The 105,467-nt window shown below is 40.3% G+C and overlaps 3 protein-coding genes across 3 annotated transcripts in view; 1 reads left to right on the top strand and 2 right to left on the bottom strand.

Annotated features, from left to right (window-relative positions):
- Window positions 1-17,859, bottom strand: part of plekhg7 (pleckstrin homology domain containing, family G (with RhoGef domain) member 7) — an 18,053-nt gene extending 194 nt beyond the window's left edge. The window contains exons 1-17 of the mRNA XM_088416712.1: window positions 17,648-17,859; window positions 16,401-17,167; window positions 12,824-12,846; window positions 10,245-10,357; window positions 9,412-9,452; window positions 9,001-9,105; window positions 7,461-7,610; window positions 7,139-7,234; window positions 6,708-6,806; window positions 5,207-5,320; window positions 4,836-5,010; window positions 3,362-3,477; window positions 1,056-1,143; window positions 907-986; window positions 462-615; window positions 273-370; window positions 1-64 (exon numbers count right to left, since the gene is read on the bottom strand). The exon at window positions 1-64 is cut by the window's left edge and continues 194 nt beyond it. Of these exons, the coding sequence (XP_088272838.1) occupies window positions 1-64; window positions 273-370; window positions 462-615; window positions 907-986; window positions 1,056-1,143; window positions 3,362-3,477; window positions 4,836-5,010; window positions 5,207-5,320; window positions 6,708-6,806; window positions 7,139-7,234; window positions 7,461-7,610; window positions 9,001-9,105; window positions 9,412-9,452; window positions 10,245-10,357; window positions 12,824-12,846; window positions 16,401-17,030 (2,146 nt within the window). The 5' untranslated portion in view covers window positions 17,031-17,167; window positions 17,648-17,859. The remainder of the gene's footprint in view (window positions 65-272; window positions 371-461; window positions 616-906; window positions 987-1,055; window positions 1,144-3,361; window positions 3,478-4,835; window positions 5,011-5,206; window positions 5,321-6,707; window positions 6,807-7,138; window positions 7,235-7,460; window positions 7,611-9,000; window positions 9,106-9,411; window positions 9,453-10,244; window positions 10,358-12,823; window positions 12,847-16,400; window positions 17,168-17,647) is intronic.
- Window positions 17,860-22,826: 4,967 nt separating this feature from the next.
- On the top strand, window positions 22,827-87,527 carry itpr2 (inositol 1,4,5-trisphosphate receptor, type 2). Its single transcript, XM_088416706.1, has 57 exons — window positions 22,827-23,152; window positions 27,853-27,923; window positions 28,163-28,281; window positions 28,368-28,454; window positions 28,691-28,849; window positions 31,845-31,943; window positions 32,014-32,097; window positions 32,196-32,342; window positions 33,103-33,198; window positions 33,557-33,601; window positions 35,489-35,640; window positions 36,253-36,352; window positions 36,439-36,599; window positions 36,674-36,815; window positions 36,915-37,073; window positions 37,610-37,782; window positions 38,297-38,416; window positions 39,003-39,185; window positions 39,363-39,614; window positions 39,716-39,863; window positions 40,886-41,033; window positions 41,616-41,803; window positions 41,888-42,014; window positions 42,103-42,160; window positions 42,334-42,499; window positions 42,641-42,808; window positions 44,161-44,247; window positions 44,326-44,451; window positions 44,535-44,657; window positions 45,198-45,398; window positions 47,322-47,573; window positions 48,228-48,353; window positions 48,435-48,563; window positions 48,766-48,880; window positions 48,964-49,145; window positions 49,250-49,392; window positions 51,115-51,223; window positions 64,341-64,461; window positions 64,577-64,764; window positions 64,836-65,016; window positions 65,364-65,617; window positions 65,705-65,905; window positions 68,027-68,137; window positions 68,226-68,321; window positions 68,418-68,537; window positions 68,991-69,125; window positions 69,207-69,399; window positions 69,883-70,008; window positions 70,206-70,381; window positions 70,450-70,614; window positions 70,698-70,881; window positions 73,084-73,167; window positions 75,217-75,338; window positions 75,436-75,601; window positions 75,694-75,854; window positions 82,900-83,061; window positions 84,628-87,527. The coding sequence occupies exons 1-57, from the start codon at window positions 23,061-23,063 to the stop codon at window positions 84,706-84,708; spliced, it is 8,064 nt and encodes a 2,687-aa protein (XP_088272832.1). The 5' UTR covers window positions 22,827-23,060; the 3' UTR covers window positions 84,709-87,527.
- A 3,264-nt stretch (window positions 87,528-90,791) lies between these two features.
- sspn (sarcospan (Kras oncogene-associated gene)) lies at window positions 90,792-101,092 on the bottom strand. Its single transcript, XM_088417215.1, has 3 exons — window positions 100,778-101,092; window positions 98,092-98,178; window positions 90,792-93,296 (listed from the first exon to the last, which is right to left on the bottom strand). The coding sequence occupies exons 1-3, from the start codon at window positions 101,000-101,002 to the stop codon at window positions 92,943-92,945; spliced, it is 666 nt and encodes a 221-aa protein (XP_088273341.1). The 5' UTR covers window positions 101,003-101,092; the 3' UTR covers window positions 90,792-92,942.
- Between the last annotated feature and the right edge of the window lie 4,375 nt (window positions 101,093-105,467).

A 105,467-nucleotide genomic window follows, 5' to 3' on the forward strand; every position in this document is an offset into this window, starting at 1 on the left:
CCTGCTGAGAGTCCAGCTTCAGCATTGTGGATACGGCTTCCTCAATCTTTGACAGCCACGCTCGCTGGAAAACAAATGGCCTCATGAATTCCTATCAGGTTCATATCCAAGCAGTGCTTATACATTTTTATATGATGATCCCCCAACTGAAGAAGCTTAATTGTTGGCACGGTTCACTTTTAAAGCAAATCGATCTCGATCCAGTGGAGCTTAGCCAGAAAAGCGTTTCGATAGCATGGAAGCAAATCTCCAAAGTTGAAGTGTGAATTTACCTTAGAAGCCTCGGACGCAGCCTGCAGGACGAACGCACCAATGCACTGCTGATAGCGGTTCTGGTGCGTAATTATGAAAGAATGAGGCAGCCCCGACGCTTTAGCAAAAAAAAAAAAAAAAGGCAAACATATCCATTAACGATAGAGACCTTATAACAAGCCCAGATGCATGGCGACACTTGTAATTACTTGAGGCATTGAGTTGATCAATGTTCCTGAGCTGGAGTCGGTCCAGAGAGATGGGCTGGTCGAGAACCGTGAAGGTGGATCCTTCCTTCAGCAGCTGGTCCAGCTCCAGGTTCTGCGCCAAGCGCAGGGAGTTGGTTTCTGGTCCGATGGACCTCTAAACACACCAGCAAGAGGGAATGTGTTTCATTATTGTTTACTTTTCATTGCAGTGGTTTTTTGTTTTGACTACGTAGTTTTTTTTTTTTTTTTTATTTAGCATCTTTTTTTTTTAATTGATGCAAAATATATAAAAAAGTCAATTGTACAATGAACTATAATTCTGATGAACTTTTTCCTTCTGTATAGAAGTACAGATGTTTAAGCTTATTTAAAAAGCATTTTCAATATATAGCTTTACTCTCGGTTGTTATAGCGAACATGACAACTACTGTATGTGCCTGCACACCTTCTTGTTCCGCTTGATCTTGGTGAGGAGCAGGAATTCATCAAAGAGGAACAGGTAGACATCTATGAGCTTGGCGTTTTCTGGAAGAGAGTCAAAAGAAAGCATTTCAAACGCTGGCCCAAATGCGTCTGAGAAACACACAAGCAGACCTGTGAGCACCAGTTTGCCGTCGTGGAGCAGACTTCTGTGAGAAATGAGGTTCTCCAGTGTCACCGCTTTCAGCAGATGTTTCACGGTCTGAAGAAGAAGCAATATACCGTGTAAGCTGGAAATCAACATTTAAAAACAATATTACCCCTGAACTCTGTAGGAAGGAAGTGCGAGCATGAGAAATAAACAGTGATATCTGATGTCAGTTTGATAAGATTTGTAGTTATTTACTGGAACTACAAGGCCAATACTGAATAGGGCTGAACAATTTGGAAGAGTTATTTAACCCATCCATCCATTCTTTAGCCGGTTTTATCCTCACCAGGGTAGCTGGCTTGCTGGTGCCTATCCCAGCCGTCTTCGGGCAGTTGGCGGTGGGACACCCTGGCCTGGTCGTCAACCCATCGTAGGGTACACAGAAACAAACAACCACTCACGCTCACAATTACATCTATAGAAAATTTGGAATGTCCAATACTTCTATCATACAAGTTTTTGGAATGTGGGAGGCGGCAGGAGTGCTCAGAGAAGACACATGTGGGCACAGGGAGAACATGCAAACTACACACAAAATGGCTGACGTACTAACCAGTCAGCCACCGTGATGGCTGTAATGTAACCCACTCCTATATATTACGATTTAATGCGTGATGAGTAAAATAGGCTAGTATTACCCAAAATATGGGCTCGTGAATCATGAATTAAGTCATGAGTCGTTTTAGCTTCTTGACTTTACAATAACTGACTTACAATCTTTTAAGCGTTCACTATGACAACTTCAGGAAATTCAATCATGCAAACAAAAGAGTGGCTTCATCGCTTCAGCTTTTAATGCACATCATCTTCAAAGTGCAGATGGCATTTTACTACGTTGCGATTTGAGTCAAGCATACTGTATGTGATCGGCTCTGGCAACAAGACTCCTTATGGGTATGGACATTCAAACAGAGTAATTCATATGGTCTAATTCTGATATAATAAATGGAGGTTTCGGGCTTACATTTCACCTCCTTGACGTATCGTCTGCCAAAAATCGCTTGTTTTTCTTATCGGTGTGTTTTCCAAATGAAATCTGCTTCAAGAATTTTGTGTCATAAGATGATTTGCCATCTGGTGGGTGGGCCCTATGGCATGAGACTTAAGTGGTATTTTACCATGGGCAATATGTAAATTGCATTTAACCACAAAAAGAAAATGAATGCCTTTGTTTGATTCAACATAATGCAAAAGAGGCGGCTCGGTGGTGCATTTTTCACGCCCGCCTCACAGTTCAGGGACCAGAGTTCAAATCCACCTGGCTCCGTCCTTCCTGTGTGGAGTTTGCCTCTTCTCCCCAAACCGCGCGGGTTCTCTCCGGTCACTCCGGCTTCCTCCCACACTCCAAAAACACGAATGGCAGGTGTACTGGACATACTAAACTGTCCCTAGGTGCGATTGGATGCGTGAATGGTTGTTCGTCTCTGTGTGCCCTGCGATTGGCCGGCAACCAGCTCAGGGTGTCTCCCGCCTGCTGCCCGAAGGCAGCTGGGATAGCCTGCGACCCTTTTCCGGATAAGAGGCTATCGAAATTGGATGGATAATGCAAAAGAAACACATTATCAATTCATTCGTATAATGTCCAGTTCAAATCTCATTGCGTGCATTATGGCCAATTGCAATGGTCTTTTCATCTTCAACATTGACAGTGTCCATATTGGATTTGAATTTTCATCCCATTTAAACAATAAGGCATAAAGGGGAACTGTCACTTTGCCACGGATGGTTCGTTTGTCCCTGATGTGCATGGCCGTGTCACGACTAGAAAATGTTACATGAAATGACTACATTGAGAAGTAAGCGAAACATTACATCATTTATATTGCGTGGCATTATTACATACTGTACAAGGCATTACAAATCATTTCCGCAAAATCCTGCTTCGTTATTCAATAAATCTCCTTGGATGGGAGGTGCTCACATATGAACAAAGGAGCACATGATATAATGATCATGTTTGTGACAACTGCCTTAGTGCATGCATGACTACCTTCAATTAAAAGTAGGACTAGAGTCATTATAGAAAGCGCAACGCCGATATTTATTCATTCCTGATTTTCGTGCATTCCAACTGCAAAATCACAACAGCCAACAATAACCTTGTGGTTGCCGGAAAACGAAAAAAGAGACCTTTAGGAGAATGCGTAGATAAAAATTCTCCATTTGCCACTTACACAAATGGTTATCGGTCAAGCTGCGGACCCTTATGCCAGAGCAGCTCACATACAGTATTTCCCAGCAGAGATGAACACCACTGAGCATCACCAACCTCAGGAATGAAGGCCCGCTTGTCCCGTTCCCACACAGGCAGCCACACCAGTGCGTCTCTCAGCTGTTTCACCTTCTGGTAGTTGTGCAGCCATTTCACCTTTCCCTCCAGGTCACCTTGGCGGTAAGACAATGTTACTATTCACAATAATTACTTTCTACTACTGGTGACGGGGTTCCAATTACACGGGAGACGACAAGTTCCCACGAAGGTTACTTGAGCTCGTGCAAAGACACTCGTCCATCTGAAGTGGCCTTTTTCATTTGTTACGCAATATTCGTTACTTTGCCATTCAAAAGCAGCTACACATTTGTGTCATTTCCCCCACTTATACTTCAATGTTAAATTTGAGGATTATTATTTATTTGGGGGGGCTTTTGCTACATTTTCTGCCCAAAACAAGGTATGAAAAAGGACATTATACACCAGAAGTGACGTGACGGAAGAATCTGGCATTATCTTGTGGCCACTCACTTGCTATCAAAGATTGTGTTTTTAATTGTTGTTTTAACAGTGGTTTATTTTGAATGTGATTCAAAACGAGTGCTACAAAAAAGTTTCAAGGAAGGCTCATTTCTACTCTATGTCAGCCATGCAAAAATTAACACTTGCATGACATGATAATTTAATGACAAATTGGGGGAAAAAAGCCCCCCCAAATTAAAAGCCAACAATGGAGTGCTTAAGCTCTTTCCAGTCGCACAGTTGGAGTCGAACGATCAGATAGGTGACTTCCGGGTTGTCTCGTCAATTATGATGAAGGAAAAACGTGGTGAAACTGAGTGTGTCTTGCAATGAGTGTGTGTGTAGTGAACAAAAAAAAACATGTACTGTAAAGGAAAAAAAAATCCCACTGACATTCAAATTGGGTCATTGGACAAGTGCATGTCACCCACAGCGCATTTCATATTTGCAAATAAATTATTGCCACAGTCTTATTTTGTCATCTTAAAAAGAATCTTGGTCAATATGTCGGTTCTCAAAATGACCCTTTAGGACAAATGCCTAACCACGCTTACTTTGGACGTTTGACTGCACTTTTTTTTTTTTTCCCGTAGCATTTCAAAACTTCAGCGTGTCCCAACTCGTCAACTGCCTATCAAATATGGGCGTGACAGCATGTTGATTAATTCGGGCCTACTGAAGAAATCCACCTCCGTCTATCTACGTGACACTCCTAATCACTGCACCCGAGCAACTCTGCCCTGCTTTCATGGTTACGGGAAGTATGCAATAAGTCAGCCACCCAGTGTGCAACTTTTTGACTCGACACATCAAGCGTCGCGCTCCAAGAGTTTGGAGCCCAAACCTGTTCTTATAGGCCTTCGGTCCTGATCAGTAATTCATATAGATGATAACATGACAGGTAGGGTGTGGCGCAAAGTTCACCTTGTCGGTGAGAATCGGGCGCACGCCGTACAAAAACATGCATTGGTCTTTTGTTTTGAGTGGACGACGATGAGGAGGCGCTCACATATAGCCACGTCCACTTGCTCCGCTACCGCCTGCACATCTCTGCTTTCCTCCTCCGCGTGGAACCTCCTCGCGATGTTCCGCAAAAGCAGTGGGTACCGGGTTAACCTGTGCAGCGGCGCCACCAGCAGATCGCGCAGTTGCAACCTGCGGCACTGCTTGTTGCTCTCACACCACTCCGGAACAAAACACACAGAGGGCGAGTAACAATTTGAGACCAAGAAGTGATGGGGGACAAGAATAGGGACAAATATTGAGGAATACAAATAAACAGCGCGGTCAAAGTGCAAGGTGCTCTGAAAACTTAAATATTTTATTGATCCCAGGGGGAATTTGTGAGCTCTGACGCACGGTGTAAGTGCCCTCGTGTACCTTGACGTAAGACCCAAAGTCCTCTCTGGGCTTGAGGCTGTCCAGATAAAGCAAAGCTGTGGAGTAGTTGAGGCAGTATTTCTGCAAGCAGTGGCATATGCTCTCCCGGAAAGCCTGCCAGCAGATCGCAATACCGCATCAGCCGGTACAAAGCAGATAAACGTGTCATAAAACCAGATGAGATTGTCTGGATACGTCTAAGGCCGTACATCCAAAAAAAAAAAGTTGGTACTTCCATTTAAGGAAGAAACTCACACCAAGGTCACTGACAAAGGATATTTACCAACATAATTTTTTAGACTTGATTAAAATGAGTTAGATTATGCTCGGTGCCACCGGGGTCCTTGAACACAGCGCAAGCGTTTAAGTGTCCTCAAAAACAAGCGTTTGAAACATTTGAACTCGACACAAAATCAAAAATATCATTCCTTCCTAAAGCTTATTTATTATGGCGCAATTTGTAAACAACCAAAAATGATTATAACACCGTTTCCCAAGAGCATGCACATTAATAAAATGGTTTTCTTTCTGCAATTTATCTGACAACATTGAGTCCAAACTTCAAACATGATTGCCAAGCAAAAGAGGTATGAATGAAACATTTTCAAGCCTTCAGTGTGATGGTCGTATAGCTCCCTGGTGTCAAATTTCCAATCCAATAAATCCTATTTGCAAGCATTTAGGAATGAATGCATGGTGCAATTTTGAACCTATGTCTTGTTTTGACAATCTACGGTCATTTTTAGCCCTCTAGTGATTTGAATGCTTTTTGTTAGATTTATCATGATCAATGGCCCAAATCGGGTTGAAATTGATACAGAGGGGTTGATAAACACATCATAGTGCAACTTGGAAGAGTCATTTGCCACTTGTGTGTCATTCCCCATCAAAATATGAACATGCAAAAATTAAAACCACACATTTGAATGATTTCAGAGCACTAACAATTTGGGAATTAATTTTGGGAGGTATGTTGGCATTTTACTAACATAATCTACAAATAAACCAATTATAATGAAACATTACTGTCCATCTATTGAAGCTTTCTCTTGATATGTCATCTAATGTTATTTTGCTCATAGCTGCGTGTTTGCACGCAAGGTTAGAAGCAGCTGGCACACAGGTTCCTGTCCTCCCTTGAACGTTGTGGCTGTCTGCATTGTTTGTCACATAATGTCAGCTCATTTAAAAGACACCAACGCATGAGCCTGATGTATTGAATAGTCTCAACGACATCAAATGTTTTAGGGAGAGGCTCGTGGGAAATCATGAGTCACCCGGCAAAGCCTTTCTTCGAAATGTGACTCAGTGGGGGCATTTTATTTGTCCACGTCTGACTTCATCTACTTGCCTAACGAAACCCAAATGATTTTGTCAAAGGGAAAAAAAATAATACTAATTAAATTCGCCATCTTAGAATCAAGCCAAGGTGGTGGTAAAAAATCTTTGGCTAATATGTAATAAATGTAGAAATGAACGAGTGACGTGGACCGAGTCTTACTTTGCTCAGCAGGTCCAGCAGAGCGGCTCGGTTACCATCGGTGACATCCAACGAGTCCTTGATGACGCGCAGCATATTGTTAAGGAAACCAAAGCTCACCTGCAATCAAAGACATTGCGTGTCCAGTGACTATGCAGTATTATTTGTATGGTACAAAGACATTCTTCCTGTGGCATCAAGGCATATAATAAAACCTTTATCACAATCCGCAAATGGGTGTAAATAAATGAGCAAGCCACAGTATTAAGTCGACATTCTATAATGTCATTTCTAAACTGGTGGAAGTGACTAATATGATTAATCTTGCTTTCTTGCAGGAGCAAAAGCCAAACGCCAGACGAGACCTCGATAATGTGACGTTTGCGCTGATTTATTGATGCGATAGGTGCAACGTTATCAGGCCCTCTTGCTATGTTTGCATTAAAGCTCACCAAGCAAAGCTCACTGAGGTTCGCAAACAGCCTCCAGCCGTCGATATCAGCCAGGCAGGTCCTCATCTGAAGGTTTGTGAGCGTAGCCAGAAACACCTGAATGCAACAACAGATTCATGCAATCGGCTTAGACTTGTTTATAATCTTCAGCTCAGAGGAAAGACAAGCGAAAGACTTTATCAGGAATTCAAAGGGAAAATCTGAAGAACAAAGTAGCAGGTGTTGGGTTTTTCTTTGGGTATGGTGTGTTTATTTGTGGTCCTGTGTGGGCATTTCCGTGTGTGTGTGTGTGCATTAAGAGGCATTGTGCGGAGGAAATCACCTCTTTGAGAACCATGAGCTGATCCAGGAAGTAAACACACTCGCTGGTGAAGAGCTCCCAGATGGCCTCTTGTCTCTTAAAGCCCACAGGGTCAGACGTAGCGCTCCACTGGGAAGACTGATCCTGCAGGAACTCTGCAACGGAATAGTCCTGTACAAAAATGACCAAAATTTTATCATCTCATGCCAAGCAATTTGCTTCAAGAGAGTGAGCCAATCGCATCGAAACTTCCCCATGGTATCGATTGTTTATGTAGAACGTTCTGTGACGTTCCTCCCACCACGCACGTGCAGTGTGTATTGATAATTACTGTATATGTTGGCCGCTGCTCTAAAACGGGTTTGCCGCATGCGGCTCTTTAGTGCTGTCTCGGTGGTTCCCTGGAGATTTTCAGAAATGTATGTAAAAGGAAAAGAAAATATATTTTTTAATATGGTTTACAAACATTTTTAATGGTTTCCAAAACCGAAAAAATGAGAAGAATAGCGAATTTCAACATTTCTGTCAATAAAGATTTGTGTAATAGTTGTGACGCACGTTTCAGCGGCTGTTGCAAAAAACAAAAAACAAAAAAACAGTGTTTGACCATGGATGCAAAAGGGAAAAAAAAAGACCTTCTAGTTTTTGGACTGAATCATTTACTTTCATTGCCATTATGGAAGGATTTCCTGTACGTTTGCTTTCTGATGAGTTGATAAATAACAAAAAACTCTCACATGCCCGATGTTAAGAAGCTGCCCAATGATGTCCGAAAACAGAAGTCTTTTTAACGGGTAAGAACAAAATCCTGTCGTAGACACATACTTAGTAATAATTGGCTGTTTTTATACAAGGATTTTCTGTTTTTTTCGTCAGTATGTATTTGGAATGGCAACTCCGGATATCACTGTGTTTTGTTGTTCAGGTCATAGGGTGGCGTTCTATTTTGTTTCGTTTTTTTTAATTCTCAAAATTAAAATGACAACATAAACATAAATTTGATTCCTTTATTGTATCTCTATGATCTCATCAATGCAATAACATATATAATATAAATATATGATTATATTATAATATAAAAAATTGTAATTGAAATTCAAATTAAAACACCATCGTACGGCAGAGTAGGCACATGATACGTCATTCTCTCCAGGATGCATGCGTTGTAGGAGAAAATAAACATTTAATCATTAAGGCTCATTATTGTAGCCTACTTAGTCATTTGATATAATATAATATAGACCTTCTTTACCTTGCCTTCATGATAAGGCTTACGAAATGAGGGGTTTCAAATTTTTCTGGCTCCAGAGAGATTTTGTTTTATTTTATTGGTTCAATGTGGCTCTTTCATCATATCGGGCTCGCGACACCTGGTCTAGAAAATCAGGTTCTTGCACAACTTGTTATTTCAGAGTAGCACGTTTCACGCCAAATATATTTGGATGTATCCGCATCTCGACTTGAATATTGCATCGACTGAAAACAGCTCGCAGCACAGAGGCATGTTTACACAACAAATAGTGTCGTGCATGAGGTGTTGCTGACGGAGGGCATTTTTCACCTTATACTTTTGAAGGTCACAGTTCCTCCAGTCCTGGATTTGTGCTGTGGAGAGATATCTTTCAATATCCGACACCGAAGTGCTTGTTTGGGACTTCCCTTTAGTCTGAAAGTTTGGGGAAAAAAAAGTGCGTGAATGAGTGCATGTTACTCAATGCGCTGGCGTGCAGTTGTGCCCATTTAAGTCCAGTCATGCATGATCAAAAATTCAACAAATCAAATTTGCCTCTACTTTGGGCATTTTCACCAAATGCAAACTCAAATAGGAAAAAACGATGAGGAAGCATATTCATTTGCTTGGTAAAATGGGTCAGAACACAATGTTGAAACCTCAACAAACACACGCTCGCCCACACACACGAAAATACATCAACAGAAACAATGAACACAAAAGCAGCTAAGTGAGACTTACTGTGCTACGCCTTGAAAAAGGCCACTTTGACTTCTTTGTATCTGTAAAAATAATACATAAAGTGGTGATGAGTACAAAGGGAACTCAAAAAATAGAAGAATATCTAAAACTAAATAATGTGCTAAGAGAGGAGTGTCAAACATACGGTCCGCGGGTCAGTTCTGGCCCGCAAATGGGTTTAATCCAGCCCGCAAGATGACTTTGCAAAGTATAAAAATGAGCTGAATATCGAAATGAAAAACTTGAAATACTTTACGATTAATAGTAATGTTAATATTTTATGATTATTAGTGATGTTGTAATTGTTTTATTTTGGGCAGTATTAAAAAACAAAAATACATTTGAAGTTGTTGTTTTAAAGTTACATAAATGAATACCATGATTGTATTGGTCCAGTCCACTTGGGTATAGCTTTTCCACCATATGGCCCGCTGCCTTAAATGAATTTGACACCCCTGTGCTAAGGGAAGTGTAGTTAGAAATCACTTGGCCTTTTAGAGAGCTTAGTTTGATGGGATTGATGACTGACAAGATTAAAATTGCTAACCGATCATCACAAAAATGCACCCACTGAAACTTTTAGAAGAATGCATCTCCGTTATAAAAATGCTAAAGCGAATTGCAACGTAAACCTCTGCAAGCACACCAAAAAGCAGGAAAGTGCGTGTGATTGTTGAGCATAACTGGCAGATAAAGGCAAGAGAAACTTGGCCTGATACAGTATGTTGTGAGGAAGCATTTAAGTGAAAGTTATCTTTGGTATTCTGCCGAGATGGTGTGACACATTACACGATCGCGGGAGGATTTTTGTTTTGTTTGTGTTTGCCTTTTACCGGAAAAGTCGTTAAGCATGTCAGCTGCTCCATTGGATACAAACAGATCTCCAGGTGAAACATCCAAGCCCGGTAAACTGACCACGACAGAGCTTCGTCTCCTTTCCTCCAGCCTGAAGTAGATGAAAAAATCTAAGTGAGGTCATCTTTTACCTAAATTAAATAAGGACACAAAAACGCTTCATGCTTTTAGATAGAGACAGCTTTGATAGAGGCAATACTTCCTGTGCGTCAGGAGGAAATAACTAAATTCCATTTATCATTCTTCTTGAAATGCCACTGAAATACCATCTTCACTGTGCAGCAAATTGGCTATTTACAACAGTACTAGTCTAGAAATAAACAGTGAGTGCTATGCTTCTGGTCTTTTGACCAGAGCCAGTTTCCAAGATTAAGAACAACACCATAATCTTGGTGTATATTCAGTTATCAAGTCATTTCTATGTTAATGAGTGGGGAGGAGAAGTGTACTATTTTGCCCAGGGCAGGGCTCATGCAGCTAGCGCTCAAGCATTTTCATGTACTTATCGTCTGCTGCGACCGGGAGCAAGAGAGAGACTAAGCATGAGCATATCATAACAAATGTCATTCAGTCAAGCTGTAAAGTAAATGTGTCATTTCACACATACAGTACGACCAGTTTGAGAGCTGAACAGGTTAGTTCAGTAGTTGCAGGGTTTTGGTTTTTTTTACATTCCCACAAATGCTCTCGTTGCAAAGCATATCCAAATGTGTCTAAAGTGTGATGATGGACTCTACACGAGCAATAATCACTCTATCCTTCAATCCCATTGGAACAACACGCAGACAGGCTGGTTGGGAAGGAGCAAAGGTTCACTTAAAGCAGCAGCCTGACATGTCGTGACGGTTGGCCAGTGACCCTTGAGAGCTCTCAGTGGTTTCACTTCCTAACACTGACAAAAGCTTCAGCGCAACAACACTGATGAAAGCCGATCACAGTTTCCAGCGCACCGTAAAAATCTTGGTTAAAACTATATGCGCTCTGGCTGAACGTCAAACTAATAGCAAAGCTCTACTGCATATACACAGTTAGCGATCATATTAATAAATGCGAGAGGAAGTATGAGCAAGAGGAGCATTAGTTTGCCTCAGCCTGTGATAGCATGCAAAACAGCAATGGTGTTTTTTTTTTCCCACCTTCCTCGTAGCGCACAATGAGTTCTGAGGTTACTTTTCTCTCAACTGTCAAACTGGTACAAATGCCCGCGGGCGGGAATCAGTGCATTCGGATCAGTTAGAGCCATTCACCCTTGTTGAACTTTGACAGTGGAAACCGATCCTTTCAGGTAAAGTAATACTGAGTGTCAAGGTTAAAAGAGATAATGGCGAGTGGGCCGCAGCACCTGAGGAGGATACGGGGCTAATGAGATTGGCAAGAAGGGCACGAACACTGCCTGCAAACCAGGTCAGAGCGTGAGCGTGCGCTTCATTCCGCAGCATCCTCACAATGACGCGCTGTTGCTTTGTGGCCACTCAGAAAGCTTCCTCTGTGTCCATTGAGGGCACATGTAAAAATGGCCGCTTTGTTCCCCCGCTCAACAAGAGAAATAATGATGCACGAAAACAAAGCTCGCGCCGCCAATGCCTTCGCGGGGCTCCGCCACTGTAAGTAGTGCCAGCGTGCAATTAAAGAGACAATAGCTGCCTAATTATCCAGCCGGGGAACAGCCTCGTCGCCCATTAGGAGGGGTGTGGGTGGCAATAAGAGAAAACAGCATTAATGAGGGTTTGTCTAGTCCACACATAACCATGGGACTCTCAAAACTTAACTGTGCTCCTCTAACAAAGACATGAATGACAAAGAACGCTCGCTGGGGCTCCTTAAAGCGGAGGTCCCATCATCAATGCTCGCGAGTGCCCAGTTGACATAAGGCAAGGCCCTGGAGTGTTGGAACAAGATGGGGCGGATTATGTTTTTGTGCCCATGCCCAGTCATAACAGAGCCAGCTCATTGTGACAATTACAGACTATTCAAAAGGAGGGAGGAAGGCTATGTTCATACACGCCAAACATTCAAAAAGGTTTCACTCAAAAGGCATTACAGTACAGGCCAAAATTTGGACACACCTTCTCATTCAAAGTACTTTCTTCGTATTCGTGACTACATCGGATATTCCTTGTCTTCTTGCAGGCGTCAAAACTATGAATTAACACACGTTGACTTATGGACTAAACAGAAAAGGGTCAAATAACTGAAAACGTGTTTTACACTCTAGTTCCTTCAAAATAGCCACTCTTCGCGCCGATTACTGCTCTGCGCAATTGGCATTGTCTCGATCAGCTTCGAGAGGTGGTCATCTGAAACGGTTTTCCCTTCACCTATGTGCCTTATGGGTTCATTAATGCTTTATCAATAGGGTTAGGACGTTCAGAAGTCGTTAATACACAGCCATCAGCCCTATTGTACAACTTAAAATTCAAATTGCAGACAACAGTTGAAATTTATATTATGGTAAGAACCAGTTAAATAAACACGTGTGCATAATCAATACTTTAAGAATCCGAATGAGAAGGTGCGTGTATGGGAATGATGCCCACTCAGCATGGCGCACACTCACCTATTGGGGTGCTGCTCCTTCTCCTGCAAAAAACAAACAAACAAACAAAAACATTTGAGTCAGTGGCAAATTTCAAGATCAAATTGGAAGGGGCATTACCTGTTAAGACTTTAATCATATATTCCTGAGCTTTGCCTTTGAATGAATACAGCATTTGCCAGACAATTAAAGGGGAAGTCAACCCCAGAATTTTCTTTACAATTATATGTTCTACGCGTCCCCACAACTAAAACAGTATTCAGATGAATATTATATACGTTACGTTACTGGGCAACGATTGACCTTCACCTGAGCGTCTGTGATGTCATTTGACCGCAAGTGGAAAAATATCCACCTCCTGGTGGATTTTGCTGCTTAATTCATATTGCACAAAAGCAACATGAATCAGAGTAGTGGGAGTTAAGATTTATCCGGACGTGCATTTATGTTCTTTCCCTTCGCCCCATGTGCCAGAACCCTAGGTTTTGTGGAATGAGTCAAGTAGTTTTTTAGCCTAATCCTGCTTACAAGCAGTGATGAAAACTTAACCTTGGCAGAGGTAACGACGCTATAGCTTTGTTTTTCCGTACGCTCGGCATTCCGCTGCTAATGCAGAGGGCTGTTCTCGCGAATGCCGCCATTATATCACTTTCAAAGACATTCAAATTTGAAACAGTGTTTTAAGTGGTCGCTCGGATTCCAAAGCCTCATGATATCTGAGGAGAATGCCCCTACCCTATTGAGAATGTGCCGTGGTGAATAGCGGGAGCCGATGAAAAGATCTCCTATTATCTTGTTCCATCGCTCACTGACCCCTCCATTATTAGGTGACTGCTGACGGCCGTGAATGGGGGCCCAGGGAGAGCACTTCCCAGGCCTCTCCGGGCAGCGGGCTCGGTCCAAGCTGTCAGTGCATGTAACTGCTGATTCATTGGCTGTCAAAAGCCTGCATTGTGGATGACCACCGCAGGGGGCAAGGAAGAATGAGCATGATAGGACTTCCACTGGGGAGGAATGTGTAACAATTTAATTTACAGGCTGTGGATTAAAATCCGCACCGGACTACAGCACACAGAGGCCTGGGTTCAATTCCCTCAAGTGGCATCGGGTTATGGGTGGGAGGAGTCCCCGCCTCCACCTGAAGCTTTTCAAGGAAACTTATTCCTCGTCGTCTAAAACAAAAATTCACAGTGTGTATCCTTGCCTGTGATATAATCAAATCAAAATACCCCTAGGATCAACAATTACAACACACTTCTCAGTCTCTTTAAGGGAAATAAAATCTACATGTTTGGAGGGTGCATTCCTGTCTAATGCAAATGAGCCATCACTCACCCAACGTAGGGCATGCTCATGTCAGGTACGGTATTTGTAAACATGATGACTTGGGTGTAAAAAGAAGAATTACAACGTCTGACGATTTACAATCAACAATCAAATGTCAAAAAATTGTTCCGTCCAAGCAAACGAAAGCTCTCCACACAACTTCTCTAAGGCTTTTGGAAAGTTGCCCATTCATCCATTGTATGTGCGAGTCATTACTGGTGTAGGCTTCAATCTGATGGGTTATAAGCAAGTTTCTGATGATGATAGAACAAAAATCAGCTTATATTTTTCCAATTTAAAATGTTTTAAATAGAACATTTCTCTGCTGCAGTGGCGCACACGGCAGTGGGAGCATCGCTCCACCAGAACCAGCAAAGTTTAGATTTAATAGAGAACAGCCACAAAAATCCATTCATTTTCCCGAGCAGCCTCTCCTTACCGGGCCGCAAGCTTGCTGGTGCCTGTCCCAGCTGTCAACGGGCAGTAGGCGGGGTATACCAAAAATTGTGCCCGCCAATTTCAGGGCACACAAAGACAAAAATATATATATATAATCCCACTCACAATCATGCCTATGGACAATTGTGTGTCCAATGCACCCGCCATGCATGTTTTGGATTTGTTGAAGGAAGCGCCGAAGTGCCTGGAGACAACCCATTGGAAGAACATGCAAATTCCACAAAGAGATTCCGGTGCGAGCTAAAACATCCATACACCCATCCATCCATTTTTTACAGCCACTTATCCTCACTAGGGTGGCAGGCTTGCTGGCGCCTATCCCAGCTAACTTCAGGCCGCAGGCGGGGGACACCCTGAACTGGTTGCCAGTCGATTAGAGGGCACATAGAGACCCAACAACCATTCAAGCACCTAATCACACCTAAGGACAACTTTTAGTACGTCCAATACACCTGCCATGCATGTTTTTGGAGTGTGGTAGGAATGCGGGCTTGGGGAGAACATGCAAACGCCACACAGGAAGGGCGGAGCAATGTGAATTTCAACTCAAGTCCCTGAACTGTGAGGCGGACGTGTGAACCAATGATCCACAGAGCCGCAGGAACAGAATAGTACCTCAATAATTAAATTAAATATATATATTTTTTGGGAGGAACAATGTCATTTTAATGTCCTCTTCAGGAGAACTATCTTCCCAGGGCTACAAATTGACATGACACATTGTGACAGGCTGAACAATTAAATACTTTACAAATAGGTGGGAGAAGGTACAGTCAACCTGTTTATCCACCTGTTGCCATTCTTAACAGAGTAATGGTTTATACTGAGAGTACATCAGCTTTGAATTCAATTAAACAGGCCAAGACTTCACTTGAAGTGCATTTGAGGGTAAATCGAATTAAGATTTTTATTTTTTCAGGGTATGTGTTGCTTTTTGGGAGATACTTCTGGCATTGTTTTTCCTCTTACTTCTTTGACTTTTTTCATATAAAATATGCACCTTGGCTCTGTAAAGGTGGGGAACGTCTGGTCTAGTGGCATGCCTGGAATATGCTAAATAGTTTGTCCAACCCAGAAGTTAAGATGGGGCATTATTTACTTTTGATGTTAGTCTAAATAATGTTACTGCTGTCGGAATCGACTGGAATGATAAAAAAGTGCATCTTATCCAGATGGCGTACAGTGATACAGTGTTAAAAACAAAACAACTTGGGTTAACGCAAGGCTCCTAACTTATTTTTTGCAATGCACTCCCAGGAAGGAGAAAGCAACCCCCCCCCCCCCCCCACACACACACACACACACACACACACAATATCATTATACGCCACTGAACACACACACACACACACACACACACACACACACACACACACACACACTTTCTGCAGTGACTGTAAATAAGGTCATTATATATAAGAATGTGCAAGTATACCTCTTTTTAGCATTAACAAAAGAAAAAAGTAACACACTTACGACAAATGTTAATATTTAAGCTTAAAAGTTAACTTTTAAGGATGTTCCTTGTGGGCATCGGCGCCTCCCCAGGGGGGCCCGCCCCATTATTTGAGAAGCACTGGGTTAACGCAAAATTTCAAGGCAACAGAGCTATCACATGGAAATTGTTTTGAAGCTTTTAAATTGCTTGCGTAGTTGTGCTAACTGTTGCCATGAATGACCATTTAAGTTGTTCCAACTTAAATTACAGTTCTAACCCCCCCCCCCACACACAAAAAAAACAACAAGTTGCGTTCTTTTTATAGGATAAATGTAGCCCACCATGTTTTCCACATACAAAAACACCACTGCTCACCTGTAATTCACTATCAGGAAATCCAAAATCTTTCATAATAGTGGGATGAGCGCTTCGACATTGTGGCTTCATGGAAGCGATACCATTGTCCATGGTCTTTGATCTATAGGATCTGGTTCTCTGTCGGCCACAGGATGAAATTGGCGGATGTTCATGACAGATCTCGCCTGCAGACAGGAGGGGGCTTGTGGCTAGGGGAGACTTTACTCTGTGTAAAGTCGATGACAGGCATACAGTGGAGGTCTCTTCCTGGGTGCTTTCCATCCTTGCGGGATCCTGGGAGTTTAAAACGGGGCGCCTGGTGCTCCTCATCCTCCTCAGGGTGGGAGAGGTAGAGATGCGTCCGGGAGCCTGCCGGTCGAACGGGAAGAAAGGCGCTACCACGCCATCGGGATCGAGCAAAGGTGAATGCCTCAGCTTGGAGTGTGTCCGTGTGAGATCGATGTGCATAATCACCGGATTGCTGGTTTGACTCTCCTTGTGCTCAAAAGGCCCCCGATCGGTTTGTGTCTCTGCATTTGCCACTCCTGGAGCGACAACTTCATTTTCCACCCATTCAATGTAACTCCAGTCCAACTTTTCAACATTCTCATCCTTGTCTTTCATGACAGCATGCTTCATTGTAGACATTTTCGCCTCACAGACATCGTAGTGCAGCAGGCTTTGCGAAAGTGCGGGGTTGAGGAGTCTGGGATGCTGAGCCTCCTCTGATTATAGGTCAGATCCTGCGCATTCCGACATAATTCACACCAAAACGCCTCAAAATCCTGGAGAGTGAAAATTGGGGGGACAAATGAGTCACTTGACTACTGGTGAAACAAATACAGTCTCCGGGCACAATATTCTTCTTAATATCCTAACAGCGCACAACACTGAGAATTCACGTGAGCCTCCTCTCCATGGCTACTCTAAAACAAAGGTCTTAAACGGTGGGACCTAGCCGAAGGCAACAAAGTGGATTACAAGGTTTTTTTTCCATGTGACAAAGGCGCGACACAAAAGCGTGGCAGACGGGGCTGCTCGCGGTTACTTCACGGATGTGAGAGATCCAACGGGATATACTTGCGAGATTAAGTCAACTTCCCCGCTACTGACGTGACAAAGTTTCATTGTTTCATTTAAAACCGAGACACCTGCTTCGGTCTAGTCCACGAGGTAACAAAGGAATTCGGCGACGTCTTTGCAAACACGAGTCGTGCTGCGTGCACACTAGCTCATTAAAGTGGAATGAAGTCAGGTGTACTTACATGCGTGGAACGTTAATGCCAAGACGACAAAACAAGTGGCGTCCGACTGGGAAGGAGGGTGGGGGGCGCGTGACCCTGGCAGGGGCGTCCTGGTCAGCTCGGACAGCGGCAAAAGCCAAAATGCCTCAATTTTATTTTATTGAGAGGGAGAAAATGTCTATGTGAGCCTGTTGTCCTCTGACAAAACGAAACGACTATATGCAAAATGAAGAAGCGGGTGCCGTTGACTACAAGTGGGCGTGGAGACTTTGGCAAGCCAAACTTGAATAAGTAAAGGTGAGACTTAGCACCGCCTGTATGGAAACCATTTGTGACCAGCAGGCGCATTCATATCCAGACCTCTTTGTTTGCTCCATCAATTATGTGCAAACCTTTCAATCGTTTTATGATTGTATACTTACTTGCACCGATTTATCTTTTAAATGGAAAGGCGTTTTTTTAAAGCGTTGGCACGGCAGTGAATATTTGAAGGACTACACAACTTGGAGTAGCATACAAAAAATGCTTTTGTTCACAACCACTTGTTTAACACAACGTACAATTATTTTCTTTTTCTTTTCATTTTTTCCACTTCAGCGGGCAACTCACCTGCGTGTGCACAATATGAACACTGGAGGGCAACATAGGTCAAATATTAAAACCTGTTGCACTGCTAGGCGTGAGAAGCTTGGTGTCCAGCGCCGCCTAAAGTATCAGTATGGATTAAAAATCAGTCTGCAATTTTTGCCTTTGGGCGTATCCCGGAGTCGTTCATCACACAAGACTGTACTCCGTAATCGCCTCTCTAACACCTAATGAGTTTCATGCCCTCGCTACTTTGAACAACCCTAGAGTAAAATATTATTCAAAAGACAAAACTTTGAAAATTAAATGAACAGACCTTTATTACCCAATACCCCCCTGTTCTCAATGTTGCTGTCGGTTTTGTATGTTTGGCATTTGCTAAGGATTGTTTTTGTTTTTTTTACTTTTTGAGGCACCAAGAGATTACACAGCATTTTAGCCAGTGCTATAAATAGAAGGGTCAGGATACACCTTCACATCTAATAAATAAATGAAAACCCTACTCAACCCACTTGGCAGGTTTACTTCAAGCATGACATCTACTTTTGCTCCTATTTATATATTTTCTTATTCATATTGTCTGCACAAAATTGAATTATGCTAAGACAGTGCCGATAGAAAACGGTTATGTGCTTTTGCATCTCCTCTGGTCACACTATGACCTTATTAACAGGAGACGTGCAAAAATTTTGAAGTAACAGAGAAAAGTGGCCATATTCATTTGTATTACTGGGGGCGGAGTCACCGGCCGCACAATGTACAAGAGTGCGTCACATCCACTTGGGCGGGAGGAAGTGGGCTTATATCATTAAAGTACAAAAACTAACAAGGTAGTTCTGTCAAATGATACGATACAGCAATAATATTAAAAGTAATTTCCATACATTGTTTCCAAAGAAGTCTACCTTCTCCCGCCCAAGTCCGTGTTGACGCACTCTCGTTTGCTCATTCCGGGTGAACACAACGGTCTCATTGGATACCAAGCTGTCATTTAATGTACTTTTACAAGCTCTGATTGGCTATTTTTGTGGCACAAACGTAACGTGTGAGCAGAACTGAGCGCATGCAGAGGACGACTCGAGTGAACGAGAGCTCGATGTTGAGCGAATGCGATGTTGAGCGAGGGAGGGAGGAGTATCGCGAGCGAGAGCGAGATGTTGAGCGAGAGAGGGCTATCGCGAGCGAGCAAAAAGAAGTTTTGAGCGAGGAACTTCTTTTCAATATTTTTTTTCTGCCCTCAAAATCTATTTTCGCTCGCTCAGTTTTATTTACTATGCTCAATTTTTTTGTTGCTCGCTCACAAGTGTGGCACAAATATAACGCCATAGATATCCTGTCAGGCTTACCTTAGCAATGATGATCATTGGCTGAGGGATGCTGGACATCTTTCATCTATCCACACACAAAATTGTTGTATGACTCAAGTGATTCGTAAGTTTTCATATCTTTTCATGAGTATGCACTTACAGTGTTCACTAAATAATTGACGATATCAGGATACGTGATATTCGGCAAGTTTTCAGTCAATTGAAAAGTTGTCCTTCGCTTCGTACGGATCGATTCCGTTCATCAAACAAAGTTTTGACTTGTATTGCTCCAGGGACTGTTGATCTAAACCTTCTGCATACATTCTCTTTACAGAAGTAACGTTAGAGGTAGATGAGTCTGACATTTTCAATAATTGACGATGTAAACAAGTATAAGCTTGACCTACAAGATGGAGCCTACTCGTGAGATTGTGACGTCAGTGAATACTGTCTATTGTGATCAAGGGCTTTTTAAGTGCGGTCGGTTCAGGAGGACGACGCCGGGTTATTCCTTCGCCACTCTCAGAAAAGCCCCATGAAGCACCCAGCATTCTGTTCCCAAATTATTCTCCCTAAGTGTATTTTTGGTTTGTACTTTGTCTTTTTGGCTTTTTCCCTACATTGACTATTTCAGTTTTTACTTTGTGTTCCACTTGTCCTCCTGCTGACTCCGCTCGTTACCTTGCATCCTCTTGGATTCTAGATACTTTTGTCTCTCTTTGATTTGCACTTTGTGATTGTGTTTCTACTTTGGCCTTTTTGGATTTTTTTTTTGTTTCCACGCTTGTCATGTTCTTATTGTTCATAAACCTTTTTTCATACTGGAACTCTAATAGTGTGTCTGGTTAGCGTCATTAACCCACTCGTGTCCCGTGGTTATTCCTGACAACAAATTGTTGCAATCAATGAAAACGTCTGAATTATAGTTACTGAAAAGTATCAACAAGTTACAAAAACTCAAATTAGGTTACTGTATTTTCCACACTATAATGCACACCGGATTATAAAGCAAACACCTTCAATGAATGGCCTATTTAAAAAAAAAAAAATCACATATAAAGTGCACCAGATCATAAGGCGCACATAGAGTTGAAGCTACAGTACTGCCTGGGGTTTCATTATGCATCTACTAGATAGAGTTGCGTTATGCATCCACTAGATGATGCTGCACTAAAGGGAATGTATTAAAAACAATCAGCTAAATCATCATACTTTATTCATAGAATATAAACTTTATTAATACAATATTATATGCATTCTCACAACTGCCAAAATGAATAAACAGCTGTTTCATTTAAATACTATCTGAAGAATGGAAAAAATACCTCTTGATTACATTAAAAGACCGTTTAGATAAATGCTAAAACTAATAAAACATTTAAAAATATGATTATTATTAAATATTAAACTTAAATATTTTAATAAAATTGCAACCGAAAACCTTAAAATATATTGTTTTGTTGATTTAAAAATTGCTATTTGCGATTAGTATGGCGTTGTTGCATTTACAAACACCCAGATTATTTTGGAGGTGCAGTCAGGAAATCGCTGTGTGTTGTGACTTTTGTGGGGTGTCCCAAAGTCTTCTGGGCCAACGGGTAGGAAAGGCAAAACCGGTATACAGTGATCCCTCGTTTTTCGCGATCAATGGGGACAGGAATCCCCCCCCCCCCCCTCCCCCCGCGATAAGTAAAACCAGCGAAGTAGCACTTTTTTTATGTGAAAAGTGTTCATGCTATATATATGATTTAAGATAAATATTACTGCAGTACACATATTTACTTAAATCTTAAATGATTAATCCTTATACACTGTGCAGTAAATGAACTGTTACCCCTTTCCTTTGAAGTCTCGCGCATATTAGGCCCGGACGTTGAATTAAAGTCAAATCTGTACATGATCAAACATGATAACAATGGAGAGTTTACACTTGAAAAACCATATTATTTTAAAAGAAATCTAGGTAAGAGATTTCCAACGGTCTGGTGAACGTCTGCTCCATTGTGTCTCTGCCTTGACAACGACTATCTTTGCTATGTGTGCGTGTCATGACTGACACAGCACGGGAGTTGGGACGGGAGTAGATTACAACTCCACAGGAACGTGCAGTGTCAGTCATGAAACGCACACACATTGTAAACCTGTGATTTAAAAAAAATCCATACTATTGGTCACATGACACGTTTGGGAATCATGTTTGCAAATTTTTGATTAAAGTGTTAAACGCTTGCAATTCTTCACTATGCAATCCTAAATGTTAAACAAACTTGCCATTTTTGGGGTCTCGAGAAATGTCATGACTTATTTGGTGGAACTTGTTCACAGATGGACTTTTTCCAGTGTTTTATAAAAAAATATTTCCAGTATTTTCATATATATATATATATAGAGTGAAGTGTCTGGAGGAAACCTATGCAGGTACAGGGAGAGCATGCAAACTCTACACAGGGTTGCTGGAGCGAGCTGAAATTGAACTCGGGACTCGTGTGGCAGATGTCATAACCTCCCTTCCTCCGTAAGAAAAAAAAATTGTATGTAACTAAGTAGTGTGGATCCATTCAGAAATAATTTCCAATGTATGGGGGAAAACAGTGAATGTGAAAGTGTTTCCAAACTTTTGACAAGTAGTAACATCTAAGACCGTTTTTATATTAATGTTACAAAGGAAGTACATGCTATTCTTTTTATAAGTCGCAGACAGCTTCATCAAGCATGATGAAAAAGCCACATGTCTCTCTCGAACCATGGCTTGAAGACCCTTGGCATAGTTGAACCAAGTGGTTGCCTCGGGCGCCATCTGCTGTAGAGGTTGCCAAGTGGGCCGAAGTAGAGGAGTGCGTTAATGAACATACAATAGTACATAGAATGCTTGTTGCTTTTCATTTGGACATGACATCTAGTCAGCTACTAGGCTACATGTAACTTCTTTAACAATTTAAATATCATGTTAAGTACCCATACCTGTATTTTATGCAAAATGCATACATGCCAGAAACTTAAGTTCGTGTAATGTTAAAGTTGAATAATTTACAAAGCTAAGGTTAGGCGCCCGCATCGGTCTATGGCCGGCCCCGCATGTACCTGCACTTCTACCTCGAGTGTGAGCAGTGAGCAGAGCACTTAACCCACTTTCGTTGTACCTTTGTGCAGTTCTGATATTCGAGTAATGAGGAGGCACGAAAGCGCGTTGTACGTAAGTAGTGGCCTGTTGTTGAGAAGGACTGAGCGGAATTTGCTCAGAGGCCTGACAGCAGCAGTCTCCGCCCACTTGAGGTGGATGTGAAAAGCAGATCTCTGCCACACTGACATACAGGAAGAAGTTCAAAAAGCCTGACAGAAGACGCCACTTCTTGAAGACGTTCGCGTGAAATAACTCGTACACATCCTTTGCTTTACTCGAATGGGCCCGCTGATTAAGTGGAACATGAAGAGGGAGGGTTGATGATCGGGGCGAGCGCTGTAACGCGTGGATTACTTCATCGAAGACGTGCGGGCAATGGGGGAAACTGGACAAGTTTGAAGCAGATCATCACGTCTCCAAAATGTCAGAGCACAGATCAAGTTTCCTTCACATTGGGGACATCGTGTCTCTCTACGCGGAAGGCTCGGTCAACGGCTTCATCAGCACTTTGGGGTACGTCGCTCCTCACCCTAGCCCACCTCCTTCTAACTCCGCAATCTTGGCCGCAATCTGAGAGGGGGGACGGGGGGGTCCTTCTTTGCTAAAATCACGCAGATATGTAAATATGACACCACCGCCGCTACTCGTCCGATGCTTGACGCAAATGTAACCGGTATGCAAAGCAGAAAGACAAGTGCAAACGATTGCGGCCAACTTTCTTTTCCTTTCCCACTGAGGAGGAAGTGGCGTTACCAATGCCATGTGCATGCATGCTTCAAAATTCTACACTCAAGCGACACGGTGAGCGTCGGCATTCAACAACAATGCAGGGTGGAGATTTACCACTCATGACGACGTGTTTGTGACGTTTAAATAACTACAACAGTTATTTTTTTGCTTGTTTAACTGTATATGCAATCACTTACATTGATAAAACGTGAAAATGTAAATAACTTAGTTAAAACTTAGTGCAAACATGATGACTTTGTATATAGAGCAGTATAACATTTTTGCTTATCAACGCAGCTGTGTTATCCGACACTTTTTGAGTCAAGGTAAATCCCCCCCCCCCCCCCCCCCCCCCCCACACACACACACACACACACACACACACAATATCATGATACGCCACTGGACAAAAATGTGCCCAAAGTACAGCACGGTACTATCCTAAACTAATTTCATCTGTAATCCCGATCTCTTATTTTGTTCAATGAATACAACTTGTACTTTCTACCATCTACTGAAACAACATTTGAGTTATGCAGCACAGGTGTCACAATGTGGTTGGTGCCTGTTGGGTTGGTGCCAGGTTACCCCCAAGGAAGACTTCATTTGTTCACAGGATTAACACAGACACAACAAATCAAAGTTGAAATTCAATATTGGACATTTGTCTTCAAAGTAACCATACTACAGGATGTAATAAGTCCAAAGACACCTTTACTCTGTTGGCCAATGTCAGTTGTTCTGTTCCACTTAACCTAAGTCTCTTCATGATCAAGCAATCGTATCTTCTATTTATTTGACCTTTGCTTTCAGTATATAAGTATAATTAACCAGCAGTATTTTATCATTTGTTACTTGGCTTAATCATGGGTTAGCATCATGGTACTCACCAGTGATTGGAAAATTGTGGTTTCCTTTGACAGTTGCAGAAGCGATGATTTGAAAATGTTTCTTTGATTAAAAGATATTCATTTAGCAAGTTGCATGGACGCACATGCAATTAAATTTTTTTTTGATGCAATAGTGTCTGTATGTGCGGTGTTAATAAACATGGAAAGAGTTTTTATTCCACCATCCCTGGTAGTACTCCTGAAAAGGCACAGACAAAAAGGCAAATGAACACCTCTCGGCAGATGTATTTTCCCAATGATTTATTTCTCCACTCCCAGGTAGACATTATTCACATTACATTCAATGTTTTCTGATGCAATAGTGTCTGCATGTGTGGTGTTAATAAACATACAGTGTGCCACCATCAATTTGTTTGGCTGTAATATAGTCAAGCCTGAATTAAACGCGCTCAAGCTGCTTTGTGGCATATGAATCCGGCATAACAAGCATGAAAACCGGGTGAGGACTAAACGCCCCACCCTCTGATTTTCAAGCTTGGGATTTTTTGGGACTCTTTTCTCCTTGACACAGTTTCTAAAACCACCATTGTTTTTCAATTATTGTCACGTTTGTTCTAGGTATGTGCTGTGTTTATTTCTGCAGTCAGTCCGGAGCAGGAACCATATTGCTAATTTAGCTCTTTAAATAATTGGGAAACTTTCCTCTAAACTATTTAAGATGAGAATACAGAGTTTCACGGAAAAGGCTTGTAAAATTGTGTAAACTGAGATGCAAATGCAAAGCGCAGTAAACGATGCCAGTCAATAGAAAAGTGTCCATGATGTGATTGTTTCACTAAGCAGTAAAACAACTCCTGTATTTGCTTCTTAATAAACGCTTTAAACCCTTTGAGAGAGCAGCTTGAGGCAAAGAGCCCAACCCCTGTGAGCACACTTTTAAGGTGATCTGGGCGTAGGGCCTTTGTTTGCACTGGTTAACATGAAATCTCTTCACCCTTTACGCCTTTATATTCCAAACAGCAAGAGGCCGGAAGACTTTAGGGGTCATTGCAAGTTTACTTGGGCCGTTCAGATTCATCCCAGCATTTATCATCCTTGATCTTGTTCTCTAATTTGCTGCTATGTGACAATGTGCTTGTGTGATAACTGGCTAAAAAAGTCTATAAGGTGAAACTTCTACGCTCAAGCAAAATCCAGGGGACGAGAGCAATGTTTGAAATGGTGTAATTAAAAATATACATGAATTAGCCGTTGTTAATAAACCACAAACATTACAATAGTCCTTCTGAAACTGACTTACGTATACTGAATGACAATTGTGACAGCGATTCATAGTAGTCCCTCACGTGTCTCCGTAATGTCACAGTTGTTGTGTTAAACAAGTCAACCCGAGTTAAAATATGGAAGCAAACCTCACAATAATTTGCTTAAATGTAAGTCCACTAACATAATTGTTGGCTGATGTTGTTTTGTTCCTTGTTTGTCTTTAAAGCAACTCAAGTTTTTTTTTTCTTTTTAGAATTTCATAGATGTACTGAGGTAATTTTTTGATGTTCCTGTATAAGGTGAACCATCGTGTGATGTCATGATTGGCTCTAATTCAAATTCTATCAATTTGTGCATGTTTTGGATGCAAACGTTTTCAAAATGTTATAGTCTAAAGTGAATGAAATCAAACGTTTTTTTTTTTTTTTTTTTTTTTATTGAGTGGTCCCAGTATTGGCCTTTTGGCTGCATAACCTATGTTCACGGTCTTCGAAGTGTGTATGTCATTACTGCTTGGCTCAACCCACAGGTTGAAGCATGCAGCAACAGGCAATCGTTGTATAAAAAGTCCTTCCCATGTAATGTGTTTCTTCTCCCACCTTCCTTTTCCTTGACACGCTCACTTTTCTATCTTGTTGTTTCAGCATGTTAAACACCATCACTGGGGCTATAATTAGCTCCCGTGTGTCCAGTGTGGTTGCTTTATCTGTGGTTCATGGTTAACTCAGTTACAGAACAAACCGGACGCACAGAGTGTGATCATCAAAACTCCTCCTCTGTATTACAGTTTTCCTCCCTGTGAATTTGAGTATCTTATTTTGTCATCTCTTTTTGTACTTCATTGATCTGTCTGCTGTTTTCTATTGTTGTTCCTCTCAATCGCATAATAATTGGGACATTTTAGAAAATATAACCCAGGCTTTGAATTAAAAGTGATGAAGTACAATGGGATGAATAAGAAAGGGCATGGGCTTATTTAAGGAAGTTACCAGCATTTCATGAATAGGGTGAATTGTGCATTGCATTACAGCAGAATGAATCGGTTGCTTGTTCGTGTCAGCCTTTGTATACTGGTATTGAATTACATGCATTTTGCCTAGAAATACAGCCACTAGCAGTGTAGCAGTGTAATGTGGCAATAAAACTGTCAACACCCCCTGACCACAACTTCATAACATAATGACCACTGACACAAGTAGCAAACGGCATAATAATCCACTGTTAGGAATTCAGTCAATTGTGCGGAATGAATTATTGATTAATCATGGGCTACATAGCTGCAACCAGCAGAGATGCTATTTCAGTATCAACTTGAATGCAGTGAAAAGAAGCGCATAAGATGAGATACTGTACATCTAAGCAGATCTCTGCCATTTCTCAACCTGTCCAGTTTGCATTATTTACATTTACACTGCATATTGTCCTTATTGATCAAGGAAATCTGGTCAAATGCCCCTCCCTAATTATGGTGCATGAGTTGCATCTTCTAGGGCTATTGTTCGGATGACCAGAGAGCAATGCTCATTTTAACTCTGAAAACTGATGGGTCCACAGGACTGGCAATACTAAAAAAAAAAAAAAAAAAAAAAAAAAAGCGTCCTGACAGAAATGTTTGGAGTCCCAAAAATTGCGCAGTAAAAAGGACAAAATAAGTCTAGGTTCAAACTGCATTTACAAGACGCGAGTACAGATGTTAACAAATGTCACAGAAAAATGTATTAAAATGGAACAAATATACATGGGGGATCCGTTATCATATATCGCAACCATTGATACAACACTCCATTTTGGTAGAAAAGTCATTTTTTTACTTTGAGTGTTTTACTTTGAGAGAGGTAATAAACATAAAGACCATACAATCTTGTTCTTTAGACTATTGTGGGTTTATATGTTCAATGCATCAAATTGTGTGGTGGTTTAAAAATCTATACTTTTTTAGTTGCCTGCATAAGAATGACCAAATACTAATATTATGTATTATGTACTAATATTATGTATTTTATTTATTTTAACATACTTTACAATTAATGCCCCTTTGACTATTGACTCAACTCTTCTGCTGGATTTCATTTGTGCAGTAGTAGCTACCGTTGTAGCCAAATAAGTGAAAGGCAACCATGGAAATGGTAACATTTGTAATCAACACTCGACAGTTTCCTTTTGTGGCAACATGCTATTGTCGCTCCTTTTAGTAGCCCTCAATGCCTTCATCTTGACTCAGAAGACCAAGAACTATGCACCCACAATGACAGAGAGCAGACAGAGAGCAAAACGACATCGCTATCGTAGCTTGTGTACAACATCAGCTACAAGGATGCCGGTAACATGTCGAGATGTTGATTGCTCCACTATTGCTCTTTTCTGCAGCCTTGTCGATGACAGGTGCGTAGTCCAGCCAGATGCGGGAGACTTGGCAAACCCTCCCAAAAAGTTCAGAGGTATGTGTCCCACACACGCACACAGAAACTAATCAAGGCCAAACAAGTGGCTCGTTGATTGCTTTTCATGTCACACGCGGCTGCAGTGATGTTTTGTTAATTGTGTTTAAGTGACTCTGCTGGCCTCTGCTTGGTAAATAAACATTGCCTCCAACTAAAGTGCGCTTTTTCCATAGTGAGAGTTTGACTCATGGAGGTAATGCCGGCATGCCTTTCTGCTTTGTTGGTCTTCTTTGCAGATTGCCTCTTCAAGGTGTGCCCCATGAACAGGTACTCCGCCCAGAAGCAATTCTGGAAGGCGAAACAAGGAAAACAAGGAAACAACAATACACAAGCGGACTTATTCAAGAAGTTGCAGGTTTACACAGCCCTCATCATCATGCATGCGGTAATATCTTATATGTATGCCCAATATCAAACTGTGTAACTGTTTTTGCTTCCCAGCATGCGGCAGAGCTTGAGCAGAAGCAGAATGAGTCAGAAAATAAGAAGCTCCTTGGAGAAGTTGTTAAATACAGTAATGTTGTTCAGGTACAGCAACTCTGTAAACACTTGTGGTGTCAGGTTGTCCTTCTTCCATAGCCTGCTTTTGTTTGTTCTGGTTACCAGGGCTTGTCAGCATTGTTGCAATAGCCTCCAGTAGTCATTCATCACATATGCAATTAAATTGCTTTGATTTAATCAGGCAGGTTGTGCCTTAACAGTTTTTCCAAGGAAGTAATGTCCACTCTTATAGCTTGTGAACATGCTCAATTCTTGGCTCTCAGCTCCTGCACATCAAGAGTAACAAGTTCTTGACAGTGAACAAGCGTCTTCCTGCTCTGCTGGAAAAAAACGCCATGCGAGTTTCCCTGGACCCAGCTGGGAACGAGGGTTCCTGGTTCTACATTCAGCCTTTCTGGAAGCTGCGCAGTGAAGGCGACAACGTAAGTACTCGTCTGCTTGCCCTCGGCCTTTCTTCGGAAACGCTTGCAGTACACCGAAATTGAAAATCCTCCTTCTGGATTGTTTGTCCAATTCCAGTAACTTTTCTGATTTTTGTCCCTCTTCTCTGGCTTTAGCATCCTATCGATTAAAGGTATTGCTCTTGATTATGCATGGCCATTGCTCATTAGTGGTTCAGATTGAGAAGCATGGTTAGACAGGCTTCCTTCTCATCTAGTGCGTATTATGTCACTAGTTATGCGTCGCTTTGTTGTGAATACTCCACTGGAGCACTGGAAATTGTGTATAAAATAACTGCACATAAAACATAGTATGCTTGAGAGTAGATAGCATGGCATTTCGATGGCCCGAATTAAAAAACAATGCCACACAGAATTAAATGATTTGCCAATCTTCCCGCTCTGCTTTATAAATGGTAGTTTTGACTGAAGTTTTTGCACATTGCAGCTGGGATAGGCTGCAGTTCCTTGCGACCCCAAATAGGATCACAGATGGGTGGACAAATGCAATGATGTGGCTACTGAAAAATTTCTACGTGACAAGATTTTTAAAATTGAAATTGTTTCAAAATGCAAAGTGTGATTGGCAAGGGTGCTTCAAACTTGGTACAACCTAGAATTTTCAAAATTGGAAGACACATTCTGGAGAAATTGAAAAACATGACTTAACTAGATGAGATACTGCTATTGGGAAAAGCAGTGTAGGCAACTGAATCAGTCGTGTACCAAATCAGACTAAAAAAAAAAAAAATTCTTATAGGGCAAGGGTGTGCAAATCCAGTCCTCGAGGGCCGGTATCCTTTATGTATTTCCAGGTTTCTTTCCTCGACACACCTGATTTAAAAAATCGGAATTGTAATTAGACTTCTGTTGAATTAGCTGATGAGCTGCTCATTTGAATCAGGCGCGTTGGGAAAGAAACTTGGAAAACATGCAGGATATCGGCCCTCAAGGACCAAGTTCAGACACCCCTCTTGTCAATCAATCAATCAAATTTTATTTATATAGCCCTAAATCACCGAAGTCTCAAAGGGCTTCACAGAATGAAAAGAGGTCGTACAGAGACATCTTTTCAGTATAGGGTACACAACAGCATCCCCTGTCAAAGCTCCCAGAAGGGGAAGGAAAAACTCAAAAACCCCAAATTAGGGGAAAATCAGAAACCTCCAGAAGGGACCACAGGTGGGAGGAGCCCCCTTCCAGGCCCACAGGTTGAAGTGGATGCTGCATGTACCAGACACAGAAACAACATAAATTACAGAAAACATAATGTGCTATATAGTGCAGTGATGTCTTGAGACATTCTTGTAGGGCATTTACCGGAATATGGTCAAAAATCCACGAAGATAGCAGCCACTCGTCACATTGCTACTAAATAAAAGTTAATACTTTGAACAAATTCTTATCGATTCAAACATAGGATACTGTCATAGAACTTGTGACAATAGAATGAAGCTTAAAATACTAGGCTTGTCAAAATAACAGGTTACTTAAATGGTTATTTATTCACGTCAATCTAATTTTTAATGTCTAATACAGTGGGCCCCCGGTTTAAGAGATTTATCCGTTCCGTGGTTGGGATTGTAACGCGAATTCACCGTATGGCGGGCAATCCAAACCTATGTTAATTACCTAATGCATGTAAAACCATCAAAATTGTATATACATATTAAAAATTGGTATCAAAATAGTATAGTAAGCGCTATTTATATGTAATATACTTGTATACAATCAGAAATAATACATCATAAATACATCAATCCTCATATATAAAAAATATATAAAGGGATTATTTACTTTTGAGCAATGAGCTTGTTATGGCCATATTCCCTCGTGAGGGTAGCCTAGACTAGGCTAGCTTAGCCTCCGTATTTCTTGATTATCTCCAGCATCGTTTTCATATAAATCATCTTACTTCTCTTGAACATCACTAGCAATCTTGGGACCCATGGTTAACCAAATTAAGTTTGAAATAAGCACTAAAATGCACAATAAATACAATATTGAAAGCACTATCACACGAGATAAAGGCAGAGAAACAGCTCAAGTTTAGCCTACCACATAAATGCAAAGCACCTTGCTGAGTCTGCAGTCACTGCTAACAATTGCAACAAAGACCCAAACACACACACGCCGCGTTTGAGCAAGTCTAACAACAGACAGGATGGTCGATGTATTATTTTAATGTTATATTGTACTGTAGTTATATGGTGACGGACAAAAAGGAATAGCATCGTTGGTTGGTTGGCTTGGTTTAAATGAAAGGTTGCAGCCAGCACTTGGGACTAGTCTCAAATCCAACAGGCGAGAATTGTTTACAACTGCTTCCGTTAAAGTCTGTTGAAGAAAAGAAATGACTTTTTGGTGACTTTTTTGACGTATATTAATCTTTTCATCTGCCACAATAATGCAAAAGATCGAGAATGAAAAAACATTACTTCGATCAATTACTACCATACCTCAATTAATCTCTTTTTTTAACATCTTGACAGCCCTATAAAACATTGTTGGTTACAGTATGGCCAATAACATTATAAATGTACAAAAATATTCAGGATTTTCTAATCCACAGACCCACAATCTTTAATATGGTTGATGTATTGTTCTGATTATGTTTATAGCTATCCTTTGTTATCCTAGATTGAATCCCAAACATATTGTATACTGTATGTAGTAAATGGAGGAGGAATTGCGGTTCATTTACTCTTTATTTTATTGTGTAGTGCTGGAGAGCATGGTGTGTGAGATTTTTGTATGCTGCACTCATGTCCAACTCACTGTTGCAGAGACTTCCGCTTACATACTGTACTGACATCCTATTTGCAGTGAGCATGTCTTCAGTTCACACAACCCCTCAAAAATGGGATGAAGGATGTTTGTCGCCCTTTGCATGGACAGACTTTGGCCTTCATTTACATTTGGATGTTGCGAACTCATTTTCTCTGGGAGAAAAAAATGTCTCAAACTTGATTTGAAGGTGGTGGTTGGAGATAAGGTGGTGCTGATGCCAGTGAATGCAGGGCAGCCTCTTCATGCCAGTAATATTGAGCTGCTAGACAACCCTAGCTGCAAAGAGGTGGGACCACTAACGCATGAAGTTTGTCTATTTCGCTGGTTTACATGCCCACCCTCACATCATGTTGCAGGTTAATGCCGTCAGCTGCAACACGAGCTGGAAGGTCACGCTGTTCATGAAGTTTAGTGACTACAAAGAAGATATCCTGAAAGGGGTTTGTTCCATTCCTGACATTTGTGTGTCGTTTTAATTAAACTGTTGGAAATTGTGGGGTAATAGTGTGCTCTGTCATGTTTGTGTACCTTCTCTAAGGGAGATGTGGTTAGGCTCTTCCACGCAGAGCAGGAGAAGTTTCTGACCTGTGACGACTACAAGAAACAGCAGCATGTCTTCCTCCGTACCACACTGCGACAGTCTGCCACCTCTGCCACCAGCTCCAAGGCTCTATGGGAGGTTGAGGTAAAACAAGGAAAGATTAACACCTTTTTTTTTGGTTTTTGCTAACATGTTGCAGTATTCCTCTGACTTGTGTGGCCAGCTTGTAATTTTAGTTGGAAGGGAAATGCTTTTGATGCCCTACTTAAAAAAAAAAAAAAAAAAAAAAAGCTTCAATTTGTTCTTTACCACACCTCATTTATTTATTTATTTTTTAAATTCTGTCTTTAGTTGTGACATTTTCTGTCTTGGTTCACTTCTTTACCCCTGATCCTTTTTAGGAACCACTGTATTGATCAGAGAGTGGCACAGTGGATGACTAGTTAGTGTGTCTGCCTCACAGTGGAGAGGCACTAGGTTTGATTCCAGCTTGCTCTGGCTTTCCTGTGTGGAGTTTGCATTTTCTACTTGTGCCCGCGTGGGTCTTCTCCTCCCGCATTCCCAAAACATGCTTAGTAGGAGTATTGGACACTCCAAATTGCCCTTAGGTGTAATTGTGAGTGTGAATGTTTGTTTGTCTCTGTGTGACCTGCGATTGACTGGCAACTAGTTCAGGGTGTACCCTTGCCTACTGCCCAGACGGCTGGGTTGGGCACCAGCAAGCCAGTGACACTAATGAGAATAAGCCGCTCTAGTAAATGGATGGATGAAATTCTTCGGGCTGACATCGCGCCCCAATTAACGTAATTCACTATGAGGAAAAATATGATTTGTCTGTGCATTTCAGCATGTTCATTTACAGTATTTCCTCCGTTTTGATTTTATACCTGTCTCCTCTTCCCAGGTTGTTCACTATGACCCCTGTAGAGGCGGGGCTGGTCAATGGAACAGTTTGTTTCGCTTCAAGCACCTTGCCACTGGCAATTACCTCGCAGCTGAGGTGAGGCGTTTTCAACATAGTTTTTTTTTTTTTTTTAGAATATACTAAAGGAATTACCCGAACTAATTACTACTACTTACATACTATTTATTTCTAATAATACAATCATATAAGATTAATCAGCTATCTTTTATCTATTTTTGAGTGTTTTATCTATTTTTGAACGTGCACTCACTTTTTTTAGACTGTACCTGTGAGGAAAAAGTACGATACTGTCCTGTAGGTGGCAGTGTTTCCTAAGATGCAGCCGGCATCAGGTCTTGACTGCAGTTTTGAATGGTTGATGAATTTACTGTCCAAGTTATGACGAAAAGAGTCTTTCCTTCAAGTCACTTTCGTTTTTTTTTTTCCCCTGCAGGAAAATCCTGAATTCAAAGTCAAAACATTGGAACCAATAGGAGAGGTGAGTTTGTTTCATGATGCCATTGAGGTCTATACCAGTACTCTACTTTGTACCAGCACGTATCATCAACTACTACTGTTGGTAAATTTATGGATAAGGTGGGCTGCTTGATAGATATGTTACACCATAAGATGAGTTGGCGCATAAACGGATGTGTCATGGGAAGGATTTGTTTTCCTTAACACCGGGTCCCCCTCTGTCTTGTTATGTAATTTTGCAAACGCTTTAGACTCACAACTTACTAAATGCACACACACACACACACACACACACACACACACGCACATGCAGGGAAGCATGCACACATGCCTACTCCTATTCTATATCTAGATTCTTAAGCTCCTAGTTACCTTGCACATTTGTATTCAGGCACTGAGCACACACACAAACTGTCTCACCCTCACACACTTTCTTATGCCCACGCTGAATTTCAGACACACAGGGGGCTCCTTACATAACGTCTGGATGTGTGTGAGGGGGTGTTGTGGGGGGGTCTGCGAAATGGGTGGGGAGGGCAGAAGACGTGCTGTCTGCTTCGCTCCGCTCGTCTGTGTTAAGCTGCCGGGGTGAGTCACCAGTGGACTGGGGGAAGCGGGGATGGGAGGGGGCTTGGTGTATCGAGGCTGAGGTGTGAAGACACCTCTCGGGAGCGTCCCATTGACATGCAAAGAGCAGCGTAGGTGGAATCAACTCATTAACTTCTCCATCTCTATCACACTAATTCTGCAGTATCAGCCACTTTCCATATCCTTTACCTTCCTATATTAATGGCCTGAAGACAGTTTTTCATTTTTTTTCTATGCATAGAAAAACTGCTCAGAGGTATTCTAGAATGTGCATCACACCAATAGGTTATTTGGCTACATAACGGACACCTATGGGACAGCTCGGTGAACAAATTATTCATGTTGACTCGATGGTGTTGACATAAGGCCGGTTGTTATCCTGCACCCACTGCATGGTACCCCACAGCAAGCATTCCAAATTTCCACTTAAGTCACATTTCCGAAATTAATTGAAATTGATGTCCATGTGAAGTTCCTAGAAAAGCAACCTTTCAAACCTTTCGCAACCATAGACACGATCGCTTTTTCAAGACTGAGAATGCAGCTTCTGTACCGAAAAACAGTTCAGCCAGGGTCAAACAGGTGTTTTATTTTTTTAAGAATATGCCAAAACAAAATTACTTTCATAAAAAATGTATGATGACACATCAGTAAATTATAAAATCATTCTGGTCAGTTATGATTTTATGTATAAATGTAAGTGTCCCCTTTTGACTTGAAAATCAATTCCGCACGTAATTTCTAGAATTGTACACTACTTAACGCTTGACAAAAATGTCCTTAGAATTTGCTTAAACGTATACTAAAGTTATTTATTTATTAGCAGTATTCAGTTAATAATTTATCTACAACTAATTAGATAACTACATTATTTTTCATATCCAAGACCTTTGAAAATACCTTTTTTTCACATGCTGTCAACAGAAAATGGCATCATATGCTCTCAGGGTCAAAGTTTAGGTAACAGCCCATCACTGCTCAGCTTGTGAACGTCTGTTTATTAGACCCAGCAAACAGATGAGCCATGATTGCTAGTTATCTCAGCTTTGAGCACATGGGATGTCATTTCCAGACAGCAGTAGGAGAATGTGTTTTTAACCACATTGACCGTACATGAAAAATATGGATGAAATAAACAAAGATATGTTGAAGTAACATATAACATACAGTATTTTATTTCTGTATTTGAATCATGTGCAATTAATCTACATCACATGAGTACTTTTCTCCGTTAGATAACAATACACAAAGAGCAAATATTGCCTGACAGTTATATAAACCAATATTTCTGCCCCCTGGGTGTTTGTGTTTATTGTGGCAGAATGAGACGGACTCCGTATATTGCAAGAGAAAGCAACAAGCAGCAGACAAGATTGCTTTTACACTGGTTTCTGTCAAACATGGCAATGACATTGCCTCCCTGTTTGAGTTGGATGCCACCACGCTGCAGCGGGCTGACTGTCTGGTGCCTAGGTCAGTATCTTACAAGCGATTTCCAATTAGATCATATTCAGGAAGGGAAATTGGCTCACTTTATAATACAGTAATCCCTCGTTTTTCGCCCCCCGCCCCTTGTGGGATTTGTGTAATGTCCAAATTAATTAATGGTGCTTGCTAGTTAAGTTTGTCCAAATAAGAATAATTAAGTGATAACGCAAAGGATAGACCCCATATGACAATAGATTTGATTTTTTTCAGTTACTGATCTCCGTTGGAGTTAGCACACCAAGTAGCAATTTTTCATCCAGCTGGTAATTTTACAACTTACTGGGTGGGCTTCTGTACATGCCTTTTAATTAAAAAACGGAATCAACAACGCTCAGTATTGTAGAAACGATCAACGTTTTTAAAGGAGGTGCACACAGCGCATGTATGCAGGATATAGCCTAAACTGCCTGATGTTTGTCCTAAATATGGTTTTGCTAAATCTGAATTATGAAGCAAGATGTTTTCCACTTCCATTTAAGGATCCATAAATATACAGTTAATCGTTTTCCTCATTTTTTCCATTGGAACTTTAAGAATTTCAGGATTTTTTTTTCCAAAGCCTAGATGTGAGACGTCCCCTTCTGAAATGTTTTGCAGAAACTCTTATGTGAGGTTGAGGCACCTGTGCACCAACACATGGGTGACCAGCACCAATGTACCCATTGATGCAGAAGAGGAGCGCCCAGTCATGCTCAAGGTTTCCCTACCTGTCCTCACACAGGCAATTTCTGTGAACTGACCCCAGACAAATTACTTTGGCATGCCCTGTGGTTGTTGCAATAGATTGGCACCTGTTCCACGAAAGAGGATAAGGAGGCATTTGCTATTGTATCAGTTCCTTTATCGGAGGTCAGAGATTTGGATTATGCCAACGATGCCAGCAAAGTCCTGGAGGCCACTGTGAGGAAGCTTCAACATGGAAACATTGCTCAGAATGAGAGGAGGTAAAGTCAAGTAGGTCGACAAAATTGTGTTGTGAGAGTTCTTTTTTTATTTTGTCCCCTAAAATTGTTCTCAGGTTCGTGACCAAGTTACTGGAAGACCTGGTATTCTTTGTGTGCGTGGTTCCAAACAATGGCCAGGAAGTTCTGTCCGTGGTGACTTCCACTCCCAACCGAGAGAGGCAGAAACTGATGAGAGAGCAGAACATCCTCGCCCAGGTTAGCACGTAAATACGTAAATTAATCTAAACAACCTTGCATGTCAATTTAGTATGTTGATGTTCTAATAACTAATTCAGCGAGGTGTTTGTTTCTCAGATCTTTGGTATCCTCAAGGCCCCATTTACAGACCAGGGTGATGGTCCCATGTTGAAGTTGGAGGATTTGGGAGACCAGCGCTATTCCCACTTTAAGTATATGCTGAGACTCTGCTACAGAGTGCTGCGGCACTCCCAGCAGGACTATCGCAAAAACCAGGCACGTCTTAATGGAGCTTTTGTTGAGTTCAGGCACACAGGTATTCAAGGTTATCTAAGGATGCCTGGAGACTTTGTCAGTGTTCTGCCAGATTGTCTGCTGCGGGAATCTTTTGCCGGGATCAGTGGTTGTTGTACATATGCCACCAATTATATCACTGATCTCTCACATCAGTCTTGTAATCGATTTAAACAGGGAAATAAATTGTTTTGTTTAATGACAGTAAACTCAATTATTTCAATTGAGGTGAAATGTTGTTTTCAAAATGAGAATAGAGGATATTACAAAATATTTTGCCATTCCCCATAGACAAATCAGGCTGCGCTTGTATTTCATTTATCTATTTACTGTCAAAAACCAGCAATAAATTAAGTGGTTTTCTGCAAGTTTAGTCATATGTTATGGCAATACAGTGGACAAAAAAAAAGTCCCATGGCTAATTAGGTGACCATCAGACATATATAAGGATGGATGTGTTTTTCGTACATTTTTTTAAATCAGCCAATCCCAATTACTACCTCTTTTGTATTCTGTAGGAATATATAGCAACAAAGTTCTCAATCATGCAGTCTCAAATTGGGTATGAGATCCTGGCTGAGGACACCATCACTGCTCTGCTGCACAACAACCGCAAACTGCTGGAAAAGCACATCACAGCCCGAGAGATTGAGACATTTGTCAGCCTTCTCAGAAGGAATAGAGAACCTAGGTAATGCACTGCCACCTCTCACACCTCATCAAAAACTGCAAAAATGGATGAAGCACTTTGTTTTTCACCTGCTGTATACATTTCAATCTATGTTGTTGCAAAGTGTTGACTTGTTTCTATACTAAGTATGGCAGACAAGTGTGTGTATTGCCTACCTTAATTGTTGAGAGGTGTGTCCTTCTCGATAAACTAGAATGGGTCCTCTGTTTTTCCCGTGTATATTACGCTCGTTTTTTTGTAACTTGTGGTCACATTGAAAACAGACAAAAGCTAAAACAATTGCTCACTTAGTCCTGTGAGATTTGCTAAAATCCTGTAACACACACACAGAAGTCTTGCCTGAATGTGGGTTTGTAGACTGCCTTCGGGGCATATATTTGCAGAAAACTGAATTGGTGAATTTCGGAAGTGTATGACCTGAAGAGCATTTGTCCTTAGGGCTTTCATTCTACTGTTTTTGCTTATTTTTTTTCTTCATTTTCTCACTGTTACATTGTGTGTTCTGTTCTCGCAGGTTCCTGGATTATCTCTCAGACCTGTGTGTGTCCAATAAGACCGCTATCCCTGTCACACAGGAGCTAATTTGCAAATTTATGCTCAACCCTGCCAATGCAGATATACTTATTCAGACAAAGTGAGTGACCCCCTGCTCTAATATTTGACGGAAACCATCCTTGTGAATGTCATATTTTGCTTGTGTAAATATGTACAGTGAATATGTACATATTGAATATGAACACATGACACATGAATATGTTTAGAAAATGCCTTCAAATTCAAATGATCTCAAACGCAACAAGAGGTCAAGAAATTCAAGCCATTAACTGTTGACAATGCACAGCTGTGAAATGAAAGTCATTTCAGGTCATGAGGCATCAATCACATCAAGATCAAGATGTGTAAAAAAAAATCCATACTATGAAATATATATCCCATTTTTTTTGTTCAATAGTCCTATCAATATTTCTTCATCAGATCGATGACTTATGGTTTCATCTACAATTCATGAAGTTATTTAAATAATAGAAATATGTAATACTTAGTGGATGTTTCCACTAAGTATGCAATACCTCTATTTACACAGACGCATGTGTAAAAAAACAAAAAACAAAAAAAAAACTCAGTTTTTTTTGCTTCCACCCAGCTTTCGCCACAAATAAAGCAGCCTAAATCCAGCGTGTTTTTATAACCACTACACTCTGTTCCACTCTTCCATCCAGTCTAATTCCTAACACCGAGACCCACCTGGAGTCCTCTTTGATGCAGGAGGATGGGGAAGAGGAAGAGGTTTGGCTCTACTGGATTGACAACCACAAGGAGCCTCATGGCAAATCCATTCGCCATTTGGCCCAGGATGCTAAAGGCAACCATAAGATGGATGTCGATATCATCACTTACTACAGGTGGCCTTATTGCTGTTACTTCCTAATGAGCTCATACATTTTTTTGCCCTGTGGCAAAATTATATATAAAACACACACACACACACACACACACACACACACACACACACACACACAAGTGGGATTTAACTGCAAAATATCAGCCTTTTCAATCACTCATTCATTTCCCGTTGTCAGGTATCAGCTGAACCTGTTTGCTAAAATGTGCCTGGACCGTCAGTATCTTGCCATCAATCAAATCTCCTCTCAGCTTCCTGTTGATCTCATCTTGCGCTGCATGTTTGATGACTGCCTGCCCTACAACCTACGAGCCTCCTTCTGTCGCCTCATGCTACATATGCATGTGGACCGTGACCCACAAGAAGCTGTGATTCCTGTGCGATATGCACGCCTCTGGACTGAGATCCCATCCAAGATCACCATCCATGAGTGAGCATCAGACTTTTGATCATGTTACAATCCAAACACATGTTGTGAACCGTTATATGCCTATTATTAAATTTTTTTTCCCTTGTTGTTTTTTTTTTCAGATTTGAATACGAGTCCGCAGATTCATCAAGAGAGGAGATGAAAAAGAAGTTTGCTCCCACCATGGAGTTTGTTGAAGAATACCTCAAAGATGTGGTCAGCCAGCCTTTTCCATTTGGGGAAAAAGACAAGAATGAACTGACTCTAGAGGTATAATGAGCCTGATAAGTTGCAAAGCAGCTACCACACAGTAAATAGTACAATAGTACAGTCACCTCAGAAGGTTTTTTCACGTCTCTATTTCCGTGTAGGATCTTTGTATGGATTTCTTTGGCCCTCAAATTGTTCAAGAGCTGATTGTCCTCTGTAAAGTCTTTATAAACACTGGGTATTCAGTTTTGAAAATGCTCGTAGGATTGCTAACCCTCTGGTGTTTGTTCAAAGAATTGGCAGAATTGTCTTAGCTCGCTAATGTGTATGCAAGGCAGCTTCATCGCTAGCATAATTTACTCATGATGGACGATTGCCAAACATCACATGTGAGTAATTTGATGTGTATTTTTTAGAATGTACATTCAAGTAAAATGATTTAAAAGATGATCACCGGTGAGAATGTCGACGTTGGTGCCAGTAGTTGGAGCCGTTTGCCTCTGGGACACCACTTTTTTCCTTATTTTGAACCTTTGTTGTGGAGTTAAATAACCTGGTCAATAAAGTTTACTCTTCTTTTCAACAGATTGCGTGTGCCCATAAGGTTCTGTGAGGGGCAATGCACACACGCAACTTAACTTTTTTTTTTTTTAATAGATTACTTTAACAATACCTTCATTGCATCCAAAGTACTGCACATGGGGACTAAAGATTTGCTTGCCAAAACTAAGACAATTTAACAATGATGATAAACCAATGGTACAAAACAGGAAAAAAAATATTGCCACATCCCTTGATCGTGCTTTCTGCTTCTATGGACTCAGATTGTCTAATTTTGTTGAAGTTTGTTTAAATGCAAAACGTCAATATATCTTATTTCGGGTCATGCAGACAAATTTAACATGCATGACAAAAAGGCTGTTTGTTTTTTTTGTTCTTTTAAACAACATTTTCAACCCTTAAAAAAAGAACTGACATACTAGCATGTGTTGCGCAGCGTAGCTGTAGTACAGTAGACTAGTACTGTACTTTCCTCTACTGTAGATTTTTAAATGGCTTTATTTTACCCTTCTTTCCTCTAGGTGGTGAATCTCGCTCGTAACCTGGTTTACTTTGGTTTCTATAGCTTTAGTGAGCTTCTGCGACTGACTCGCACTCTACTGGCCATACTGGATATTGTCCAACACCCGCTCACTTTCATGAACAAGCTCAACAAAAGTCCGGAGGCTGGTGGGTGTTCCTGCAATTGATTTTCATTTTACTGCCTATGTCGTTTTTATTTATTCACTCATTCTATTTAGCCTCGATAGCTTATCACACTATCAGAGATGGTGGTGTGATTATGCCTAATTTCAATTTTTTCAGGGACCATTTCAGGGTGTAGTTACCCTTTTTTCCGAGCTGTAGTCTCTTTTTGTTCTCAAGGCTCCGGCAGATTTCAGGGAACCTGACATCACTAGCTAGCTGAAATATGATAGGATAAAAAAGTTTTTTAAATGGAAAAGGTCTAGTATAATATGTAGCTTTGGAAACACGGCTAAAAAGAATACAGTATAGAGAACAGACCAGGGCGAATAATTTAACTGAAAAATATTCATTCAATAAATGTGTTTTCCTGAGTGTGTTTAGGCCAGCAGGGAAGGCCTTGCCGGCCCTCACAGCCCTCCCCTTGTAGAATGGACAAGTCATAGTTCTTATCCAAAATTGGGAAGAGTTCTTTTTTTTTTTTATGGACAAATGCGGTTTGGCTGAAACATGTTTACTGTCTACAAATACTAGACGGATGTCCAAATGTTTGACTGTGTTACCCAGGCAACAATGTCCTTCGTACCATCCACGGTGTTGGAGAAATGATGACCCAGATGGTGATGAGTCGCGGTGTGCCACAAGGCCTGCCTGACACACCTCCTTCACTGCGATACAGCAAAGGACACATGCTCCTGGATAATGAGGACGTCATGGTGATGGACACTAAGCTAAAGATCATAGAGATCCTGCAAGTATGTGCTCCCAGGAATGGACATGGATGAAGTTAAATTAAAGATAATCTGATATTTTGTCGGCGGTATGATTTCTCTTGGTAGTTCATCCTGAGTGTGAGGCTGGACTACAGGATCACATATTTGTTGTCAATCTATAAGAAAGAGTTTGGAGAAAAGAGCATATCCGAGAGTGCTACTTCACAAGCTGACATGCTCCTTATCATAACACGTATGTTGTCTTTTGAGATTTGTCTTGAGTTATTACACTCCACGCCTCTGATCTAAATGGTTCGCTCTATACTTTGTCGTGTCTCCAGCTTCCGAGCCAGATGTTGATGAGATTGCGAATAAAGCAGAGAGCATGTTTGCTGGGAGGTGGGTCAAATGTGCACTCACTCTGTGTTAGAAACCACCATCCCACATACATCAAAACTCAATTAAATGTTGCAAATGCTCCTTCTTGTGCATTTGCTCATCCTTTTTCAAAAGTACATTTTGATTTCACTGACCAAATATGTGAAAGAATTAATGTTTTCGTTTCATCTCAGTTCTGAGTTAAGTGCTGTGGAGCTTGATGATGAAGGGGGCAGAACGTTTCTCAGGGTTCTGATCCACCTCATGATGCAAGAATATCCTCCGTTGGTCTCTGGCTCGCTGCAGCTCATCTTCAAGCACTTCAGTCAGAGAGCTGAAGTGCTGCAGGCCTTCAAACAGGTACACTACTGTACAATCCTTCTTGCTGAATTGTAGACTGTTTCCATCAGTCACAGTGGTATCTTAAAGCATTCAAATGATTATCGTCAAGTGATATTGCCATCCGTGCTTTTTATTTACTTTGTGTCTGTCCATTTTCAGGTTCAGCTATTGGTTTCAGAACAGGATGTGGAGAACTACAAGCAGATTAAGGCCGATTTGGACCAACTGCGTTTAACTGTTGAGAAATCAGAATTGTGGGTGCAGAAGAACGGCGTCTACAACAGTGAAGACCTTGGTGTCAGACAGGGCAAAGACCAAAACCTAGAGGTAAACTAAAGGGTGGCCACAACAAAGCTGAAATGATCGTATTGCATTGACAGCGATGTTTCACAGTCTTTATTTAGGCAAGATGCATACCCCCCCCCCCCCCCCCCCCCCCCCCCCCCGAAAAAAAACTCTCATCAAAAATGCTAAATGCTAAACATGCTAAATGCCATCCACTGGAAGAACATGTTTCTGCCTATCATTATATGTGATGCGTTCTCACAAAATCGGGCTTTTGTTTCTGAAAATTTAAAAAAATGATGTACAGTATTGATACATTCTAGACTTAATTCCCTCTTAAATAATATACTGTATACCAATGAAAAATTGATGGTTACAGCAATTTAAACATTGCCAAGTTTCTAATTTTTTTTTTAGAGAAACACATATAAAATTTTGGCATGTTCATCTTTTCATTTTGCGCATTTACTAATCTTTAATTTTCCTACACTTCTATTACAATTTGAAACTTAAGGCCGTGGTGACATGCAAGTCAAAACCTTAAGGAGGTTGTTTTTGTAGAAGTCCCAAAATGGACATGTCTCTCAAGGTTGTATTTTCCTCAATAATTCAAAACTAATCGCTGTGACATAAGCCTGGTTTTGTCACTTATCACTTATGTAGTGTTGTGGATATTTTGGAGGATTTAGGCAAAATCAGCAAAATAGTCTGGAAAAGCAATTGTCCTTTTTTGGTTTCTTTAATTTGAAGTTTCAATGACACGATCAGAGCAGTTTTGTTGTCTAAGGGAGTGTGTAGGAACATGAGAGAGAAAATTCTTAAGGCTATGGTTAAAACCAGGTGGTCAGTGAAGAACAAAATGTTCTAACACTAGCTGAATATTTATTTTCTATTACAGTAGATTGACAGATGAGCAAAGATAGATGACAAGCTAAGCAAAAACATATAAAATGTCTATATTGTTGCCCAAGCCATTCAAACAAAGAAGATGAAAAGGAAATATGACTCTGATACTTTCTGGTGGCATTTTTTTTTTTTTTTTTTTTTTTTGCGTTGAGGTTCAAGAAAAAAGATCAAATGCTCTGATGAATGCTAAGCCGATGCGTTTAATTGAGGATGACCTGACATCTGACCTTTCAGGGTGCAATGCTATTTTGTGAATATAGATTTGTTTTTTCCCCTCAACATATGCATTTGTTCCAACACATATTTCATGTGCGACTGTCTCCTTTTTTCTGTTTTGGCTAAGATACAAACGTTCCTAAAATTTCTTAGAAATACACCGTTCCTGACAAAATATCGAAGAAAGTTGAGATTGAGAAAAGCGTTTGGCATTTCTGAGTATGCAATTAACAACTGCTTGTGATTACTACTTTTTGTTTGTGTCTTGCCAGGAGACTGGGCTGATTGCAGTCCATGACGGAAACCATAAACCTCAAATAGACAGCAACAAGGAAAACAACTACAACATTGTAAAAGAGGCAGGTTTCATTCTTGTCTCAACTACATTCTTGTCTGCGGCGGTTGTCGATAGCGTGTTCTTTGTTTCTCATTTGTAGATCTTGCTACGGCTCAGTAAACTGTGTTACAGTGGTAAAAAGATCCGTACGCAGCAGCAGAGGCTCCTGAAGAACATGGGGGCTCATACCGTTGTGCTGGACTTGCTTCAGATCCCCTTTGAAAAAGTGAGCATTACCCACACTAGCTGTGTGTCTGAAATTGCCAGACCGTATCTAACATCACCTCTCTTTTAATTGTCTTTTCCCAGAGTGATGAGAAGATGAATGAGATCATGACCCTGGCACATGCTTTTCTGCAGAACTTCTGCAGAGGGAACCATCAAAACCAATTTCTGCTACATAAACACCTCAATCTCTTCCTCACTCCGGGGGTGAGTTTGACTGTGACTGACTGGAATCATATTTGCGAAAGCGCTAGAGTAAAAGTGAAAGACATTTTATCTGCAGATTTTTAAAGATGAAGGATGTACTTTTCAAGGTTAGGGTTAGCAAGATTTGAGTGGCGCCTCGCTTCACTCTGCTGGCGTATTATTCGGTCACTCCTTTTTGTATATCTCGATCTCTCAATGCTCAGTTTCATCATGCTGTGTTAGAAATAATGAGTGCACTGGTACACATGCTCAAACTGCTCCGATACTAGCAAGTCATAACTTTTTACACTAGAAAGTGTGTGAACACTGATGTTCAAGGACAAATGTTTTCATCACCTCGCAATTGGAAGACATAATGGCTTTAGCAAATGTCGGGACTTGGTCTAAGCAAATGTTCTTTTGGAAGTGTGGAATGCCTTTAAAAAAACTCAACAAAAAACAATGATATCGATATTTCAGCCCGACTGTTACTCTCCTGTAATAATGTTGAAGCCTCCTCTTTTTCACCAGACTGAATTACAAATCTTTGTTTCTCAACAGTTACTAGAAGCCGAAACAATGCGTCACATCTTTATGAATTACTACCAGCTGTGCAATGAAATCAGCGACCGCGTTGTTCATCACTTTGTCCACTGCATTGAAACGCATGGGCGCCATGTTCTGTACTTGAAGTTCCTGCAAACCATTGTGAAAGCTGAAGGAAAGTATGTGAAGAAATGTCAGGACAAAGTTATGACCGAGGTGAGGGATATGTCTATGAATCTCTTCCTATACTCTATTACCTTCTGCAAAGTGACAAGGAGTCATCATAAACCTTTTAAACTGTGACATGTGACATGTCCCTGAAATCTCACACAAATCTCATTTATGAAAGATGTTTGTGATTATAGTTTGCGTTGGGTGTGACAATAAATGTTTAAGATATTTGTAAAAAGAGTTTGTGAATGGTGGAGTAATAAACATTTTTTTTATTTTGGGTGAAACTTTACTTTGTCATTATCCATGGTATACCAACGGGCAGGCAACTAGAGAAAAAAAAATGTGTCAGGTGTCTCATTTCGATAGCTGCGATGTCTTTTGTTTCAAGAATATTATCCCATCACTCCAAAATACATAAATTAGACTGCCAGAGCAGCGTAATTTAAGGTAAGGATCAGTTTAGAAAAATGGAAGAATTAAAACAAAAACATTTTGAAATTAAATTAACATGGTTTGTATCGTTTTCTAATAGGTGTGGGAATCTTTGAAATTCTCACGATTTGATTCTAATTTTTGTGTCTCCAATTTGATTCAGAATCGATTTTCGATTCAAAACGATTGGATTCAATTAAAAATGATTTCTGCATCAATATAGGGATGTGGAAGGAATCCTCATACCACTTCAGTTTGCTTTGTAAGACAATAAAAAGGAGTGTTTTTTTTTTTCAATTTTATTTTATTTCTTTTTTTTTTACATTTATTCGGTTTGATTTGTAAAGGACATGCCTTTTTCCACAAAAAATACCATGCTACCCTCTGAGGCTAGCTATAAATTGTATAGCTTTTTTAGGATAACATAAGATGGAACAACATTTAAAAAAAAGTAGGGCAGGATACGTTGTCAATTAACAGTACCAAAATATGCGATAAGCTGGAAAAACTGAATGAAAAAAATTCATATTTAATATCATAGTATTTTTGTACTACAATATTTCTCAGGACATTTATGACAAGCAACATAAAACGAAACACTTTCAAGTGAGCAGCTAAACTGAGAGTATGGGCAAAGCATGTGGAGGGAAAGAAGAAGAAGAAAAAGTCATGATTAAACACTATTCCTATCAATGTATCAATCTATTCAGTAGAGGGGTCAGCAACCTGCAGCCCCGGGGCCACATGTGGCTCTTTCATTCTTATGTTGCGACTCTCCGTGGTTTGGGAAAATAAATAATGCTTGGTTCAGATCGACTACGTGGACGGCGTAACAAGCGAGGCATTTGAATTGCAGTCAATGAAGTTTGCGTGATTGAGCGTTATCAATAAGACGTGTTTGGAGCGACGGGACACAAAATATGACCGTGCGACAGCCATCCAGTTTCAGGAAGGTAAAACATTAAACGGACATATAGCGCAACCCTGCAGATTAAAAGCACATTTTAAAAGTAGGATATAACTTATCGTTAAAAACTCAAGAGCTTGAAGAATTCTTATTGCCCTTGCGTTTGAGCAGAGATGGACAAGGATGGTCAGTCTGCTAGTTCTTTTCTTGAAACCTTTGTTAACACAAATACCTCGGAGAACAGAAACAGGAAATACGGCGTGGCCTTCCAGATTAAAAGCAGGGATTTCAAAATAAGAAAACACAGGTAAGTAAACAATACAAACTGGAGCACTTGAAGTGTGCTTAACACAGAATAAATCCCATCTTAATGCCACTGTTTGTGAACACGGATGGATTCAGACATTGGTTCGGTCTGCTTCCTTCTTTCAATTCAATTAATGTAGTACAACCTTGGTTAACAAAAGCTGCTGCAAGCAACTCCTCGGGCTGCTAACACCCCACTGATTCTGTCCGCTTCTACCCTCCCACTCGCCCCATTACTAAAATTATCCTTAGAATACGCTTGACATAAATGTATTTGATGATGAAAGAAAGTTAAAATTGGATTATTCTTGTTCTTGCAGCTTGTGAATGGTGGTGAGGATGTCCTGGTGTTCTACAATGATCGCTCCTCGTTTCCAGTCTTGCTTCAGATGATGAGCTCGGAGCGTGAGCGCACTGATGAAGATGGAGCTCTGGCTTACCACAACACGCTTGTGGAACTGCTGGCCGCCTGCACCGAGGGCAAAAATGTCTACACTGAGCTAAAATGTAACTCTCTGCTTCCACTGGATGACATTGTCAAAGTTGTCACTGACGTCAACTGCATACCAGAGGTAAAAGACTACACGGGAAACAAAGGATAGTCCTTCAGTCTGCCGCAACCACTGCTGTAGAGGTTTTGTGTGTGTGTGTGTGTGTGTGTGTGTGTGTGTGTGGGCCAAACACACCCTTTAATGAATCAATTATTTAACTATATAACGAATCAATTATAAATTAATAATTAATAAGCGGCTCTAGAAAATTGATGGATATAATAAATAGTTATTTCATTAAAATTAATAATTAATGAAGGAATTACTAAACCCTTTGTTAATTATTGATTCAGATGTTATCACATTATTTGAAATTTCAACATGGACATCAATGGTGACAAGTTGAAAGATTGTTCCCTGAGTCAGTGTTATTTTTTGATGGACCAAATTTTATGATGCATACTGTTAGTTCATATGATTTGGTGAATCGGTCTCAAAATTGGAGTCAAAATGCCACATTTGAGTAACCAAACACAAATATGGGGGGAGGGCGACTGAAAATATAAAATATATAAAATATTAATACATTTCCAAAAGACAGTCAATGCTCTAAATTCATATTTGATTTGAGGCTTCCGCTGACACATGTCCTGAATGACAAGAAGCACAGTAGAAAATAGGTAGATGGGTCTACTGAACTTATTTTTTCATGCTAATGTTTTTTTTTCCCCATAGGTGAAAACAGCATATGTGAATTTTGTCAATCACTGTTATGTAGACACAGAGGTAGAAATGAAAGAGATCTACACCTCCAATCATATCTGGAAACTGTTTGACAATATCCTGGTTGATATGTCCAGAGTAAGGCTCGAATTTCACAGTCACAGTTCCAGCATCTTCCAGGAAAATACGAGCTATATAATGTTTTGTTTCATTCTCTAGGTGTGTAACACTACCACAGACAGGAACCATGCCGATTTGGCCCTTGAGAAGTATGTGACAGAGACTGTGATGGCCATTATCACAGGATTTTTTAGTTCCCCATTCTCTGTGAACCACTCCAACCTTCAGGTGAACTTACACACGAAGTAAACCCACACAACTATCAGGTTAAGTTAGTATTGGGATATTGAAGAGTATTTTGCAGCCGTAACTTAATCTTTACGTTACAAATGTTCCAGTTAGAGTTACTGTATCTCTGTTTGAATTAACGTTTAAGGTTAATTGACAGTCACTTGATTTGAAGGGATTTTGTGTCTTCCCTTTGCTTCAGACAAACCAATCCATCTTTATCAAGCTGCTCCAGTCAGCTTTCAGGCTCTACAGTTGCACATGGGTCACACAGAAGGCAAATATTGAGAACTGCATCAGGACTCTAGCTGATGTTGGTAAGTAATTTCAATTTCTCCTTGGCTCATTCGGCTTGAGTGCCGAAAACAATTTCACCGGTTCTCTTTTTCTTTCTCTTCAGCCAAGGCACGGGCAATAGCAATCCCAGTTGACCTGGATAGTCAGGTCAACACTCTGTCTCTCAAGGTCCACAGCAATATGGTTCAGCGGGCGGCAAAGGACTGGCGGAGCTCTGCTCGTACGCGGCCCCGCAAGGAGCACCTGGGCGGCCCTGACTACAAGACCATCATTGAAAAATTGCAGGTATTAATTCATCCACTACCTAATGCGAGAAGTAGATATCGCCAGGAGGAAAATGTTACATTTCCTTTTAAACTCCTTCTAAACTTCTGCGTGTGCGTGTGCAGGGTGTTGTGTCCCATCTAGAGGAGCAGTTCAGTCCGATGGTTCAGGCTGAGTTTTCGGTGCTGGTGGATGTGCTCCACAGCCCTGAACTGCTGTTTCCAGAAGCCGCTCGCCTACGTTGTGAGAGTGGAGCTTTCATGTCAAAGTAAGTCATTTTCACAGCTGGTTTATAGGTCAAGTAATAGTCAAAATTCACAGCGTCCATCTTGCATGTCATGTTTTTCTTTTCTTCTGAGATGAATTGCTATGAAAACCAAGTGTACTAAACCTCAAAACCCGGCTTATTTGGCTGACGAATGCAATCTTCCTTCAACGTTGTCGAAAAAGTGAATTCTAATCTTTAAGTTGCCTTCATTTTTGAGAAAAAATGTGTCTTATATTTGGGGAATTGCAGTAGGTTTCACACCACGAGGAATATATCATCCCTTGGCTAAAATACTGCGGGAAGGATGTGGAAAAAAAATGACCTAAAAAAGACCAAAATACTGTAAGGCCATTAAATAGGCACTCGACAAAAGATGCTGATGACGCCTTGTCTCCACCCCTCCCCTCAGGTTTAAATCGCATATTACAGATAGAAAAGAATAAACGCAACTGCCCCCCCCCCAAAAAAAAAAAAAGATTTTCAAATATTTAAACATGACCAAACAATTTACAGTAAAGCCCGTTGACCACTTGATCAACCACATTTTTAACCTTCACAGCATGTTATCTAAAAACATAATGCCAGACATTTACTGCTTATTTCAGTACCCAAATAAAAATATTAAAGGCAATTTTTAAGCACAACATAATGCTGTTGTTTTAACATTTCTGGGGTTGTGATGAAACATCTTAAAGTTTTGTCTGGGTCGATACCTGGATATCGCAGAATGTCAGGTGAAGCCGGCAACCTCCCTTTCGGCCCAACACCATATTTCAAGTCGCTTTGTGACTGTCTGACTAAGTATAGAAGGACACAGCGTGAGACCTTGATTTAACAGACTTATACGCATAATAGCAATTAAGGTTTGTTTTTCCAAACTATTCAGTGGTGACTAAACTGAAGTGTACCCTTTGATGAAAAGGAAGGAAGGAAACAACGTACGTAATAGCCTCGATAGCTATTCATCACATGCAGCTGATGTGCGTGTTTTATTTGTCACGAAAATTTTTGCCTTGCTTACCTTTTGATAAAATTGAAACCAGCGGTGGGTCTTTTTTCAAACCAAGTGGTGTTCAGAGCCATCTCCAGTCCAATGCCTTTCCGATATTTACATTTTTTCATCTGCTGTTTTAGAGGAAGGTGGGAAGTCCGACTTGTACTTGAATGCCGCTTTGAACGGGGAGGACAGTCGGGGGAAAAGAGAACCCCGACTTCACAGAAAAACAGTTTATATCAACTATCTGCCATCTTGGTTGTTCATGTTCGCCTTGAATACTTTAAGGTTGGAATTGAAACTGGGACAATCCGATTGCGATAAAGCTGACTTACTTCCACCTTTCCTCGAATACAGCATTTGAGTACTTGTGACCCACGTTCATACCGTTGTTAGTGGCTAAATAGGCTTATTTCGGTCGTTGCTGTGACTATTCCAGGGCTCTTTGTACACATCAAGGCATTACCTGAGCACTGATGGGGTGGAAAATATGTATTTCTAACATTTCAGATTCCTTAATACACATGTATGTCATGGAATAAAAATGTCAGGTGTTAAACAAATTGGACTCGAATCCCGTCTCTTTCTTACTTGATAGACATTTAATACCAAAATTATATGATCGATGATGAAACTCGACGTACTGTTTGTCAGTGTTATCTGACCTCCAGACAAAATAAAGGGTAAAATATGATTAGAGCTGATAGGATGCTTTATCATTCTGACAGACTGATCAAGCACACCAAGAAGCTTATGGACAAAGAGGAAAAACTTTGCATCAAGATCCTGAAGACACTCCGAGAGATGCTGGACAAAAAGGACTGGTTTCAGGAGTCTGTGAGTAGTCCGCCCACATCCCGCGGCTCACAAACACCAAGCTCTTGTAATGAGGCGAAAATTTCTCAAGGTTTCGTCGTCCGCTTAGCCTTGTTTCGAAGTGTCAGCAGTGCTTTGCCGCTACCGGCAAGCCTCGTTCTCTCCCATGTCTGTGAGCCAAGAATCTCCCTCATCTGTATGCAGCGGGCCTTTCCGAGTTATGTAAGGATAGGAGGCACTCGAGGACACAGACTGAGAGGGAGAGTAGGGGGAGGAAGAAAAGGCGGCTGGTAAAGGATGAGGGGTGAGGCCTGAACAAGCAAATCAATACTGCAGGTGCGGGGTGTCTGTCGAGGACACTTCTTCTTCAACCAGAGGTTTTGGGGGAGCAGTTGGTGTGACTGCAATCGAGTGCTTGTGGTTAATATAGAGAAGAAAGTAAAGCCGTACTAAAAATAAAATATTGGTGACGTTCCTCCTATCAGGACATGCATCTTGTTTTTTTGTTTTTTTTATGCACCAACTTGCAACACTTTTTATTGACATAGATGTTTCCTGTTTCAACTACAGTTTTTATATTACTATTTTCCCTTTTATATTGTATGCCTCCATTCTGTGCGTTAATGGGAGAGATGATAAAAGCCTGGTTTATATGGAGCCCTTGATTAGAGTTACAATCTAATGCAACCGAATGAAAATGCTCCATGTACACACCTCAATCAGGATAAACATGGCAAATTTGAATTACGTTTCATTTAGATTTTGCAACAATATTATTGGTCCCCTGCAAAAATGTGCGTATAAATGATACACAATAAAATTCATGGAAAAATAACAAACAATATCCTATCTATATCTATCCCTCTATTAGGTATGGGACAAGATACGAATCCCATGAGATATCTCACGAGATTGAGTCCAACCCCCCAGGGTCATGACAGTTGTTTTTGTCGCAAAAACAAATCAAACACTGCATTTTTTAAAAATTTGAATGAAACTCCATAATTTTTACATTAATCTCTGTTAAAACATATCTGTAAAACCGCTGTCAAGCCCTACAATCAAAAAATAATTTGTAGCTCAGAGACCTATGCACGTGTTATCAAGCCAAAACCCCCTTCTGCCACTACCGCTGCTGTGGCATTGAATAGAAAGAAGTAGCAGCAGGAGACAAACTTATTCTGTGTCCAAGCAAAACTAGTTTGAGGGGAACAAAATCTGATTGTATTTTCTTTTTTGTCTTGTGTTAAATAAACACATAATAGAAGATCAGATAATGGATTGTTTGCCATTTTTGATTTTCCAATGTTTAAACGAGAGATGGTCCTATTGTTTCAATGGATAAAGCAGAACCGCCTCCTAGTGAATGGGGTAAAACTGCAGCAGGTGTGTAACTTGAAACAGTGTAACGTTTGCCTCAAAATGAACACAAACTCGTTCAACAATTCACAATCCCAATAAAATATTTACAAATGATCAGTCATGGTAAATGCACAAATAACATTAGCATGTGTGAATAGAGCTTGTATTTATGGATCTCAACAATGTGAAAAACGGCAAATATGTGTTAGTGTGAATGATTTTGAGACAAATTTCTCCCACACGGACGCCCATTTTCATACACTTTTATCTGACATCTAAATGGAATTCAAACTACAAGGATCAAAAGTAGTAGAAAAAAAACCTTATAAGAACCTGACACTTGTTTTTTTTTTTTGTTCATCTTATTCTTCAACTGCACACAATCTTTATTGACATATATCAGTCTAATTATTCCATGACTTTAGGCCAGGGGTGGGCAAACCCTTTGGCTCGGGGGCCACATTGACCTTTAAAATTTGACAGCCGGGCCGGAACAGCAACAAGATGCAATACATATAAAAAAAAACTGAATTTGTTAACAATACATATCAAAGATAAACATAGGTAAAGTATTAATGTAATAACATACACAACCTGTCAATGGTAGCTGTACGTTCTTGTGTTGAAAAGTTTCTTGGCAAATAAGACATACAGCCTTGGACCGGACTACACAAAAAACAAAGAATATATCATGTCACTGCACATATTGCGACACCTCGTGTTTTAATGTCTGTCATAACAAGTCAAAATGAAATGAATGGAATCATTCAAACCAAATGTTAATTTTGTGCCATCATAGGTGGGCCAGATTAAAAAGATCAATGGGCCAGATCCAGCTCGCGGGCCGTAGTTTTCCCATCACTGCTTTAGGTTAATAAAGTTGTAGTGTTATGTACTATAAAGCGCTTATAAGACATGTAAAGGAACACAGAATACATTTTACGCTATTTTCAATTCGATCGTGTCCCATTAAAACCGAGTTAGATGAGAGAGTGAGCGGATAGTAGAAACTGTGGAACGGGGCATTCAAAAAGCCAGACTGTGTGCAAAGGTAGGATAAATATCAGTTTGTGTAGGTGTGTGTGCTCAAGCAGGTCTCTGGCCTCTGTCATATCCTTGTAGCCCTGAGCGTGGAGCTGCAGCCACACCGCACAGAGGGGAGGGTGAGAGGGAGGCAGGGTAAGAAGTTGATGAAAATAATGAGAGAGACAGACAAGGAGAGGGAGACTGAATGACAGCATTAGCATTAGAAACGGGTGGCTCCCCAGGGGTGCAATGAGTTGGTGGGAGAGACAGCGAGAACGAGATGGCGGGAGGCGGGAGAGGAGGAAGGGAGGCAGCCAGCCATGTGAGGATCCATGTGAGCGGAAGAGGTGGGGGGGTGCGGTGGCTGCGGCGTGAGGGATTGGAGAGAAACGGCGTCTGCTCAGTCCATGAGGAGAGAGGGCAGGGGTTGGACTTATGTAATAGCCTGCAGTAGCTGAGCCAACGTCACGTGGATCATCGCGTTCTCACTCACGCCCTCCCCTCCCTTCTTCGTCTCTCTGTCTGCTCGCTGACGCTCTCTTCCTCCTTCTGCCTTTGTCTGAGTCCCTGACTTTCTGGATGTACACCTGGCTTAGCTTTTCCCTCTGCTCACTGAGCGGTCAACAGAGTAACCGAAGAGAGACACCGCAAACTTTCAAAATGTTATTGCGGTACGGATTGACAGGAAGCGGGCAGGCCCTTGTGAGCGTGAACCAGGGAGAAAATGTAATGAAACGGCGTTAAACATACTTCATTCTGAAATATACGCCCGTTTTTAACTTTAAAGGGGAAATACAACCTTGCTTTCACACTTTCTGCCTTCGGCCCCTTCTCATCAAACTCGAGTGGTGCTGACTGGTTTCATACAAACTCTTGTGGGGCTTGCTTGTGCTGGGTCAACGACCCGACACCAATATCATCCAGCTGGCAAATCAATCACCTTTGTCCCAAAGCAGCTCTGCCAATCACTCCATTTAGCAAGTATGAAGTTAATATGTTGTTTAATAGTTTTTCCCAACATTTTTTGCACATGCTGTAATTATGTTCAACTGATTACACACCGCCATTGAAAAAGGTCACAAAACGTACATAAACTGAAATAATGGTTTTCTCATCTCAATATAATCCCAAATTTGACAGTCATACTTAATGTGAAATCTAGGCGTAGGAAACCACAACTTCTGTTATACGAATAGCAACAGGTGGATACTCGGCTTTATTGCGCTGTACCTTCTGCCATTATTGAAAGAGTAATTACTTAGTCACCACTGGCATCGATTGATAAAAAAGCATGTATTTGACAATAGATACATATATTTTGGGGCAAATTAAGTGGTCTCCTACACCAGTGGTTCTCAACCTTTTTTCAGTGATGTACCCCATGTAAAATATCTTTTCAACCAAGTAGCCCTTAACCAGTGCAAAGCATTTTTGGGTTAAAAAAAAAAGACTTAAAACATTATTGTTAATTTATTGTTACATTAACAGTATTGGGATTACAGGCGAGATCTCTTCACAAAAATAACTCATTTACTTAATTATTTATAAATATTTGTCTACAAAAAATAATCAACATAAAGTGTCAGACCTGTTTTGAAAATAAAAGTTATAAATAAATATTTTTCCACAAAAAAATATTCAATTTAAGAGTCCTCTTTTGGGAACGTAGTAGAAATGTATTCACAAAATAAGTCATTAACTTGACAGGTAACGAGAGGTGGCACATGGCAAGTTAGGTCGAACCACTCCAGTATTGGGGAGAATCTGGCTTTTTACAATGAAATTGAAGAACTTACTGAACATAAAATTTGTTTAATGAACTTCTATTCTCTTGAAACAATTAATTAATTCAAGAATTATTTTGTAAAAGATTTTTGCATGTTTGTTTGTTTGTTTTATTTAAAATCTCAAGTACCCCCTGAAGTTCCTTCAAGCACCCCCAGGGGTACTAGTACCCCCATTTGAGAACCACTGTCCTACACAACACGCTACTTGGCACTCAGTGGTCTGATTTTTGTGAGGGAAAATAGTTATGTTACAACAAAGTTGCGATTTAGAGAACATTTAATTTTGCCACTTGCCTTCACTGCTCACATTTCTTTTTTCTTTCTTATCCCTGTTACAGTCTGTCAGTCACAGTCTGCCCCCCCTCCTCCTCCCACACACGCGCACACTCGCCAAGTTTAACACCACCTGCCCCAAGGCAAAGCAGATTTACAGATTACCACCCTTTCTATGCTAAGCACATCGCATGCGCTCATATACAAGGTAAGCCTCACTTAGACACATGCACACACCGAAGCATGCAGTGCCATGGCTATCTCTAGGTGTCACCTCATCCATGAACTCATGGCCACCTCACATGCTTTTTGACCTTTATTTGAAATAAAGCTGACTGGCTCTCGACCATGGCTAGCCAGGAAATTGAAATTAAGTACTTTAAACTCTGTGAAAAATTTCACTGGAGGCCAAAAATGCGAATGATGAGAGCCCGATAGTGAAAGTCTTAACGGCAGGAAAATGATCCATGAGTCAGGTGTCTGTTTACGCATATGATGTTCTGGTTTCCACAGCGACATGAGATCGGCACGTGTTGTTTGTCTGCTCTGGCCATGACTGGGCAAAGGAACTATGTGTGTGTCAGTGCGTGTGTGTATGCATGTATGTGCCTAGCGCATGCGTGTGTGTGGACATGTGAATGCAATATTTGGTCTGTCAATCACACTCACTTAATGTAAAAAACCCAAACTTTTCTCCTGCACGAGCGCCATAGCCTCACACATTCAACGTACAAACACAAAAAAAAGCCAAAAAAAACAGTTATCAATTTATTCATTCGGTACAACATTTTGTAACATAAATAGCAATGTAAATGTTTTCAAAACTGCATACAACACCACCATCAATGTATTTTCAAAATGATTTCATTAATTTTTTTAAATAATGAAAATGAATAAATTATATAATTCAACACTTTTCCGGTGATGAGGTGTGCCCCACCCCAGGACTCTGTCATTGGGCCCCTGATTTTCAGCATCTGTCTATGAACCGTTTTCCTTCAATGGCCATTATCATTTGACATTCAGCTCTTTCTTTCACCTTAAATTTCACTTCGTCCCTCACCCTTCAACTTTTACTTATTAGAAACACAGTAAATGCCCGTTTTACTTTAACTTCTTGCATTAAACTTTAACGAAACAAAAGTTCTTATCGGCACAAAATCCACCTTATCCAAATTGCTCCATCTTCGTTTCCTCTTTCAACAGCACACTCCTCTCTACTGCCTCCAGCCTTGTCATTTCCTATCTTGAGACTATTGTAATCTTTCCTTTTTGGCCTCCTACACGGGTTCCGCCACAAGCTTCAAGTGGCCAACAATGCTGGTTGTATTATCACCAAGACCCAATCCTTCCATCACATTAGCCCCATCCTTTAGCAACTTCACTGGCACTATTTCAAGTACCTCAATAGGTTCAAGGACATTTCCAACCTTGTCCCTCCATAAATATGACCTCCTCCGGCTCACCACTCACTACAGCCCAGACCTTCAGATCAGTCCTCCATCCACCTGACTGACCATGAGAAGCAGAGTTTAAACTGCCCTACACCGCTCCCCAGATCTGAAACTCATTTCCACCAGACCTTGCGCCATCTAGTTTCTTAAAGCACTTCCAAATGCTAACAAAAGAAAATACCTATTCAAAATTGCCTATAGAATTAAATGTGCTTTTCTTTTTTTCTTTTCTTTTTTTTTGTATTTCTTATATTATTATTGCTCTTAATGTCATTGTTGTTATTATAAAACATAAGTACACAGAATTAAGGTGGTTGTATACACAAACAGCCTGTGTCCTTGAAAAGTTTCATAACTAAGATCATATAGTATATACCGTGTTTTTATTTATTTGCTTTTTTTTCCTGTTCTGAATGGATGTGTTGCTGCAGTAGTTGGCACAGTTGATTGACGTGCATACAGGAGAGAGAGGTGCACTAGAGCGAGAGGTGCGCTATGAAGGAAAATAAAAATTTGACAGACTTGACTTCACACTATACCATTCACATTTGTGCTATTTAGCAGGGAGCCTGCAGATTTGTTTATTCACAAATTCAAAAAGAATGGGACCCATGACAGTCGCCCTTGGAGACCCGAGAAACCCTTTTTAAGGGTTACAACTCCATCCGTTATGGTTTGCGCGATTTGTTCCAAGGAAGTTAGCAGTAAATTCTCTGCCGCTGTAGAGTGACAATGTAAACCAGCTTGCGTTGTTCTTGCAGTTTGTCTTGCCATCTTGCAAGAGGGTGTTTGCTTCTCAATTTAGCTTGTTTATAAGCCATAAGTTTGGCTGCATTCACCAGCTCCTTACATACTTGGCAATCAATGGATGACTGAAAATGTTGGACCCTGTATCAAATGTACTGGTTTTGTCCGCTATCTGAGGATGTGAGCAGTAAATCTTGCACCACATTAAGTGCGCTTCAAGCCACCGCACATCTTGAACATCTTTTCAGAAAAAAAAAAAGTTCAGCATAGTTGTTGTCATGCGTGAAAGTCAGAGAGGCGAGAAGTGGAGCACACAATGTTACACACCAGCGATTTCTGTCATGCGTACGTTATTAAGTACCACTTCGTTCACAATGGAAATTCAATTCTTTATGAAATATGCATTGTTTTGGTGTCTGTATTTTTAATCCAGAAGTAAGACACCTGGCTCCCTTAATTCCTGTCTCTCACTTTTTGGAGTGCCACTTTCACGTAGTCGACCCAGTGCACTGCTGATTGCAAGGAGAAGGTGGCCGTGTGTTTACTCTGCATGGGTGAATTTGACCCTTTAAACCGGTTTCATTGGAACTCTGGAGTTTGTGTCTAATATTTCCAAATTTCTTTGTAGACATGAGTATCCCTCAACTAATTGGAGTTCGAGTATGACCAAGAATTCTTCCAGCATATTATGACTCTGCTCGCTGTCATCGTCAGTACGTAATTATTTTCAAGCCGAAAAGTATAATCGTTGGTCCATCATTCACTACTACCGTCAACGCCCTCGCCCAGACAAAAAAAAAGAAATTAAAACCACAAAAAGTAAAATAAAAAATACTATTAAAGAGCAGTCTACAGCTTGGCATTAAACAGAAAAAGAAAGTAAAACTTTAGTCTTCACCTTATTCATCCAAATTAAGTAGATGTGCTTACCACAGAATGAACTAACGGTAATCACACACTACAATGCCTAATGTGTGTTCCCTTGGCACTACACAGCAACAAAGCAATCTCTTAATACTTAATTCTAAACATTGCTTTTTACTGAATGTATGTACAGTGAATGCACTGAGCAAGACATTGTGCCAACAGTGACAGGCGACACAGGTGTTGACAATTAAAACAACAAAATAAAATGACGGACTAAATCTATCGTTCAGTCGATCTTAGGACGTCCTTTTTAAAATGTTTTGATCATTCGGCGGTCCGTCGGCAAAACATTGGTCCATTGTGGAGGGTATGTCAGTACCAAAGAACTGCCCACCTCTGTTGATCTATCAATATCAATTTACATTGATATTACAATACGGACATTTATCGGGGCTCGTTGCGATGATGGACAGCCATGTTGCTGTGAAGGCTGTTGCTGGATCTACATTTGGATAGATGAACTTTTTACATGTGACTGTACTATCAACTTTGTGGCCGGCTCCTCAGGGTTAGGGAATTTCTTGGTGGCTGGTTGAACTCGATGTGGCGATCAGCAGCCTGGAATTCAAATGTAATGGCCGTAATGTTGCACTTCCCCTGGAGGTCTCTTGTAGTGATCCTTGTAGCACCAGTAGATGTTTGCCCGTGCAAACTTAGCAGATCTACAATACGTCTGTTTCATGTTCTGAAATCTATGTTTTATGTAAGACTGCAAAAACGATGAAAGACTGGCTATAGTTTGCTTAGAATACGGGTTAATCGTTAGTTTTGGGTCTTTCATAGTTTAAGATGGACTATTAGGAAAGCCAGTGGTCCTTTGCAATTAATTGCCTTCGACAACTTTGTACGTTTGAGCAGAGGAGATCTGCATAGCCACTCAAATCTATGAATAGTGTAGAGATTTAACACTCATTGCAAAATTAATGAACAGCAAAGACAATTTAGGAGGAGGTAAAAATACACCATGGAATGGGAAAAATCTACAAATAAATGACATCATTGTTTAAACTGAAGTCATTAAAACTGTAGTCCAAACTTTACAGTCCAAACAGTATAGTTTAATGATGAGTTAAATTTAGTTAAATTTAGTTGATGTTGTTTTTTTTAATCTTCTTTTCAGTCCTTTTATTTATATGTCACTCTGCATGGCCTCCATACTTTCCTTTTTTTCCATTTTATTGCCTTATAGTATAACCATGTGATTTTTGTTGAAATAGTTGGAAGAGTTAGTTGCTTGGCCATATTTTGAAAGGTTTTGCTAGGTGATGCTATTAAGCCAGTGGTATTTGTCAGTAATACTGAGCATGCATGTACAGGCTGTTTCTCTCCGCCAGCACATTTTTTTTTCTGCATCGAGCACATGCTGTGTGACATCATCCTATTTGTCCTCTTACATAATTTGTGTGGCGTCATTACAGCCTTTGTGTCCTTCCATGATATCTCATCCATGACAAAAATCCTCGCAGCTTGAGGTGAAATATTTAGTACTGTATGTACACTCTGTCTTGGATATTAGACAACTACAATGATCTAGGAGGATATTATGTGATCATATGCAATATTGATCAGGAAAGCTCACAACAACATGCCATAAAATTGTGCTTTGTGAGCTAGCTTTCCTCATGTGAAACAAACATGCTGCGCTTGAACACACTTTTTTTTTTTTTTACGTCAGTACTTTTTTTTTATGTCAGCACTTCCAATTTAATATGGTTAAGGGATCACATGGTGGAAGCCTTCATCTAACAGTTTTGAATGCTTGTTTATGCTGCAAACTTCTTGAAGCAGTTTCACCAATTGCTTTCACATGTGCGCCTAATTCGCCTCGCTGTCGTGGCTGTTTGCTGGATAAAAGCATTTTCTTGTGCTTTGACAGAGCATCTCGAAAACATTGTAACTCGTGGCATGTGATGATTGTGCAGCTTTTCATGAGATCCGTCAATGTCGTGATTTATCAGAGTTTATTTGATTTGATTAGAGCATGACGGCATTACTAATGGAATTACGGACCAAAAACACTGCCTGCGATTATCATTTAAATAATAAACACTTTTTGAAAATGACCACCCTCAAGCTTAAATTTATGTCCTGCTTAAATTGTTTTGAAGAAAACAAAGGTTGATAAATGACTTAATCTAGCTCTGCATTATTGGTAAATGGCAGTGGTGGCCGTCCATAGCCAGCCTAACATAACCTAACATCATATAAAAAACAGCAACACCGACTGAAACAAATAAGCAATCTCTGAGAATGTAATTTTTGGAGTTTTACAAGTTTGCTGCGCACTATCATGTCATGTGGAGCTAAACGTTCAGTTTAAAATTGTTTTCTCAATGTGAACTCTGTTCACTCCAAATGTATTTTGCTCTGCAGTCCGAGGTGCCTTCTGTATACTTAGTCTTTCCACAGATATTCAATAGGACTTAGATCACAACTCTATCACGGGACATCACTGGAATAGTTTTTAAACTTAGTTTTTTCTTTGGTGTTTCGTGCCCTTTTTTTTGACACGTTCCATTTTATGTGTACTGGTGCAAACTTATATCATGTTATGCACGTGCATTTCCTGAATTTGTTTTATGTAGCGAATTGCATAACGTAAATAATTTGGCAATGTACCACTTTGAAAAACAATGTGGCCAAGCAAATTCATTTTTGTTGTAGACAGTTTAAGTTTTGTTTTTTATATCAGAAGATCAATGTGAGACAATAGCACTTCCTTTTGTTCCTCTTATTTATGTATGGATCTGAAACACAAAACGAGCACTCGTAACTTGTTTAAATCCAACCTTTGTAAATTTCAGTAAAGTGTGAACAATGTGACTCATGAATTCTTTTGACCGGCTACACTGCTAATCAATGCTACGTTGATTAGTATTTTTATGAAATGATTGGCATTGACGTCTATGTTCGGTTTCAGGGTTAGTTTTGTATTTTGCCCATGAAAACGCCACTATCCCAGTTACATATGTCAGCAAACTGAGAAACTGGTGGTGAAAATAAATAAATAAAAAATCAAAAGGTAGAATTTGATTGACTGCCCAAAAAACAAGTGTTATTAAGAAACTTTGGCGCTTCTTGCTTCAAACCTTTTGTGATCGGGTTAAGATAGTGGATCTTTTAGGAAGTGTGTGGTCTTATGCGGTCCCTTAGCAGCACTGTCAAAAAAATTGTAGATCACTCCAGCATTTAAGTTGTCCAACTCTGATTTTCTGATTAGTTTGACTTTATGTATAATATGTGCCAGATGTAAGGATTTGCCGTGAACTTGGTTTTTGTAACGTGTCTCGTGTTTGTCACCTGAGCAGGCACCGCTAGTGACCATCCGCATGATTAAAGACCTCATTTATTTGGCTAACACCCTGCTCTCTATGGACTCAGTTTCCCAGACAATTGACCTTGTCTGACCCTAGTCTAGCAAAGGGTAACCTTGCACTTTTCCTCCATGCATCCTTGCAGGAGACGAAACACAGATAGCAGAAATTTGAGGCAAAGGAAAGATGGAAAGAAGAGCAGGTGGAGGGGGCTTTTGAGGTGTGTGAAAGCTGGAGGTGGGGACCAGCAGCCCTGGACACCAAAACCGCAGTGTGGCGTGCCAGTGCACATTTTAAAACCTTAGCAAAAACATGCACCGTACTTTCTTTCTTTTCTGGTGCGTCGTTGCATACTCTCATCAGTTACTCTACCTCTATTTCTGCCACTCCTCTCATGGCCACTACACGTCTGACTGGAGGGTTTCTCGTCAAAGCAGCAGCAAGATGAGTCAGACTGGGCTGACTCTCCTCTGCCGCCGCCATTCTGCCTGCCGTCTCCTCTCTCCCCCTCTGTTTCTCTGTCTCACTCTCGCTCTCTGTCTCTGTCTCCCTCTCTCTCGCTCTCTCTCTGCAGATCAAGCCAGCAGACTGCAGCACCCTGAGGAGAGAAAACAAGCAAAAACCCCAGAGAGTTTCTTCTCACTCATACGATTCTTTTTCAATTTATACAAAACTAACACGTCCCCCAAAAAAGAGGAGGCGTTAAGTCAAACATGAGTCTAGCTGCAATAAGTTAGAAAATGTGCTTTGGGACAAGTTTGTAATGTCTGTCTTATAGTCGCACACAGACGGTTTCTGTGCATTCCTGCATGGAAATGAGCAAGAGTGGATCCTCAACTTTAGTTCAAGAAAGGTGTGTGTATGTGTGTGTGTTTTTGTGAACGCTCCGCCAGACAGTGCAGGCAGACAAGTGTCTCCACTGACTGCAGATGAGATGTTTACTGACACAGAGAGCGTCAGCTGCATGTGCACGTCCGCTTCTTCTGCTGGACTGCACCTAGCCACCAGTGTTGGCGAGGCATGACATTGCCTCATTTGTCTCTGTATGCGGTTGCTGTTTATGGTATTCTTGACAACGTAGTGCAGTATTCGCATTGGGGAGGCACTATGTGGCCAGTCAGTTACAACGTTAATGCATGACATTTCTTATGCAGCCTTCATAAAAAGATCTTCTTACTTGCAATCATGCCAAGTCTTCTTTCGTGGTTTTTATTCTTTGATGGCCATCTCATTGCTTCGAAGACATGTAGTCGACACCGGGCTCACCCCATGTCTCCTTATTAAAACCTTTCTAGCTCTAGCTATGAGATAAGCCCCTTGTCATATGAGGAGCAGAATTAGACTCAGAAGCGGAAAGGACAAGTGAAAAAGTAGAAAGCCTTTAGACGAAAAAATCTACCGTTACCACGGCAAACATCAGAAATTAGAGCTAGACCTGGGACACAAAGACTCTGAAACGGAACTTGGAAAACTGCCTGAGAAACTACAAGGGCAGCTTGACTTGACAGCTTGAGTTACTGAGAACCTAGAGTTTAAATAGCCAAACATCAATCAATTCTATGACTTAAAAAAACAGCTAACGACCATAACATCTATACACCAAGGAACAAACCAGGCACAGCTAATCCAGAAGCCTATATGACAATGTTGATGATTACATAAAAATAAAAGGTGACCAATAAATGACTATTATGCAAAAGTTAACAAATACATGACCGTAGCAATTACATACTGTAGGAACAGATATCTCACCAAACAGCTTATGCACATAACTAATTCAAATTGTGTTGCATACAATCCAAATTCAAATTGCGTCAAACATGAAATGAAATGTGTTTGGATTAGAAAAAGCACAAACGTGTTGTTTTAAACCAGTACAATGCCTACAGTACAGTGGACGTTTTTTTTCAGGTGACATGGACCGAACCACAAAGGTTAATTATGACTGCCTATTTTGATTGTTCAAAACTTAAATATTCCATAACCTTGAATACGCCGCAAACCATGATCCTTAAAATGACAAAGTCACTAAACTTTGCCAGTTTTTGTCATGGACTCGTCTGATTTTGAGAGATGACTTTTTTGGTAGAATTGATTTGTTTAGTCATCTTATGGACCATTGGTTTCACCCAAACAAACCTGACAGAAAGACCTGATACTAACTTCGACAAACATATTGTAATTTTGAACATTTAGTTTAGTATTGTAAAATCTGTTGGCTTTAACAGCAAGTTTTCTCTCCATTCAGGGAAAGGAATTGAGAGAGATTCTCCTCACTCGTTACTTCGGAAATCAAAGACTCACTTCCAAATCAGAGATTGGGAGTGGAAACAACTCTTCTGCTTATTTTGCCAAGCCAGCATTTGGAGGTACCGTTTGAAATAGAAACAATATTCATTTGAATGTGCAAGAGTCAATTCATGTGTTCAAGTCCTGTCAAATATTTCTATTGCCATAGCTGTAATGTGTAATTGATTTGTGCAGGTGGTTCTCTCACAGGGGACTTTGACAAGCCATGCAGTAGTATAATGGAGATCCAGTGTCAGCTGGACATTGTTGGGGCATCTGAGCTAGTGATTGACCTCATTGTAAACACGAAGAATGACCAAGTGTTTGAAGAGAGTGTCTTGTTGGGGATCGCCCTTTTGCAAGGCGGAAATACACAGATACAGGTGATTGGCGAATCAATTTCCTCTGCAAGTGTGACAATCTGTTGAAATGAATGTCGGTCCGCTTCCCCCAGAACTCCTTCCTTAACCAGTTATATAAGCAGAAGAAGTCAGAGAGGTTCTTCAAGGTTTTCTACGACCGCATGCGTTTGGCCCAGCAAGAGATCCGCGCCACTGTGTCTGTCAACATGTTTGAGCTCACCAGCAGAAAAAGGGATGATGACAACGACTTTGGCAGTGTCGGATTCAGAAAAGGTACAGACGAGCCGGGGTGGAGAAAACCAAAATGTTGCTTTGCCGATCCCTGTAGAATGTTTTTCTCAGTCTGTGCTGTCACATGTCAGAGACCATGTGACTTCCAACATCCCCTGCCTATCAAAAGGCCATTGTATCCAAATTGTGTGCTTTTCATGTTGCTGCACCTACCCGGGTACTCGGTCTTTTGTTCCCTGTAAAAATGTTTCTGTTGTAATGGCTGGTGGGAGTTATTTTTTCCCCCACATCTGTGATCTTTAATCAATCCATTAGCAAGACTGGTTTTTCCAAATATATCCTGCCCTCCAATGAAATGTGTTGTTTTACGTTTTTATCCACGATGTAAGGGAAAGACTCAGGACTTCATATGAGGGAGGACATGCGAGGGCAACTTAAAGAGGCTTCGTCTGTGACCTCTAAGGCTTTCTCTGCTTTCCGAAAAGAACTGGATCCTGATCTTGAGGCCTTGTGCCAGAACAATGCGGTGACAGGGACTGAGGAGGCCCTGGAGGAGACTCGTATGAGCCAAGCCATCACTATTATGAAACCCATTTTACGTTTCCTGCAGCTTCTCTGTGAGAACCACAATTGTGATCTGCAGGTACTCTTTAGGTTATTTTTTTGTCAAATGAGCTTCTACGGTGAATGTCGCCACTCTTTGACTTTTGCCTGTCTTCTGGGTGTGTAGAACTTTTTGCGCTCACAGAACAACAAGACCAATTACAATCTAGTATGTGAGACACTTCAATTCCTGGACTGCATTTGCGGGAGCACCACTGGAGGCCTTGGGCTACTTGGCCTTTACATCAATGAGAGTAATGTTGACCTGGTTCGTCAAACCTTGGAAACCATCACAGAGTACTGCCAGGGCCCCTGCCATGAAAACCAGGTAGAACATTACCTTAATTATTTCGTCTTTTGATTTAATATTCTTTTCAGTCAGGTTGTTAAAAAAAAAAAAAAAATCGTTCATGAAGTCACAATAAACAAAGACAGATGGAAAACATACACAGTCAAAAACCAATCCAAAAGCAGTGTATGAATGATGACTGATGAAATGCCAATAAAAAAAAAATATATGTTGTAATCATGAATTTAAATATAGATGTTCTTCACAAAATGCCATATCAATCCCCAGATACATTGCGAACGTGTGACCTGTCTGGCAAAAGGGGTCGGCTGTTGGCGGTTTTGCATAAAGTGGGCCAACATATCGATTTTGAGATTTCTTCCGAAAGATCTTCCTTAAGGTCTTTGTTTTCATTCCCCAGCAGCCAAAAGTTTAAAACTATTGTTAAATATATGAAAATAAAGGATTAGTAGACAATGTGCACGTCGCTAAATATGTTCTTAATCCGACTAACTAGCTTGCGCATCCTGGTAAAGCAGTCTTCAAAAAAGCCGGTGGTCCTTGCCTCAAATGACGTTCCTTTATATAAATGCGCATAGTGACCAATAAAAGTAAAAAATACACCAAAATGTTAACCTCAACCACAAAATCAATCAGTAGACTGACTTGCATACAGCTGTGATTTCTAAAATCTTGTTGCCATAGGATCTGGACACCGGTGAATGCAATCCATCATCCAAACTTTAATCCAAGATATAATTCATCATTCCCGAGATCTCCTTTGTATTTAAAGCAAGTTGTCGCAGTTTTTTTCCAGGCTTATGCTATAGCCCTCGCTAGAGAAATGGCAGACTACTCATTTTTACCCTACCTCATCCATTGTTTGTTTTTTTTGGTTTTTTTTTGGTTTCTTAACTAAGATCTTGCGCACTGCATGCCAACAGGCTTTACTGTTTTGGTATTCCCCTGTTATTGTTTTTGTGGGTCTCTTGGACGTTTCAAGCCTGTTTAACTGAATATTGTTGCCATGTAGGGTTAGGTATAATGACAATTAACCTATCCTATCCTAAAGACAAGGGTAATGCCCCTCTGTTGTTTTTACATGTGAGCCTAGAACCTCCCATTCAGTGGAAAAGGTTTTGAAACACGTAATTGTCAATAATGCAACGTTCTCGACGTAGTCGTTTCTTGCAATGTTTTCTAGTGATGACACGTGAACAGTCCGTGGCGAAAACAAATCAATTTTGAGCTGTATTAGGTGGAGTGAAAATAAAATCGAATATGAACAGCGCTAACCTTGAAGATGAAAAGATCATCGCGATTGGTCTTCCTTTGGTATTATGGTCGATTGGGGAGGAAAATGTACCGAACAATCAAAGTATTTTTATTTTTTTGTTTTGTGGCCAAATGCATTTCAGATTAACAGCCCTGATAAATATGCCCTTTGTCACAGGCCACACCAAATGGAAAATAATCTTGTGATACAAAATTCTTCAATCAAATTTCCCATGGGGGAATAATATGACCTCAAAAAACACAGACATTCCTCAAAAAACACACAGATGTTCCACTAGAATAATAAAACAAGCAAACTTTAGCAAATAATGCCTCACGAAATGAAATGTAAGCTTAATGCGATCGCCAAAGTTGTTTTAAGAGGTCAAACCTCCTCAGATTTTAAAGGCTTAAAATCAACAGTTCCTGAAGGTTTGAGGTCAATATCTTTTTCCTAAGATACAGGTGATATGTTCCAAAACATTAAGCGTGTTTTTCTCAAATATATACATTTCATCGGAGCAACATTTAAATTACCTTTGTCAACTTTTGAGGTATCTCAATTATAAAGTTAGTTGACACAAGGGGACTCTCTTGTCCGAGTCGGTCACATATGCTAGCGTCGTTCTGGGAGCGGCACGGGGATGAATCGGAAACATTGTTCGGATTGAGTTTGATCCACTGTGACATGGAGATGCTGTTGCGCGCCATTAAAAGTAGCTCAATACATCTTACTGTTAAAGTCTGGAAGTTTATAAATTGTGCACTTAGATTGTAGCTATTCAACTCATTCACATTCTGCTTCTCAGCATGATGTTTAAAAATGAATTCCAATTTATTCTCAAATGCAACCAGAAGCTCATCGTGCACTCCTTCCGTTTCTAGACTTGCATAGCCAAACATGAGTCAAATGGTATTGACATCATTATAGCGCTGATTGTAAACCCCATCAACCCCCTGGGGAAGAACAGGCTGGACCTGGTGCTGGAGCTCAAGGTGAGCTTTAATCATGTCTCTGATTAAAGTGATGACACCATGATTAAGAGTGAGCATTTCAGCGAGTACAAAATATTTTTCTTTTTAGAATAATGCATCCAAACTCCTTTTGGCCATCATGGAGAGCCGCCATGACAGTGAGAACGCAGAAAAAATTCTCTTCAAGATGAGACCCACTGAGCTCGTGAGTGTCCAGCTTACTTTTGCGTTGTGTTGCTTCCATGGCGTGCTGCACATTGATGGATGCCATTTTCAAATCTGACCGTTTGTTGTGCCTTAGGTGGATGTCATGAAAGAGGCTTATGCCCAAGCTATGGAAAGTGAGGAGGATGAGGACAGCGCTCTGGACAGCATCAAGCCGTTGGATGTTGGTCATAACATTTACATACTTGCCCACCAGGTTAGTAACCGGACCTGTTTTTATGTTTGTTTTTGTTTTCTCACTCAAAGCAATTGCTGCTCTTCCTCACTTATGCATGTGACCTTTTGCTGCCGTACTGCAGTGCATGTGTACCTAGTGTGCACTTTTGGTCATATTTCTGTGAGATTTGAGTGTGACAAGATATTCTTGTTGGTCTTCACTCTGTAATTGTTCCCAGTAGGCGAAGAATTGCTCTTTCGTGGATTGTCTTAATACCAATAGACTATCAATTTAGAGTACCCTTCCAACATATCATCATGGAAATTGAATGGTCCTGTAGAAGGGAGTCATTCTGATCATCTGTAATTCCTTTTCATCCTTGCTCCAGTTGTCATTTATTTCACAATGGTGTTTTTTTTTTTTTTTTTAATAATGACTCTTGATCTTCCATAAACTTGAAACCAACTGTAATGTTTTCTTTCTTCTTCCCAGCTGGCTCGACACAATAAGATCCTGCAACAGAGTCTGAGGCCAGGGTCAGGTTTGGGGTCTGGATCAAGCCTGGACCCTGACAATGAAAGGGACGACGCACTTCAATACTATGCTAATCACACGGCTCAGATTGAGGTAAGAGTTTAGTGTCATCACGTTTTATTTTTCTTTTCTGAATGCAACAAATGAAATCATTAAAGACATCGCATGCGTTAGATTGTACGCCACGACCGTACCATGGAGCAGATTGTATTTCCAGTCCCCAACATCTGTGAGTACCTGACCCAGGAATCAAAAATGCGTGTCTTCACCACGACTGAGCGAGATGACCAGGGCAGCAAGGTTAACGACTTCTTTCAGCAGTTTGACAATCTCTACAATGAGATGAGCTGGCAGAAGAAAATCCGAAGTGAGTTTTTGCTTTTTGTGACACTGTAAAAAAATCAAAATGGTGACATTAGTGCAGTCTGTCCTCACCTTTTTGAAAAATTCATTGCGCACCTTCCTCGTGTTTCCTGTCTTTTGTACATCGGTTTGTTAGTTAGCCTTTTGTAAGACATTATTTATTGATTGATTTAATATGTGAATGCCAGAAATGAGGAAAAACCTTGGGGTTCTTTCATGTTCCATTGCGGAATAATGACAAACTGCTAAAATACATTTTGGTATATGATCTTTACCAAAAAATTAAGTTTAATGGGAGATGCAAGCGGTACGTAAGACAAAAATCAATGTCAAAAATATCAAAGTAAAAAACAATGGCACGTAATGATTACATCAAAAAATACATTTTGGATTTAGGAAATGGCGGGTGGAGATCTTTTCATTCAAAAATAATTTAATCAGATATGTAAAGTTTTTTTGTCTTTTTTGTGTTGCTTCATTTCTGCAGAAAATAAGGCTTTGTTTTGGTTCTCACGCCATATTTCTCATTGGGGGAGTATCTCCTTCTACTTGGCCTGCATGCTCAACATTTGTGTGGCTGTTTTCTACCCGTTTGGAGATGATGAAGATGAAGGTGAGAAATTGCTATATGATAGCCCTTTCTTTTTTTATAAAGTACTATTGTCTTAAAATGGATGTCTAATTGACGACACTCTTTTTTGTAATGAGCAAAATGTGGCTCAACGTTTATCTTCAGGGTCAAAGTTAAAAGACAAATGCAAACTCTATCATCGTTCTGACAAACAGTTCACCATTTTGTTCTGTTCACAGGGATCTTATCCTCCTACAACTGTATAATGCTGTGGGGAGCATTGACCGCTTCCATTGCTTTACTTCCCGTTCTACCCAAACCATGTGGCATCCTTTTCTTCCTGGTCTTCCTCATCTTACGTGCCATTTACACCATGGGCCTCGGTCCTGCTCTGTTACTACTTGGTACCATCAATGTAAGTGGCAAAGATTTGAATGATGTGCTGTTTTATCTTCTGAATGTACTTCTCGTGTGCTCCTACAGTTGTTCAACAAGTTAGTTTTTCTGGTGAGTTTTGTGGGAAACCAGGGGACGTTCACCCGTGGCTACAAAGCTGTCATCATGGATATGCTTTTCATATACCACCTGGGCTATGCAATCATCTGTGTGCTGGGTCTCTTTGTGCATGAGTTCTTTTACAGCTTTTTGGTAAGACCCAAATCCAAATTGAATAATGTATTGGATAAATAAATACCTACATTGACATGACTCGTGATAATCTCCCCACACAGCTCTTTGACTTGATAATCAGAGAGGAAACACTGCTTAATGTCATAAAGAGTGTCACGAGAAACGGACGCTCTATTATCCTGACCGCAGTTCTGGCCATCTTTCTTGTCTACTTCTTTTCTATCATTGGCTTCCTCTTCCTCAAAGATGACTTCCGCATGGAGGTGGATCCTCTACCCGCATCAGGTCAGAATTTCATCAGTCATCACTGTGCTTCTATATTCAATTACTTGAGGTATTTTTTTCCTATCTTTTATGCATGTATGTGCTTAAAGTGTGTGCACTTTTCTAAGTATGCACAGGAAACTGGGGCGATAATTTGTGGGCACTTCATAATTGAATATTTATTCATAGATTAATCATAGATTTTTCTGTACTGATGCACTTTTTGACAAATTTTCTTCTCAAAGTATTCATCACTTGTAAACTGTATTAATAAACTATTAATGATTAATATGAAACTAAACCTTTGGAAAGGTGTGCAGACTGGAAAGATACAAAGTTCGGGCAATTTAATAATTAATATTAACCACTGCCCAAAAAAAAATAAAAAATAGTGATATGATGACAGGGTGTTGTTCCAAAGACCCGCTGTCATATTGCACAGTTGAAACTGGTGATGCAAGGCAAAAGTAAATTTTCAGTTTGTGCAATTTTCTGCAACTTCAGGGCATGGCAAAGTTTAGCATATCCGCAGAGCATTTCAGATGGACAAAGCTTAGCAGTAACAATCATATTGCCAGCATTATGGTCGGTAGTGCCACTTCAGCAACAAAAGTCAACTATCTCCCTAAGTTCTCCAAATATTTTATTTTAGTGTGACACAGCTAACATAATGCAGCCGTTTGCGTCCGCTGCCGACGGTGTAGAAGCCGAAAGGTTTGCGCGTGTCTGCTCTTAAATTGTGAGTTCCAAAAGCTCCTCCTGTGGAGGTGGGTGGGAAATGAAAGTGTATTTTAATTCATCTAGCTAGCTATTGTGTCCATGGCAAGTTGTCTCTGAATGACCCGGAGTTCCTCATCTCGAACATCCTTTCACAAGTCATTCAAATTAGTGGACATAGCGACCAATAAAAGTTGAAAGCACCGTGGCGTGATGCTTTGGCATGACATTGAACACAAGCCCGACGCGCGTACCACCGTGTATGCAAGATAACAACACGGCTTTGCACGCAACATAACGGACATGCACATCCGTACAGATGGACAGCTATAGCATACAGCGCATGGCTTTTTTTTTTTTTAACCCCCTCTTGCATGGTTGCATTTTGAGCTGCCTTGATTGGAAGAGGCTGCTGTTATGTCCCAATATTGGACTCAATGTAACAATAGTGGCAGCCATTTCATAAAATAACTAAAGTATACTGTTGTAATGCACTGCTGTTTGCATAAACAAGTGCCCTGTGTAGTTAAATGTCCTTGTTAATAAAGTCAAAGAGGAATTAAATATTTGAAAACAGCAATAAAGCTTGAAAGTGAACAGTCTGTTCGCAGACACTTGTTTTGAAAACCCTGCAGAGTGTGGGTGTGTTAATGAGCTGTGGCTGCAAGCACCGCACGGTCAGGAGAGACGACCAGCAGGCACATGTGCACCTGTTGCATAACCCGGTGGCCGCGCCATCCTGTGTATTGCCGAACTGCGCACACACGGCACAGCAGTGGCGGGTTACGTAAGCGTCTGCGCTCATGCTTCTGTGGATGTTGGCTCGGGAGGGAGCAGAGGTGCAAAGCTCCGGCAAACGTGTGGAGAACACGGTCAGTGTCCAGGCAGCAGGCATCCAAGGGCTTTGGCCCCTGACCCCCACCACGCCATTCTGTCTCCTGGATCTGGCCGCTCCCTTGCTTTTGACATATTCAAATGGAGCTCACTAAGCTTGTCAGAACTTTACTGCTGTGCAATTGATTTGTTGAGTTTTTTTTTCAAGCAGCATTTCAACATCCGCCCACCCAGCAGCTGCTGTTTACATAATAATCATATATCTTGCTGATTACCAGCACTGATTAGAAAGAAGGTGTTTTTTTTGTTTTTTTTTCTACAGGCCATTTTATTTTATGATTAATACAAAAAAATTGCTTAATATTTGCTTTGCATCTGTTTTCAATGCCACCTGGGCTTTAGCCGATTACTTCTTACTGGTTTAGAGGGGGCTGCAAGCCTGTACTGATCAGCTGTCAATCACAAGGCTGGCACATGGAGACAGACAGGAATTCACACCTACTGTATGGCAATTTAGCGTGTGTTGAATCTAATATATACAGTACATGCGTTTGAACTGTGAGATGAGGCACAGAAGAAAGAACCTCGACCTAGTAGTATAAACTCAACAGAGAAAAGCTAAACAGTTATGAGCATCTGCGCGTGGTTCTTAAGACCTCTTGTTGTTTGTAGGACATGGACATTTATCTGGCAACTCAATTGTTGCGGAGTCATGTATGAAAGACAGCTGTCCTGTTCCCATTAAAACTGCTGTTGGTAAGTTTTTTTTTTTTTGTTTTTTTTTTTGTTTTTTTCCATGTGACATTTTTAACTCCGTTATATCTTACAATGAAAGGGAAAAGATTTCATGGTTCAACTAAGATCTCAACATGTGATAGATTTTTGACAGAAATGACAGTAGCTGTTAACCACTGGACATTAGTGACACACACACACATTGAAACAAAGAAATCTGATGAGGCAAAGGAGATGACTCATCTGCACGGCTCACCTGCATTAAATCCACACACACGTGAGCCCCTCCGTTTCTTGTGCTCCTCATCCTCAGCGGTCATTGTCCCAATCAATTTACATTTAAAGCTTAAATAACCTTATCGTTCTCTCAAAAAAACAAACATTGCATTGTGTTTTTTTTTTTTCACGGTGTGATGCAATGTGGGTTCTTTTGATCTTTAATCACGCTGTTGCGAGCTATCGCTGTGCTGTCTTTCGTAATCAAGTTATGAGTCGACTGAGATCTGAATAAAATAAAATATTTTTGTATTGTTAATGTATTTTTAATCAATATTTTCTGACAAGAAGAGTATCATTTTAACCCCAACAGGATTTGGAATAACATTTCGGTGCCAAACAAAACTGGTGAAAAGTGTTCTGATGTTTACAGCTTGGCAAAGTCCATTGAGTCAATTTTGCAAAGACATGAGTCTTGTCACCTTGTCAAATGATGCGCACGATCCCAGATAAGAACTTCACCTTCACCAATAATGGATCAATTAACTCTCAGATGAAGTATAAAAAGAACTCCAGTGCACTAGACTGCCACATCAACTGCAACCTGACCTCTGACAAGATGCCTGAGATTCCTCCTGAGACCAAAGTGTTAATTATCAAGAGCCTGAAGACCAGATCTACTGCAGATGTGGCAGATACCTTCAATGTGTTGCAACGTCAGGTACAGAGGATAAAAAAAAAAGGTATGAACAGACTGGAGACGTTTTTGATAAGCCCAGGTCAGGCAGACCCCGCAAACCAACTGCTTAGGAGGACCGGTTGCTGGCTCAAAAATCCAAAGCCTGCCCTTTTTCCAATGCAGCAGAGCTCCACGAGACCTGGTCACATGAAGTCCCTGTGTCAATCAGAGCTGTCTGTCAAATTCTGTCTAGAAATGGCCTCCATGGTCTTATAAGCGCCCAGAAAAAGCATTAAACAAAAGACAGTAAAAAAACGTGTGGCATTTGCTGCAAAAGTGGCAAAAGGTGGATTTTTCAGATGAATATTCCATTGAGTTACACCACAGTTGCCGCAAACATTGCAGCAGACCTACTGGAGCCCACATGGATCCGAGATTCACTCAGAAAACAGTGACGTTTGGTGGTGGCAAAATCATGGTCTGGGGTTACATCCAGTATGGGGGTGTGCGAGAGAACATAAATAGTCTAAAATATCACAAATTGTATCTGCCACTTACATTCCTAACCATAAAAAGGAACAAATTCTGCAGCAGGACGGTGCTCCATTGAACACTTCAATCTCCACCTCAAAGTTCCTAAAGGCAAAAAAGAGCAAAATCCTCCAGGACTGGTCAGCCCAGTCACCAGACATGAACGTCATTGAGCTATCTGGGGTAGGATGAATGAGAAAGCAGGAAGAGGAAGAATGTTGATGAACTCTGGGAGCCATTCAAGAATGCTTTCTTTGCTCTTCCTGATGGTTTCATCAATAAATTGTATGAATCCTTGCCGAACCGCATGGATGCAGTCCTTCAAGCCCATGGAAGTTAGACAAAATATTCAATTTGGATCTCACACCACCACTACTTAATTTGCTTATGTTATGTAACATATTTTTGTATTTGAAGTACGTTTTTTGTTCAATTTTAACACTACTTTCTGTAGGAGACAAAACTTTTGTCTTGCCATAATTTGACCTTTATGTCTTCATGAAATGCATTTCAACCTTTTTTTTTTAATCACAATGCAGCCCCTTGAACTCAAGATAGCAACTTTTTATTAAATAACGTGTAACAATTGTTATCTTGTATTTTCTTTCTGTCATACTCACTGTTCACATCCTGCGTGTTTCTAGGTAATGACGCGGGAATAGAGAGGGTGTGCGACACGCTGCTTATGTGCATTATCACAGTCTTGAACCAAGGACTCCGTAATGGCGGCGGTGTTGGCGATATCCTGAGACGACCCTCCAAAGAGGTCAGATAAGAACAGACTGGTATATTCCATTGTTGACATTTGTGTTTCATTGGCTAATTAGCATTTTCTCTGTTTTGCATGTACCCAACCTATCCAGGAACCGCTGTTTGCAGCTCGCGTAGTTTACGACCTGCTGTTCTTCTTTGTTGTCATCATTATTGTTCTCAACCTCATCTTTGGTGTAATCATTGACACCTTTGCTGATTTAAGGAGTGAGAAACAAAGGAAGGAGGAAATTCTGAAAACCACCTGTTTCATCTGTGGTATGTTGTGGTCCATAACTCCAACAAATTTTGGTATGACAGATTATGCCATGCTTGTGAGAAATTGTATGAATGATGACGCTGTCTTTCAGGTTTGGAGAGGGACAAATTTGATAACAAGACGGTGTCCTTCGAAGAGCACATCATGTCTGAGCACAACATGTGGCATTACCTGTACTTTTTGGTTCTGGTGAGAGTGAAGGATCCCACAGAATACACCGGTCCAGAAAGCTATGTTGCCCAGATGATAGCGGTCAGTATTACGTGCATACACAGAAAGTGTCCTAACTGCTTTTAAATGCTGTACAGCAGGGGTCACCAACGTGGTGCCCGCGGGCACTGGATAGCCCCCGAGTATCACCGCAGACCTGGGCTGCAAATGGTTTACGAGTTATAGAACATTGTGATTTTCTAGGAATTTTACTGACGATTATCCATATATGACATCTACGTTACATACATACATTACATTACTGTTTCTTAACTATTGTGAGAAATCAGGAACATGATGTGGGTCTTCACTTAAACTGGCAGCCCTTCGTATTACTCAATACCAAAGAAGTACAGTAGCTCTCCGTTTCAAAAATGTTGGTGACCCCTGCAGGACAGTAAATTCTCTAAAGGCTTGGATACACCAATCCAACGTCGTGTGTAAACTGAAACTTCATCCCGCTGTTTTTTTCACTCACTATGAACTGCCCCACTTGAAGCAAACTCATGCTCGTGTAATGCTGACATAAGTCTTACCTGCTGTACTGTTCATCAGGAGAGTATTCACAGTGCTGCTTTTTTTTCACATTTCATGATACAGCCTCATTCAAAACTGTATTAAAATAATCTCTTACCTCAAAATTTTACACACAGTACCCCATTATGACTTAGAAAAAAATATATAATTTGAATTAAGTAAAAATAGAAAACTAAGAAATCACATTTACATAATTATTCACAGCCTTTTCTTAATACGTTATTGATCGTTTGGCAGCAATGACATTTTCAAGTCTTTTGAAATGATGCCACAAGCTTAGCACACCTATCTTTAGGCAGTTCTGCCATTCTTCTTTTAAGTAATTCTCAAACTCCATCAGTTTGGATGGGAAACATCTGTGCGCAGCCATTTTCAGATCTCGGATTAATGTGTGGGCTCTAGCTGGGCCACTCCAGGACTGTCACAGTGGTTCTGAAGCCAATCCTTTGAGATCTTGTCCGTGTGCTTCAGCTCGTTATTGTGCTAAAAAATGAGGGCGCTCAGGGTTAGGTTTTCATCCCGGATATCGCTTTTATTGCCGCATTAATTTTTCCTTCTATCATAACTAGTCTGCTACTTCCTGCTGCTGAAAAAAATCTAGCATGATGCCGCCGCCACCATGCTTCACTATAGGGATGGTTTTGGCATGTTGATGAGCGGTGCCTGCATTCTTCCAAATGCAATGCCTGGAATTCACACCACAGAGTTCAATCTTTGTCTCATCAGACCAAAGAATTTTGTTTCGCATGGTCTGAAAGTCATTCAGTTGAATTTTAAAATTTGAATTTCCAGACCGGCTACCATCTTGTTTTTACTAAGGAGTGGCTGTAGCGTTTCCACTCTATCATACAGGCCGAATTGGTGAATTGCTGTAGAGATGTTTGTCTTCTTGGAAGGCTCTCCTCTGTCCACAGAGAAACACTGGAGCTCATTCAGCGTGACCATCGGGTTATTGGTCACCTCCCTGACGAAGGCCCTTCTCCCTCGAGCGTTCAGTTTAGACAGCAGACCAGGTCTTGAAAGTCTCCTGGTGCTTCCAAACGTTTTGCATTTACAAATAATGGATGTGTTCATTGGGCCGTTCAAAGCAGCAGAAATGTTTCTGTATCCTTCCCCGATTTCTGCTTGAAGACAATCCTGCTCACTGGTCTACGGATATTTTCTCTGACTTCATGCTTGGTGTGAGGTGTGGCGGGCAACTGTGGGATCTTAACAGCCGTGTTTTTTTTCAACTAATCAACGACGCATAATGACACCCGAACTCTTCCTGATCTGTGATGTCATATTGGTTTTTCTCGTCCCTCACGACGGCATTACATTATATGTGTTTGTGACCTTTGCAAACAGATACCGTGAGAGTGGGTTGGCTTGTTGCTTTGTCAGGATTATGGAAAAACTACTGTACACAACAGATTTCCCAAAAACTTGGTAGGGGTGGCACAACACAATATCACAAATCTGGATAAAATACAGACAGATTAAAAAGTTATTTTGTTTTGAAGTCACTCCCATTCATCCACTTTGTCTTTCATCATTCATAATGATAGAGAAATAAATATACTAACACACACAATCTTTCACAGAGGTTAGTTTTCGGAGTCATTTCTATTTTTTTTCTTGTGCATTTGCTTTTTGCACTGCCTTTATTAGTGAGAGGACATGTTGTTTTGTGGACATGTACAATATTGTATGCATCTACTGCATAACCACAGTCAAACCAGAGACTGAGCCTCCAGGTTTGTGCCAAGCGTCATTTCCTTCTGCTTTTACATGACTGGAGAAAGACATAGTTTCTTTGCTAATGTAGTTTGCAGTTAGCCCTCAGGGATAAAGTGTAGTTAAATAGTAATTAAACCCAGTCCTATTAGCGTCACTGCACCAACTTGCAAAACTGACATTCAAACCAGAACGTGAAGGAGGTAATGGCAGCTAAAGATGTTATAGTCAGTTAATGGATTCAAATAAAGCCTGGGAGCATAATGGCACACTTGGGATTAACTTTGATTTTGTGATTGGGCAAAGGAATGGTCAAATTATAACGAGCAATTTGAATGATAAACACATCACACTCTGGAGGTTAATATGCATCAGCAGGGCTTTCAACTGCTGTTGAAAAAAACAACAACCTGAAACCGATTTCAGTGGTGAGTGATGAGCTAATATATTCATCTTTCAATTTTCTATAGCACGTGTGCTCATTAGGGTTGCGGATGATCTGGAGTCAAGTTTGTAAAGTAGGAAAAAATGAAAACCTAGGAGACGATGCACCAACACAAGCGATAGAACCGTTATGGTTTTGCGTACTTATAGTTATTCATTGTTGAAGTACAGTTTCACTTTGGAAAAATTAAATATTACTTTATTCTTACTTTTTAATTGGAAATCATCCCACATTTCTGACATTCATAGTTATTCAAAGGATACTTTTTCTGCCTTGCCATCATTTCATCATTATCGATCATTATTTTTGTCGAGTTATTTTAAAAGTTGACATACCCGACTTGGTCTACGTATTTTCCCAGCCCCACTGTTATATATTTAAAAGTCGAATTGAATTTGTCAGTGAGGGTTCACCTTGAATCGTTTAACACTCATGCATTGATATGAATGCCCCCGGTTGATGTGTTGATAAGCATCATTACTCAACGCACATAGTGTGTGTATCGTATATTTGTGTGTGTATGTATGCATGCTGGTGTTTGTGTGTAAAAGGACAGAAGCTACAGGCCCAGCAGGTACTGCATCAGCCCAGTTACATAACCCATCTCAAGTGGCCTGCTAATAGCTCAGCCTGCCTGGCACGTGCTCTCTTGTCCCTTTCACTCACGCATACACGCACACAAAACACACTGTCATATTATGAGCTTTTCATTTACAACACACACACGCACACACAAACATTGTGTGGGTTGTACAATGTAGACCAAATAAAAAAAATGTTGGTGGCATAGTAAAAGAGATTGCATAAGGCAGAGATCAACCTTTGCTTTATAAGGATAAAATCTATTAACTTTCGCATAACAAATTTGAAATTAATATCTGTGTGCATGTGAGGGGGAGGGAGCGAGATTAACTCAGAAAACTGACACAGTCATCAAATCAAGTGTGAGTTTGAGGCGCCATTTTGACATCGCTTTCAGCACGTCACTCTGTTGGTCCATGCTCACTCACTTAAATGGCTGAGATCATATAAAATTGTAACATTTGGTGTAGTCGTTTTTTACTTTGTTGATTTTGCGACCAAATTACTAATGCTACGCCGTGCGGTCTCGTTTTGACCTGAGGCTCCTGAGAGTTTGGTCACAGTACAGTGTGTTCATTGATGAGATTGTGCCCATAGCAACCATGAGTAGCACATGGACATCTGTAAATGCATGCTCACTTAGGTGTTGAAATTGATCAGTGGAGCAACAATGAAGCAAAGTCATTCGGGCAAAAAAGCACTAAGTTGAAATGAGAAAAAAGACAGATGGAAATCTTCAGATGGCCGACAGCCATGCTTTAGTATCTTGTCATTAGACTAACAGGAGTAACTGCGATTCAACAGAAAAATGCTTTCTTATGTTTCTTTTTAAAGTTAAAAGGATGGAAATCATCTCAGAATTTGCTGTTTTGTGCCAGCAATTTCCAATTTACCTGTGTAGTCACCTTTTGAGAATCTGGTTGGATTGTGTCTTGACTTTTGCAAAAGATGGATGGCATGGTGGTAGACTTGTTAGCACGTACGCCTCATATGCAGAGGTTGTGGGGTCATCCGGCCTTCCTGTATGGTGTTTGATTGTTCTCCCCTTGCCTTTGTGGGTTTTCTTCCGGCGCTCCGGTTTACCTTCACATTCCAAAAAAATGCAGGTATATTCAGCACTCTAAATTGTCTTTTGGTGTGCATACTGGTGTGTATTCTGCAATTGACTGGCAACCAGTTTCAGCTGTATCCAGCCTCCTGCCCGAAGATAGCTAGGATAGGCTCCAGTATGCGACCCTCATGAGGATAAGCAGTCGAGACGGAAGGATGATATATGATGTATGATATGATATGATATTGGGTGGAATGGTGGAAGACTGGTTAACACAACAACCAACACGGAGGCACTGGGTTCGAGTCCGGCTGAGGCTTTCCTGTGTGACGTTCACATGTTCTCGCCATATAATATAATATAATACAATATAATATAATAAACTTCAGACTTTGTAGAGCAAGAATTCACCAGGTAAGGTAGAACATTCTCTTTCACAATAATGACCCGGATAATGGATGTCAAACCTCACTCCTCAAAGGCTGCAATCGTGCATGTTTTTGATGTTTCTCTCTCAAACACACCTGATTCAAATGATTAGGGTGATTTTCATGTCAGAAATCAGGAAGGGGAATGCAATAAAAAGTGCACACATTTTTAAATGACTGTGGCATAAAAGGCAGAATTTGGCCCTTGGTGTGTGTCACTCTAAGCTCATCATCTTACACTGATCATTATTTTTCTTGCCTGAAATATATTCTTATATAAGAGTAGGTGGGAGAATACCTCACTCCTCCTACAGAACGCGCTGTGGCTGTGCCAGTCTCCTATCCCACTCGCGGCACCATTTAAGACGCTCTTATCCGACGTGGCCAAGAAATATTACACAAGATCAGCTGACGGCAGTTTTTCTGCGTACAGCAATGTCTCTCACCCACGACACATTCACGAAGATGCACACCCACACATGTACACACACAAAGACACAAAGGTCCAAGTCCATTGCGTAATGCTAGTGGTTTGTTTAATGTTCCTCTGTGACTTTTTACGTAGGGGAAAAAAAAAAAGTCTGTAGTGGTCAGTATAATTCATTCTTTTTCTTTTCAATTCTTTTAATTGTTTAAAGGGCCTATATCATGTTATCTTTCTACAGATAAATGGTGGAATGTTACCTTTGGTGCATTCGAAATTCCAATTCTTTTGAAATGAGGGTTTTATTTATTTATTTATTTATATTTGCTGGATGCTTTACAAAGCAGGAAGTGAAATGGCTTGTTCATTGAAACATTTTAGTTGTCCGTGGAAGTCAGAGGTAAACTCTCCGTCGCCTGTAAAGTGACAACATAAACGACAGCCAATTCAAGCCCAATCAGTAAACAAAAATTATCCTCAGACTAGGAAGCACTAGGACACACTTGCTTAGCTTTATGAAAAGGTAAGGAGAAAGGTATTACATCGAGCTTGCATTGTTTCTGCAGTTTGTTTTGCCACCTAGCAAGAGGGCGATTAGCTATTGCTTCTCGACTAGCTTCTTTGTCAGTCATAGCACTACAATCACATGCGCTTATCATACTTGCCAAATCGAGGATGACTAAAAATGTTGGACCCTGTATCAAACGCAGCGTTTTTTTTTTTTTTTTTTTTCCTGCTGCTCAGGACATGAGTGATAAATCTTGCAGCACATTTAAGTGTGCTTCAAGCCACGGCATATCTTGGAGCCACTTTTCAAGAAAAATAAATGTTCAGCCCATTCTCGGTTGTTGTCATGGGTGAAAGCTAGGTAGGGTATGCGAATACGCGACATGAAGCATGCGACGTTACGCATGGGTGATTATATCGTGCATGTGTATCGCCATATCAGTTATGTGCATCCCTGCTAAAGGGTTAGCGATTCAATATTATAATATTACGCACTTGCTCCTAAGTTAGAGCAGTCAAAAATGTTTGGGTTTTTTTTTCGTCTAATGGAATTTAGTTTTACAAGACCATGAACATTACAGGTCATCGCCCCTAAAATCCCCATTTCCTCCGCATGGGTTCCTCAAATATAGACTCCAAGTGTGCTATTTCACTCCGACCGTTGGAGAACTCAAATCATCGTTGGGTTCGGTTATTCGCATTACTCCAATCACAAAGCCCAGTGAGACTCTACGGTACAAGGAAAGTAAACTGCTGAAATTCAGATTCATGTGAGTGGATCATTCTCTGCAACCTTAGCAGTGGATGAGAACGACAAAAAGTCATCTATAACGACGTTAAAGATTTTCTTTGTTTTCTAAAATGGCTTACCTTATCTAGAATCCCATGTCACATTGTAGTCACCCTATGGATGGATGGAACTACCCAAATTGAGATCATGTGGTCAAGAAAAATTGGCATGGCCATACAGCAAACGCATAAGCTTTTTATTTTCCAATTAGGAACAATTAACTACCCTTTTATTTAGAAGGTATTCAATGTGAGCAAAAACGAATCAAAAGCCACATCAAAATGCAGCTCATTAGTCAAGGATCGTATTGATGACAATGCCTGGGACAGAAAGGCTCAAGTCCAACGCAGAGAACAGTTTCCGTTCTTAGAGGATGATTTAGGTTAAAAGTCGATGTCATTTGCTAACGCCTCCGTGTTTACTCTTCCCCTGCAGTCTGGCCGAAGCGCAGTAACACTCTCTGAATCACACCCTACTTGGGGCTGACTGTGCCAAAATTGCCACGGCCGCCGTCTCCTTGACATTCTGACTCAGCTCTATTTCGACTGTTATTCACTTCATCCTTCTCACAGTTTCTCTCACACCCCATCTCTCCTTCATCTCTCAGGAAAAGAACTTGGAGTGGTTCCCTCGAATGAGAGCCATGTCTCTGGTGAGCAACGAGGGGGATAACGAGCAGAATGAGATGCGATCACTGCAGGAGAAACTGGAGAGCACTGTCACGCTGGTGGCTCAGCTTTCTGGCCAGCTGTCTGAGCTCAAAGAACAGGTAAAGAGCCATTTTCATACTCTTCGCGTTAGAATATTACTCTATGTCCCTATATTAGCACCATCCTATTTTGACGTGATAAAGATTAGTGGGCCAAGAGGTCACAGGAAATGGGCCATGCTTAGTGGCCACGCGTCTCTGGCATCATCCTAAATTCTCTAACCAATTAGCTCTTTTTCTAGGGATCTTAATGGGAATGTATTACACAATTAGGTTATGGATCAAGTGTCTTAGTAATATGTCAGTGACACACTTTTGTATTTTAATTGTAGCATACTCCCCACGCCATATTTTTGGTTGGTGAAAGTTGTCTGCCTTAGAAACTTTCATTTCGATCCACTGCTATTAAATACACAGAGCACCACTGACTGGGCACTTTACTCCCGTTTTTGCAGACCTTAGTATGATCCACCTTATTAATCGACTGATTATGGCTCTTCAAAATAAACAACCAAATAATCAGTGTTTGCTGGCTGTTTTCACTTGTATGTACTGTATGCTAACTATTTACAGCAGTTGTACACGAGTAACTAGGTTCTCATCATTCATTAGACAATAATGCTTTACCAAAACCTTGCATCCTTAAATATTAATTATGAAATTTGCTGATGAGGTCACTCTTTGGACCTGGATTTAAAGCAACGCAAATCCTATTTTATAGAAGCTACACTTGTTGGAGCAATGCAAGTTGGAAAAATATGGCAAACTGTAACGATTTACACACAAGCTAAAGTCAGTAAAAAAGACATGCACGAAAAGTATTAATGGTCTCATAACTTCATGAATTAAATTCATTGCAGTTCGCGATGCAGTCTGGTGACTGAAAAGGAAAGATTTTTTTCAACATTATTTTTACAGTTGACCCCCACTGTTTGTGGTGAATCAGAACTAGGCAAGCTGGCAAATAGCAAAAATCTTGTCTAAATGAAACCTATTCAAATGCGTTTGGAGGAAAAGGTATGTTGTGGATTACATAGCTTTTTTTTTACTATTCATTGCATGTTTAATAATTCAGCAATTAATAATCTATATGTTTCGGTCGAAAATCACCGTAAACCTTGAGAAAAAAATCGATATCGGTCAGGCTCAAGACATGAGTCAGCATTTATGTTATGCTAGCGTTAGTCAGGCTACAGGTCAACCAAGGATCATAATTAAGTTAAAATGTAGCAATCTCTTGTTGCTGTACCAGCACTTCCCGAGAGTTGTCCTCACTCAGATGCCCCAAATATGACCCCGACTCGTCTATACAGCTTCCAGACCTTTGACAGGTTAAAAGTTAGCCCCGAGCCATGTGGATGGTTCCGCTGATGCAAGTGTGACTGATGGCTTGCATCACCTGCCTCCCCAGCATGTGATCCCGGTCACAGGCTTGTCCTTCTTCCTCTTGCTACAGATATGTCAACGTAACGCTCGCTGGGGGAGTTTGACGCAGATAAATAAAACAACAACCCCCGTGCGCAATCATGGCTGTCACACCGACCAGCTGATCCCCGTTATCGTGTCTGTCATGTCTACTCTGCGTTCAAAGTAAAACTCCACCACATGCTTGTGTGTCCTTCACAGATGACGGAGCAGAGGAAGCACAAGCAGAGGCAAGGATTATTGGGTCCTCCGCAGACAAATCATCACATCGCTAATCACTGAAGGTCTCACAACAGGACACAATGGATGGACTCTCCACTGTGAGGGGAAAAAAAACAATGGAAATGCATAGTGCACACCTATAGCTACTTCAACATTGGGTGGCAGACGATTAGTCACAAAGTGCCTTTTGTATGACAGCACTGCCATTTATGGGCCGCGTCCTTACCAATGTCTCATTTGCAGCAAACTATACAGGTTGCTTACATGCAGAGTAGCTCGACTGTGAATGATCAAGCAGCCTTGGCATGCATCGACTAATGTGGTGTTAGTGCGGCCAACGGAGGGTGAAGGAAATTGTTATGGGAAGATTAGTTCTTTGCTGTCCCAGCCCAATCGCCTTCGTTTTCTTTACGTCGTCAGATCGGAAGGTGGACTACTGGTACTGAGATCCGTGCTTGGCTGTGAGCTGGGGGTTTTCCTATTCCTTTTAGATTTCTGGTAAGCGCTTTTTTAGAACTGGAGTATTATTTTTTTACTTTTTTTTAGCTGGAATCTTTGCTGCCTCACTCATGTTTTAAACTGGATTATTGTTTGCTTAAAATGCACTTTTTCATACGAAAGGGAGAAATCTGGCCAATTTAGGGATGATGCCTTTGACTGTGATGCATTCACTGCACCGCATCCTTTTTTTTTTTTCCTATATTCAGATTTCCACAGAGTAGTAATTGAATGTGAATAAATTTGATTGTTATTACTTGAAAATTAAAATTTGATGGCTAATTTGTTCAGTGGCATAGCATGTAATAATGACTGGAGACAATAATGAGCTACTTTTTTATTGGATGTCAGATATAGTAATATACTAAATGTTTTGTCGTCTTCTACTCTTTCTTTAAACCTTGTGTCTGTTTGAATAAAGTGTATGCGTGTGTGTGTGTGTGTGTGTGTGTGTGTATATATATATATATATATATATATATTTATATATATATTTATATATATATTTATATATATATATATATATATATATATTTATATATATATATATATATATATACAGTATATACATACATACACACATAAATGTCATGAAGACTTGTCTGCAGTTTATTTCTAAAACAAGTTTTTCATGAACAGATTCAAGAGTTTTATTGTCATATGCATAGTAATACCACACAATGAAAATCTTGATAATCGAGCAAATAAAAAGGTAGTCCATAAAACAAAAAACAGTAATAGAGCAATAAGGGCAGTAATAATGAACAAATAATAAATGAGTAGACATACATGCATTTTACGGAGTAGACTGAGTGTAAGAGAATGTATACATATAAGGAAAATAGTTCAAAATATTACGTTTTTAGCAGCTTTCCTGCACAGTGCCAGGTTTGCAAGGTGCATGTGTACATGCAATAAGAGGCAGATTAGAGTGTGAGGGGTTTGTTGAGATCCGTATGGCCTGTGGGTAGAAGCTGTTTGCCAGCCTGCCAGTCCTGGCCCTCAGGCTCCTGTAGCGTCTACGTATTATGTACGCTTATAGAAGCAGTTTGTGAGTGGGAGTTATTCTAAATGGGAGCGGTATTATGTATTTATTTATTTTAACTCTGGTCCGGAACTGGAGCGAACCCCTCTTCAAACCCCATCAAACTTTATTATCAGCTTTTTAGATATGGTCAAATAATAACTGTGCCTTCCATCAAGGATACGGATGTGTATTTTTTCTGTTTGCTTTTCACAAAATACTCAGATGGTTGGGTCAAACTCACCCGTGTCCTTGGTAGAAGACCACATAATTAACTACTCAATATTTTGTAACTGAAAAGAGAACTACTTGCATCACCATTCACAGCTTGATACTGAAGTAACTTCATTGATTGAAACAGACAATTATTAATAAGCTATAAATTTCTTTTTTTTTTTTTTTAAATCGACATTGATTAACATTTTGTAATGTTTTTAAGCCATCTTCAGTGTTTTTATTTTCCTAATTTGTCAGTCAGGTTCACGGAGTATCACTGCAAACACTTGAGTATTGTGGTAGTTAAATGAACCCACTTGTTATTGCAGACACTCAAGCGTTGTGGTAGATAAATGACCCTACTTGTTCAATTGTTGGCTTTGAGAAGGCCTTGAAGCAACAAGTAAAATCTCAATTTGCGCAGTTCAATGACAAATCGCCCAAATAAGGCGACTAAACAAACACGTCTTCCACTGCAGATGACCACCAGTGATAGTAGAAAATACTGTATATTTAAAATTATGACAATATTCCAAAAACATGCATGGCAGGTGTACTGGACACTCTAAATTGTTCTTAGTTTGGGATAGGCACCACTGACGCTTGTGTGACTTAGCGGCTATAGAAAATAGATGAATGGATAGAATCAAAATGTGGAACTTGGAAAGCAAAAAAAGCTCTACCTTGGCTGCTTACGGTGCATTAGCTTAACATGTATTTTAATTATTTTATTTATGGGAGATAATGGTCAAATGTGAAATCTAAACATGAAGTACGCACCCTTAATTTTAGGGTCTATTTCTAGTTTTCTCTGTTACCGTGAATAAGGCAACGATGTAAAAACTGATGCAAAACAGATTAAATCTCATCTTTTGTAAACCCGTAAAATTTTCTTGTGTTCATATCCATAAGTTATAGCGTTTCAAATTTCCCATTGTAGGCTGTCTGTGAACGCCTTGTCACTGTGATGTTGAATGCACTCGAGACTGTTGTTTTTCCTTTTCCTCACGACGCAGTTAGAGCTAATTTTACCATAAATACCCGAAATTGAGCAGCATCCATTTTTTACCAACTTTATGATTGTGTGTACAGTATATGCTAAAAGACAGCAAATAATAAATGAGTCAAATGGATTACCTTATCGGTGCACTCTTAATTGAGTCTGCTGGAGACGTTACTTTTCCGCTCGGTTTTAGTATTATTCCTGTGTGTGAACAAGGATGGACTCGGACATCAGTTCAGTCTGCCTGCTTATTTTATTGAAAATAATGCCGTAACAACTTCAATAGTGTTGAATAATAATTCAAAAATAAAAGAAACATTTTTTTTAAATCTAATCTAAGTTACTGTTTGTAGAACGCACCCATACTTTTCACCTTCATTTGGGGGGGGTGTCTTAGATATGGGGAATTACGGTACTCATCAGCAGCATCAAGAGTGATTAGAACCGTTTTAACGGTTGTATGTTTTGGGTTTTTTTTTCTAAATTTATATCACAGTAAAGGCTGTTTAAATGTCATTCAACTGCCGTTTTGTTAATTGAGGTGGAATTTTTGACCCTGGAGAAGATGAATCAAAATGCCATTATTTGAGAATACTGTACTAACAAATTGAAGGTTGGCTTAATCCCAGAGTGGATAGTATGCACTTAAGCGATTCCTCTCCATTTCAGACAACTTTAAACCCATTTGACGTCAGTCCGTAAGGCTCCAACAATAATCTTTCATTAAAATATTTTTCTCCATTGATGAAAAACAACTCCATGTAATGATAGAATGATGGACACCCTATTCTAAATACTCTCTTGGAGGAGAAAACAAAGTGAATGTGTTATATGGTATTTAGGGTTTAATGTTTTTGCTGAAATAATTTAGTCATTCATAAATGCAGTTTGATGTACAGTATTTGATTTTGTATTTTTAGCACGGATTAGTGTCCCCATTGAAGAGTCTCGTTCTACAGCGTGTTGGTGTACGTCCACAATATGATTTGACACTCGCATTGCTAATACAAAGCTGGCCAAACGTGTCTATTTTTATGTTATGCTTGTCCTTGTGTAACCCAGAAGATGAATGCATTCCACTAAGTCACCCGCCGTTCATCCTGTCCTAACGTTTACCTTCTGCGGGGAACCCCGGCCCACCCCTCCCCTCCTGGCTTGGGTTTGTTGTTTACACCAGCAGGGCTGTGTCTGCTCCTGCTGCCTGTGACAGCCATTAAATTTAGCCCACGCAGAGATACTTTTGTGTGTTGCGTAGACAATACGGATCAAGTGCTGTAATAACTGAATTGGGTGGTGTCAAAGACAAAGCGTGCGACCGCACAAATACGTCAGAGACGTCATTCAAGATTACTTCTTACTCATGACTAAAAGCTCTCACACACTACAAAAAGCTCTATACACACCACTGTATTTCACACACATAAACACACTATGAAAATGCTCACATGCTACCTTTTTTTCTTGCTCATATACAACGCTAACTAAATGCTCTCTGACTACTCGCAAAACACACAGTAAAAAATCCTAGTCAGCTCAACTACTGAAATGCTCTCAAACGATACTCTGATAAACATCTCATTTGTTTATTTTTTGTTTTTTTTACTTCTTTCGCTCCTTCCTGCTCATCATTTGCGCCAACATGCTCGTTACTCTTCCACGGGTAATCATCTTTGGACCTGTGCAATTTGTTTGAAATGGAAGTCTTTGGAGATGATTTGCTGGTCATCTTACTTGGGACGTCCTTTACCCAAGTGATGACTGTTGTGAGACCAGAGCGTGGAAGGTTGCCCTTTTCTGTTTCTCCCCACACCTACTGACATCCATGCCGGCTTGTTCAAGCACACGTTCAAGGGCTGAAGGAGATAAGTCAATCTGTCTTTTTTTTTTTTTTAATATTGTGTCAAAGTCTGCCGAAAAAAATATCCAGGCAACCTCATTGTTGACAATAAAGAGGCAATAGGGCGGCATTTGATGAAAGTGAATTTGAAAGTGCAAACCCACACCCAACGGATGTATATTATATCGAAGAGCAATATACTGCATAATCATTTTAAGCCTTGTAAATGACATAGTACTTAATTCACATTCAAATGAATGTTATTCCAACACAGATATGTGGGGTTGAAAATGAGGGGTTGAAAATGAGGAAGAAAAAAAAACTCAACTTGTACACGGAGAAATTTGGTAAATAGTTCTCCCTTGTAGAACTGTTGTGATGTAGTGGTTTCCCGAGGGGGCCGATTACATTGGAACAGGTGTTACTGTGTGTGCTCACTTGACACCAGTGTTGGAAGTAATACATTCCAAAAGTAATGTAATTGCTGTAATTCACTGTAGCGTGGTAGTGTAATATATAACACACAAAAAAATAGTAATATTGTACTTGTTACAAATGAAAGCAAAGTAAGAAATTACAACACATTTTTAGCCTGAAAGTGGTGTCCATACACACACACACACACATTATATATATATATATATATATATATATATATATATATATATATATATATATATATATATATATATATATATATAATCAGAGGTCCTTTCACTCCTGTGCCGTTTTTTGCCCAAGGAATGGTCAACTGTTGATAGTGTGATAACAAAGAGAGCTTGTCATGTTGAACTTTGACATGTCACGATCTGGGTGAAGTTTCAACTCCCTGGGTGTCTTCTTTCAATGCTTTCCCTTTGATGCGAAATGCCTTTGACGTAAAGGATTGGACAAAATACTGCACAAGGGGTAAAAATGACACCTTAGGTCAAATTGTGCAGCAGACATCTGTGCTTTTTCTGTTTAAAGAATCACGGTTGTCTCACAGGTCACCCGAAGCGACATTATGCATTGTTTTTGTCTTCAAAGATCAGATGACCTCACAGTTGATTGTTGAAGAGGTCGGATGGTTCCTCCTTAGTGTCTTATAAATAAGCATGACCCCATGATGACAAGCATGTGACTTGCTGTGTCTAAGCCTTTTGTAGTCACATGATGCGTCATGACTACAGAACAACACAAACTTAAAGGTGCCAGTCCTTGTTGGGTCAACCATGATGCACATTTCATTATTATAAAGTAAAGCATTCTTGTTAGCATACCATTAATAATAGACCCATATGAGACTGATTTCCAATGCATGCACCAGTGCTGAGGTTAATTGTGCTAAATGATGATGAATTGCCATGACAGGGAAATCTTTGAGACAACATTGCAGTTCATTTCTGTGCAAAGTCACACTTGTCACTTTTGAATGAACTGTTAGAATCACAGTCAAATACATGTGAGTTTGATCAGAGATCACATTGTTTTTTCGCCAGTCACACGTTAAATCACACTTTTGGTTTGAGGCTTTGAAAGCAGCGCTGCTGATGTTAAAGAAAGACACCAGGCTCTTCTTGCACTGAGATGGTAAAAAGATTTTTATTTGCACATGTGAGTTGTTAGTTACACGCGGGGCCGCCGCTCCCTAATTACAGAACATGCACTGTGCTCAGAGCCTCACCCTCCATTTTCCACACCACGGAGTGAGTGGAGCACCAAATTTGCTCAAGGAAGGCAAAGGCAATGATTGCTGCGAAGACAACAATCTGATAAAAATCTGTAGGAAATCTTTGCTGACACTTCTGCAGCAAGATAGAAAAAAACTAAAACAAACTGAGGAAGCTTATGCTTCAGTTGGAAATGAATGAATGAAAAAAAAAGTTTGAGACACAAAGCAGCTACTCGTTAGTTAGGAACCTTTGTCTCCAGTCTCTTTCAAGTAGACTATAGGTAACCACCCCGAAGCAGCTTTGATTATTGTTTACTGAATTGTTCTCTCATTGATCTTGTACATGCTTCATTCATCCAATTAAAAGGAGTGGTAAAATGACTAAAATATATCATCAAAACATAGGATAATTTTTGGTTGACTTTTAACAAATTTATGTCCAGTCAATCTACATGTGAAAAAATCCTCGCGTTGAAATCTTTCCCTCTTTCTTACTCCCTCACACAAGGAAAAATCCAAAATTACGAAATGTTTTTTTCTGCATTAGCATTGCACTGGAATTCACGACAGCGAAAACAGGTCTGCAACAAAAGTCTATCTTTGTTTATATTTGACGCGCCAGCACTTGTATCGCATCACTTTATACTCGGAGTGACTTTCTCCTCAGTCAGACGATATTCTCCCATACTATAGGTGGCAGTACATGGAGTCTACAGCATACAAACAAGAATCCTAGGAGAGTCAAACGATCTAAACAGACTCCTCATCTCTCCTCGCAATGTGGTGCTCGCCATGGTGTTTATGGTATTTAGGCCACGCTAGGCTTTTCAGACAAATCATAAAGGTGTTTGTACTGGCAAACTTCCATCAGCAATAGTTTGCCCGCCATGTTTTCCACTGGTAAAGAAATTCCGGAAGATATGCGTTGCAGAAAATCTGGCCCGCGTAGACTCGCACGGAGGGGTGTGGTTGCCGAAAAACGTCATTTTGACTCGCGGAGATCGCGGACGCATTAACCTCAAACTAAGCTTAACACTTGAAGGCAGGATAAAAGTAATAAACATGAAAGATTGATGAAGCAAAGTGAAAGACATCATTCAAGAAATTGATGTAAGTATGAAAATGAATGCATATTGTAGACTTGACAATTTTTTTTCTTTTTTCAATGTTGGATACTTTTGTTTCAGTCAGATTGTAGAAAGCACAATGCGTTTTTATGTTTACGCCCGAGACAGATATTTGCTATAGTGAAAAGTCCCCTGTTGTAAAAAATTTCTGACTGCAATAATGATTTCATTGTTGAGGAGTCCTGAAATCATCGTGAGTGGTATGCACTAATTTATCGCTTTGATCCAGGCCATATTTGACTGACTCTGACAAAGGGTCCTCGTGCGTCAAAAAATTAAAATGAAAGTTTTTCATCAATTCAACTTGTACTCTGTCTTTGAAAATGATACAGCATACATGGAGGTCCCTCAAAAATTGACAGCTAGAGCAATTTGAATGTCGCTATTATATATATATCCACACACACACACGTCTTTGTGTGTTCAACAAGAGTACTGTATATGGTCACAGCGCTCCGAATAACAAATGCAACAATTCATAATGTTTTACTTTCGTTGTTTGTTCAATTTACATAACATCACACACACACAAACACAGAATGGACAAAAAAAAGAAAACTCCATAAATAATGTGACTTTCTGTGTAACAATGAATTTAAAACAAGACGTTGACTTCCATGCATGTTTTTTGCCTTGGTCTGCACAGAATGAAAACAGTCACATAAACAGACCAAAACTAGTATTTCATGAAGTTGACCACATTACATGCCATTTTGAGCATTAAACTGAACATACATCTTGAGATGAACTAACACATTCAAAAAATATTGTAGAATGCATGCTTGCTTGTCATTTTGTGACAATTCTGAAGCACATACTATAACCCTACTCACCTGCTGCAACATGACACAAGTGGTATTATTTATGACGCGATGACCACACAAAATGTCTATGACAGCCTTCCGTGTCCACTTTGATCCGCTATCCATGTTCCGTCACACCTTGTTCCACCGCTGGAAGGATCCGATTTGAAGGCCGGAGAAGAAGACTTGGTAGCGGTGCTTCCACATGATGAAGGCGCCCAAAGCGCATAAGAAAGCCTGGCTCAGGTTGAGCACAATCTGGAGCAAATGGTAGAGCACGAGCGTCTCGGTGATGTCCTGACAGTCGTGGACGCCCTCGTAGGTGAAAGTGCGAGCTATAGGGTCTCGGGGGTCCAACGTGCACACGCAGGCCTCAGCGGTGGCAAGACAGCTGAGGTTGCTGGTCTGCGCGTGGTGGTATCCAGCAAAGGCCACAACCAACGTGGATATTACCAGGCCGATTACGCACAAGGTAAAGTACAGGAGCTGTGGACAGGAGGAGGAGTGTCACATCATGTTTTATCAGTTTTGTTTGAATGCTCAATATCAGTGATGCGCGTCCAAAAAGGCGATGGTTCTCGGGATGGGATAAAACCCCTCAAGTTGAACCTAAAAGTAAGAATAGGTTCTATGGGGTCCTATCTTGTGAAACATCGCATTGTATTCATAAGATTGTGTTTGTAAGAAATAGACGAAGCTGCAAAAGACACTCATTTCCATCTTTCAGGGGGCGGCCATTTTGCCACTCGTTGTTGACTGAAAATGACATCAAAGATGCTAACAAATAAGGTTAAGAAATTATCTTTTTAAATTATTACATATGTTCTACCCAGATAAGTGTTACATAAGTAAAAGTTTTAAAAAAAGGAACTAGATGTGAACTATATTTTTTGTCAGAATTACCTAGAAACTAATTCTTCAGAAGTTATGTGATTTTTTTTTTTTTTTGCAATACTGTTGAAATGGATTTATTGAGTCTGAAAGAATGTATTCTTTGGCTTTGTTGAAAATAAAGAAAAAGTAAATCGATGCACTTATTAAATTAATGTTTTTGTCAAAATAATGCATTCATTGCGCCAAATCTTTGAGAAACAAAATGTTTTAATGTGTTCCACAATGAAATAAAACAATACATTCTTTCAATTAGATATTTGTACAGTAAAAAGGCTAAAAAAACAACAGATTTGTAATAAGTTAAAAGAACTTATATAAATTCTTGTACCCCTAGTATATTTTTATTATATTTATATTTATTTTGACTTTTATCTTTTTATTTATATTCTTTTGAATTCCTTTTTTTCTGTACAGTATTATTCTTTTTTGTTTTCTACTATTTTTTGATTATTTGTCATAGTTGATGATTTTTGCAATAAAAAAGCAAGCTCACTTCTCACATGCAACAAATATTTGACTTTTTTTTATTCAAGTACATATTCTACTGAAGTAGGGATAGTGGCTCAGTGGTTAACAGGTCTGCCATACAAGTCTGAGGTTTGGGGATCAAATCTTCATTTTGATCTTCCTGCGTTTTTTTCTGTGCTTGTGTAGGTTTACTCTGACTTCTTACCACACCTAAAAAAACTTAAAAGAACAGCTTTATACTTAGCCATTTTCAGTAGTAAAAAAAATAATGTCTATAATTAGATTGAAAAAAAGAATTATGTACAATGATCAAGTTTTTCTACCTGCTGTCATCTGAAAATGATGTCCCATGCTTAAGGCTCAGGCAACGACTAACCAAGGCTCTTTTTTTTCCTCGTTTCTGTTATGTGCTTAGCTCTGAGTGCATGTGGTAAGATTATCAGATTATTATAGACAAATGATTAAATTTTTACTACTGAAAATAGCTAAATAAATTGAACATGCCTTTACATTTGTCATTGATGTCATTATGAAGTGCTCTTTGTTTATATGTGCCCTGCCATTGGTTGGCAACCAGTCCAGGGTGTTAACCAGCTCGTCCAAATTCAGCTGGAATATGCTCCTTAATGTACTTGATATAAAATGTCATGATGTAACGAACATGTTACTTTTGTTCCTGATTTCAGCTCAGCAGGCAATTTCCTCTCATTATTATTCTCATATTTATGCTGCATTACACTGCATACTTCATTTTAAAACAATCAACACACAATTCATTGCAAAAGCTGCTCTATTACTTTTTTCAAGCTGAAGACTTTTTTTTTTTCTCTCTCTGCGAGACCACAATTTGAATGGAATATGGTGACTCATACTCCCGATTTTGCACTGTCCAGCTTTATGGTCGCTTTTCTCCATTTCTACATCTTACATAATTCGCTCACATGACTTTTGTGAGGGAGTTGCAATTCACAGCCTCTAGGTTGTTCGGAGGCTGTGTCAGGCCCAAATCACCTGATCTATATTCGAAAGTATAGCTGGAGAGATTTTCATTGCATAAGGCCCAGAGGTCATCGCGAGATAAAGGGTGAATGATTACTGTGGCTAAAGGTCATCTTCACGGTGACCTCAGAGGACATGCCATTTATAAGAACATATAAAATAACACATGACTGAAAATGACTGTTATGATGTACTTCAGGGTTAGTGTTGTAAAAATACTGTATATTTTCTGCTTTTTCAGTCTCCTTGTCTCATGAATAACCCACCCTTGTAAACAGGCGTGCTGGTGCCTGTTGCAGGTTTATTTCAAAGAGATTACCCACAATTGTACAGGGCAAGGCCTGACAATCAGATCAGGATCTCCGTCTCCTGAGTGTGTGTCTTTTGAGCGACCGCCAGTATCTAAAAATACAGTCGTAAAATGTGACAATGGCTTTACGATGTTTACGCAATTTGGCATGCGCAATAACACTTACGTTTGATCTTAATCCATCGCTTATATAACAGCAGCCTTCATTTGCTGGCGCGTTTGCGCTCACTTACATCCTCCTTATGGAATTATACAAGATGACGTGTGCAGCTTCATTCCAAATGGCATTCATGCTAATTTTGGAACAGTCATGAAATCTGAAGCATGGTCGGTTGGTAGGGGCGCGGTCACAGCAACTGGATCAACAACTCTTGACTTAGCATTTCGTGACGGAAAGAAGAATTTTCTTGTGGTTGCTTCCTTCTATTGCAAGCGTGTTTCAACCTTTGCATACAACGTCATCAATTAAAAAAAAAGAAATTCAAGAATGATTGTCTAAATATATGATGGTGATGATGATTATTATTGTTGTCATTATTACTACCACCACCACCAACAATAATGATAATAATATATAATAAATCATATTGTTCCTAATATTTAAAAATTTGAAGAATATTTCTTCGTATTTTTAAAAGTGTGCGTGTCTGCTTGCAGATACTTCCGTTCATCCAACATCTATACCTAGCTTTGTAAAAGTGAATATTTGAAACAGCAATTGTAATATCATTATCGCTGTTGTGATATTTAGTGCAAATTATTATAAGGCCTGTATATGTTTTGCTTTTCCTGCACGTTATCAACATGACAAGCACACACACGTGCTAAGGATTTGTAATGTGGACTTCTTGCAATATTCCTTTGAAAATCTTTTCAATTCAATGAATGCACTCCATTAAAAAGTCCTCTGTGAACTTTGCACATACACAAACAACAAAGATGAACTGAGGACTCTTGCCAAGCCATACCACACTGCTGTCAACTAATTTGATTTGCTTTATACGGTAATTGCAACTGCATACGTTTCCTGGTGAATGAAATGGCTCCATGCAGTTATGTCGATGGCAAGAAAAAAAAATGCTCAGCATTGTTTTCTTTCTTCTTTCTTTCTTTTTAGGGGTAGGTTGAGGCTTTTCTTTTTCTGGATCACTACAGGGTTAGGGTTCGATAGTTTGTTTCATGGCAGACTAATTTAGGTGTCGGGAGCTAGGATGGTGGTTGAAAACCGAGCAGATTAGATTGTCCAAAAGTTCCATAAAGGCTTACACTGAACTAAATATTTTTCTCAAATACTCATTTATGCATTACACACAGTTGAACAATAATAGTAATACTATAATAATAATTATTTTTAGGAATGTCAAAAACCCTGAAAATACACATTCCTGAATTAATATCTAACTTTATCACTCTGGATAAACATCATCATCATTGTACATCCTGAGACAATGCACAATGATGCTATGAAGTCAAAATACACAAATAAATTAGATGGAGTAAAATGAGATTGTGGCTAATTTCACCTGCTCACATTGCTTAATTTAGCTAATGGCTACCTGAGGTTAGGTTCAGACTGCAAAACGTAATGCTTGTTCCAATTTTGTTGTGAAATCTGTCTTTTTATTGTGAGGTCGCTCACATTTTCAAATTCAATGCGCAGAAGACGCCGTGACATCACACATAGCGGACGTGCTCAACGTTTCAATGGCTGGCCGAATGGCTGTCATGCTGGAACCAAATTATGTACAATCTGTTACGTTTAAGCTGGAAAGGAGAGGGAAATGTGGGCATTTCGGAGATGGCATTTTGTTCCGTGACAGCAACATCTCCCTTGCTCACTCCGAGCGAGCGAGAGTACACACGCACAAACACAGAAAATACACCTTGTTCTCTTTCCCTCTGAATATTTTTAAACTTCTTCGCCTGGTCTTCTATCGTTGCCTGTTTTTTTTGTTCTGCGTCTTTTTGAGCGCATAATTGTGACATTTGTTGCTTGTTTGTTATGTGCAAGCCGGATGAATGCGACCTGGCTGTTCAGACTGGTCGCATTTTAAAAGATCGCATACGTTATTGGATTTAGTACCACTTACCCAAGTGGCCTGAGTAGCGTTTGAAAAAAATCAGATGCGCCGTGCATACTGCCATCAAAGGGTCAGACACGGGTTGGACAGGGATGAAAAACTCTCAATTGTGTCACATCAGGCTGCAGTGGGAACTTAATCTTAGTGAATTTATTTTCTACCAAAGCTTATACACCTTTATGCTAAAGATTTAATGCTCAGTTTTGAAACTCAGAGATATCCTAACACAAATAAAACAAATTCTAAATTAAGTGTATGACTACTATCATGAACAGAGTTAAAAAAAAAAAAAAACTGCTTAAATATCTTACAAGCACTATCAAATGTGTCATATTCGCCGACTTCACACAGTTGAGTTTTCTGAGTAAACATTTAGTCAACGATCATTGTTTAAAATGACTCAACTTGCCTCATGCTTAATTTACTTAAGTCTCCCCGATGCTAATTCCAGGATCGTCGATGAATTAGAGTCCTCATTGATTTCTCGCGTCAACATGAGCACATTCTGTTTATTTGTGTTCGGACCCACCTTGACAATGAACTGCACAGTTGATCGCTCATCCGGGTGATAGGTGACACAGTACAGGATGAATCCCACAACGGCAACCAAACATAGCTGCAAAACAATACAGGCGACTTAGCTTCATTACTTTTAATCACTTTTAAAGTTGATAATCTTGTGTGTTTGTTTTCTTTGGGCCCAGAAGTACAAAACGTTGTTTTGCTCGCATGTTGACGACTGCCACTAATTTATTGCGCATTAAGTGATTACATGACTCTCTCTAACTCCTGCAGACACAGTCTCTCTTTCACACTCTTTCCATGCTGAAGTAATAGTCTTGTGACTAACGTGCAGCATCTCATTTTACGGTTATTCCCAGGTTCTTAAGCACTCAACAGGAATTTCTTGGTAAGTTTTGATGACTGGTGTTTTTCACTTGTAGTCGTCTCGTGAGAAGCTAACTCGGGATGCTGATGAGCAGAGATGTTTTCGACAACACAAAACAACTTGGCTGAATACCGTGGCCGAAACACGAACAAAGACTTTTTTGTTCAACTCAATATACCCTGACTTATTGAGCTGAAGAAAATAGTAAACATGCCTTCACCAAACACTTCAATAGGTAATCCTTCATCGCTGCTCGGGGGAATCGAGTCATATGAACGCTACTCGAGTTGTCTTGAGTTATTGCTTTCATCTCTTGTTTGGCTAAAACTTATGTGACACCTGACTTAACGTTGAATTGGAGAGCTCAATATTTATAAGCAGGTGTCCGTGCACTCAGCGTTTCTTCGTTTTTATCCCTGCGCAAGACTAGTCTACCATGGTCGGGGCAGCACTGCGTCTCTCTGGATGTACTGGAGTGCTGAGTTGCTTTGCCCCTGAGACACCTGACTATTTGATCATGAAAGTGAAATAGACACTACTTAGGTTTTTTGCTGGGACAATTCTTAGCGTGTTTGTGAAATTGGTTTAGCATGTTTTTGAATTGGTAGATAGCCCTAGGCATACTTGGCGTTTAATTGTTATTTACTACACAGAAATGTGGTTGCAAAAAGTATACCAAATTTTACACTTGGTAAAGAAGGTCTAAATTGTAGCAATGATGGATCATATGGACGCACAGGCAAACGGATTCGGTGTGCAGGTACTGCGGTATATATAGACACACACACACACATATATATATATATATATATATATATATATATATATATATATATATATATATATATATATATATATATATATATATATATATATGTTTGGGGGTTTTTTGCAAATCAAGAATTGTATTGAGCCTTCTGAATTATGTTCTTGAATTCATTACAGATTAATGACCAAATGCGTTTAAAAATGGCTTGCTGTCTTTTGTGATGCTATGCTAATGGTTAAACAAATTTGCCATTCCTGGAATCTCCCAAAAAGTTTTGATTTTAGAGATGAGAATTCTTCCCAACGTCAGAGATATTCACCATTCACGTTATCGCAATGTCTTTGCTTTGGTACAAAACACGTCTTTATAAACCAACCCTGAAAGGAGGAAGCCACGGGATGTTGAATTCACCTCATGACAGGCAATGGCAATATAGTCATCGCTTGGAACTTTTAAAAATATCATTTGTATTTTCAATTAGGGAGTTATTTTTAATTCACTCCACAGAACAATAATAACCCCCTTTGACAGTGCCAACTACATTCACTTGGCCTCAAGTGACTTTGTGGCTCTTCTTAGTTTCCGTGTATAATTATATGCATGCTTACCCTCTCAATATAGAATGTTGCTTTAAATCGCTGGTCTTTGTGAGGGTCACTAAACTTGAGACAGAATGTGATCTTCCCTTATGTGAATTTATGTGTCTGAGAATCGAAGGATTTTCTCCATATAGAAATACTTCAAATTTAAGAACACCCTTCAACAAACGGTAGCTTATTCCAAAGACAAAATCCCTAGAAACAAACTCAGCAATGTTGTTTATGAGGTGCAGTGTGGGGAGTAGGGCAGTGACCTCTACACTGCAGAAGGCCAAGACATTCCTACACAGGTGCCTGGCACAACATACTGTAGGTGGGAAGCCTTTTCAGCTTGAGGGTTAGCAATTCATTTAAATCTTTTTTTGTTAATGAGCGCGAGCGAGACGTTCGTTCGAGGCCGTCAATGTTCAGATTTTGGAGAAGAAGGTCCAATGGTGTGAAAGAGGTGTGAGCATAGGCTTCTATTGACAAGCCACACCATACAACAACAACAACATCAACCACGTGACCACCTTCCAGACACATAACTGGGGGAATTCTACACATATAATTTGGAAGGGAAGACGTCTGTTGGATCCTAGAAGCGCTGATTTGCTTCGATTGAACCTTTTGCTGTTTTCCATTCGTGGGCAGGCATTTAGAGGAAGTCGGTGACTGGTTTGGTGGCACCGTATCAAATTGCCACATAGCAAAATGTTTAAGGTCAAAGCGGCATGCTTCACTTGCAATATTTCACTGGACTACTTACCTTTTCAAACGGTTCCATCGGACGTTGTCAATTGAATCTAAACTTTGCGTGTGTGATAAAACTGGTGTTTTGTGGTCGAGTGAGGTTAGGGCCATTGCTGACTTGCAGCGTGGTGAAAATGGAGACACATTGCCTTACATGCACTCGTAACGAGAAACCAGCAGCGTCCATGCAAGGAATGTACAAGGTGAGCACAAAGACGGCGCTTACGATGATCCCGGCCCAGTGCGGCGTCTCTCTGGGCAGGAGTGAAGCGCTGATGGCCAGCATGAGGAAGGCCACCACTGTGACGGCTACCCCCAAGAGCAGCTGCGACAGGGCCACGAGCAGAGGGAAGCGACACACTCTGCACTTGGACTCAGCGTCGTCTGCCGCTGGGGTATCTTCTCTCCTCTTTCCGCCATGCCTCTGCTCTGAGGAACCCTTCTTGCCCATGTCGCTATCTAACAATCGCTACCCTCTCAGCCCACACCGCTTTTTTCGGCACTGTTTGAAAACGGATGAGCTCGGCTGCCTGCTCCGCCGCCGGCCTCCCACCCCCACCCCTTATTCCCCTCCCTGCCCAGGCCTCCTCTCACCATAACTGCTATTTGGAAGCAGAGGAGGCGCTGAACTAATATGGAAAACATTTGGAATGGATTCCTTGAGCGGCTCCGGTGCCACATATAGAGCAGGAAGCTCACAATGAGGCAAAGGAAGAGGAGGGAAGGGTGACAGAAAGTCGCAAAGGGCGATTCCAACATACCACTGCGCTGCCATAATCTCAAGTATGCACATTAAAGAGAGGAACGCGTGTGACCACCAGTGTTGAGCGAGTTACTTCAAAACTGTACTGCATTATTACTAAGGTATTTGAAATGTAAGGCATTACACTACTATTACATCACTTTTATATTACTCTCACCAACATACCTGGAAATATGGATTTGCCAACCTAAATACAGCTCATAATGTTCATTTATACATCCAGTAAAAGTTTGGCTTGAGTCTAAAGACAATACAAATCATTTAATCTGTATTGTATTGTAAGCCTTTACAGACAAGGTACAAAATATTTATGTGTGTTTTGTTTTTTTCACTAACTTCACATTACAATGACTTCCTTCTATATTGTTTGTCAAATTGCTGGTGCTATTTTGTGAAGTAGACAGCTCTATAACTATTATATTCTTCTTGTTTTTATCTCTGACGAACTGAAAATAATGCGCATATGTCCATCTTGTATACGTATTGTACATATTCAAGCTGTCGTCTGCTGCTGCCGTACTCATCTCTGCTGGATTGGGGACTAATAACAGAAAGTAAACATTTTGCCCTTGGCTTTTCTCCTCCGGATCTTACTGTGTTTTTGGCGAATTTGGAAAAGAAAAAACACCACTTTCAGGTTAAAAATGCATTGTAATGCATTGTATTACTCTCCTTTGTGCCGAGTAAAATCTTACTTTTTCTTTTGTGTGTGTAATGCACTACACTTCCGCGTTACAGCAAAAAGTAACGCATTACAGTAATTACATTAATTTTCAAAAGCATTGTTTCCAAAAATCAAAACGACGAGTGCTTGTTCATTCAGTGAAGATACTTTTTTTGCAAGTTGGTGGCATCCTGTGCCTTCTTTCTTCCACATGAAAGAACCACATGTAAAAATCACGAGAAAACTTACATGTTAAATAATTTTTATATCTAACTTTAACATTATGTTACAGAACTTGAGAATCTAACAGCCGATTGTGTGACCTGTTTAGGATCCCGTTTCTAAATTCTAAATTGGTATGAATATGAACATGAGTGTAAATGGTTAGTAGTTACTGCGTTATACAATCCACCTAAATAAATTTTACAAAAGCAGTTATTGATTTGCACATTTGGGGTACACATTTGCAGCTCAGGCCTTCCTGTGTGGAATTTGTATGTTGTATCTGTGTTTTCACAGGGTTCCTCCCGTAATTCAAAAACAAGCATGTGATATAAATTGAACATCCTCAATTGTTCAGATGTTTGGACAAGTTTGGCCATTGTGACCTGTGATCTCGCACAAAGTCGGCTTGGATAGGCTCCATCTAAGCTACAACCCCCCCAAAACTAAATGTTTTTATTTTTGAAGACTTGATTAGCCAGAAGAAGCTGGAGACTAAGAAGAAGAATAACCGCACTGCCTGCTCAGCTCAGTAAAAAAGTGTGATGCACGTGTTGAGGCACACAGCTGGGCTGCTGCCATGGTTACAATGCAACGCATGAACGCATGTATGCATGAACAGGAGCACACGTTCACGGTCTGTGCCTAATACTCTTCATTTGATGACTCTAGACATCTGTAAAAACGTGATTTTGTTGGGGGGGGGGGGTATTCACCTGCTTTGACATGCATATTTGAGTTTATGTGAGACACAATCTTAATACATAGGGGTTCATAAAGATTTTTGTTTTGATGCTTGTTTTTGTAATATGGGAGAAACCACAGTGCAGAAATTGAGGTCCGTAAAGACATAGCAGGGAACGTTTGGTGTGGATAAACGTGACTGGCCTGCGCAGAGTCCTTACCTCAACCCGATAAAACACTTTTAAGATGAAATAGAGAGGAGACTGAGAGCCAGGCTTTCACAACCAACACCATTGTGTGACTTCACAAATGTGCTATGGAAGAATGGTCAAAGATTCCCATAAACACACTCATCTGTGGAGAGTCTTTCCAGAACAGTTGAAGCTGTCCTAGCTGCAAAGAGCGGGTGGATGTCATAAATCCGGTGGATTAAAAATGGGAGTCACTTGAGTTCATATTTGAATCAAAGTAGATGAGCAAATATTTTGGGAAAAAAAACTGTACCTTCAATGTAATACCCAGCAGTTCACACTGTCCTAAAATCCTCATCTTTATATATAGTAAAACAGTCCAATCTAAGTTAGGCAGTAACTGGAACTTGCCTTCTTGTGCTGATGGCATTGCACACATAATCAGGGGTGCACATCATTTTTTTTACTCACGTGAGTACCAGAACGTAACATTTGATATTCATCCTTCCCGTCATTAAAAACAGTCCTCCTCAATGTCCTCTTCAGTGACAACTTAAACGATCTCCTTCACACCTCAATGATACTCAGATATCAGTTAACAAATATCTTCAGTGAACAAATATTCTCAGAATTGGAAGACAAAGGCGAGGAGAAAACTGTTGCGTTGTTCCAGGACTTTGTCTCACCATCTAGCAAGAGGGCAGTTTGCTATTTTGCTTTCTCAACTGACTTGTTTGTTAGCCATAAGTGGCACTACATTCACATGCTCTTTTTATACCTGTTAAATAAAGGATGAATGAAACTTTTCAGCTCTGCATCAAACACACCTGTTTTGTCTGCTAGTTGTAGTCATGAGCGATAAATCTTGCACCAGATTTAGGCGTGCTTCAAGCCGAGGCCCACTCCGAAGCCACTTTTCAGACGATAAAAAGGTTCAGCACGTGAAGTTACGCATCTGTGATTTCTGTAGGCGAACCTGCGTATCAGTTATGTGAACCCTTGCACATAATTCTGTAACACGTATACTGAAAACCAACGGCTGCTATATTATACTTGTGTGACAATTAAGCATGGTAAAAAACAAAGACGAGATCAAAATGTGAAGACTTCCTTCTCATTGTGTTTGCCGAACCTCCAATAACATTTCACACAATTTTAGTATCAATAGTATACTTTTAGTTTCAAAGAACAGTGGTTGATTTGTACAACCCAATTTCACTGACTTTCTTCACCTTTGATTTAATAAACACAATAAAACAACTCCATCGCTGTCAGTAGAGAAATACGAAGCAATTAAGATAGATTTGTAATGGAGGTACGTTCATTTTTGTAACACAGCTTTCTGTCAAAGTTAATGGAGAATTTTAGGATGGGTGAACTTATGTTTGATTTAAATAGATCTGCTCTTGCGCTATGCAGCAGCTGTCTCCATATTCAGAGCAAAAGCAACCAAAACAATACGATGACACTCTTTAAATACGTTTTACTTCATTCGGATCATTAGTTTGACACGGCAACTAATGTGGTATATTTCCCAAACTTGTGTGTATGCACCGTGCGTTCAGTTGCCTCAGTGATGGTTTTAGATTCCTGGCTACCACACCACTCTGACACTAATGTTGATTGGTTCAGTTTGCTGTGTACTAAATTGTGAATGGAGTTTTGGGCTGCTCCTTGGAAATATAAAAAAATAGTGAATAAATAGTACCACGTTGGCTCCAAAGAACACTGGCCAACTGGGCTTCTGCCCTGTATGCCAGATGACTGACTGGTCCAGCTATGTCAGCCAAATAATGAACAAGACTTGCTGTTTTAAAATTGTCAAAATTAGCATTTGTTGGTAAAATGATGGCAGCACGATTTGACAGCATACATTTAAGCTCCAGCCAGTGATTTGAAAGCCAAGCTATCAAAACAGATATTGAACAAGATTACAGAGAACTGGAGCTGCAAATGTGGTGTAAACCTTTTTGACCAGCAAACTCATTTGAATGTACTTGTAAGTTGCAGCATATTTAATTACGCTTCTTGCAACATATATAATTACGTTCACACATATTTACAAGAGCATTCAAATCCACAACTACCTTTGAACATATCTCCAAGCACGTTCAAATGTATAAAAAAAAATACATTCCAAAGGCGCTGGTGCCTATGCTAGCTGACTTGGGCCAATAGGCGGCGGACACCCTGAACTGGTTGCCAGCCGATTGCAGGGCACACAGAGACAAACAACCAATCATGCACCCAATCACACCTAGGGACAATTAAGCACTTTATATCCAATATACACACTGTGCATGTTTTTGTGTGTGTTGGGAGGAAGCCAGAGTGCCCGGAGAGAACACATGTGGGCTCAGGGAGAACATGAAAACGCTAAAAAAGAAGGCCA

The sequence above is a fragment of the Hippichthys cyanospilos genome, chromosome 6 (assembly GCF_059441005.1).
Source record: "Hippichthys cyanospilos isolate Australia breed blue-spotted pipefish chromosome 6, RoL_Hcya_1.0, whole genome shotgun sequence".
Lineage (NCBI taxonomy): Eukaryota > Metazoa > Chordata > Actinopteri > Syngnathiformes > Syngnathidae > Hippichthys > Hippichthys cyanospilos.

Coding starts and splice junctions, on each gene's coding strand:
- itpr2 (XM_088416706.1), top strand. CDS start 23,061: ATGTCAGAGCACAGATCAAGTTTCCTTCACATTGGGGACATCGTGTCT. Junction 39,615..39,715: donor TCCAAGATCACCATCCATGA/GTGAGCATCAGA, acceptor TTTTTTTTTCAG/ATTTGAATACGAGTCCGCAG. Junction 44,452..44,534: donor TTCAGATCCCCTTTGAAAAA/GTGAGCATTACC, acceptor GTCTTTTCCCAG/AGTGATGAGAAGATGAATGA.
- sspn (XM_088417215.1), bottom strand. CDS start 101,002: ATGGGCAAGAAGGGTTCCTCAGAGCAGAGGCATGGCGGAAAGAGGAGA. Junction 98,179..100,777: donor CGCACTGGGCCGGGATCATC/GTAAGCGCCGTC, acceptor ATTGTTTTGCAG/CTATGTTTGGTTGCCGTTGT. Junction 93,297..98,091: donor CTGTGCAGTTCATTGTCAAG/GTGGGTCCGAAC, acceptor TCCTGTCCACAG/CTCCTGTACTTTACCTTGTG.